Raw genomic sequence first — 144,179 nt, forward strand, 5'->3', positions numbered from 1 at the left:
ATTAAATAACATGCGAATCTGGTGTGCGTTACTTCCAAATGTCCAGTGTGAGACCCCCTTTAGAGAGGCTGGCTGTAGTATTGGTAACTTAGCAACCAACAGTAAACAATGCAAACAGAATGGGGCCAGTCATGTGGGTGTATTGTTTGCTACACCAGAGTTTATTCGACAGTACACTTCCATCTAGCAGTATTTACATTAACCCTCGCACAAGTCTAAAACCACCTCAAAATTAATCGATTCTTTTAAAGAAATTTGGCGTTTTATCACTCGTCTCTAATGCCGGTGTGATTTTGGATCTGCTGTGGATTTTAGGAGGATCTTCTGGGGATTGGTTTGGACTTTGCGGGATGGCCGGGGTGAAATAATGGTGTTTGGACTCTTTCGTGTGGAGTGAGCATATGTGCGGTGAAGATGTTTATCTGCTGAAGAGAGCGAACTGATCAGAAGCGCAGAGAAACTTCTGCGACAACACACCGTCGCCATGACAACCGGGGAAATCAGGCTCTTTCTGTTCAGAGGAACGCTTATATAATCCACCGCTGCATGACTAACAGCGCTACTGATTCACATTCAGCTCACAGAGATGATCACACAGCCTATTTAAAGGGCTAGTTCACCCACAATTGAAAACTCCCTCATCATTCAGGCAACTTGTTTCAAACCTTTATGGGTTTCTTTTCATCTGCTGAACACTAAAGATAAATGTTAGCATAATCTAATATTAGCATTTATTGGTAGTGATTTCTAAATGTTATTTAGGTAAGTGTTAGCAACATGCTCCATTGGCCTCCAGTGTTTCTTCAAAATATCTTCTTTTGTGTTCAACAGAATAAGAAACAAACACACAGATTTACAACCACATGAGGGTTAATACATTACATTTTGGGGGTGAATTATCCCTTTAACTACCTTCACTCATTTTCAATCTCTTTGAACATCTCACCTGAGATAACTGCATTTTTACCGCTGAGTGTTGTTTACATCATCATCTGCTGCAGTGTGATCTGAAACCCTCTGTCGTGTGTGTGTGTGTGTGTGTGTGTGTGTGTGTGTGTGTGTGTGCGTGTGCGCGTGTGTGTGTGTGTGTGTGTGTGTGTGTGTGCACGCGCGCATATGTGTGTGTGTAAAGTTTGGCTCTTTCTCCGGTCTGCCGGTCTGGAATGCGCGCTTGTTGCGGGAGCGGCGGAGGGATCCGTGTGGCGCGCTCAGGCCATCCGCACTTCCGCCCAGTTTTCCGCTGTGATTCGCCTGCGCTGAAAATGGAGTTCGCGTAAAGCAGATCCCCAAAGTTCCCAGCAAGAATTCCCATCGTTTTCGTGGATCTTCCCAGTCCGACCCGAGGCTGTCTTTCCCCCGCGGCCTTCCCGAGTGCGATCCGGTTCCCCAGGACCCGCTTTCGCCGTCCAATTCTGCGTTTTTGTTGTGTTTTTGCGCCTATGAAGGGAGTCGCTTGATCCTCCAGCAAACTCGCGTCCGCCGGGACTCTGGGATATTTCTGCGGGATCACGGGTCACCATGAGCGGGATGTTTTCCCCGCTGGATGCGCTTCAGTGTGCGGACGGATCTAAATCTGGCTTTCGCTGCTTCCACACACCCTTCCCGATCTGAGCGCTGTTTGGCGGCCGCTCTCCATCATGGCCTTCGCGGAGAAACTGGCGCTTTATTCCCCTATGATGTTCACTGGATCCCCGTGAGAGAAACATGAGCGAAGAACCAAACCCAAACAACGAGTAAGTGTGTAAACAGACACACTGGATGTCCGCTGATAAACACGATTGTATGTTTATGTGTGTGTGTGTGTGTGTGTGTGTGTGTGACACTCTTCACTACATCATAATAACACATTTATTACACGTTTGCTATGAGCGCTTGTCAAGCTGTCATTACAGTGTTGTGTGTTGTTTTGACACCTGAGGAGTGAATATGATGTGGAGGTTTGACTGTGTGTTGTTCGTGCTTACTGTAATGTTATTTATTTACCGTGATCCCATTAGCGCAGTGTCGGGCCGCGTCTCAATCCCTAGTGAGCTGCCTATGTAGGCAGGATGTGCGCGATTGACACGCGGCCCCGGAGAGCAGGGCGCCATGTTTTCTCAGTCATCTCGAGCCTCATTCATAAAAATGTCGAAAACACGAGACTCGACGGCGGATTTGGGTGCAGCGCGACTGCTGTGCTGCTCGTGGGTCGCGGATTTCACGATTTATGAGCGATATTTGGGTTATTGTTTGTTTTTCTGTCTGTGTGAGAGAGAGAGCTGCGATCATCACGTGACCCGCCTCCATTCATAAAGAACCCGCGTGTCCATTCACACACACACACACACACACACACACACACACACACACGTATCCGCATATCAGCAGGGATCATGACGGTGTCAGATTTTATTACTGTGATTTTTAATAGTCTTGTAATGTTTATGATAGTAACATCACTTTGTTAACGTAATATCATCATTCACATTTTAGGTTGTATTTTTATTGTATTTTGTCAATGAGCTTTTTATTTTCCAACTGTTTAGTTTGAATAGATATGTTGTGTGTGTGTGTGTGTGTTTATATATATATATATATATATATATATATATATATATATATATATATATATAGGTAGATAGATAGATATATAGAAATAGATATATAGATACATATATAGATACATATATATAGATACATATATGTTTATATATATATACACAGTGGGGGAAATAAGTATTGAACACATTGTCATGTATTTTTCCTGGGAATAATATCTCTAAAGGAGCTGTTGACATGGAATTGAAGCAGATTTTTAGTTAAAACCCAAACAATACAAGCATAAAAACAAAACAAAAATCTGGAAAATGAGTTTAGTGTAATAACAATGAAATGACAGAAGGAGAAAGCACAGAACTATTGAAATTAGTTTAATTCTTTATATTAAAGGCTTTATTTAAATGATGACAGCTTAAAGACGCCTCTCATATGGAGGAATGAAGCCTCCTGCATTGCTCAGGTGTGAGTTTCTCACAGACTTCAACAGAGTGTGTAAATCTTGACGCTTCTGTCTGTCTCGTCTATCAAATCTGAGCTTTATTCTGTATTCTCTATTGGATTCGGCTCAGGTGATTGGCTGGGCCATTCTACAGCTTGATTTGCTTTCTCTGAAAGCATCTGAGAGTCTCCTTGGCTGTGTTTAGGATCATTGTCTTGATGAAATGGTTTCGTCTTCATCCTCCTGTTAATGTAGATGTTGGACTGTAGCAGCTGATGTTCATTTACACTGAGGAAGGGCAGAGGGTTGCTGAAGAACAGGGATTTCAGCTACTGTCTGGGCTTTCACTGCTGAACTACACCTTCCTTCCTTCATGTGTTCAACACTATTTCCCTGCGTCATTTCATTTTATTTCGCATAATCTTATTTGTAAACTAATTAGATTAGTTTTCTTTGCATATATGGATTTATTTGGTGGTTATCAATATCTGGTGAATTTCAAGTCAACAACAACTTTAGAATCATGTTTTCTGAGAAAAAGTGACTTATTTTCTCCACTGTATAAAATTATGAGTGTGTATTATTTTTTATTTATAATTATTTATTCACTATTACTATTATTACTCATTATTATTATTATTATCATTAGACATGTATTACATTATTATTAATCAGCTCCTGGACCAGGTCAAGTTATTCCTGTTCAGCTTTCACTAGATTATTCACATAATCTTGAATATCATATTCAAAGAACTTTGTACTAATTATAGTCAATTATAGTTTGTCAAAGAACAAATTACATCTCCCAATACTGACGATTTACCTGAATGAACAATCAATAGCGGCACACATTCATCAAACGTTTTCACAATAGGAGAAGTGGTCAGAGTTTGAAACGCTTTATTTGACCGCAGTGTTGTTTATACTGTACACGTTTATGTGCCGTTAGTAACAGTCTCTTTAGTTGTACTCATATCTGGTCATTTCTGATATATGCGTCGTCTCTGATTATTTTTATCTTTCCTTTGTAAGTCTCCTTGCATGTTTTCAGTCTTCAACATGTTGAAGGTCCGATTATGGTCGACATATTAAATGTATATTGATGGAAATGCATTTTTGCAGATAACATTAATTATAAATAAACAGTTTACACTGCCACATTTCAGCTTTAATGTAAAAAAACAACAACATTCCTTTCAAAATAGAACATATTTTTATTTATTTGAAGGGTGGAAAATAACAAGCATTTCTTGTGAGCAAAGTGACATTAAATAGTCAAGTGAAAAGTAGTAAATGATGAAATATGATGTAAATGAATATCAGCATTTTAAGTAATGCTATGTGAAAAGTTCAAAATAATAACTTGCAAGTTGCATAATATTTTAAGTTTGTGTATGTGTGTTACGGCTCTATGCATTCATGATAACTGGAAATCATATATATATATATTTATATGTATCCATTTTGACTGCATTTGGTTGAATGTAAAAAATAAACAACGACTCTGACTTTTAAGCATTTTTGCTTCACATCTAAAATAGCCATTGTTTTATTTTTTAATAATTGCATGTTTCTACATTAAACACCAATATTCTCACCAATAAACATTTATTCATGCCACATCTACACTCAAAAAAATAATCAGGCCCAACAAATAAGATGTATGTATTCTGAATGCATGTAGAATTTCCATCCATTTGGATTATTACACACTTTAAACACAATTGAACTAATAAACGCTTATGTGATCGATATTCGTTAGTTCATGTAATAAGTTTATGTAATAATATCATCAATAAATCCAATGTGTTTTAAATGCTTCGTAATAATTCATCTGTTGTGTGGAGAATGGAGTCGATTTTGCCCCTGAATATTATAATATATATTATTTATATTAATAATATAAATATTATTATAGTAATATGTATTATAATATATATTACTATACTAAACTATAATATATATTATTACAGTTAATATATATTATAATATATATATAATATGGATGTGGCTTTTTCTACAGCTAGATATATTTCTATTTATACTACATTCTTGTCTTTTAACTGCCTCAGTTTAATAGTATTCAATGTTAACAGAGTTAGATTGACTCTAAATACATTCATTAAAGATTCATACATGACTGGATTTTGGAGTATTGGATTTTGCTGATACAGATAACTAGGTTGGACTATAATTAAGGGTTAGTTTTTTAAATTAATACTGAATAATAAAATGTACTAAATTGTGCTGCACAATATATCGTATATCGCATCCTCAATGGGCTATATGCACACAGACTTTTATTTTTCAGCCAGGCATTCATTCTTTCCCTTACAAAATTATCTCGTTTAAATCTTCACTGCCTGTTAGATATACGATATGAAGTGGGTCTCAGATCTGACAAGAAGCACTGCATTAAATCCCATTTCCCCCTGCCATGAGTTTATTTTACCCCAGTATTTTCAATGGAATTTCTGCGCTCTATTTAACTGAATGTATTGTAATTACATTCCAACATCGATGCTGTAAAAACAACCTTGTGAAATTGAAAATACTCTCATTAAGCTTTAAGCAGAAGTTTATCATTGGCTTTAAAACTCTCGCTGTGCACAGAGCCCATATGTACGCACAAGCTACATGCCTCTATTGGAAATAACGAATGCGGAAAAGACACAATATTTGAACAACCGCCGTCATTTGCGATCTCCTATGCTGGATTCACCTGATTTGTTGCTAAATGGGTTGCGGATCCATTCCTTGGCAGTTCGCTAGTTTTTCACTGGGCCTTTTCACGTTAGCAAAGAAACTTTCTAAAGACGCCTGTTTCTTACTCATTTTGCTGCTTGTGGGTTACGTTTTGGCACTCAAGTGACGAGACGTAAGTGAGAGAATACGGTCAATTAATGAAAATAAACAATACTTCAAAATGAAAGATCTTTCAGACTATTCAGATAATAAATAAAACAGAAATAATTATTGATTTCTTGTCCGGCCCAGTACCAGATCCAGGTACCAGTCTGCAGTTTGGGGGTATTTAACTTTTGTCTTTTGTCCATAATGTCAGCTTTTTCCACTATCATGCAGCCCTATCAGAGACTTATTTTACATCTGTAAAAAGAAACAAATTAGGTACCCTTAATAGAAATGGTCACTGAAGCTAAACAGGGCTGTGCCTGGTCAGTACCTGCATGGGAGACCACATGTGAAAGCTAGGCTGCTGCCAGAAGTGGTGTTAGTGAGACCAGCGGGGTGCGTTCAACCTGTGGTCTCTGTGAGTCCTAACGCCCCAGTATAGTGAGGGGGACTCTACTGTTAGTAAGCGCCGTCTTTCGGATGAGACATTAAACCGAGGTCATGACTCTCTGTGGTCATTAATAATCCCAGGATTGCCTTCAAAAAAAGGGTAGGGGTTTAACACCGGCATCCTGGCCAAATTTGCCTACTGACCTCTGTCAATCATGGCCTCCTAACCCTCCCCATGTCATAACTGGCTTCATGACTCTGGCTGTTCTTCAATATGCATTCTTCAGTGATCTTGTGTTCTCGTGTAACGTCATCTTCAACCATCAAAGCTCAGTTCCACAACTCAAGATGGCAACGGAGGACGCCTGAAAGTTCCCGGATGTGTTCTTGATATTGAGGACGCACCGATGCAGACTTGAGCACAGAACTCGCTCTAGAAGTCCCAGAAGTCATTGTGGCTGATTAAAGGAGGTGGGAAGCGCTGCATTTTATGTAGGATTATTCGGAAATATAACTTGTCTGAGGAGTTAAAATAAAATGGTGAACGTAAACATTAACATGAAAATCTTAATAAAGGCATGAACACATAAAGGGTGTTTATTTACTGAAAACCATATTAAATTTAGTGTTATTTGTATTGTGCAACAAATATTTATAAAGTCTTTATGCATAGTATATTGACATTGGAAAAAAACAATAAATCGCTGTATATATGCTGTAATGTTTAAATAATTTTCCATTAAAAACGCGTGAAGGTCAAGTGACCATCAGGAAGAACCAGGGAAGAACACAGCGGCTGTTTCTCAATATGATCTTAAATAAAACAAATACATTTATAGAGATGGCATATAAGTATATAATTTCACTCACGTGGGAAATGGAGGCCACTTGAATGGTTTGTGAGCACAATTAAGTGCACACAGCATGCTATAGTATCTGATAACTGCAGGAAATAATCCCAAAAGGCAGCTGACTGTATAAAGCCACATAAAACAACCCAAAAATATGATGAATATGCGGAGTTCAGCAGCTAATCAGCCGGAATCAGCTGAGGAGACGAGACAGCGAGCAGCGAGACCAAGCTGTCACTCAAGTGGCCACGCCCTTAATTATGCAGACTTAATATAACTCAATATAAACCAAACGGATGAGTTATTTATATATATATATATATATATATATATATATATATATATATATATATATATATATATATAAAAATTCACAACCCCTCCACAGTTGTCATGAAGGGTAATATTAGCTATATACACCAAACCCATCTTTAGTACCAGGCTGTAAACATGTTATTATATTAGCTCCACAATTGGTCAATTTAGCAATGCAGTCAGTGAACATCTGGAGTTCCTGGAGCCAGCCCCCAGTGGCCAGTCGATGAACTGCAGTCTCAGTTACTTCTGTATTGGCTTCCCGAGGGAGAGCGGGAGGTTGCCGATTGGTTTGAAGGCTGTGAAGATCAGCTGGTTTGTCTATGAGCTGACATAAGAGCGATCCACTGATGGATCGTGGCTTTAAAACGACTAGAGCATTGATTCACATCCATGATGGATTTCAGACCCTTTTTAGACTTATTTCAGCTCAGTGTCGTCGCGCAGAGATAACAGAGTTGCGAGATGTTGTGGAAGTGACTTTTGTAGATGCAGACAATGTGCCAAAACTGTGTGTGTGTGTTACACGAGAGTCTGATGTATGTGTGACGTGAGAATTAGATTTGTGTTTGTGACGTGTGTGTGTGTGTGTGTGTGTGTGTATGAGCAGTAATCATCTGACTTGTATATATGTGTGTGTGTGTGTTCTTGTGTTCCGGCAGTGACACTTACGCGCGGGTGCGAGCGGTGGTGATGACGCGGGATGACTCCAGCGGCGGGTGGCTTCCTCTGGGCGCCGGTGGCCTCAGCTGCGTCACCGTACACAAGATCAGCCACACGGAGCCCGACGCCGACGAGTTCCTCATCCACGGAGAACGGCTCAAAGACAAAACGGTAACGCTGACGTCACAGGAAGGGCTTGATGCGGTGATGATGTCATGAGCAGTGCAGGAGTTCAGAACCCAAGGAGGCTCTGTGATAATGTCTCTGAAGTGTCCTTGATGACGTATAACACAGCTGGCAGATATACAGTCAATGTGTAGCCTTCCTTCCTCGGTACACGAGCTGTCACTGGGCTGGTAGCTTTTTTAAAGGTACAAATTTGTACCTAAAAGGTCCATATTAATACCTCAAGGGTACATATTAGTACCTAAAAAGTACAAAAGTGTTCCTCCTAAAATTTGTAGGTACTAATATATGCTTTTGAGGGACCAATATGGACCCTTCAGGTACAAATGTGTACCTTTTGAAAAGGTCCCACCCCAGTGACAGCTCGCGTACCTTTATTTCTGAGAGTGTAGTTACTTTTTTTGAGCGGTGTGCGTCAGCGACGGCCACGGCGAGGGCTATGCGGCCATGCGTAGGCTGCGCCGGAGCAAAAGCAGAAGTATAAATCAGCCTTGTGATTTTATTCTCCTCAGCTTCTCATTGGATGTGAACGCTGCTTTATTTCCAAGTGTTTTCTGCTGTAATCCAGATTTGGCCATGACTCTATCATCGTGTGTAAGCTCAGCCAGTGTTGTGAGACTGTTTCTGCTCCTCTCAGGTGCTCCTGGACTGCAGCATACGGAGGGATCTGGTCTACAATAAGGTCAATCCCATCTTCCACCACTGGAGGCTCGGCAGCATGAAGTTCGGCCTGACCTTCCAGAGCCCGGCGGACGCCAGAGCCTTCGACCGCGGCATCCGGAGAGCCATGGAGGACGTCACACAGGGTGAGCAGCAGATCACACACTCTCACCGGGAGATACCTGTGAAACACGCGCACGTTACTGAGAGAACCGTCTCGTGAAGAGGCATAGTGTCACATGCGGTCTCACGCACATCACTCAATGGAGTTAGTGATGTCACTGAGGGGCGGGGTTTTAAAGCAGTGCCTGCAGTCTGAGTATGCCTGTGCTCCTTTCTGCAGCCTGAGCCGCTCGTAGTGTGTTCTGGGTAATGTGGGCCTCGGGGCTGAGCTGTGCGCTGTTCCACTGCTGCGGCTCTGACGTCTCGCACACACACACACACACACACACACACACACACACACACGCACACACACACACTCGTCTCACACTCATTCACTGTGTGGAAGATTCCAGAGTGTTGCGTAACGCAGATCTTCAGTATTCATGTAGAGCACAGCCGCTCTGAAAAGCCCGTCTCTGTGGAAACAGAACACACACACGCACTCTCTTTCACACACAGAGGCAGACACATGCTTTCTGTCTCTCACACACACACAACACACACAGACACGCACACAACACACACTCATACAATAACTCACACAAAACACACTTACACACACACACACACACATACATACAAACATGCACACACTCAAAAAACACAACACACTCTTGCACACACATGCATGCTCACACACACACACACACACACACACACTCACCTAACACACGCTCAAACAATAACTCACGCATACCACACTCATAAACACACACACACACACACTCAAACATGCACACACTCATTAAACACACACAAGCACTCAAAAAACACAACACACTCCTGCGCGCACACACACACACACTTAAGCCGCTCACTCATATTCACAGATGCGCACACACACTCAGACATACACATAATCACACAACACACACACACACCCAACACATGCTCATACAAAAACTCACGCATACCACACATGCACACACTCCTAAAACACAGCACACTCATGCACACACACACACATTTAAACAGCTCACTCACACACACACAAAAACACAAACACACACATGCACACAACACACACTCATACAAAAACTCACGCATAACACACTCACATGCACACACTCTCACACACACATACACACACACCCAACACACTTATAAGCACATACACACACTCACTCAAACATTCACACACTTCTAAAACACACACAAACACTCAAAAAACTCAACACACTCCTGCACACACACACATTTAAACAGCTCGCTCACACACACACACACACACACTTGTTCATTCTGGCTGATTTATGAGCTCTTTTCCTCATGGAGGCAAAAAGTGAACACACGAGGTCAAAATGAACTGGTATTGCTATACTTGTGGGGACACACAAAATGCTATACACACACACACACACACACACACACGCACTAGTCTGACTGCTGTGCTTAAGGTGTGTAAGAGCTCACTCAGACTGATGGACTGCTCAGTGACCAGTAATCAACAAAACCCCATTGGCTCTCTCTTTGAGGTGGGAGGAGTCAGTTGATATGCCCCGCCCACTCACACGTGTAACAGAGCTGCGCGTCTCAAGGCACCTCAGCAGACCTGTGTGGGACGTTTATGATGTGCAGTACAATAACAACTGATGACTGGAGGTGAAACACACACCTGTTCACATCATTATTGTGTTCATCTGCAGGTGGAGGGACATACAGCGACACACACACACCTGAGGAGGAGACGCCGGCACAGGTGAGACACACACACACTCACAACACACACTACGCAGACACACATACAACACAGACTCACATGTATTATTAAACAAAATATATATATATATGTGGCGACATGGTGGCTCAGTGGTTAGCACTGTGGCCTCACAGCAAGAAGGTCGCTGGTTCAAGTCCCGGCTGGGTCAGTTGGCATTTCTGTGTGGAGTTTGCATGTTCTCCCTGTGTAACATCACATTCATTCACTCATTTTCCTTCAGCTTAGTCCCTTTATTAATCAGGGGTCACCACAGTGGAATGAACCGTCAACTATTCCAGCATATGTTTTACACAGTGGATGCCCTTCCAGCTGCAACCCAGTACTGGGAAAATAACATTACATATATATGAATATCTAATGAAGGCGAATGAAGAATGTGTAGAAGCAGCGGTGGTGTGTGTGTGTGTGTGCGTGTGTGCGTGTGTGTGTGTGTGTGTGTGTGAGCTTCTATTGATCAGAGCATCAGCTCATTGATGGAGATCATACTGAAGCAGAAACACACACACACACACACACACACTCTCTCTGCATCTGATTCATTCATGACGAGGAGTTCCTGTGCGCCTGTGCTGCAGTCTACATTACCCATCATCCCCTGCACAGCCAATCACATGCCTGTTGTCAGGCAGCAGGACAGCATGTGTCCATGGAGACTGAGAGAGCTCACATGCGAGTCTGTCACATGCGAGTCTGTGTGTGTGTGTGTGTGTGTGTGTGTGCGTGTGCGTGCGTGCGTGCGTGCGTGTGTGTGTGTGTGTGTGTGTGTGTGTTTGTGTGTCAGTCAGTGTGTATGTGTGTGTGTTATCTTGGCAGCCTAACGACCTTTACTAATAGTGTTGTGTGTGTGTGTTTGTCAGGAGGTGGTGTGTGTGGACACGCCGGTGCGGGATGTCTTCTGTCCTGAACCATTCCGCTGCTCATACACACGAGCTCAATCCTTCGACCCGACGCTCACTGCAAACCAGCACTTTCTCCCTCCACAGGTACAACACACACACACACACACACACACACACACACACACACACACACACACACACACACACACACACACACACACACACACACACACACACACACACACACACACTCCACCTGATACTGTAACTGCATTTCATGACAAGTGTAAAAGCAAGTGACTGAATGTAACACACACACACGCACACACACACACACACACATCGTGGAGATCTGTAGGCCAGTTCTCTGCTGGTTTTGGCTGGTTCTGCAGATCTTCTCATGCGTTTTCTTCACCACGACAGACAAAATCCTGAAGCCTGAAAGAATCTGCAGAAATCAAAAGCTAAAGGTGAAGTCCAGCCGCACAGCTTTAAGATTCTGACCCATTCATTCATTCATTCTTTAGGCCCGTTTTCCTTCAGAGACAAAACTGGAGCAGTTTAGGGCCCGGTCCACTCCAGAGCCATAGAGAGGAAGAGAGAGAGTCACGACAACTGAAGTCCAGAATGTTCGATCGTCCTGTGATTCACTCATTCATTTCTTTTCGGCTTAGTCCCTTTATTAATCAGGGGTCGCCACAGCGGAATGAACCGCCAACTATTCCAGCATATGTTTGTGCGCAGCGGATGCCCTTCCAGCTGCAACCTATCACTGGGAAACACCCATACACACTCATTCACACACACACACTCATACACTATGGTCAATTTAGTTCATCAGTTCCCCTATAGCGCATGTGTTTGGACTGTGGAGGAAACCGGAGCACCCGGAGGAAACCCACACCAACACGGGGAGAACATGCAAACTCCACAGAGAAATACCAACTGACCCAGCCAAGACTCAAACCAGCGACCTTCTTGCTGTGAGGTGATCGTGCTACCCACAGTTGCCGTTTCTGTGTGGAGTTTGCATGTTCTCCCCGTGTTGGTGTGGGTTTCCTCCGGGTGCTCCGGTTTCCCCCACAGTCCAAACACATGCGCCATTGGAGGAACTGATCAACTAAATTGGCCATAGTGTAGAGGTCTGTGTTAGCGCGGCTGTACTGCAGGAGCCACAAGACTCGACCAGATTTCTTGCGGCATGGTAATAAATTTCAGAATAAAACGCAGTAGCGGTCGGTAACTCTGGTGTAATTTGAACGGGAGCAGGCGGTCTAACAATATAGCGTTCCCGAGTCCCGACGGTATAATACCTCAAAGTTGTACCCTTTAGCAGTCACAAGACTGAAACTTCAGGTTTAAGGCGGCACTCACGTCTCATCACGAAGGGGCAAACAAAACTGCATTTAGCCTACAATCCTTGCACAACCTATAGTTTATCTGTTGTCTGTCTCTTTTTGGTTGTACCCAATTTAAACTTTTGGAAAATAGATCTAAATTTAGCAGGGACGGTCAGGTCGGGTAGAAAATTATTCTAAGCAGGCAGCGGCTGAACAAAGGCTGAATATACAGAGGGAGCGGGAGCTTGCAGGAGCGGGCGGGAGCATGACTATAAAAACAGTCCCACGCAAACCTCTACCCTAGTGTATGAGTGTGTGTGTGGGGTTTCCCAGGGTTGCAGCTCCCAGAGTGGGAGTGTATTTACAGTTATGCGCATAACAATCACATGCAATTTATCGCTTAGCCCTACATGCTAATGTTCCGCTAGGAGAGAATTGTCCTTCCTGACGGGTTTCCTCCTTCCGCAGGTTTCCTTCAACAGCAGACGTCACGTGAGCTTTCAGATGGACGACGAGGAGATCGTCCGCATAAACCCGCGCAAGGACGTGCTGATCCGCGGCTATGAGGACTACCGGCACCCTGTGCTGTGGAAGCAGGACCCGCAGCGCCCGGAACCCGACCCCACCGCCACCTTCGGCAAACTGGACGGGAAGAAGTGCGAGTACCTGTTCTCCGAGGAGCTGCAGAAAGACTCTGTCAAGACGCAGCAGCCGTCGGGAAAGGCGTCCCGTAGGCGGAGGGAGGACGGCGAGCGCTCGCGGTGCATTTACTGCCGAGAGATGTTCAATCATGAGGATAACCGGCGCGGGCAGTGCCAGGACGCACCCGACCCCATCAAACAGTGCATCTATAAGGTGAGCTGCATGCTGTGTGCCGAGAGCATGCTCTACCACTGCATGTCCGACTCGGAGGGCGACTTCTCGGACCCGTGCTCCTGCGACGCCAGCGAGGAGCAGTTCTGCGTGCGCTGGCTAGCGCTTTTAGGTCTGTCTCTGCTAGCGCCCTGCCTGTGCTGCTACCCGCCGCTGCGCTTGTGCCACCGCTGTGGGGAGGCCTGCCGGTGCTGCGGCGGCAAACACAAGGCTGCAGGATGAACCGGCCCTCCAACGGGCTCTGATTTCAGTTTCCGAAGACGGCGGAGCGCTGTTCACCGCTTGTGAAAGAGCGCTGTCCGTCAGCAGAGCGCCGTCACGAGCTCCTGACGTGCGGAGGAAAGGCCGAAGGAACGCACACAACAAACACCTGAAGAAATGATATAGTGTCCTGTACAGAGATTCTAACACATAAGGGATTTTCGCTCTTTATTTTTTCGTGAGTTATTAACCGTGGCCTTTTTTGTTGTTTCTTTCTTCGTTTGACGCTACCATTACTAGCTAGACGGATGGACGGATGCACTAATGTTGCAGAGCATTAACGGTACGCTCACTGGGAGACTAAACGTTTGATTAATTAAAGCAGACCAGTTGCTGGGATTCTGTTCCTCAATCAGGCACTTACGTGTAGTCCTACACTCTGAAGTGAAAGCACTTGGTTTTTTGCAGGAGCTCGTCGGTTTTTAACGAAGCAGAAGATTTAACATTGGAGATAGCGTCCCGTGATCTTACAGTGGAATATTATAAGTGTTTTGACCTTACATGCATGTTCTGTTGATGCAAAATCTTTTTAAATCGACTAATAATCGGATGTTTTTAAGACTTTTTTGCCGTTTTGTGCACAGTTGTAAAAAAAATTGTATTTGAAACGTGTTTTTTGGTAAAGAAAGATAAAAATCCTGTCACGGTTTACTTTCTATGCAAGTATTTCCATGATTCTTCTGACCTCTGCTGGCCGTGTTGTGAAGGTGCGCTCACGTTCGAAAAAAAAAAACGTCACTTTTAAACCAATCGGCTTTCTCTTAGTCATGTGACTATAATTGGCAGAATCCCCCCCATTCACACACATTCCTATCGGACTGGATTTGAGCGCGCCTTCACACACTCGGCCTCAACACTCGCTGTACATACACTATTGCAGTCGTGAGCGCTGCCACCGGTACGTACGTACGATTTAACGACAACATGATGTACATAGGTCACCTGTTAATATTGTTTCACATTGAAAAGTAGTGGAGATGGTGAAAAAAAAAATTGACGTCCGAGGTTTTAATCGAGATTCTCTCTAGTTTTGTATCGTCGAAAGATGGAAACGCGGAACAAACGCTTTGAAGCTCGTCTTATGAAGCTGCTAGAAACAATCACTAACTGCATCGCAAGAATTGAATTAATTCCGCTACGGAAGACTGTTAAACACGACCTAGAGTATCATTTAACCTCCTTGTGTTGCTCTTTTCCTCTAAATGTCGATTTGTACGGTTTGCAGGCCGTCGGGTCATGTGACCACCAGTTTAATCACGTGCTGCTATTGTTTTATTATTATTATTATTATTATTGGTGTTTGCTCAGTTATCGCTCTGGAATGCGTAACACAACGTCGGCTCTTTTTCTGGGTTCTGAAATGCCAATGTGAGCACGGTGTTATTGATTATATCGCAGCGTATCGGTGGTTTTCGTGCGCTTTCAGTGCCATTGGCTTGATTCTCGACGACCCTGAAAAAGTGCCTCAGATCCGTCACACACACTCACACGCACACACATCGCCAAACGCTCTGCTTCTATCGGTTTATATCTATGTATAGGTATTTCTATCATGGTTTGAAAATACTAAATTTATGATGTAATATTTATAGTTGCGTAACTCATGTCATAGTTGTATTTTCTGTATACAGATGTAGCTTGTTACTTTCATAAATATATTATGTAAATATATGCATACAAATGTTTGTAACTGTTTTTATGTTACACCATACACTTATTACATCAGTTAACATTACCATAAAAATAAAAGGAGAATTTAACGTCTGTGTGTGTGTGTCCACATTTACTCATGCAGCCCTGGTGTAATATTTAATATATTTTTAACGTGCAATTAATGAAGTGATGATGTTTCATTTTGTTTACTGTTTGTTTACACTGCAGTGAAGAGTGTCAAACCAGCCGCTTCGAATGTTATCACTCGATTGACTGGGCGTTATCAGTAGATATGGGTCAGTAGGGGTCTCCTGCGCCTACTGGTATTCTCAGAAGGCTGTAATCATCCATCCACATGGTTAATCAGCTATACTAATAAAGAAGACTCCAGATCCAGATCTGTTTTTACATTACTGTGATGGTTGAGTTTATGGTTGGGGTGGGGGTAGACGTTAATAAAATACAATCAATGGGAAATTTAATAAATGATATAAATAATTCCCGTTAACTTCAGGCCTCAGCCGTATGTGATCTATAGATGATTAACCATGTGGATGGATGGTAACAGCCTTCTGAGCCTACCAGTAGTCTAATCAGTTGATGCGCAGCTCCACAAGTCCCGAAGCAAGCAAGCCAGTGGAGACAGTAGCGAGGAACAAGCTTCACCAATTGACCAAAGTGAAGGGGAAAAAAACCTGGAGAGAAACCAGGCTAAGTTGGGCACGACCATTTCTCCTCTGGCCAAACTTCCTGTGCAGAGCTGCAGTCTAGGCGCCGGAGGCTGGAGAACGCTGGACGTCCATCATGGAGAAGCTGCAGGTGTGAGTAGGTCACAGGTGGGAGTGTTGTGACCTACAGCCCTTAAAAATGTGACTTGGTGGAACCTGTTATAGGAACTTGTGTCCTCATAAACCACTGTGTTACACACACACACACACACACATTGGATTTTCATGTTTTATGAGTTGTAATGATGTTTCTACTGTACTGTATATTCTCTCCTTTTCTAAATACTTGAAATACTCAAAATTCTGTCTGATTTATGAGCATATTTACCTTATGAGGACCAAAAATATATAATTTTTCTGGTATTGCTATGCTTGTCGGGACTATTGATCGTCAAAATGTGATGAAGGATCACTTACTCTCACACACACTCATTTATAAGCACAACTCAACCAACAACATTCCAGCTCTGAGCACCAAACCCCAAGACTCTTCCCATCATGCCATTTCACATTCAAAAACAAGTAGCCTTTACTATAGCATATTAGTTAGCTACATGCTAACTCATCCTTAAAGAAAATGAGTTTATATGAATGAAGTTTTGTAAACAGTTTAACTACTGTTAAATTGTGGTTTGTGTATTTGTGGCATAGTAGTTGATTTAAGTTGAAAAAAAAAAAACATCTTAAACCAGCCTAGGCTGGTTGGCTGGTTTTAGCTGGTTGACCAGGTTGGTTTAAGAGGGGTTTTGGCCACTTCCAGGCCGTTTCCAGCCTGGTCTTAGCTGGTCAGGCTGGGAGATGACCAGCTTAACCAGCCTAGTCACGCTGGGAGCCCAGCCAAAACCAGCTATGTCATTTTCCAGCCTGACCAGCTAAGACCAGGCTGGAAATGCCTGGAAACCAGCCTGGAAGTGGCCAAAACCCCTCTAAACCAGGCCAACCAGCTAAAATCAGCCAACCAGCTAAGGTTGGTTTAAGCTGTTTTTTTCAGTAGGGATGTTAGTCAAAATAACACAGTAATTCATGCAGTAACATGCAGAACAACACGCAGAAACCTAAAAGTATGTTAGCAATATATTAGGTTAAAAACACATGTTTATGCTAGCCATAAGCCATGTGGATAAATGTTGAAAATGCGGTATGTTAAATCTTTCTTTCTGATTCACCTTAATTTACACGGAGGCTACAAACACATTGAGGTATAAGACAAACTAATGTTGTTTTCGTTTTGAAACATGATTATTTTTTAAGGAAAACGAACTTCTTATTTCTGAAAAACAAGAATATTTTACTCGAATATTCTTAAATGCCTAAGAATGTTGATATATTTGTACTAGACGAAACCTCCTGAGTAAGAAAAGGTTCGTCTGGAGAAGCTTCAACGTCTGAAGCGTTGAAATCAAGACTGTAAGCTCGTAAGTAGCTCAACAAAGGCAATTGTAATTTTAGGTCCTTTTCGGTGTTTTTGTCCACATTTTGTGGATTTAAGATCTTTAAGACTTTTATCAGATGTCTGTTGACAGGCGAAACACACAGTCCAGACTGTTTTTGTTTTGTTTTTTACTGTGATTATAGGAGTACAATGTAAAGATGAATCAAACGGCCTCCATATATTCTTCGTGATGAAGATAACGGTAAAGTCCAGAGAGCATACAGCTGCGGCCGGAAGTTAACGCTAAAACTACAGTACAATAATAATGATCGTTTTTACAATACCGTTAGGGGCATGTGTAGTGTTTGAGTGTGGGTAGACGTTCATAAAATACAATCGATAGGTGATTTCATAATTTTGTATGAACTGTATCCCTTCCAGCAACAACGACAGTGGCAGAGGAACTCTTGCGTTGTTGTGTTTCCTGACGGCTTGCTTTGAGTGGAGCACCGCTGAAGGAGACGCGCGTGTGAATGAATTCCTCAGTGTTCATTAAAGTGATCGATGAATATTAATAAGTATATCTGGACGCGCTGAAGATGGAGAGCGATATTCTGGACATCCTGGAGCAGCTTGGGTAAGAGCACACCGTGCAGAATTCATGATAGTAAAGATAAGAGTGATGATGATGAAGATGTGTTTACGTTAGAAACCCCATAAAGAAGCGGTCAACGCGAAAGTCAGCTGTATTATTATTATTATTATTATTATTATTATTATTATTATTAATATTATTATTATAACGTTTATAATGTGTTTATATAGTCATGTTTCACAGTGCTGGTCGAATAAATGAATTAGAAACGCAAATAAATGGAAAGGGGATAGATTTAAAAGACAAAACAGAGGAAACTGATTAAAAGAAAATGAAATATCACTAAAATAATAGTAAATAATATCCTTATTTTAGTAAATATTACTACAATAATATTCCACTAATCTGTTTTCGTGCTTTAATCATTGATGATGAAGATGATTATGATGATGCTCAGGTATGACGGGCCGCTGACGGAGGAGGCGTGTCTGCTGGCCGAGTGTGGGCGGGGCTTCAGCTCATCTGAATATGTTAATTTGCTGACGTGGCTCACAAAACAACTGACGCAATTCACTGAGACACACACACAGGACAAGATCATCACAGGTGAGACACGCGCACACACAGGATCATCACAGGTGACGCCCCCCCCCCCCCCCCCCCCACCACCACCACACACACACACAACAAAACACAGGTGACACTTCACTGAGACACACACAATGGTTTGTTTTCCTATCTCAGTGAGGACATTACTTAGACTTCTATTGTTTATCTGACAGGTTAATGATAGTGTCAGTGGCCTACCCCTAGCCCTAACCCGAACCCAATCCTGACATGCACTTAATTAGTAAGGAGCTGTGTAATGTCAACATTACTTTGTGTGTGTGTCAGCAGATCCTCTAGAGGTGAGCCGGCTGCTCAAGGACTGCTGCTGTCCATATGAAGGACTGGCCTCTCGATTAGCCAATGGGGACGTGAAGGACACCAGAGACCATCTCAAGATCATCTGTGAGTGTGTGTGTGTGTGTGTGTGTGTGTGTGAGAGAGATTACATGTAAGTGCATGTGTGTGCATGCATGAAGAATGAAGCATCTCTGTGTGTGTGTGTGCGTGCAGGAAATGTGTGTGAGGGTAAGTAAGTGCTTGCGTGTTTGTCTCTGCATGTGCATGTATGCCCCGAGTGTGTGTGTTTATGTGTGTATTTGTGTGTGCGCATGTATATGTTTATGTATGTATGTGTGTGTGTGTGCGCGTGTCTCTGTGTGTGCGCCTGCCTATGTGCTTGTGTGTGTGTGCATTAATATGTTTGAGTGAGTACGTGTGTGTGTGTATTGACGGCTGGTGTGTTGTGTCAGTGTTTGTGTCGTCAGAGCTTCAGTCGGCTCAGCTGCAGCTCAGTAAAACACTCAGAGATGCAGAAGAGCAGGAGATGCGCTCGTCTCTGCAGGATCTCTCCGTCATCTGTCACACACTCACACTGCCGGATCCGGCCGGACGAGACGCAACACACACCTTTACAGACATCCAGACGCAGGTCAGCCATCACTCACACACACATGCATCTTTGTTTTGATGAGTTGTGGGCTTATCTATCTTATCAATCCATCCATCTTATCTATCTAAGCCTAAAAATGTCGAATAAAAATAAGCATGAAAGGAAAAAACATGAGCTGAATCAATTTTGTCATATCAATTGCAGCAAAATGAAGTTATATGACACGTTATTGTATTAATTGTAAAATAAGAATCAGAGATTTACATTCCTGGTGTTGATTTTCATTAATCTTGAAACTGAAGAGCGCTATATATCCACACTGCCGCTAGATGGCGCTGTTGACTCCTGCTATAAATCAACATTTAATCCCTCTGCAGCTATAATCATTATAGCACACACTATATCACTGTATTATAGACACATGAAGACTAAATTATTAGATTTTCTGTGACATTTAAATACCTTTTCACTTACTTAATAAGGAGATTTTCCCCCCAACACATTTCTGATCATAATAGTGTTAATAACTCATCTGTAATAACTGATTTCTTTTCTATTTGCCATGATGACAGCACATAATATTAGACTAGATATTCTTCAAGACACTAGTATTCAGCTTAAAGTGCAAAATTATGCAAGTGATCATGTAACAGTCGTCAATTGGAAATAACGTCTTAAGGTGGCTAATAATATTGACCTTAAATCTCAATCTTTTCCATTAAAGTTTATGTGTATAGTGCTTTAACAATAGTTATTGTTTTAAAGCAGCTCTATAAAAGGTGCACATTATTGAATTACATTCAGATTAAGTTAAGATTACAATCAAAAATAAGTTATTATCTAGATCTCCTCAATGATGTGTGTGAATGTAAATATCCACGACCTGTTGTTGTTGTTGTTTTGTGGTGGTTCAGGTGAATGCTCTGCTGGAGAAGCTTCCAGAGACGCACATCGGAGCTCCAGCGCTGGAGAGAAGCATCAGTGCAGAGCGATGGGTGAGAGTCAGCCTGAGCTCCGTCAGCTGTGTGTAAAGTGTGTGTGTGTAAATTGTGTGTATCTGTGTGTGCAGGAGGAGCTGGAGAAGATCAACAGCACTCTGTCGGCGGAGTACGAGTGCCGGCGGCGGATGCTCATCAAACGCCTCGACGTCACCGTTCAGTCCTTCAGCTGGTCAGACAGAGCCAAGGTGACCACATATTATATTTCAGTCTTATGCTATTTGTAAAATTTAGCTTGTTTAGTTTTTTATTGATTATCGCGGTGTGACTTTTGGCTATTTTTGACCCCCTCAAGAGAACGCTCGGTTTTAAATAGGTGTGGCAGAATGTAGACTGTAGATGCTAACGCCGGCTGCTCTGATTAGCTCTCATTTATTCACATCAACATTGCTGAACAGACCATGCAGTAGGCATCAGTCTTCTGTGGAGGCGTCTGGCTAAGCACTTTTAGCTTAGCTTAGCATAGATCATTGAATCGGATTAGACCATTAGCATGAAAAAAGTTGTTAGTTAATTTTCCTATTAAAAGCTCGACTCTTCTGTAGTTAAATCATGTAGCAAGGCAAGATTATTTCTATAGCACATTTCATACACCGTGGCAATTCAAAGTGCTCTACATAAACAGGAATAAAAGAGACAAGAATAAGAAAATAAAAACAACAGAGAATAAAAATGATTAAAGCAGATTAAAATGTGTTAAACAGGTTATAAAAGAATGAAAAAGAAAAGAAAGGGATGCTAGTGTGATTTGTCGGACGTAGTACAGTGCTCATTTAGTAAAGACACAGCTAAACAGATGTGTGTTCAGTCTTGATGTGAATGTGCCTAATGAGCACATCTGATCATTTCTGGAAGCTGATTCCAGCAGCAGAGGGCGCTGTTAGTAGCTGAAGGCTGATTCACCCTGCTCTGACTGAACTCTTGGGATTTCTAATCTATTTGACCCTAAAGATCCGAGTGATCTGTTAGGTTTGTATTCAGTGAGCATATCTGTAATGTATTGAGCTCCTAGGCCATTTAGTGAGTTATAGAGCAGTAATAATACTGTAAAATCTATTCTGAATGTAACTGGGAGCCAGTGTAAAGACCTGAGGACAGGTGTGATGTGCTCTGATTTTCTGCTTCTAGTCAGAATTCTAGTCGCAGCGTTCTGGATGAGCTGTAACTGTCTGACTGTCTTTTTGGGAAGGCCAGTGAGGAGGCCATTACAGTAATCCACCCTACTGCTGATAAAAGCATCAACAAGTTTCTCTGAGTCCTCACTGGAGACACAGCATCTGATTCTTGTGAGATGATAGTCTGCTGATTTACTAACTGCTTTAACATGACTATTGAAACTCAGATCCTACTCCAGAGTCACACCAAGATTCTTGACCTTACTTTTTGTTTGTTTCACCCTTAGTGCCAAGTTACACATTCATCTTGAGACTACAGAAAATGAAAAGTTGCTTATTTCTTGGCTGATGGCTAGTAGGAGGTAAACTCTGATTTTCCAAGGAACTGTACTGCTGCACCATGACTGCAGCAGTGCGATTATATTACGCCTGGAGACTTGTTTCAGGTGCTGCGTAATATTAGTGCACTTTCCTTTTTAATAAGCAAAATCTTATTTTGAGTGAGATGCTAATGGTCTAATCTGATTAAATGATCTATGCTAAGCTAAGCTAAAAGTGCTTAGCCAGACCTGGAGATCGGCTGAATGGACTCCAAAATGATCAAACTCAACAGTTTAACTCTATGGGAGCTGGAAAATGAGCCTGTTATTTCCCAAAAATATGCGGAGTGTTCCTTTTAATGGTGACAATTGTATCATAAAATAAATCTAAATAAAACCGCCCACTGTGTAATGCGCAGATGTCTCCTTCGTTGACAAATAACAGTGATCAAGTAAAATAAAAAGGACTTTCTGTCGCCATGATTTCTGGAGTGAACTATCGCGAGCGGATGGGTTTGAGTCGCACAGGATTGGTTAATAGAAACTATGTCATTTTGCAATAGTTTTTATCGACACCTAGAAAATATTGCACAAATTTGTAAAAGACTTGGTGCACGGCTGCTCAGTGGTTAGCACTGTCGCCTTACAGCAAGAAGCTCGCTGATTCAAGTCCCGGCTGGGTCAGTGTGTGTTTCTTTGTGGAGTTTGCATGTTCTCCCTGTGTTGGCGTGGGTTTCTATTCTGGAACTATTCTGGAATAGTTGGCGGTTCATTTTGCTGTGGTGATCCCTGATAAATAAAGGGACTAAGCCACAGGAAAATGAATGAATGAATTGTAATGGACTCGCACCTCATCAGAAGCCATGCATTGATTTATTTGTTGTTTTCAGGTGAAGATTGATCAGATGGCGCGGGCGTATCAGCCCAAGAGATACGCTCTGTCCGTCAGGTCGAGCGTGAGTTTGGCTCATCTGCTGGCGGCGCGGAGAGACATCTGCAATATGGTGAAGACCAGCAGCGGATCCAGCCGCCAGAACACCAGCTGCGCCGTCAACAGGGTGCGTACCGCAGACTACAGAATACACAAGACACGCCACTCATATTATTCAGAATGGGGGAAAGTGTAACGGTCAATATGGCGAATAAAGCCCCGCCTACTAATACAGGAGCCAATCAGCGATCGCTGTAGACTGGTGATTCTTCGGGAGGGGGGCTCGGAGCAGATGTGTGTTTATGACAGTTTCTGCAGCTTCATTATGATCCTCTGGGCTCAGCAAAGACACTGATATCTCAGCCAATACTTGCTTTACACACCTGAGAAATATATCAGCATAAAGCTTCAGATCTCTACTCTGAAATGATCCAAATACACCTGAAATGTGTATGAAGTGAACCCGAGATACAGTCTATCGTGTCAAACACGCATCACATGACAGAAACTACACAAACTAGTAAACAGAGAGTCGCTGTCATTTCTGGTTGAGATTTACCAACAACCAAGCACGACTGGATGATCATTATTCAGAGGATTGTAATGTGTAACGGCCATAAATGAGGTTGGTGTCGTGATCTCGTTCCCTTTGAGTGCACATTAGCTCAGGCAACCTGAAAAAATGCAGGTTTTGTTTAAATCAAACGTTTAATAATGAAACCAGAGCTCGTCTTTAATTTTATTGGTGATTCCAAATATGAAATGTAATCGTAAGTTTGACAAGTCATTCGGGAGAGTTTGATGTTTCCTGTTCAAACAGAATGCTCGAGTGACGTTTTAAAGATGGCCGACGAGTGAAATGACTTGCCATAAAGGGACTTTTCCGCATATTGATGTGCTGGATTTGGTCTGGGTGCGAGAAAACAAATGATTTACCAATTCTTTCTCTAGCGATTATGAATCATTTCTTAATTTCAGAGTAGATTGTGTATTTAAATTAGATTGTGCGGGCGTGAGCTTGAAACAGAAAAATAACGAGCATTGACTTGCGTGTATGTGTGTTGCCCAATTCACTGTATTTGGACAAAAATGGATGAAAGTGTCATCTGGTGGTCATGTCTGGTACTGCGGCCAAACAAATCTCCTACAATGAAAGCTCATTGTTTGAGATACCAATTTCAAATTTGGAATATAACTAGTTCAGATATTTAGCTTTGATTATTAGGTTTTGTAAAATACGCATGTAATAATGCATGATAGCTGCCTATTAAACAAATGCCAGTCATTAAATTGACTAATGGTTGGAGAAGAGATGTTACCCAGCTAACGTTCTCACAGCGTCTAGGCAATGTTCACTAAAGTTAGGAAAAACATTCACTGATTCAAAGTTAGCAGAAAAACATCATCTATTAAAGTTGTTTGTCATGAACATTAACAATGAGATTCCCTGCTCTAGTGTGTGTGATGTTCTGCTATGTGTGTTCAGATCCTGATGGGTCGAGTTCCTGACCGCGGCGGGCGTCCGTCTGAGATCCAGGCTCCTGCCCCGGAGATGCCCACTTGGAGGAAGAGATCCGATGGAGGAGGGCGAGGGGCAGGACATAGAGGAGGAGGATGGCAGACGGGTGGAGGAGACGGCTGGAGGACGGGAAGATGGAGTCGAGGAGGACGAGGAGGAGGACACTACTATCACTGACTACCAAACAGCAGAGACACTGGAGGAAACTCTTTTTAAAGTAGCGTGTGTTTGATTCCTTTAGCTATTTAACTTGTACATGATCAGACTAGACCATGGAGACGATGAAGAATAAAGACATGAAACACTATTAGTGAATATATATTTGTGCTGCAATGCTGAAATCACACAACTCACGACAGATGCATGAAATCGGATGCAGTTCGGTGCCGTTTGAAGCGAGCGATAATCTCATGGTGTGGATTGTTACAAATCACAATGGAGAGAATCGCCTGTGAAATATTTGGCTTGCTAAATCTGTGGAGCTGTGGGAGATTCACAATCCTGCTGAGTGAATATGAGCTCTGACTGAAAAACACATCAGCTATGACCGACAGCCAATCACAGAGCTGATCACACTTCAACCCATTTCTGGGTGTATTATAGACTGAACCAATTGCTGGGTTAACTTTTTAAAATTAAATTTATATGACCAAATTTAACCCAATGTTTGAGTTTGTCCATATTTTACCCAATTTGGTTTTAGATTACCCAGCATTTATCAACACCAAGCCAAGCAGTGATTGCCCTGAGCTGAGCAGCACAATAGTAAGGTGTGTTTTTCTTTGCATGACGCACTGTAAGTATTTTTAGTCTTATTCTTGGTCTTTTCTTTTCCCAAACTAACTTTGAAATCAAATTGATCATTTCTTAAACGCTTCCCAAACAGGAAGACATTGGAATAGGAAGAAAAGCAGCTTCAGCATCTCTCGTGGTCATAATTAAACCATACTAACAGCAGAAACTCTTATTAGTGCTGTAGAATAGTCTGTCTTCAGGTGGTGAATGTTTGTTGCTTCAAAAATTGACTCGGGAAGCCAGAGCTATATTGACAGAACTGGACTGATATGATCATAGTGCTGCGTTTAGGACCAGCTGGAGTTTATTTACTGCAGGGTTTAACAGATCGTTCAATTAGCAAAATTAACAGCAGCACATTTACTTATCCAGGTGCATTCAATATAGAATCAAATAATCACAACAAACCAAGTGTATAATTATGATTTATTAATTAGGAACATGGTCAATTATACACACTGTCATATTCCTCACATGCATCGTGCTGGATTGTAGTGCACACACACACACACACACACACTCTGAAAAATAGACAACATAATACTGATCTGACCTAAACTGAATTTGTTTTTTAATTCACAAAACGAAGGCAATTAAAATAACAGAGAAAAGCATTTGTTAGCGTGGTCATTTATTCACTGAGCTGAAGTTTGACCAACAGGCTGAGATGATCAGAGGGAAAGGTTTCACTGGGTAAACCTCGCAGAGACCAGAGATGAGCCTCAGACAGCAGAGACAGACGAGCCAGCAGTTTCAGACCACCAGAGCTCTCTGAAAAACACAAACACACTCGTCAGACCAGCGTCACATGCAGAAAATAAATACAATACTATGTGCAGCATACTTAAAAAAAATACAGCAGTGTCACATACAGAACACACTCAACACATACAGCAGTGTCACATACAGAACACACTCAATACATACAGCAGTGTCACATACAGAACACACTCAACACATGCTGTTAATGTAATGTTAGTTGCATAATGCATGTCTTAAATTCATGCTAAACAAATGGCCAAAATATATATAATAATGCAAATTAAATATATATTTATGTATGATTTAAACTTAAAAGTTTAATTTAATTTATTATTATTTTTTGTTGAATAAAAGATTTTTCTAGAGTCATCCATCATAATTTTGTGGCTCAAAAGTAACGGTTCGGGCACAGTTTTGGCACCGGTACCATTTTAAACGTATCGATTTAGAACTACTTTCAAAATAACCCCAAAAGATACCCAACCCTGCATGTGCTATAAGTGAATAGGGTGAACTAAACTGTGTATGTGTGTGAATGTGAGAGTGTATGGGTGTTTCCCAGTACTGGGTTGCAGCTGGAAGGGCATCAGCTGCGTAAAACTATGCAGGAATAGTTGGCGGTTCATTCTGCTGTGTAAACCTCTGAATAATGGACTAAGCTGAATGAATGATATGTTACCTTTGCCTCCGTTGAAGCGGCTCTTCTGCCGTCGAGAGTAGAAGATGTAGTCGACCATTGCGGCTCCTTCAGAGTTCAGTGTGGTGACCAGATCAGTCAGAGTTTCGGGATGAATATGACTATAAGCAGACGTCAGACTCAACCTGTGACGTAAACAAGGACTGAACCTGCCAAATACAGTCAGATTTTAGCATTTGAGTTGTCAAAATACTTTAGTTTATGTTTCTGTGCTACAATAAACGTGCAGAAGAGAAGAAAATTAATACCTTCACCCTATAATAAGCTTTATGTACTGTTTATTTCAGCAGTCTGCCAGCATGACCCCAAACACTGCGTTATCATACAAATAAATACAATTACAATATCAATTATATATAATTATTGTGTTTACTTCTTGTATACACGTCTATGTTATGATTTGGGAAATATGGAGTGATATTTTGACCAATTTACCACTCCACAACACCACTAACTCGCATAAAAGTGGACATTTTTATTAAAAAAAATGACTTTAATATTGATGTAAATGAAAGTGCCATCTGCAGGTTACAAAAATAACCAGTATTGTTAATAACTAGTGTGATTACAGTTTTGGAAATGATTAGTTTTGCCTATATGTGTGTGTATATGTGTGCGCATATAGGTAGACAATGTCACAAAATATTATACTATTTATATGAAGGCAACCATTTGAGTTTTTTGACTGAGGAAAAGAGCCTCTGTGTCATCCTGACCCTAAACAGTGTATAAGTGCTCATACCAAAGCCAACATTAACAAAAAAACAGACATATTAAGGAGAAAACGTGACACAAACATCAAACGAACACAAAACACACACCCTGTAGAGAACTGGAGAAAGTCAGGGACTGCATTACAGTGATGATTATAGCCGTATGTTTGAGCTACATGTGGATAAATAATGAGTTATAAGATAAAAGTTAATGTTAAACTCATAAAGAAATAACAGAAGATAAACATGACAGTGTTGAAGCATCATAAAGGTCTTGCGTTTCCCTTACAAACAGCATTTGCTCTAAATATCAATACTTTTGTGCAGCCCAGAGTAACTTTGCGTTCATTGGCTAAACAATTATGTTAGATGGACATACTTAGCATTTGCTCACCATTTAGAGACCAAACAGCTCACGAATATTAAAAAACAACATTTAATAATAATAAATGAAACTCACCGTAGATTAAACATGTCTCCTGGGTCTGCAAAAAGTAGAGATTAAAAATCAGAGAATATTTGAACACGTTTACCCTATATGTGTGAGGATCTAAACAATTTCCCCAGTTGCTGTGTACTAATCTGAGACTTTTACATGAATGTGTCGTTTGTCAAAAACCATGGAGCTCCATATCAGTGCTCATGCATTTAATAGCATGTCAACTGTGACTTGAACCATATTTAGTCTGAACTGGGCCTAGCATTAGCTGGTGCAGAGCTGAAGCAGGTGAATCTGTTACCCGGTGTTTTGTCTGTTACTCCAGGTATGAGCTCCAGATCTGCAGGCCGAACACACGCCGCGTCACTGAAGCGCAGCTGACACATAAACTCATGGCTGTACTGCTGTTTACCATCTGAAAATAAAACACACACACACACGCTGGCAATCAAAGACCATGTTGGATTTTAAATACCTTGTAACTACACTTACCGGCCACTTTATTAGGTACACCTATCCAACTGCTCGTTAACGCAAATTTAGGCATGTAGACATGGTCAAGACGATCTGCTACTGTTCAAAGCGAGCATCAGAATGGGGAAGAAAGGGGATTTAAGTGACTTTGAACGTGGCATGGTTGTTGCTGCCAGACGAGCTGCTCTGAGTATTTCAGAAACTGCTGATCTACTGGGATTTTCACGCACAACCATCTCTAGGGTTTACAGAGAATGACAAAGAGGAAATATTCAGTGAGCGGCAGTTCTGTAGGCGCAAATGCCTTGTTGATGCCAGAGGTCAGAGGAGAATGGCCAGACTGGTTCCAGCTGATAGAAAGGCAACAGTAACTCAAATAAGCACTCGTTACAACCATCTCTGTCCAACCTTGAGGCGGATGGGCTACAGCAGCAGAAGACCACACCGGGTGCCACTCCTGTCAGCTAAGAACAGGAAACTGAGGCTACAATTCACACAGGCTCACCAAAACTGGACAATGGAAGATTGGAGAAACGTTGCCTGGTCAGATGAGTCTCCATTTCTGCTGACACATTCGGATGCTCGGCTCATAATTTGGCGTCAACAACATGAAAGCATGGATACTTCCAGCAGGATAACGCACCATGTCATAAAGCACCAATCATCTCAGACTGGTTTCTTGAACATGACAATGAGTTCACTGTACTAAAATGGCCTCCACAGTCACCAGAGCTCAATCTAATAGAGTACCATTGGGATGTGGTGGAACGGGAGATTGGCATCATGGATGTGCAGCTGACAAATCTGCAGCAACTGTGTGATGCTATCATGTCAATATGGAGCAAAATCTCTGAGGAATATTTCCAGTAGCTTGTTGAATCTACGCCATCAAGGATTAAGGCAGATCTGAAGGCAAAAGGGGTCAAACCTGGTACAAGTAAGGTGTACCTAATAAAGTGGCTGGTGAGTTCATGTATATCTGGCACTGACCTGAAGCTGTGGTGTGTGTGTCAGTTTTGTACTGGCAGCGGTCAGTAATGCACAGGCTGCTGGGCCACAATGGGGAGAAAAGCCTGTTGTGATGAGCTTTATATGACAAATCCGTCTGGCCTGAAACCTGCACAAACCATCAATGTATTTGCAGTGTTTTTACAACACTAATATTGCTGAAGGGGGCGAATAATATTGAGCTTAAAATGGGTTTAAAACAATTAAAAACTGCTTTTATTCTAGCTGAAATAAAACAAATAAGACTTTCTCCAGAAGAACAAATATTAGAGGAAATACTGTGAGAAATGCCTGAATCTGTTCACAGGAGGGCAAGTGATTCTGACTTCAACTGTACATTGTAAAAAATGCCAGTAATCAGGGTCTCTCACCATCCACGTTGGTAAGCCGTGATAGTAGAGCTGCCCGGTGGTGATCAGCGTCCACAGAGGACTCCTGGGTAAAGCATTGAAGTCTCCACACAGAATCAGCTCACAGCTTTTCCCTTCACTCCTGCATTTCTGCATGACGCTGTGGATCTCGGCGAACATGATGGCGAGCTGGGCCAGCTTCACGTCTCCTCTCCTGGGATTGAACAGGAGGTGTGTGTTGGCAACACACACCGGTGTAAACTGATGATTGGGTCCCGCCGTGGGCTGGAGGAGCAGCACGATACCCACATTATCCCGATCCAGCAGCTCACACTCCGAGCGGCGAAACTCCAGCAGGCTGACGGAGAGCTGGATGAAGCGTTCACTGCGGTAAAACACCGCACAGCCGTCTGTTTTTGAGCCTGTGCGCCGCTTATAGATGCATGTATAACCTGGACCAAAAACATGCAGTCAAGACAATGAAACCATTCATTCATTCATTCATTTATATTCTTTTCGGCTTAGTCCCTTTATTAATCCGGGGTCGCCACAGCGGAATGAACCGCCAACTTATCCAGCATGTTTTACGCAACAGATGCCCTTCCAGCCGCAACCCATCCCTGGGAAACATCCATACACACTCACTCACACACAAACACTATGGACAATTTAGCCTACCCAATTCACCTATACTACGTGTGTTTGGACTGACAGTGGGGGAAACCGGAGCAGGGAGAACGAACTCCACACGGAAACGCCAACTGACCCAGCCGAGGCTCGAACCAGCGACCTTCTTGATGTGAGGCGACAGCACTACCTACTGCGCAACTGCGTCGCCTTACGATGAAATCAATAAAGACAAATTTTATTCTTTATTTAAATTTATTATTACATTTATTATATTATAAAACATGGATTATAAGCAATAAAGCGTTAAATAATCTGGCTCCTGTTTATCTAACCAACCTTCTGTCTCACTATAATCCAACCCGCTCTTTAAGATCTCTAAACTCAGGGCTTCTGGTAGTAACTAGAATAGCAAAGTCCACGAAAGGAGGTCGAGGGTTCTCATATATGGCTCCTAAACTCTGGAATAGCCTTCCTGATAATCTCATAGGCTCAGACACTCTCTCAGTTCAAAACTAGAGTAAAGACCTATCTTTTAGTAAAGCACTGATCATATATCATATCATATATTTTGATGGTAAAATATTGTCTTGTTTTGAGAAATAATACGTAAAAAGTAAGTGCGTTTTTAATTTAAAACAAGCAAAATAATCTGCCAATGGGGTAATCAAAATAATCTTATTTCAAAGTGAAAACATTATTATTTTGCTTATTTTTCACCTCACTGGAAGATTGTTTAGGTTGTTTTAAGGAAAAACTCACTTATTTTGACCGATTTCTGAAAACAAGACCATAGTTTTTACTAGTCTAGAAAATGCTCCTTGATGTAAGAATATTCAGATATTTGAACTATAAACAAGACCATACTACATCTGTCACTACCATAATAATAGTGAACATCTACTGAACATATTTGCGTTTTGCTGTTCACATCAGCAGCAAGTTTAGATGTGCCCATAATAATTCTGGCCACGTCTCACCCATGTCGATCAGGATAGGATGCATCTGCTCCTCAAAATGATCCTCTTGCACTTCCTGAAGACAAACAATCTGTGCAAAATAGAAATATTAACATTAAATAGATACATGAACCATTGGGTTTAGGAAAGGACATCTCTATTTATCTTCTGAATAAGGAGACTTTCGAAAAGAGTTCATAACCTTTTCTTTTACTCACTGCACACTGCATCAAAGGTGAATGTATACAGATTCATTCATTTAGCTGCACATCTGTTAACCGAATGCATGAATGAATGAATAAATGAATGGTTGTCTTACATCCAGTTGCAAAATCTGGAGCTATATGAATGAATGAATGGTTGTTTTACATCCAGTTGCAAAATCTGGAGCTATATGAATAAATGAATGCATGAATGAATGAATGAATGGTTGTCTTACATCCGGTTGCCAGATCTGGAGCTATATGAATGAATAAACGGTTGTCTTACATCAGGTAGCAAAATCTGGAGCTATATGAATAAATGAATGCATGAATGAATGAATGAATGGTTGTCTTACATCCGGTTGCCAGATCTGGAGCTATATGAATGAATGAACGGTTGTCTTACATCAGGTAGCAAAATCTGGAGCTATATGAATGAATGAATGAATGGTTGTCTTACATCCGATTGCCAGATCTGGAGCTATATGAATGAATGAATGGTTGTCTTACATCCGGTTGCCAGATCTGGAGCTATATGAATGAAAGAATGAATGAATGAATGAATGAATGAAAGAATGGTTGTCTTACATCTGGTTGCTAGATCTGGAGCTATATGAATAAATAAATAAATGAATGAATGGCTGTCTTACATCCGGTAGCCAGATGTGCAGCTATATTAATAAATGAATGAATAAATTGTTGTCTTACATCCGGTTGCCAGATGTGCAGCTATATAAGTGAATGAATGAATGAATGAATGAATGGTTGGTTGTCTTACATCTGGTTGCCAGATCTGGAGCTATATGAATGAATGAATGAATGAATGAATGGTTGTCTTACATCCGGTTGCCAGATCTGGAGCTATATGAATAAATGAACGAATGAATGGTTGTCTTACATCCGGTTGCCAGATGTGCAGTTATAAAAATAAATGAATGAATGGTTATCCTACATCCGGTTGCCAGATGTGCAGTTATAAAAATAAATGAATGAATGGTTATCCTACATCCGATTGCCAGATGTGCAGCTATATAAATTAATGAAAGAATAATGTTGTCTTACATCGGGTTGCCAGATCTGGAGCTATATGAATGAATGAATAATGTTGTCTTACATCGGGTTGCCAGATCTGGAGCTATATGAATGAATGAATAATGTTGTCTTACATCGGGTTGCCAGATCTGGAGCTACATGAATGAATGAATAATGTTGTCTTACATCGGGTTGCCAGATCTGGAGCTATATGAATGAATGAATAATGTTGTCTTACATCGGGTTGCCAGATCTGGAGCTATATGAATGAATGAATAATGTTGTCTTACATCGGGTTGCCAGATCTGGAGCTATATGAATGAATGAATAATGTTGTCTTACATCGGGTTGCCAGATCTGGAGCTATATGAATGAATGAATAATGTTGTCTTACATCAGGTTGCCAGATCTGCAGCTCCTTCAGGATGGACTGGAGCCGGTTTTCCCACCTCAGCACGTCCTCTGCACAGTGTGTGTACAGATGTGGATTGGCTTCCAGCAGATCCTGAGCCAGAATATTATAAGACATGATGCTGAAGTCGAACACCGGAGACGCGTCTGCACTGTCACTGCTGCGGGGTTCACTAAGGTCCTCCCACACTCGCCACATCACTTGGAGAGAAGAGGAGAAAGTCTGACTATGATACACAGTAATGGCAATATTTGGTTGAGAGCAATATTATTCACCCTCCTCTGAATCTTCTGTTTCTTGTTCAAATATTCCCCAAATGATTGGGATACAGCTGAATTTCTCTCAGTATTTCCTCTAATATTTGTTCTTCTGGTGAAAGTCTTATTTGTTTTATTTCAGCTAGAATAAAAGCAGTTTTTAATTGTTTAAACTCATTTTAAGGTCAATATTATTCGCCCCCTTCAGCAATATTAGTGTTGGATTGTCTCCAGAATAAACCACTGTTATACAATGACTTGCCTAATTACCCTAACTTTACCCTAATTACCCTAGTTAAGCCTTTAAATGTCACTTTAAGCTGAATACTAGTGTCTTGAAGAATATCTAGTCTAATATTATGTGCTGTCATTATGGCAAAGAGAAATGAAATATAGAGGAGGGCGACTTCAACAGTAGATGCACTATATAAATACACATTACAGTATCGTGCAGCCCTACTTTAAGCGAACATTATGTTGCAGGATCAATCTGACCTTCTATATTGTCATGGTCTTGAAATGCAGGATAGTAGCTGACGTCCGGAAACTGCACGTAAGGACAGTAACACATCTCCGCCAAGCCGTGTCCGACGGGAAAGTGCCACCCGACGGGCTCAGCGTCCATCTGGAACTGCTGAGTGTCTGACAGTAAAGCTGACAGGCCAAACACAGGGCTGCGGGACTCAAGAAGAGCTGCACCTCCAGAGCCTGCAGAACAACCCTGCATTAATGACCCGGCGCCATCACAGCCGTCTGCTTCTGCGGAGGAGACAAACAGACAGTAATTTACGTAAGTTACAGTTTACTTGTATTGACTGAGTTGCAGCTGGAAGGGCATCCGCTGCGTAAAACATATGCTGGAATAGTTGGCGGTTCATTCCACTGTGGCTACCTCTGATGAATAAGAGACTAAGCTGAAGGAAAACGAAAGAATGAATGATAGCGCCTCAGAGAAGATTGTGGTTTATATCAGGTGTCAGAAGATACAGCACATATGTATTATATGAAACCTCAGCGATCACTGACAGCCTGCCACAATGAGCAGCCACGGGTTATGCCTCGGTCACCAGGGGCGTAGCAACCAGGGGGGACAGGGGGGGAATCCGTCACCCTCACTTTTAGAGACAGACCATTTAGAAACAGGTGATTAATAATTATATGAACATATGATCTCATACAGCCGCCCCCCCACACTTTTAAAATGTCCGCTACGCCCCTGTCGGTCACACTTGAGTTTGACCATACGGAACTCTGTGATACGGCACTTTAAAAAGGGGCGGGATTAAACAACATGATTAGACTTTTAAATAAAGCGAGTGATTGCTCCACGTTTTTCTGTCCAGAGAGGTCATGTTTTGATCTTCGATTGGTCTCGCGCAGTCATGGGATGCATTTCGCAGGTCAGAGTTCACCAAGCTTGAACTTTGCAATGCAGTGAGCTGCAAAACTTGTCGGACGAGCTTGCGTTTCTGGTCTGACGCATTGGCGTGCGTATGAATGGAAGTCTATGGGGAGAAAAGTGCAGTGTGACCGCAGCTTTACATTGGAGCGATGTCCCCTCCCCGTTCATCAGATTGGCTGGACGAGCAACTGTCAATCTCGACTAGTGGACCAATGATGACGCTGAAGCCCGTCTGTGATTTAAATGAAACTCGCATTGCATCTTTTGGTTCAGATATGATAATATGAGCGGGAAAACTGATTTCGTCCAAACATGTATTAAATTTTGATTCACGCTCATCATCTTTCGGTACGCGACCTCGTTCTTATTCTGAGTTTAGTTTTTGCTCGTTATAATTTTACACGCAATGTCCATTTTTATAACATTAAATCATATATATATATATATATATATATATATTACAATCTTAATATTTTTCTATTCGCGACCATGATACTTTAGGCAGGAATTTGGTCCCATACCTCATAGTTTCTCATAAAATCTCCAGATTCAATCAATCAGATGCTCTCTAGTGTCTGACATGCCCCGCCTCCTCCTTCTCATTGATTTGACACGCTTGAGCTCGGCCACTCTCACAGGCAGAGCTGTTTAAAACAGAACACTATTGGCTGTTTTTTTTTTTTTAAGGGGAGGGGCTACACTATGTCCCGCCCTCTCTGTTTGAGTTGAGATCACGTCAAACATCCACTTCATGCGACCTTTACCCAGTTACTGCATTGTAAATGATGACAATACTAATCATATTCATCATATCATCATCATGTTTGACAGGGCTGATACATCAACAGCCCATATTCTGCACCTGTGGGAGCGTCTGCTGTCAGATGCGGAGATAATCCGACTTCTTGGGTGATGTTGTCAGATTCAGCCTGGTTCTTCACAGGATCTGGATGGTGTGTGTCCTCCAGACCGGCGAGCGGTGTTTCTGACAGCACTCCCTCCATCTGACTGACATCACACAGAGTCTTGTGCAGCTCTTCTTCCACTTGTCCTCTTTCTAGAGTCTCCACCAGTGTTCCCTGAGGATAGACAAGCAGTATGTTGATATTAATACAGTTAATTTATTAACACATATACATTAATACATTAATTTATTTATTAATACCGTCGTCCTCCTGTGAAAACTAAATATTGCAGTTTCACCGGAACATCACTGGCAGCTGAAAAACAGGTGTTGTGCATTACCCGCAACTATACTTGATACAGGCAGAAGTCTACTGTACCTGAGGACTGTGTGTGTGTGTGTGTTTGTGTTGTGGACGGTGTGCTGATCTCTGTGTGCTGTTCCTCTGGAGTGAGCGTCCCGTCTGCTGCTGTTCACCGCCACCGTCCCAAACCTCTCTGCCATTCACATGCACTGACGGAGCCTTCTGCCACACTGCTGCGGACACACACCACAAACACTGATTACAGAACACACTGATCTGATTGGAGGATGCAGATCTAGTTCAAAAGGAGACACTATAGTTGAAATTGTCATTATTTTTTTTATATTATTTATTTAAATATGAATTTGATTTGTTTTTTTAAATCCAATAATTAATATTCATTTATTCATTAATTTTCTTTTTGGCTTAGTCCCTTTATTAATCAGGGGTCGCCACAGCGGAATGAACAACCAACCTTTCCAACATATATGTTTTTGGATGCCCTTCCAGCTGCAACCCATCACTGGGAAACATCCATACACTCCCATTCACTATGGACAATTTAGTTTACCCAATTCCCCTACACCGCATGTCTTTGGACTGGGCGAAACCCGATTACACGGAGGAAACCTACGTCAACACAGGGAGAACATGCAAACTCCACACAGAAATGCCAACTTACCCAGCTGAGGCTCAAACCAGTGACCTTCTTGCTGTGAGGCTACTCATTGCGCCACCATGCCACTCTTACTAATTAATATTTTAAATCCAAATAATATTTAAATAATTAATATTTGAAAAATAACTTTATTTGTTTACAAATTCAATTCAAATTTAAATAACATTTAAAAAAAATTCAAATTCAAATAATATTTGAATAATTAATTATATTTGAAATTTAAAAATTGTTTTTTACAATTAATATTTCAAATTCAATTCATATTCAACTAAATAATATTTCAAATGAAATTAATATTAAAATAAATCCAAAATAATAATAATAATAAAATCCAAATAACATCTAAATAATATATTTTTTAAACAATTATTTTTTTAAAATGTTTAAAATTCAGAAATTGTAATAATTAATACTTCAATTTCAATTCATATTTAAACAAATAATATTTGAAAAATTATTTTAAAAATAAACCAAATAACATATATTTTTTCAAATATTAACATAATTTGAATATGAATTTGAAATATTAATATGTCATTAATGATATTGTCATATAAAAATATAACCAGACTGACATACACACATCATATGCCATTATAACAGCGCATTGTAATCAGATTTGATCTTAAACCTACCAAGTATTTTATGTGTCGTGTCAAATCAACTTCTTTAATGTGCTGTAAAATGAGCAAATAAATCAATAAGTCACAGAAGTTAACACACATGTATCTATTAAAGGTTATTTTGCTAGCTTATTAATTTATTAGCTCATTTAAAATAAATACTTAGTATAAAAGCATGTGCATAGCCTGATTCCTGTGCTGGTGTTAAATAATGGAATACATTAATGATATGGTCACTGTTTTACACTAACATGGCAGTAACACAACCATGGCTATTTGTTTTTCTCCTCACGAGTGTTTTCTTTTAAACACACGTTCAAAAATAAACACACCCGAGACAGCAGTATGAATTAAACTGTGACAACTTACCCCGTTCTCTGATTAACTAAATTACATATACATGTTACATGATTTATTAGAGATATATCATCAGCATCAGATAAAAGGCCAGCAGTATTTCAATCCTGTTCAACTGGGTTTACTCTGGGTCCACTGTTGACATCAATAATCAGCCAGAGCTGAGGTGATCTATTGGATATATTACAGTGATCTTGACTTTAGTGTGTGTTTCGGTGCTTTATTATTATTATTATTATTATTATGGTTGAGGCGCACGTGCTCGTGCTGCAGGCGCGCGGCCGAGTCATCAACAGAAACAGGGAAAAGCACACTAACAACAGAAGCATTCTCACCTGAAACTCTCTCGAGGAGTCTGGAAAGCGGATAAAGCGCATAAAACATCGCACAGACGATCATCTGGGAAACCGACGAACTTTATATTATTCAGCAGCTGAACAGCGAACCAGCGCGAGGGGGCGACAGGAGCGTGACGACAGACGCCGGCGGAGTGACGTCACTGCCCGCAGACAGCCGCGCCTCCGCAAACTTGGCACCATTAATGCAGTTTTTTCTTATTTTGCATTTATTAAATTTCCCATTTTTAAGTATGCTGATGTTGATGTCACTTTTTCGCGTTGTGGTTTTGTAGAGGAAGCAGCTCCCTAGTTGGTTTGTTTTTTAATGCAAACATTTTGAACAAATATTTGGATGATTTTGAGTTTACAAATGTGAGTGATCCATATTTTAGTCCTCAGAGGTGTTATTTTTAATTTTAGAAAGAATCTTATAAAAATAAAAATTAAAAATTAAAATATAAAATAAAAAAATTATATTAAAAACAAAACAAATATTCATAAACAGAAAAGTCTGAAGTCTTCTTTGTATTTTCCCGTTTTTCTCGCTGAATTTGACTCTTGTTTTCTCTCAAGTAGCAAATAATAAGAAAAGGGCAACATTTTTAATAATCATCTCGTTAATGATATGTCTATGGATGATGTCATAGCTTGATTAATGCACACACACATTTTTTCTCATTTTTTTATATTATATTATATTATTCATTCATTTTTTTCATTTTTTTCGGCTTAGTCCCTTTATTAATCAGAGGTCGCCACAGCGGAATGAACCGTCAACTTATCCAGCATATGTTTTACACACCACATGCCCTTCCAGGTGCAAGCCAGTACTGGGAATCACCCATACACACTCATTCACACACACACACTCAAACGCTACGGCCATTTTAGTTGATCAATTCCCCTATAGTGCATGTGTTTGGACTGTGGGGGAAACCGGAGCACCCGGAGGAAACCCACACCAACACGGAGAGAACATGCAAACTCCACACAGAAACACTAACTGACTCGACTCAAACCAGCAACCTTCTTGCTGTGAGGCCTCAGTGCTAACCACTGGGACACAGAGTCATACATATTATATTATATTATATTATATTATATTATATTATATTATATTATATTATATTATATTATATTATATTATATTATATTATATTATATTATATTATGTGTATGTAACTGTGTGTGTGTGTTTGCATGTGTGCGTTTGTGCAAGTGTGTGTGTACAGGAATAACATGCATGTTTAATGACTAGAGCAGGATCACATATACAGCTGTTGCTAAGACACACACATACACTTCACACACACAGCAGATCGTCAAACACACACATACACACCTCACAGACACAGCAGATCTTCATACACACACATACACACTTCATAAACACACAGCAGGTGGATATACTGTATATGTCACAGCCTGCAGAAGATGAAGACTACAGACAGCAGTGTTCACAGTCTGTCTCTGGATTCCCTCAGTCTGACCGAGAATGAACATCCACATGACGTCCATCTGGAGGATGCAGACGACACCGAGGCGGACACTCACGGTGAATATATATATATATATACATATTTAAAATGTCAGGGTGTCATTTATAAATATATATATTTGCAGATCTGGGGTGGCACTGGTTTGCACAGCGGCCTCAAAGCAAGAAGGTTGCTGGTTCGAGTCCCAACTAGATCAGTTGTCATTTCTGTGTGGAGTTTGCATGTTCTCCCCGTGTTGGCGTGGGTTTCCTCCGGGTGCTTCGGTTTCCCCCACAGTCCAAACACATGCGCTATAGGGGAATTGATGAACTAAATTCGTTGTAGTGTATGAGTGTGTATGGGTGTTTTCCAGTACTGGGTTGCATAAAACATATGCTGCCTAAGTTGGTGGTTCATTCTGCTGTGGCGACCCCTGATGAATAAAGGGACTAAGCCGAAAAGAAAATGAATGAATGAATGAATGACATCCGGTAAACTTCAACTAATGAAACTGAAAACAGTCACAGTATATAAAGCAGTTAGGTTATTGAGAGTTAGTTGAGGTTATAGGGTGATTACTGATATTGAATGTCTTTTATAACTAGAGTCTTTGGGAGATCTGATGGATCGCTTATCAGGAGCCGGTTTCAGGAGAACAACAACAGGTGAGTGCATAGACTAGACACATATACCCACCGACTGTGGTCACTAAAGATCCCAGTTTACCTTGGAATGGAGTGAATTATACACTGATAGAGAGGTCAAATTTTTCGGTGTGTTAGTTTGTGTAATACATGCTTCAGTGAATCAAAAAAAAGTTTAATTTAAATGACATCTAATTTATGAATGAAACCGAGTTTATTCTGTAGGGTTTTGTGAGAGTTTTGTGTATTCTGAACTACAACAACCTCTGATTAGCTATTTCAGAGGCTACTGAAGGTCAAACTATACAAACTAACCATCTAATTCTACTTTACTTTTGGGCTAAGTATACTACCTGACAAAAGTCTTGTGGTGGATCCCAGTTTTCAGATAAACAAATAATAACTTGACTTCTAGTTGATCATTTTGAAAAGTGTCAGAAGGTGATTTTCCCCATGAATCATCTGTTGATCTGCATCCCAATCATCACCAATACTGCAGAAGACCTACTGGAACACACATAGACCAAGATTCTCACAGAAATCAGTCAAGTTTGGTGAAGGAGAAATCATGGTTTGGGGTTACATTCAGTATGGGGGCGTGCGAGAGATCTGCAGAGTGGATGATCAACATCAACAGCCTGAGGTATCAAGACATTTGTGCTGCCCATTACATTACAAACCACAGGAGAGGGACAATTCTCCAGCAGGATAGCGCTCCTTCTCATACTTCAGCCTCCACATCAAAGCTCCTGAAAGCAAAGAAGGTCAAGGCGCTCCAGGATTGGCCAGCCCAGTCCCCAGACATGAACATTATTAAGCACGTCTGGGGTAAGATGAAGGAGGAGGCGTTGAAGATGAACACAAAGAGTCTTGATGAACTCTGGGAGTCCTGCAAGAAGGCTTTCTTCACCATTCCAGATGACTTTATTAATCAGTGATTTGAGTCATGTCAGAGATGTATGGATGCAGTCCTCCAAGCTCATGATGGAGTCAGACACAATATTCATTCTGTTTCCACTGCAGCATGAGCACATATTCTATACTGGACATTATTGAAGGTTCAGTGAGCAGACTTTAGTCTAAGCAGAGTCAGACCTTACTGTCCTAATCAAATCATTCATAATAATTCAAAAGAGCATCGGACTTAACATTGTTTGTTGCTGGACAATAGATAATTGAGAAATTAAAGCAGGTTTTGAAGTAGGTCCACCTGACTTGTGTTTCTGAGATACTCAAAGTTATGAGTATTCACAAGAAAATGGGACGAGCCCCATCTAGCCAGTGTCTCCATTCTTCATGGTCAAACTTGATGGCCAGTAACTCTCTGTCAAACTTGATGGCCAGTAACTCTCTGTTGCCAGTGTCATAACTCTGCTTTGGCAGAGATCTTTTTTTCTGACAGGGCACATGGATGAAGATGGGGAGGGGTTTTTGCTTTATCATGTGCTCTATATGCATTTCTTTCCCTGACCCATTATGTGATTCAGATGAAAGATGCACTTGTGTTTTCTCCAGTATCAGGGGTGAAGCTGATCAGGAAGGATTTGTCGACTGAAGAATTGTACCTGCAGGCCTGTAAACTGGTTGGAGTCATTCCTGTCAGATACTTCATCAGAAACCTGGGCTGTGCCACCATTAACCTCAACCACCACGGGCTCGGCCCACTGGGAGGAAAAGCCCTAGCCATCGCTCTAGTGGTGAGACTCAAGTGGCACCATCTACAGTCTACAATATACTATACTATACGATACTGTACTGTACTGTACTGTACTATACTGTACTATACTATACTGTACTGTACTGTACTATACTATACTATACTGTACTGTACTGTACTGTACTATACTATACTATACTATACTATACTGTACTGTACTGTACTGTACTATACTATACTATACTATACTATACTGTACTGTACTGTACTGTACTATACTATACTATACTATACTATACTGTACTGTACTGTACTGTACTATACTATACTATACTATACTATACTATACTATACTGTACTGTACTGTACTGTACTATACAATACTGTACTGTACTATACTATACTATACTGTACTGTACTGTACTATACAATACTGTACTGTACTGTACTGTACTATACTATACTATACTGTACTGTACTGTACTATACTATACTATACTATACTATACTATACTATACTGTACTGTACTGTACTGTACTATACAATACTGTACTGTACTATACTATACTATACTGTACTGTACTATACAATACTGTACTGTACTGTACTGTACTATACTATACTATACTGTACTGTACTGTACTATACAATACTGTACTGTACTGTACTGTACTATACTATACTGTACTGTACTGTACTATACTATACTGTACTGTACTATACAATACTATACTGTACTGTACTGTACTATACTATACTATACTATACTGTACTGTACTGTACTATACAATACTATACTATAATGTACTGTACTATACAATACTATACTATACTGTACTGTACTGTACTATACTATACTGTACTGTACTGTACTATACTATACTATACTATACTATACTATGCTGTGCTGTGCTGTACTATACTATACTATACTATATTATACTATACTATACTATACTATACTATACTAAACTATACTATACTATACTATACTATACTATACTATACTATACTGTACTGTACTGTACTGTACTATACAATACAATACTATACTATACTATACTATACTATACTATACTATACTATACTGTACTGTACTGTACTATACAATACAATACTATACTGTACTGTACTGTACTGTACTATACAATACAATACTATACTATACTATACTATACCATACTATACTATACTATATAATATAATATAATATAATAATATAATATAATATAATATAATATAATATAATATAATATAATATAATATAATATAATATAATAATATAATAATATAATATAATATAATATAATATAATATAATATAATATAATATAATATAATATAATATAATAATATAATATACAATAATATAATATAATATACTATAATATAATATAATATATAGCTGTGATGTAAAGCGGCTTTTTCAACATTATTCCAGTGTTCAGAATCTATTGACCCTTGAGAAATCAGTATAATATTATGACTTGATGATCAAGAAACAGGAAATGTGATCATCGTTTAATATGTTCTGTTCTATAATATATTATATTCTATAAACTCTGTTGATCAAAGAAGCCTGGTAAATACCATTCTTAATTCTTAACTTTATTGTTGATAAAATCACAGTTTCATCAAAAATACAAAGAAACACATGTAAACAATAAATATGCATGTAAAAGCAGCTGTTTTAAATTGTAATACAGCTGTACTGTAATATAATCACTCATCAGCGTGTGTGTCGGTGCGCAGACAGACATGCACACCACGACTCTGGAGCTGGCTGATAACTGTCTGCGGGCTGAAGGAGCGACACACCTGATGGAGATGCTGAGGGCCAACTTCACCATCCACAACCTGGTGAGTCTCCCTGCGGCTGCTCACATCTGCACAAGGTTTTATTTCTATTGTCAAATATAAGGTTAACACAGCAAGAAGGTCGCTGGTTTGAGTCCTGGCTACAGCATGAGACATCTCTCTGTGGTGTTTGCATGATCTCAATGTGTCCATGTTTGGTTTCCATAATAAACTGTAATAAATACTGTAGAATACATTCGTTTTTACTACAGTCGACTGTGGTGTACTGTAGTATATATATACATGACAACAGATCAATTATTATAGCTGGTGTCACCATAGCAACCATAGCATCACCACAACAGATGAATTACTATAGTTGTTGTGTTACCATAGCAACTGTAGAATCACCACAACAGATGAATTACTATAGTTGTTGTGTTACCATAGCAACTGTAGACTCACCACAACAAATCAGTTACTATAGTTGTTGTGTTACCATAGCAACTGTAGAATCACCACAACAGATTAATTACTATAGCTGTTGTGTTACCATAGCAACTGTAGAATCACCACAACATATCTATTACTTTAGTTGTTGTGTTACCATAGCAACAGATTAACTCAAGGACTATAGTATGGTTCAAAAACACTACAGTATTTACTGTACATTACTGTAGTATTATTTCATGTGCCAAGTGTGTGTGTGTTTTCAGGACCTCTCAGACAATCAACTTCAGTCTGCTGGAGCCGAGAGTGTGGCTAAAATGCTCCTGGAAAACATTTCCATTAAATCCCTCAAACTCTCAGGTACTTCACGGTTATGACCATCATCCCACATGATGAGGAGCTGAAGCTGATTCAGACTGACATACAGACACAACACTTATGTTCACAGGCAATAAGTTTACTGAAGATGATGCCAAATGGTTTGCAGATGCTCTTTCGGTAAGTTTAAGGGTTTGTTCACACAGAAATGAAACTCACCCACATGTGCACATGCTTTGAAAACTGTTTGACCAGACTGTGGATTAAAGCCAGTGATATAATAAATAATGTTTGGTTTCTTACTCGGAACGATCGCTTCGCTTCACAAGACCTCAGCGTGTCATCAGAGGATGTGAATATTGATTTGGACTCATTTGTATGTGTTTAATTTTAATCTACAAAACCTGTCACGATTCACTGCCATTATAAGAAGCATCAGACACCACAGATTCAGCTCAAAATCTGCTTTAATGTTCTGCTGAAGAACAAAAGACACCTCTTGGATGACCTGTGGGTGAGTAAATCAACAGGAGATTTTCATTTTTGGGTGAACTAACCCTTACATAAATGCCACTTATGTCTGCAAGCAAGTATAAACAAACATAACTTTGATTTTCAAGAAAAGAAAAATCTAATTTTGGTTTTTCAGAGCAACTACAGGGTGAAGGAGCTGGATTTAAGCCACAATGAGTTCAGTGGCAGAGGTGGAGAACATCTGGGCCAGATGATCGGTGAATAAAACAGACCATCTGTGAATTAAACTTCACAACACACAGACAGACAGACAGACAGTACAGTAATGAAATGTTTGTTCATGCAGCAAATAACGATGGTTTAGAGGTTCTTGATCTGAGCTGGAATCACCTGCGGATGAAAGGAGCCGTCGCTTTCTGTGCGGGACTGAAGGTGAAGACAAAATAAATAATAATAATAATAATAATAATAATAATGCAATATATTTAACAAAATGTTTGTATCATTTGTTATTGTTTGTAAAATTTACCAGAATTTTCTTACATGTACGTTTTTTTCCTACACATTTCTAACCATAATAGTGTTAATAACTCATCTCTAATAACTCATGTCTTTTCTCTTTGTCATGATGACAGCACATAATATTAGACTAGATATTCTTCAAGACACTAGTATTCAGCTTAAAGTGACATTTAAAGGCTTAACTAGGGTAATTAGGGTAAAGGCTGTGTTTTCAGGTGAACACGACTCTGAAACACCTGGATCTGTCGTGGAATGGCTTTGGAAATGAAGGGGCTCTGGCACTGGGGGAAGCGCTGAAGTTCAACAACACACTGCAGCATCTGGACCTCAATAACAACCGGATCACAGATGAAGGAGCCGGCATGCTGAGCAAAGGCCTGGAGGCCAACGACACACTGCGGGTACTGCAGGTCAGCCTCTGAACACTGAAAACACATTACCTGGGGCTGGTACCACAAAGGTGGCTGAACAAACTCAGGATTACAGGATTAGTTTTGAGTTTACAAAACCAGAAAAAGTAAATAGTGCCCTTGTTGTCACTTTGCTCACTGTTGGTTGATGGAATCTTGGTTAGTTATTTCTAAACCAGAACATAACCTGAGCATAACCAGAACATAACCTGATCATAACCTGAACATAACCAGAACATAGACGAATGTCTATATTGTAACTTTGCTCACTGTTGATTGATAGAATCTCGGTTAGTTATCTCTAAACCAGAACATAATCAGAACATAACCAGAACATAACCTGAACATAACGAGAACATAACCTGAACATAACCAGAACATGGATTAGTGTCTTCATTGTCAATTTTTCAAAGTCGATTGATGGAATGTCGGTTAGTTATCGCTAAACCAGAACATAACTTGAACATAACCAGAACATAACCTGGATATAACCAAAACATAACCTGAACATAACCAGAACAAAACCAGAACATAACCTGAACATAACTAGAACATTGACGAGTAACTTTATTGTCACTTTTCTTAAAGTTGATTGATGGAAACTTGGTTAGTTATCTCTAAACCAGAACATAATCTGAACATAACCAAGACATAACTTGAACATAACCAGAACAAGAACGAATGTCCTTATTCTCACTTTGCTCAAAGCTGATTGGTGGAATATCAGTTATTGATCTCAAAACAAGAAAATAACCTGAACATAACCTGAATATGACCTGAACATAACCAAAACATAGCCTAACATAATCAGAACATGGTGGTACATTTGCTCACAGTTGATTGGTGGAATCTCAGTTATTGATCTTTAAACAAAAATATAACCAAAAAATAACCTAAATTATACCTGAACATATCTAGAACATAACCAGACCATAAGGTTGTGTCTCTCCTTACGTTCCTCACAGTTGATTAATGAAATTGCAGTTAGTGATCTCTAAACTAGAACATAACCTGAATATACCCTAAATATAACCTGAATAAACCCAGAATATAACCTAAACATAATCAGAACATAGCCTGAGCAAAACCAGAACATAGGGGAACATTTGCTTACAGTTGGTTGACGAAATCTCAGTTAGTGATCTCTAAACCAGAACATAACCTGAACATAACTACAACATAATCAGAACATAGCCTGAACAAAACCAGAACATAGGGGCAAATGTGCTCACAGTTGATTGATGGAATCTCAGTTAGTGATCTCTAAACCAGAACATAACCTGAATATAACTAGAACATAGCCTGAACATAACCTGAATATAACCTGCCTCAGAGCAGGTTAGCTGTGCACCTTAACATAGTGACAAAGAAGGATTAAACCCAAGTTGGCATCATGGTACAAAAGGACCCCGAATTATTACAAAATAAAACTCAAATTTCACTGGATAGCCAGCTAATTCAGCTTCATGGACCAGCCTCCTGCTCTAACATCAACATGATTCATGATTACCATCAGTTACAGAGCATAACCTGAACATATGTTCTGGTTTAGAGATCCCTAAGTGAGATTACCTCAATCAACTATGCAAAATGATAATAAAGAAACTTTTCCATGTTCTGGTTAAGTTCAGGTTATGTTCATGGTATAAGCTGCTTTAGATATTTTTATTCTACCAATTAGAGATCACTGATGTCATCTTTAAACCTTCTGTACCATCAGTGTTCATTTTAGACAGCGACTCTACATGATAAATGCCATATTGAGCAACTCCAACGTGATTTGGACATGTGGGATATACTGATACTTGTTCCCCTCCAGCTGGCGTATAACTCACTGACGGTGGAAGGAGCTCTCACTTTAATCAACACGATCAAAAACACACCAAAATCCGCCATCGAGGACATCAACATATGTGTGAGTGATGTGATAAAAACTCTGCTTTTGCTTGATGAGGCTTGAATAAGCACAGCACACACACTGTTGTGTACTGAAATCTGCCAGTGTGTGTGTGTTGGGTCGCAGAACGTGCTGGTGAACGAGAACTTTGTGCAGCTCCTGGATCTGACCTGTCAGGAGCGTCCCAGTCTGGAGGTGCAGTATGGAGGCGTCGGCGGGTTCATCGCCAAGAAGCCTCGAAAACGCATCGACCCCATGAAGATCATTCAGGTGCACAGACTGCACTCACAGCTACTAACACTAGCTATGTTTTCATCCAAATTAGATTTGTGCGCAAACTGGAATATGGCTAGAACATTAGCGAATAAAGCAATGTTTCCATCCAATAAGAAACAAAAGAGAACAAAATCATCACTTCCTGATAAACTTTGCACAAATATCAGTCAGAGAAATGTAGTTTAGTGCATTGGGAGAAGCAACTCTGGCCTTTTTTTCTTCTCCAATAAATGAGTTGAGCAAGGCAGTTCTGGAGGGAATAATATTACAACCCCAAATCAGAAAAACTTGGAACAGTATGGAAAACGCAAATAAAAAAGATAGAAGGGATTTCTATATTTACTTTGACTTCATATCTTCTTATTTCATTGCAGACAGAACAACTAACATTATGTAATGTGTAATGTGATCTTCATTGTTTTCCCCCATAAGAAAGTCACGACAGTAAAGCATTTCCCACTGTGTAACGTTGCTGTTCCTTTTCACAACACTTAAAAGACATGTAGGGACTGAAGACACCAAGTGATGAAGTCTTTTCAGGGGTCATTTTGTCCCATTCTTCCTGCAAACAAGTCTTAAGTCTTCGTTGTCACATTTTGCACTTCAAAATGCACCACACATTCTCTATTGGAGACAGGTCGGGACTGCAGGCAGGCCAGTCCAGTACCTGTATCCTCTTCCTCTGCATTGTCTTGTTGAAATATGCATGGGCATCCCTGGAGAAGAATGTTGCGCTCCAAAATCTCTCTGTACTGTTCAGCATTAATGGAGCACCCCAGAAGTGCAGGTTACCTTTACCAAGAGCACTGACACAACCCCATACCATGACAGACCCTGGCTTTTGGGACTTGTTGCTGGTTACAGTGTGGATGATCCTTTTCTTCTTTGGTTCGGAGCACACGGCGTCTATTTCTCCCCAAAAAATACCTGAAACACTGATGTATCTGACGACAGTACACGTTTCCACTGTGTGATGGTCCATCCCAGATGTCTCCGAGCCTTCTGGACACTGTTAACATAGGGCTTCCTTTTGGCACAGTACAGTTTTAACTGGCATTTGTGGATGTAACGCCGTATTGTGGTACTTGACAAAGGTTTTTTTATGCTGGGTTTACTCAGTAAACGTGTTTCCATTGTAGCTCATGTACATTTTTGTTATTAGGCAAACATGCTGAAATGTGTGTTAGTGAATGCTCTGAATGGTCTTCTTTAGGATTACCTCGATCAGAGAAAGCTCCGTCTGTGGGACTTCTTCAGAAACATCGACAAGGACGGGACGATGCGTGTTCCTGTGGTCGACTTCAGAAAAGCAGTTCAGGTATTAATCTGCATCTCAAAGCGGCTGTTGGCACCTGCTCACTTTGTCTGTTTTGTATTTTTTCCGAATTTTCATTTCGGGAAAAGCAACAACCATATACAACTCGTGAACTCCTGTGTTTAAACTATTCTAATGTTTTTTCAATGTAAACACGCACTTGACAGACATGTCGTTGTGTTTAAACACAGGAGTTGATGAGTTGTTCAGAATAAGTAAATAATAACATTAATAATGTGCCCCTAAAGTAAAGTCATGACATAAGGCATGCATTAGTTCATAATAAAGTAGCATTTAGTTTAGTACATCTTTACTTATGTACTGTTATTCAAAAGTGTTTCCTGCATTTCTCTCTCTGGTGTCCAGCAATCCAGCATCCCGCTGGAGAGATTTCAGATCGAGGAGCTGATTCAGAGGCTGGACAGAGATCGGACAGGTGTGGTGGACTACAGGTGCGCTCGCTCTCACGCCTCCATAATGAACACTGAGCTCTTCATCAGGACAGTAAATAATACACTCATGATCACCTGCGCTGTTCTCAGAGCGGCACAAGCTTCAATTCATAACCTTACTGAACTACAAAACACAGCAGAATCCATCACTAAAGATTATAACTGTTTCCCTTACAAATACCATAAAAACATTCAAGGAGACCTATTATGCCCCTTTTTTCAAGATGTAAAATGAGTCTCTGATGTCCCTAGTTTCACTGGTTGTTATTTTGGAAATAACTTACCTTGGAATGTCGCCGCTGACCAATCAGAATGAAGTATTCCAGACAGCTGTGTAATAAAGGTATAAGATTAAGATACTGATGACCAACATTACACACTACTGTTTATCGTTTAAGTGAATCTTCTGGATATTTAAAGGGCACTTTTTCTTTTTATCATTTTTGGTGTGAATCCACCACTTATACTATCTATACTACAAGATGCCATAGAATAGTGGACAAGTATGCAATTTGGGACTACTGTTGAGCAATATCCCATGAGCCCTTTAACTTTTTATTTGCTCTAGGGAAGAAGGGTTTGGATCAACGTGCTGCATTAATTTAGGGTGAATTAACCATTTCAACCAGTCAGTGTGAATGCAGCCTTTGACTCTGCACTTGCTGTCCAATATGATGATTGGACTTGTAATTGGAAAGTCGCAGGTTTGAGTCCCAGCTCTGGCAGGGATTGTTAGTGGTGAATAAACAGCATTCTCACCACACTTATTACTATGGCTGAGGGGAGACCCTTGAGCAAGGCATCAATCCCCCAACTGCACCTTGGGTGCCACAGCAAAGGCTGCCCACTACTCCGGGTGTGTGTTCCCAGTGTGTGTGCACTTGGATGGGTTAAATCCAGAGCACAAATTCCAAGTATGGGTAACTGTTATGACTTTCAATACTTGGCCACATGTCATGACTTTCGACTTTCATTTTGCTCAACTTACACTTTGTAGTGATGGGAATTCAGATCATTTCACCGACTTGGACCTTTGAGTCTTGTTCATCCCGAGGAACAAATCTTTTTTCGAGTCATTTCAGTTATTTAGCTCAATTTGTCAAAACACCTGTTACGAGTTGGGGTGACACGGTGGCGCAGTGGGTAGCACTGTTGTCTCACAGTAAGAAGGTCACAGGTTCGAGCCTCGGCTGACCCTCACAGTTCTCAGGGTGCGCTGTAGGTCAATTGGGTAAGCTAAATTGTCTGTAGTGTATGTGTGTATGTTCTGGGGGTTGAGCATTGGGCCAACAACCCACCTCAGTAATGGCCCTGGGAGTAAGTAAATAAGTATGTTATGAGTTGCTTTTAAACACATCTAGAACTAGTCCAAACATTGATTACACTACAGACAAGTCTACAGTGCTGTAAGAAACAGAAAATAATCCTTCGTTGTTTACCTGGGTCATTTGTTTATGAGTAGCTCAGCTCACCTCTGCTGACAAGTCTTCAAATTTGATTGTTCTTTTTCATGTGACAGATAATTTCATATAAGCTTAATCTGAGCCGAAAGGACCCATGATTATTTCACCTTTTGGGTCATCAGGTTTTTGAGTCGTTCCTTCATCATGTTCAGCATGTAAAGAGAGGACTCAAAACCGAGGACTCAAGAAATGAACAGATCAAATCTTTTTCTGGGTCTGACAGCGTATGATTGGCTTACGTCATTCATGCGGTGAACGAACAACTCAAACCTGAGAGAAAACTGCGAAAAGGAACTAATCTTCTCCCCTACCTGCTCAATGTGCTCACTTGCGAATTAATTGAATCATTGAATGATTGAATCATTTAAGAACGACCCATCACTCTCACTCTGACAAACCGGTTTGCTAGCGCTGCTGAATTCTAACTGTGTTTGCCCACAGAGGCCTGGCAGACACTAGGAAGCAGATGATGCGGGACCACCGGCGGCAGCTTCGTAAGGTGGAGTCTCGGCAGAAGAAGGAGAAGCAGAAGAGCGAGCGGATCCTGAAGACCTTCGAGAGCGCGGTGGAGGCCGTGACCCCGCGCAGCTCCATGATCATCATCTCGCCCAAAGAGGACTCCAGCGGCCCGCAGCCCTTCTCCGCTACACCGCTCAGCTCCTGGCACCACATAGTCATGTCCACCAGCAGCCGCTACTCCGACCACAACATGAGCAGCGAACACGTGCACCTCCCCATGATCGGGAATCCTCCGAGCTCGCCGGGAATGAGGTCGTATTCACAGCCAAACCTGTTTGCTAGTATGCCCAAAACAACCTCCAGCAAACCGGCCTCTGCGCAGGGCATCCACTCCACCTCCAACCCCAGCGTGACCAGCAGCAAACTCAGCCCCATCGCCAACCTGACCCGCTCCAGGCCCGCACTGCACACCGAACCCAGCGGGAGAGCCAGAGCTAAGGGCAAGAAGAAGAAGAAGACCAAGAAAACTAAGGAGAAGATTTAACAACAGCAGGACATGAAGTGTTTACTTCTCAAGCCTGAGGTATCAACACACTTGCAGTTGAGCACATGGATGTTTTTATCTCAGTTCTCAGTGATCCAACTTTGTCCTACACTACCATGATGCTTTGCGTGAGAGAAACTTCTGTTTGCAGTATCTGTGTTTCCCAGATGGATTTTGAGCCGTTCTTCTTCAGAATAGTGTTCAGGTGATGCTGGTGGAGTAAAACCTTTCCTGACTCGCTCCTCCATAACAGCCCAAAGTGCTCAATAATATTTAGTTCTGGGTACTGTGCAGGCCATGAAAGATGTTCAACTTCACTTTCATGTTCATCAAACCACTCTGTCACCAGTCTTGCTGTGTGTATTGGTGCATTATCATCCTGATGCACAGCACCGGCTTCAGGATACAACGTTTGACCCATTGGGTCACATGGTCTTCAAGAATGGTTGGGTAGTCCTTGGCAGTGACCATCTAGCACAAGTACTGGGCCTAAGGAATGCTAGGATATTGAGCCCAAACCATCACTTACCCCTTTGGGTAAGCTTCACTCTGGACATCAGCAGTCTGGTTGGGACGCTTCTTTGGGGCTTCTCCACACTATAACTCTCTCGGATGTGGGAAAGACAGTGAAGGTGGACTCATCAGAGAACAATAAATGTTTCGCATTGTCCACAGCCCAAGATTTTCTCTTCTGGAACCATTGAAACCGAAGTTTTCATTGGCACGAGTGAGCAGAGGTTTGGCTATAGCAGCTGGCCATATATTTTCACCATGTGGAGCTCCAGACCAACAGTTCTGCTGGAAACAGGAGAGTTGAGCTGCACATTTAATTCTGCAGTGATCTGGACAGCAGTGGCTTTATGTTTTTTAGATAAATCAGGGTTATCAGCCGGACATCCCTTTCAGACAGCTTCCTCTTGTGTCCACAGTTCTTCCTGTTGGATGTAGTTCTTCTTCTTGATGGTTTGCGGACATTACTCTTGATACAGCGGCTCTTGATTATCACAAAGACTTGCCGTCTTGGTCACAGATGCACCAGCGAGACGCACACCAACAATCTATCCTATTTTGAACTTTGATATGTCCCCATAATGTTGTGTGCCTTGCAATATTTTATGCAAAACTGTGCTGTTACTCTGCTAAATAAACCTTGTTTCAGTTTCATTGTCCAACCCCTGTATATTATTATTATTATATATATATAAGATCAATATAAATGTGAATGTGCCTGTGGTTTTCTTCTATATTATTGGTTAGAAAGATGTTCTAGAAAGTTAAAAACAAGTTTCGTAATCATCAGTTAGGTAACAGTGGTTATTAGACTGTATATAATAAACTGCTATTGTGATTCTTTACACTTTTTGGGAGATCATTTTCGAGAGAGAGACAATTTAGTGATTACAGGTGGACGACTATTGATAAAGTGGGAATAGAAAATGTCCTACAATTTTGCTTCATTAAAAAGGATTTTTAAACTTGTCATTAACACTTCCACTAAATGTTGCTTCTGAAACACCAGTTAATTACAAGATATACTAAGATATCACATTGTAGTACCAAAAATAATGCATGAGGATACACAATAATATAATCTAATATATCTTTTTTAGTGTTATAGCCACGATCAATGAAAATATTGCAGATTTACCCCATATATATAGATATATAATTGGTAAATCTTACAGGTAAATACTTTTTACTTTCCAAAATGAAAAACATATATAGGTTAGACCACATTTCTAAACCATATCTTAATTGTGTGAGAGTATTTGACTGTTGTTATGCTCTTTTATACACTATTAGTGCTCTTTAATCTGAATTGCATGTTTCTGTGACGGTCTTCATGTGAAAACACATCTGCAGTCCCGCAGTTTCTAGCCACTGCCTTAAATCCACAAAGTAATGTTCCTTATCAGTGTTACGCAAAAGACAAATACGATCATCCTCATTTGTCAGAGAATAATGGTGTGAAAACCCCAGGTGCTGATTAGGCCAAATAAGATAAGACGCTCTTTAAAAAGCCAGAAATCTCCACTTCTGCAACACAACGAACTGATCCACGATGATTGTGACGCTTCTTCCTTTCGTCCTCTTCAGGGCTGCTGTGGTCCAGGGGGTGAGTACAGCACAGAAATACACCCAATCTGTTTTAAAGCAGAAGAAAATAAAGATGTTTGGATATATTATTTTCTGTTTTGATTAGATCAGGGGTGTTCAAACTTGGTCCTGGACGGTGGTGTCCTGCATTTTTTTTGCTCTTACTTTCTTTAATACACCTGCCTGGAAGTTTCTAGTATACCTAACAGGGGTGTCCAAACTTGGTCCTGCAGGGCTGATGTCCTGCATAGTTTAGCTCCAGCTTTCTTCAATACACCTGCCTGGAAGTTTCATGCATACCTAAGAGCTTGATTAGCTGGTTCAGGTGTGTCTAAATGGGGTTAGAACTAAACTATGCAGGACACCGGCCCTCCAGGATCGAGTTTGGGCACCACTGACCTAGAAAGACCTTCATAAGCTGGTTCAGGTGTGTCTAATTAGGGTTGGAGCTAAACTCTGCAGGACACTGGCCTTCCAGGATCGAGTTTGGGCACCCGTTTTAGATATTTAATTGATTCATGTGATCACTGCAGGTAAGTGTGTAGGAGCAGCAATGGAAGTAAACTCTATACCAATGGTCTCAAACTCAATTCTTGGAGAACCGCAGCTCCAACCACCTCCAACTCACACCTGCTTAATAGTCTCTAGTTGTCTTGAACACCTTGATTAGTAAGATCAGCTTGATTAGGGTAAAGCAAAACTGTGCAGAGCTGTGGCCCTTCAGGAATCGAGGTTGAGACCTATGCTCTTTAGGGTTGCTGCCCCCCAGTTTGACACCCCTGCCCTAATGCCTTCACCTTTACTCTCCAGAGTGACATCTTTGAAGGATTTATAATTGATGGTTTTCTCTTGTGTCCTGCAGGCAGTGAGCCTCTGGGCTGAAGGCAGTGCCTCCAGTGGAGAGTGCATCTGTAAAGCTTTCCTGCCCAACAGCACGTTCCCTAACGGACAGCTCGTCCTGCTAGAGAGCACAGCTGTGGAGATCAAATACAAGCTGGAAATGGAGATCAGCAAGGTGTGATACAATCTCAAAAACTATCTCAGTCATTAGCTATGCTTCCATCCAAAGATGTGAATTAAACTTATGCACAAAACCGGTTGAGGTCTGCAGGTTGAGGTGTACGAGGTTAAACTACAGGTCTACATAGCAAAGATGAAGAACCTGACGGTGCTGATCGAGCTGATGGAGGACGATCCCGACTCCTACAATGAGCTCTATCTGGAGGAGGTGAAGATCCAGATCAAGCAGGTGGAGGCACTGATTGTGGAGCTGCAGGCTTCTATAAAGGCCTCCTCCAGCGTGCTTATAACCATACGTACACAGGTGACACTTACCGAATATCTTACTTTACGTATAAATGTCTTACCTTGTTAATTATTTTGGGTTGTCAAAGCAAACCTGCAGCTCTTGTGCAGATCCCACACCTAATTGTGCATTTTATGAGCTGTAATTTATCCCATACAGAAAGCTTCTTACCTTAGGTCTTCACTTAAAGTTAGCATGGACCAGAAGTTGAGGCTTTATTCCAACATGTTTATGTACTTCCAATTGAAATTGAATATTGAGTAAGGGGGCGGGGCTTTCTTTATGGTTACTTAAGAGTAATTGGAGGTTGATTCCACTGTTGCGACCCCTGATAAACAGGGAATAAGCAGAAAGTGAGTGCAACTTATCAGTTTTTCAGCAGTGTTGCAACTTTCTGGCTTATTTTTACCAATGCACCAGTGAACTGAGAGATTCTTCCCTTCCCTACTATGTCTGTTAGCCTAGTAAAGAATATACCGAATCCATTTCTTGTCTTGGCTTGGCAATCAGCATTGTGTTCATTCCATGTGTTTTCTGATCAAAACAGGTCATCACTATGATTTCTGTGCTGACTCAACTGGAGATCACCTACGACAAGAACTTGGTTCTCGTGACCCGTCGAGAATATTTAATTCTTCAGCAGAAACTGGAGGAGTGTGAGAGACGCCATAATGAAATCTTTAACCCCAACATTGGTAAGTAAGGGTGTACTCACACTTGACTGTCCGAACCGTGCCTGGGCATGTTTGACCCCCGTTTCTCAGCTTGTTTGACAAGTGTGAGTGCTCCATACCGTGCCTGGGCATGGTTCAGTTGGCCGACCCTGGCCTGGTTGTAGGAGGTGTACCAGAGTGTGGTACAGTTGGGCTCAAGCGCAGTACGCTTCGAGTGTGAGTGCAAAGAGTGCCTGAGCACATAATTGTAGACACGCTGTCACGTTAAGGGACTGTTTCATATAGATTTATTAATCATTCTTACTTTTCAATGAACACGAACTGTCATAGTTTATTAAAGACATAAACCCCTCACTGCACATCAGCTGCACCTTCAGGACAATCACGCTCAGGCACGGTTCAAGGCTATCATGCCTAGGCCAGGCATGGGCAACTTCGGTCCTAGAGGGCTGGTGTCCTGCAGAGTTTAGCTCAAACCCTAATCAAACACACCTGCCTGTATCTTTCTAGTGAATTTGAAGACACTGATTAGCTTGTTCAGGTGTATTTGATTAGTGTTGGAGCAAAACTCTGCTGGACAGTGGCCCTCCAGGACCCTGATCTAGACATTTAAATGATAAAGCCCTGCTCACACGATTTCAGCTATGATTTGGTGTCTGAGAAACATTTAGGAGATCCTTAAATATTCCAGATATCCTAGGCTAAAATCAGTGCTATTTTGGTCATAGGTTTAACGTGTTGACCAACAGCTGCTTACCCTCAGAAAAATCCAGCTCAAACCAGCCTGGTTTTAGAGGGGTTTTGGCCATTTCCAGGCTTGTTTCCTGCCATTTCCAGCCTGGTCCTAGCTGGACATAGCTGGTTTTGGCAGGGCTCCCAGCCTGGATAGGCTGGTCAAGCTGGTTTTAGCTGGTCTTTTTCCAGCCTGACCAGCTAAGATCAGGCTGGAAATGGCCAAAACCCCTCTAAAAACAGGCTGGTCGACCAGCTAAAACCAGCCAACCAGCCTAGGCTGGTTTAAGCTGTTTTTTTCGGAAGGGTAATGACTGTTGTAATCAGATTTTTTCCATAAATAAGTGGTGGCAGATTTAGAAGATTTCAGACTCTTTACTGTAGTGTGACACCGTGTCCTAACTACACGCGCCATGCATGATCAAAGCTAATAATCTTTTCCATGATAGAAAACTGTTTCTATTTCTGCGACATCGCAGCAGAACAACAGCATAAACTACAATGACAAAGATCCCCTCAGGTACTGATTATGTGCTTAATTCAGTGTTAAATGCTCCCAGTATGAGTTTAAATACATTTAACCTGACATAAATTTCCATGAAAGCAGCAGCAGATAGTTCAACATCAGTAGATAGTCAATAGATAGTCAACAACATCAGTGGCTCAGTAGCCTATTGATAATGTTAAAGAACATTTCTTCAGAAGTGCTGTGGCATGTTTGGTGCAGACAGACAAATTGACTGTCGCTGGAATCTTGTTGTGTCGTGGGTTGTTAGGGCACGGTGTGATTCAGCTGAAGAGAATCAATAGGTGTGCAGAAACTCAGCGTGACAACTTCAAACCAGCATGGGGAAATGTCAAAACAACTTTTTTTCTGGTTTTATTATTGATCTAAATTGCCGCTACGGTTGTTTAAGTTGTACTATGAGGAATCATGTCAGAATGTTGGATGGTAAAGCATTTAAAACATACCTGTGTTTGGCGCATCTTCATTGTTGTTCAATCTGACATCATGACAACTGAGATCTTAGAGTGTGACATGTAAGCCATGTCCGTAATTCCACAGTGTGAACCGGGCTGAACTCTGGAACTGATCAACTCTTTTACTTGTACCATCAGGAATCTGCAATCATAGAGGAATTAGACGAATCAGCAAACCAATCGTGAGCCAGCTGAACGCAGACCTGAACGGAGCCTTCAAGTATGGCGGATGGGGAAAAGACTCCAAGCCCTTGTCCGGCTCAGAGAGCATGTACTGGTACTCCGGCAGCTCAGACACGCTGGTCAGCAAAATCTCCCAGTACTCGGCCTACTACACACTGATCACCAGGCAGAGCTTTAAAGCTCATCTGCTGTATGTGGATCGCCAATACGACTGGCGCGGCGCTGGAAACAACTATGTAGTGAGGGAAAACAACCTGTATTACCAGTACAGAAGCCCTTTCGCGATGGCGAAGTTCAACATGACCAGTGCAAAAGTGGAGTCCAAGGTGGTTCCCAAAGCCAGCGCCCAATTCTCTTACCATTACTCCGCCAACCAGAACCTGGACTTCGCCGCAGATGAGTCTGGCCTTTGGGTAACTTACGCCACGGCGGACTCGAAGGGTAAACTAGTCCTAGGGAAGATCAATGAACAGTCATTCGAAGTCGAGAAGGTTTTTCAGACCAGTGTTTATAAACCATCTGTCGGCAACACTTTCATGGTGTGTGGGGTTTTATATGCCACAAGGTCTGTAGACACTAAAACCGAGGAGATCTTTTACACCTTTGACACTCGTACAGAAACGGAAAGCTATGTTAGCATCCCCTTTGAGAAGTTCCATGACTTCTACACTTACTTAGACTACAACCCCACCGATCAGAAACTGTACATGTTCAACAACGGTTACTACGTCAGCTATCATGTGTGGTTCAACCAGGAGGGCTCCGCAGATAAAAACCTCGTTGACTGAGCAACTTGAGAAGTATGAATATGATGTTGTTCACCTGATAAACACAGAGCAGCAGTAAATGTGACGTATTTGTGTTTGTGTAATAAAGTTTGACGAGCAGAATGATGCAGGTGTGTGTTTTCCTCTTTAAATTGAGTGTGTTTTTATACATTTTCATTTCTTTTTCATGAGGTCACTACTACTTTGGTTGTGTTCATTGATTTTTCTGTTGATCAAATCTAGTAATCAATTAAAACTCGGAAATGATGAGCCATACATTATTGAATATGCACTACAGATAAACAGATATCATCGCAAAGGCAAGCTTGCATCCAAAACGACTAATTCTGTATGACCTAAAACTGAATGTCAGCTGGTCTACCATGAAAATATATTAGAGTAATACATAGTAAGTACTATAGTGTGGTTGTACCTTACTATAAAGTGTCAGTCAATGACTGTAAAAACAATGTGACAGCGCCTTTTCCCATTGAATGCTTTAATGCGAAATGCCTCATGACAGGCACAAACTGTCACAAAAATGTGCTCAAATTGGAGCCTGGGCATGCGCAGAAAGCCTGATAGAGCCAGAGGCGGAGCCACGGAATCAAGCCTCCAACCAAACGCTTGTACATTAAATCAACCACACCCCCTGATCTTCTCACTTGACCGCCAGTATCTGCACCGGGGCGCCGCTGGGGGGGGAGTTACATTTAGGGCCCATACATTTAGGGGGGTCCCAGAGACATTATTAAGCCCCCCTAGCCCCCCCCCCCCCCCCTTACTAATTGTGCATCATTAAAATTGTATGTAAATTACTTTTCTAATGGGCTCTATGCACAGTGTTTTTCAGCCAATAATGAACTTCCTGTGAAAAATTTATGTGACTATTTTTAATTTAAGGTTGCTATTACAGCATTGATGTTGTAATGTATTTCAAATATAGTTCAAAAGACTTCAGCATCCTTTTGGTGGTTAAAAAAGAGACGAAAGATGGTTAAACGCAGGCGCCGTCATTAGCAACAGGCTAGCCTAGAAACTCCATTGAAAATACTAAGAGTAAAATTAAATTCCATATTTTAAAGACATTCATTCATTTTCTTTTCAGCTTAGTCCCTTTATTAATCTGGGGTCGCCACAGTGGAATGAACCGCCAAACTTATCCAGCATATGTTTTACGCAGCAGATGCCCTTCCAGCTGCAACCCATCACTGGGAAACACCCATACACTCTCTTGTTTGAGTCAGGAGCTTTTAGCTTTATTTGACAATAAAAGGTAAACTTAAGAAATGTTAAATACACACATAAAAAAACACTAAAAATGATCATTTACTTTACTTAAAATAGTCAGTAAACCCATTTCCTTAAAACCGGGCTGCTTAAAAATGCTGCTGCTAGACTACTCTCTGGCACCCGCCAGCATGAGTCGGTAACTCCAGTCTTATCTGCACTTCACTGGTTACCCATTAAACACAGAATTGATTTAAAAAATTGATTATTAATTTACAAAGTCGTCAATAATCTTGCTCCTCAGTACCTTACTGACTTGCCTTGTCCGTATACCTCCTCTCAATCATTGAGATCTTACTCATCGTGCCCAGAACACACCTTAAAAAACGAGGCGATCGCGCGTTTGCTGTTGCTGGTCCTAAACTCCGGAACAGTCAACCAATTCAGCCTGATCTCACGAGAAAACTTAAGTATTTTACGATTTGTCAGTTTAGTGGCTAATTCGTACGAATTCATACGAGTTCAGTCGTACGAAATTGTACGATTTTAAAAAGGAGGCGTGGCACCTCCTAACCCCACCCCTAAACCCAACCGTTATTGGGGGATGAGCAAATCGTACTAAATTGTGTGAAGTAGATCGTACGAATTCATAGGAATAAGCCACTAAATCAAAAAGTTACGAATTGCCGTGAGATTGTGTTGACCAATTCACATTAGACTTTCTCCCTCTATTTCTGTGTTTTACAGATCTATTTATTTTCTCTTGCTTTTAATCCTCCTTGATCTCTGTTTCATTGCTTTTATTTGTTAAAAGTTTCTTTATATTCTGCTTCTGTCTTTAGCACTCCTATGTGCAGCACTTTGGTCAACCTTGGTTGTTTTAAATGTGCTTTATAAATAAATCTTGTATTATAATGTATTAAAACCCAAAGTTGACTTTACTTAAAAAAGTACTTTGAACTTTGAATTTAATTAAATTGAATTTTATAGCTTTGCACGTTGTTTATTTATTCAAACATATTAAGGCAACGGGTTTACTCCCTTTATAAAGTCAATAAATCATTTCATAAGCAACCATTTCACTCACTTATTTTAAGTAAGGTCAATATATGGCTTTTTGACAGTGCACAAAACATTGTGACACTGTATTTTATACCTGCTTCTCTCTATTTAGATTAACTATTGCCACTAATTTCTCTCTCAGTTACTTTTCCTAATCATATAAAACTGTCTTAACTGTCAACTGCTTCCTTTAAATACATTTTATTAATATTTTTATTCACATAAAAATCTGCGTAAATTAGCAGCTTTCTGGTTCATATTTTATTTTTCCTCGTTTATTTCTGCTTTTGAGTTGCATTATGGGAGCTTAATCTATCTTGTAACATCTTTTAACCTTGAAATATTGTATAAAGTGTATTTTCTGCACATGTAATAGTCTGCAGTGCTATATTATCTGGGTTGGTGTTGTATATTACGCTACAAACACCTTGTAATAAACATTTTCTGCTATTCTACACACTTATTTCTCTAGATATTATTTCTTATATTATCTCAAACCACTAAAATGTCAGTAAAAGTCACTTTGTTAAACTGTAGAGTTGAATTTCCAACATCAAAAGTGGACAGAGCAGAGATCAACATCCCACAATGCAATTCACCACCGTAAATAAACACAAAGCAGGTGCAAATTACAAAACGTGGAGGCTTTTTCCAGTGTGTTCTGTTTTATTTCTTCAGCAGAGATGGTTTTGGGCTTTATGGTTGAACTATTACACCCCTGATGGACAGAGGGTCATTATGACGGCATGATATTACTCCACAAACTCTCTCCAGCTTTTCCATATGTTTTCTCTCAGGCTGATGAACAATCCACCTTAAAACATCCGCTAATAAAACACGCAGGACATCCTGAGCAAACAGGCAGCTCATCATCATCATCAGTGTGGGAATCAGACATGTGCTGTAGATTACTGCTGATATCCGGCTGTATATATAAAGCTGAAGATCTGAGGAGAAGCTCATATTCTGGACTCATGATGATGATGAGGATGATGAAGATCCTCCTGCTGTCCGTCTTCATGCTCGCGGCTCCGGCTCAGGCCTGGCTGGTAAGAGTCTCTCCCATTTGTCAGTTTTCAGACTTTTTTTTAAACTTTATATTGAAATTTGAACTATAAAATATAGGAAAATTACATTTATATTACATACAAGTTCATATTTGGATATTTGCAATGTACAGTATATAAATAGAGCTGGGCAAAGACTCATCACGATTAATCACATCCAAAAAAAGTTTGTTTTGACATAATATGTGTGTTTATATATTTAACAGAGCAAGGAAATTTTCACAGTATTTCCTCTAATATTTTTTCTTCTGGAGAAAGTCTTATTTGTTTTATTTCAGCTAGAATAAAAGCAGTTTTTAATTTATTTAAACCATTTTAAGGTCAATATTATTAGCCCCTTCAGCAATATTAGTGTTGGATTGTCTCCAGAATAAACCACTGTTATACAATGACTTGCCTAATTACCCTAACTTTACCCTAATTACCCTAGTGAAGCCTTTAAATGTCACTTTAAGCTGAATACTAGTGTCTTGAAGAATATCTAGTCTAATATTATGTGCTGTCATCATGACAAAGAGAAAATAAATCAGTTATTAGAGAATGAGTTATTAAAACTGTTATGATTAGAAATGTGCTGAAGAAATCTCCTCTCCGTTAAACAGAAATTGGGGGAAACATATACAGTAATTTATACAATAATTCTGACTTCAACTGTATGTGATACACACACACACATACATAAAAACAAACATAGATATTTAAATTGACATAATTTGTATCATGTATGTTTATGTCTAAATATAAATAAGCATATTCTTAAATATATGCATGCATGTGTGTATATACTGTACATATTAAATACACACACACACACACACACACACACACACACACACACACACACACACACACACATTATGTCAAAACAAACTTTATTTAGGATGTGATTAATTACAGTTAACCTTCGCCCAGCACTAATTTTGCATATACTATGTAGGCTATGTATACCTGTAGCAAAGTATTAGGGTGAAATTCAGCTGTTAAAGAAAGCTCACCAGATTACATCTGACATAACTCATATCCCATATTAAAGAACGTGTATGGCCTGTCTTATGGGTGTAGTTAAGTTTCTTATAGTATATGTTAGTTATGCATAGGTCTTGTGCTCTTGTGAATGGTGTAAATATATTACACTCCGAAACAAATCACCCTAAAAGGGGACATTAAAGTTTAGGCTAACAGTGTTTGACATGAAAAGACTCTTTGAACACTTACAGGACAGTGTCCTATCGGTAGGGCGCTGGTTTCAGACCGCCGACTGAATATTTTGCTGCATCTCTTTATGTGTGTGTGTGTGTGTGTGTGTGCGTGTGTGTGTGTGTGTGTATGTGTGTGTGTGTGTGTGTGTGTGTGTGTGTGTGTGTAGTCTCTGGAGGACTGGGGCTCGGGCAGTGTGGACGGCTCCATCGGGGACTTGGGTCAGTGTGTCTGTAATGTGTTCCTGCCTGACACTTCATTCCCAGCGGACCGAATGGAGCAGATACAGAGCTCCTCCAAACAGCTGGCGGTGGAGGTCCAGATCCACATCAGCAAGGTACACTGCACACAGTCCACAGGACATTCTGTTCATCAACTGGCCGCTACTATAGTAATTCATAGTAAACACTGAAGTAAAGCACTTGAATTAATCTGTTGTGGTGATTCTACAGTTGCTATAGTAACACAACAACTAAAGCGATTGATCTGTTGTGGTGATTCTACAGTTGCTATAGTAACACAACAACTAAAGCGATTGATCTGTTGTGATTCTACAGTTGCTATGGTAACACAACAACTAAAATGATTGATCTGTTGTGGTGATTCTACAGTTGCTATAGTAACACAACAACTAAAGCGATTGATCTGTTGTGGTGATTCTACAGTTGCTATAGTAACACAACAACTAAAGCGATTGATCTGTTGTGGTGATTCTACAGTTGCTATAGTAACACAACAACTAAAGCGATTGATCTGTTGTGGTGATTCTACAGTTGCTATAGTAACACAACAACTAAAGCGATAGATCCGTTGTGGTGATTCTACAGTTGCTATGGTATCACAACAACTATAATAATTGATATGTTGCAGTGGATCTACTGTTGCTATAGTAACACAAACACTACAGTAGTCGACCTGTTCTGGTGATTCTACAGTTGCTATGGTAACACATCAACTATAGTAATTGATCTGTTGTGGTGATTCTACAGTTGCTATGGTAACAACAACTATAGATATTGATCTTTTGTGGTGATTCTACAGTTGCTACGGTAACACAACAACTACAGTAATTGATCTGTCGTGGTGATTCTACAGTTGCTATGGTAACATTACAACTATAGTAATTGATCTGTTGTGGTGATTCTACAGTTGCTATGGTAACACAACACCTACAGTAATTGGTCTGTCGTGGTGATTCTACAGTTGCTATGGTGACACAACAACTATAGTAATTGATCTGTTTTGGGATTCTACAGTTGCTATGGTAACACAACACCTACAGTAATTGGTCTGTCGTGGTGATTCTACAGTTCCTATGGTAATGCAACAACAACAGTGATTGATCTCTTGTGGTGATTTTACAGCACTGTAGTTTAGTCAAATAATAAATAAATTCTGTCATTGAATAAATTCAGAATGGGCGGGGTCAAGTGTAATGGAATTGATCAGTAGAGCCGCAGATGTACTTTACTTTTTTCTACAGAGAGGAATGAGATAAGATCGGTTAACCAAATATCGGAAGGTGAACTGTTCATTAATGGATATTTTACCATCTAGTTAATAATACTAAAGTCCTGTAGTCTTTGTTAAAATTAAAGTCTGCAGAACAACAACAGCAATTCTCTATGTTGCATTCAAAAGTTACCAAAACCAGTGCTTGTTGCTATTGTTCTGCATGCATTACCTGGTTATACTGGTCATCCTGGTGTTCTGCTGGACTGAACTCATTCTCTGTGTGTGTCTTCAGATCAGCAGTCTGAAGGTGGAGCTGGTGGTTCTCCTAGGGAGTCTCTCCAACTTGACAGCCCGGCTGGAGGTTCTGGAGAGCGGACCGGACAAATACATCAAGCTGGAGTTTGAGCTGCTGCGGGTGGAGCTGAGGGAGTTTGAGGCTCTGGTCACGCAGATCAAAACATCACTGAACTCCTCCTCCAGCGCCTTCGACAGTCTCTATGCTGAGGTCAGGCGTTTTAGCACACGTTAGTAAACCAAAAGGAATCATTAACTAAACAAGCTAAATAATCTGCCGATGGGGTAAGCAAAATAATCTTATGGGAATTATTTTGCTTACCAAATTTCTTTTTCCAATATTTCCCAAATGATGAACAGATTCAGGAATTTCTCACAGTATTTCCTCTAATATTTTTTCTTCTGGAGAAAGTCTTATTTGTTTTATTTCAGCTACAATAAAAGCAGATTTTAATAGTTTTAAACTCTTGTTAAGGTCAATATTATTCGCCCCCTTCAGCAATATTAGTGTTAGATTGTCTCCAGATTAAACCACTGTTATACAATGACTTGTCTAATTACCCTAACTTTACCCTAATTACCCTAGTGAAGCCTTTAAATGTCACTTTAAGCTGAACACTAGTGTCTTGAAGAATATCTAGTCTAATATTATGTGCTGTCATCATGGCGAAGAGAAAATAAACCAGTGATTAGAGATGAGTTATTAACACTAGTATGATTAGAGATGTGTGAAAATCTTCTTTCCGTTAAACAGAAGTTGGAGGAAAAATTCTACAGACGAATAATTCATATCTGTGTGTTTCTGATTGGTTTTCTTTGACAGATTCACAGCATGAGGATAATCGTTGACCAGCTGGAGAGTTATGACCGCAGTAATCTGGAGGTGATTCGCCATGAGTTCACCAAACTACAGCGCAAACTGAAGAAATGCCAGGAGGACCAGCAGGACATCACCAACGCTCCCATCGGTATACGCTCACACACACTCACAGGAATACTGACAACATTAAACTACAGGCTCATTCAAAAACAATACCACAACTTTGACCACAACACCACAACTCTTAAATCTGTATTCAATCAAAGAAACGTGATGGAACCTTGGGAAATTAATCAACGTGAAGGGCACTTCAGTAGAAAACAAGTTCATACGTAGATGTTGATATGACCTCAGCCAGACACTCGAGTGACATTAACCCGATACGCAAACTCATTCCACACTCTTTGTAGCATCTGGGGTGTAACAGTCTGGATAGCTGCAGTTATTCCTTCTTTTAGTTCTTAAATGTGAAACTTCAGAGCTTCAGAGCTCAGCTCTACTTTTCTTCTTTGCAGAGTTCTTGATTTTCATAGTTGTGGTATTCTCTTTAAATCACCCTGTACATGCAGTTGAAGTCAGGGTTATTAGCCCTCCTGAATTATTAGTTCCTCTCTATATATTTCCCCAATTTCTGTTTAATAGAAAGAAGATTTTTTTAAACTCATTTCTAAACATATTAGTTTTAATAACTCATTTCTAAACATATTAGTTTTAATAACTCATTTCTAAACATATTAGTTTTAATAACTCATTTCATAACTCATATCAGACATTCCTTTAACTTTGCATTTGGGTGTAAATTAGCTCTCCACCAATATCAAGAGCACAACTCAGGCTCATTCTGAAAACGTAGCCCTGTATATATTTCTGGAGATTGCAAATTATGTACCCAGAGATATGTATGGCTGCATTTCGTCTTTAAAATGAACGCTACGGGGCGGTATGACACGGTTCCTTTTCGCGCTACCAGCTAACTGCTTACCTCCATATGGACGAATATCTGGATGTTACTAGTTTGTCCAGTGGCTCGCCATCTATGTTGGTGGACTTGAGACACAGAGAGAAGTTGACCATGATGGTGGGGTTCGATTCTGGCAAAGAACAGTTCCAGAAAGCAGGTAAAACAAAAACAGAAGCCAAAAAGTAAATTACAGGGTGAGAGTATGGTAAAATGTGGTAAAAATCAGGCGAGGGCTTTTCTTTTTCTGCGTTGCTTTTTAAAACTGTCGGTTGGGTTTAGAGAAGGAGGAGAGTGGGTCAGTCGATCGGTCAGTCAGTCAGTGAGTCAACAGCGGCCTCTGGTGGATTTACATGAGGCGTGAGTGGCACTCACAAGAGTAATTTGAGATCTGCAAAACGTACACAGCGGCCTCTGGTGGATTCGCGAGAATAAAAACGGCAAACACGTACCTCCTGAGACTTATTTGGCACTCTCCAGAAATGTATACAGGGGTATGTGTATCCATAACGAGCCTGGGTTGTAAAAGCAAATCTACTCCATTGATTTGCATGTCTCAAACCTTCAGGTTTCATTGCTTTCCCTTTGCTCTCCTGTAGGGTCCTGTAAGCATGCTGGCATTCTCAAGATTGGAAAGCCTGTGGTGAGTCAGCTGAACGCAGACCTGAACGGAGCCTTCAAGTATGGCGGATGGGGAAAAGACTCCAAGCCCTTGTCTGGCTCAGAGAGCATGTACTGGTACTCCGGCAGCTCAGACACGCTGGTGAGCAAAATCTCCCAGTACTCGGCCTACTACACACTGATCACCAGGCAGAGCTTTAAAGCTCACCTGCTGTATGTGGATCGCCAATACGACTGGCGCGGCGCTGGAAACAACTATGTAGTGAGGGAAAACAACCTGTATTACCAGTACAGAAGCCCTTTCGCGATGGCGAAGTTCAACATGACCAGTGCAAAAGTGGAGTTCAAGGTGGTTCCCAAAGCCAGCGCCCAATTCTCTTACCATTACTCCGCCAACCAGAACCTGGACTTCGCTGCTGATGAGTCCGGCCTGTGGGTAACTTACGCCACAGTGGAGTCCAACGGTACACTAGTCTTAGGAAAGATCAACGAACAGTCATTTGCAGTGGAGGAGGTTTGGCAAACCAGCATATTCAAGCAGTCGGTCACCAATGCGTTCATGATATGTGGTGTACTGTATGCGACCCGCTCTGTAGACACTCACACCGAGGAGATCTTTTACACCTACGACACGACTAAAAACCAAGAGAGCCACGTTAGCATTCGCTTCGAGAAGTTCCAGGACTTCTACGTGTACCTGGACTACAATCCCGCCGATCAGAAGCTCTACATGTTCAATAATGGCTACTATGTGACTTACAATTTGAAGTTCAAGGTTGTTTAGGATGGGTCAGCGCTTTCAGGACTGACCGTATGCATGGGGGATGCGTCTGGTAAATGTCACTTGTTTGCATGTTGGTGTCTTAAATTTCCTGAGGTAGTTTTTAAGGGGACCTATTATGCCTGTTTGTACAAGATGTCAAATAAGTCTCTGATGCATCTATAGTGTGTGTGTGTTTCAGTTTCAGCTCTCTGAAACTGACTCTTATAGGCTTTCATGGTATTTGTGGCGTTTTTGATGACTGTCACTTTAAATTCAAATGAAATTATACTCTTTACAGAAAAGGGCGGAGCTACAAATAAATAATTTCTAATGGACAGACGGCTGCTTCTCCCTCAGGGCTGCTGTGTATGCTAATGAGGTAGAGATGGACACTAGTGGGCGGGGCTTTCCCCCTCTGATGACATCATACAACAGGAGAATGTCAATCAAAGTGTTTCTGCAGACTGTTTTAATAAAGTCTGATTATAACAAATAGAATTAATTCATGGTCACCATTAGAGGCTGGAGATATTCACACACTGCTGACACACAACTGTGCTTAAACCGCTTATGTAAGTCATTTTTGCATAATAGGTGCCCTTAAACACTAACCAGAATTTGTAACTTAGATAATGAGATGTAGAATGTTTACACTGAACTGCATTGATTGGACAACAGCTAAACAGAAGCAAGAGATTCAGCATCCACAATGACAGTGTGTAATTCAGCACTGTGCCAATACTGTCAATACTGCTAACTTTCTATTCCTGTATTAGCTTGAAATATTTTGGTTGCATGCAAAGAGACACTAAAGAAACTTTGACACTAGCCCTCATTCTGGAGGTGTTACATTTAATATATTAAAATACCAAATTAGATATTATTAATGAAATATTATAACAATGTTACATACTACAGCTGACACTTTACCAGGAGACCATGAAGTATGCTGATGGTCAGTCGCTTGAACAGTTTGATCCTTCCGGCAAAGATTGCAATAAAGTTTTACACAAGCATCAAAATCATCTCTTGTGTGTGTTTTTCTTTTCTTTGTATTATATCAATCATTCATTTTCCTTCAGCTTAGACCTTTATTTATCAGGGGTCGCCACAGCGGAATGAACCACCAACTACTCCAGTATGTTTTACACAACGGATGCCCTTCCAGCCGCAACCCAGTACTGGGAAACACCCATACACACTCATTCACACACACACTACAGCCAATTTAAGACACCCTTTTATCTCTCTGACTCTTGCACCAGGTTGCACATTAGACACTTTCTCAATCTCTCCATGTCTCATTGGGCATTACAAAAAATTGTGCTTCATTTAAGTGTGTGGGCTTGACAAACCACCTGTAGAAACACTCGTCTCTCTTATACACCTGACACTTTACTAAACTCCATCTTACAAGAACTCACTAGAGAAAATGATGTTCACTATAAATGTACCACAGTCATGTTGCACCGATCGCTTCATCCTGAAACACCTCTTGCACTATATTAAACTTTAAATAGCTCTCCTGCACAACATTCACCTTTGATACCTCTCTTGCACAATATCCTGCACAACACTGTCCAGTCTCATTTAAAAGTACGAGTATAGCCCGTCTCATGTGTAGTTAAGTATCTTATAGTATATGTTAGTCATGCATTAGCACCGTTGTCCTGTAAGACGTGACATTTTGTTCCTCTGAATGTCCACACATGTAGTGGAATGACAATAAAACTCGACCTCACTATATATATATACAGTTGAAGTCTGAATTATTGCCTCCCTCTGATTTTGTTTTTGCTATAGACATCAAATATTTCCCACATGCTGTTTAATTGAAAGATTTCACATTTTCTGCTATCCGATTTACTATGAAAGTGCACTGAAAAATCCTCACTCTTATTTATTTATTTATTTAGATGTGTTTGTTTATTTATTTAGTTATTTAGCTAGTATTATAGTTATTTAGTTTTTTAAACTGTGGAAACATAAAACATGTCATTTGTACTTAATATTATGTGACCTATGATATACAAATGAGCACATAATTATGGTGCAGCACAGTTACACAACTGAAACAACTGATTCAAAATCAATACAATTACAGTAACAAATATATTTAATTTAAGAAAAAACAATATATTACATTCAAACATAAATATCTGAAGACATAAGTGAATTATTGAAATGTTTTATAGGTGTAGCAAAAGGCATCTGGTCATTTTAATGTAATGCTTATAATGATAACATTATTTTCTAGTCAGTCAGTGTTTATTTATTTATTTATTTATTTATTTATTTATTTGTTTGTTTGTTTATTTGTTTGTTAATTTTTTTTACGAGCAGCATATAACATTTCACAATATAAAATATACATGCCAGGGAGTATAAGTATAAATATAATACAAATATACAAACAAAAAGTACACATGTAATAGTTTAATAAATACATTATAGAGTTCCTTTAAAGTGCGTCTGGCTTTTTTTGTATTGAGAGTGTCTGATACTGGTAATATAAAAGCATATTTCAGTCACAAATACCCTAAAATCTGGTTTCTTATTAGTAAATTTACATTTATGAATGGACTAAAATACATTTTAATTTCAAGTTAATTTCAAGAAACTGTATATTACAACTTAGAATACAGTAAAAGAGAACAGTTCTTTATATAATATTCACATTAAATACACAAGAGCAATCCAAAAACATAGTACAGAAAAAGCTTAAATAATTAAAAGAAATAATAATGCAATAAAAAAATGTAAAAATCAAGTAGCATGATCATATTTACTCACGAAAGAAGCAGATTTCTTATTATCAGTTAATCAAAGTGATTTAATTCAATGCTCTTTTTCACATGAAAAGTCTATGAAAATGAATTTTTTTTAAGGAACCTCTGTTTGTGAAAATAAAACTTATAAGTATAAGAAAGTTCACGGTGGCGCTTCTAATGGCTTGTTTTAGTTTTCAAACTAACAAATAACGTCCTTAAGGTGCAAATGACCACTCATATTAACCTTGGAAAAGCAAGATCAACTTAAATCATTCCATGACCATGATGACACAATGCATGAAGAAAAAAAAACAAGTGAGAAATATCTTCACATCCGTGTTTATTACGGTGCAAATACATTTTCCAGCATTTTTTAAAATTGCATAACAAGAACAGTAGCTTACAATATGAGGAATACAATGATTACGTTTTTTTCACATCAAAGGAACAAATCAGTAGAAAAAACGACAAAAAAATGTAAATAAAAATAAAATACAGGGGATAGAGAAATTCCAAAACATTCACATAAGAAAAGGATTGCAAAATCGCATCCATTCTTATAGCTTTTTCATTTTGTGTGTCTTTTAGGGTTTCAATAAAATGCTTAGGATCAATTTTAAACCAAGAAATATTAGGGTTATCATTGGACCATATTTGTTTGTGTACATGGTACTTCCCATATATTTCCATTAAATTAATAAACAAATTTTGCTCCAAAGTTCTGTCATTATTATTGTAAATCAAAAAATATCTTTAGAAGAAAACAGAATTTTTAATTTTGTAAGTTTTAATATAAGATATTCAGCATCAAACCCAAACATTTGGGTACATGTGCATTCAAAAAGTAGATGTTTAATCGATCTCTCCTCTAATTCACAAACAGAGCATTAGATTCCAGGTCATTTTCCAGCATCCTGGAGCAGGCTGGAGGGCGGCGCGGTGACGTCACAGGCGGGCCAATAGGAAGCGTCGGTTGTTCCTTCTTCTTCTTCCTGATGCTGAGAGCGGATGCTGAGGGTGAGGATGAAGAAGACGAGCAGCGGAGACGGTTTGCTCTTCATTCTGCGTGCTCAATATGAACATTAGCCTTCTGCTAGCGACACGAGATTGTTATGAAACGCTGGCAGTGTAGTTTAACGTAGCATTAGTGTTCTGCTGTTTAAGGTCACCATCACTAAATCTCGGGCTGAGTGACGTCACGCGTTCATTCATCGCATCATCATCATCATAATACAGTTTTCTTAGCATTATTAGCATTGAATACGGGCGAACATTGAATATTGAATATGACTCGTCGTGTGGTTGTTTTGTGCTATGTGTTAGCCAGCTAGCTGTTTCTACTGTCTTAATGTAATTCTGATGTTTCCTGATTTGCGTTGTAAACTTCTCTTTCATTTGACCCACATATGCAGACAGTAACGTTATCAGCTGGTCATGATTTTACTAATATTTACATTTATTACAGTCATCAATTTAACCCAGTGTTGGGTCAAATATCAACAAACCCAACGTTGGTTTAATGTTTTTCAATTCAATTTTAATTGATCTACAAAATTAAGTTTATCTACGTTTGACCCAACGTTGGGTTATAATCCCTCAGCATTGTTTAGAGTGTGATTTTCAGGAGATAACATTTTTAGTTTTAGTGTATTTAATAAAACCCTGTTTATGTTAGGTTGTTGTAAAATGTAGCATGAATGTTTGTTTTAGTAGTATTCGAGAGATATATGTTTCATTATACACTCTGACAATGCTGGGTTGTTTGTCGGGTAACTTTAATCAGTTCAGTTTAAATGATTAGCTTTAGCTTAATTTAGCTTTTTAGCTTAATGGTTGGGTTTGTCTGTATTTTACCCAATGCATTTTAGAGTTTAACTATTGTCCAAACCTTCATCAGAAAACACTGTGTAAAACTGTCTTCAGTCTTCTGAAATATATCATTAGAATTCACACGAAACCAAAACTTAGTGTTTATTTTGCTAGCACAATGCTAATCTTAAAGCAAATAGTTAAAAAAAACTATAAAACTCAAATAACAAAGTTTGTTTTGATCATGTTTAATCTAAATCTGCCCATCGGCATCTGCTATGGAACTGCAGTCCTTCTCTGATTGGCTAAAATATGCTTAGCCACACCCCTCCAACCATTAGTTTGCTGTGAGTGAAAGACGAGAGGCAGAGCTCAGAAATAAAGCCCTGTCTCTAGCTTCATCTTCAGTTTACACATACGCCATCATACTGAAATAAAATCTGCAGCAGGTTCTGGCTCACGCAGACTTTAATATGAATGTCTACATGTATTTATCATGTATTTATCATTTATTTATTACAGGAAAAAGCTTCATCCACACCCATGAGAGCCCGTGATATGATGGAAACACTGGATCACAACATCACTGTTTCATGTGACAGACCTCAGGGGTCTCTAAGGTCAGACGTGTGTCCATTTTTGTAAACTATGAATATTGCAATATTACATTACGATTACTAGTGTAATAAAGCAAACAGGTAACCATATGGGTGATGAATGGATGTTCAATCATTCATTCATTTTCTTTTCGGCTTAGTTCCTTTATTAATCTGGGGTCGCCACAGCGGAATGAACCTCCAACTTATCCAGCATATGTTTTACGCAGTGGGTGCCATTCCAGCTGCAACCCATCACTGGGAAACAATGAATGGATGTTGTTCTGAATAAATTAATTCTGCCATGGGATTAAAAATACTAACTAACTAACTCGCTCAATTAAATAAACAGTAAATAAATAAATAAATTAATTAATTAATTAAACAATGAACGAATAGATGATTGAGTAAATAAATGAACGAAGATATGAAATAATTAATCAATTAATTGATTAATCAATAAATGAATAATAAACAAATAATAAATAATAACTAATTGTAATAAAATAAATAAATAAAACAATTAAGTTAATTAACTGTTGAATTAGAAATAATTAATTACATACATTTACACAAATAATAAAAATTTAATCAGATAAAATTATATATATATATATATATATATATACATTAAAAATATATAAATCTTATTATTTTAATACATTTTAATTAATTTAATGTACAATAAATGTATGTACAATGGGTAGTGGGTAGCACGATCGCATCACAGCAAGAAGGTTGCTGGTTCAAGCCCCGGCTGGGTCAGTTGGCGTTTCTGTGTGGAGTTTGCATGTTCTCCCCGTGTTGGCGTGGGTTTCCTCCGGGTGCTCCGTTTGCATCCACTGCGTAAAAACATATGCTATAACCTAATTACCCTAGTTAAGCCTTTAAATGTGACTTTAAGCTGAATACTAGTGTCTTCGTCTACAGCTGTGTGTTTGTAAAATGTTCAATGTTTTGTACAGGTGTGCCTCAGTACACATGTGTGCGGATACAGACGAGACGCAGGGTTTCTAACGACCAGAAATGAGCAACTTCAGAAGCGTTTATACAGCTACAGATCCATCCTCTGGTTCTGGTCATTTCTGCCGGACAGACCAATATGGCAAAGAAAGACTATCTGCTCGATGCCGCCCAGCAGATCCGAATGGCGCTGGACCGAGAAGTGAACGAAGATTACGAGGCGGCGTTCAGCTACTATAAGAACGGAGTCGATCTGCTGCTCAATGGAGTTCAGGGTACGTCTGCTATTCGCTGGTTTATCCAGCACAGGGTTTCCACGCTTCTTAAAGGGCGCCTATGATGTAACGTCGGCTTTGGACAGAGGTGTGTGTGTTAGGTCATGTTGGTGTGATATAAACACAACAAGTCTCTTTTTTTAACATTTTGTGATGTTAAAATAGGAACCCCAGTGATTTTGAGGCACACCTCAACATGATGTAGGAGTGCGGTTTCCCCACTCACCGGATTTATCGACAGACGCAAATTAACATGTTTCCATAGTGTATAAACCAAAGCAAAGAAACTGGGATTAAAAGATCTGTTCAGCTGTCTGTGATCAGCTCAAGAATGAGTTTTACAAGTTTATTTATAAATTAATTTCGAGAAAATCACGTGCTTATGATTTGCCGGTGCTGGTTCCACATTAGCTAACACAAGATTTGGCAATCAGACGAATCTAAACGCTCATAAATAGCCAGGTATCCTTACCTTAGCCATCTTCATCTTGAAAAATCCCCTGATCCACCCGACTCCTTCCCCTCTTTCCTAGCATAATACAGGGGAGTTCTCAATACCTATCTGAGCTCAGACTCCCCTCTCTCTCGATAAAACGGGAGGGAGCCCCGGGCTCGAGGATCTTCCGAGCTCAGTGCTTTCTCTCCTGTGACAGAATGCCAAACTCGCTCTTACTTATCAATTATCAGCTAAGTGTGAACTCTTGAAATGGCAATGGTATCACATAAATGACAATAGTACAATAACACAGTCCAGCAAGAACCCTGAATACATCTAGTCATGCATTGACAATAACCGATGAAGTCTGAACTGAAACACAAGGCTATAAATACATAAAATACACGAGGAACTAAAGCGTGGAGAATCACAGGTGCAGACGGGCGAGATCAGGCTTAGAAAGCACAGCAGTTGTTAAAACAGGAACTATAACACAACAAAAGGAGAACTAAGATCAGCTGAAGTCACAATTATTAGCCCTCCTGTTCAATTTAATTCTTTAATATTTTCCCCCCAATTTCTGTTTAACAGAGATTTTCTTCAACACATGTCTACACATAATAGTGTTAATAACTCATCTCTAATAACTGATTTATTTTCTCTTTGTCATGATGACAGCACATAATATTAGACTAGATATTCTTCAAGACACTAGTATTCAGCTTAAAGTGACATTTAAAGGCTTCACTAGGGTAATTAGGGTAAAGTTAGGGTAATTAGGCAAGTCATTGTGTAACAGTGGTTTATTCTGGAGACAATCCAACACTAATATTGCTGAAGGGGGCTAATAATATTGACCTTAAAATGGCTTCAAAACAATTAAAAACTGCTTTTATTCTAGCCAAATTAAAATAAACAAGACTTTTTTCTCCCAGAAGAACAAATATTAGAGGAAATACTGTGAGAAAATGCCTCGCTCCATTAAATATCTCTTGAGAAATAGTGGAAATAGAATACATATTTCACAGGGGGTGAATAATTTTGACTTTAACTGTTTCTGTATTGTCTGCAATAATCCACAGAGTTGTGTGTGTCTTACAGTGGATCCCAATAAAGAGAGGCGTGAAGCTGTGAAGCGGAAAACCACTCAGTATCTGAAGAGAGCCGAGGAGATCTTCATCTCTTACCTACAGGACAACATCTCCAAAGGCTCTGCTCATTTAGGGGTAGGTGACCCCCATCGCATGGGTTACATTTATTCCCTGTTTCATTTTTTAATTTCCCAAATATATGTTTTTGGTGTTCTGACTTTTATTATGAAGGACAGGACTGGAAGGAAAGTTGGATGGAGAGGGAAGGATGGGAAGGCACCAATATAATAACATTATAAAACAAATAAGACTTTCTCCAGAAGAAAAAATATGACTGGAAATACTGTGAAAATGTGGTCGCTCTATTAAATATCACCCGAGAAATATTTCAAAAACAATAAATATTTCAGGTCGCCTCACAGCAAGAAGGTCGCTGGTTTGAGCCTTGGCTGGGTCAGTTGGCGTGTCTGTGTGGAGTTTGCATGTTCTCCCTGCGTTCGTGTTGGTTTCCTCCGGGTGCTCCGGTTTCGCCCAAAGTCATGTGGTACAGGGGAATTGGGAAGGCTAAATTGTCCGTAGTGTATGAGGGTGAGTGTGAGTGTGTGTGGATGTTTCCCAGAGATGGGTTGCAGCTGGAAGGGCATCCGCTGCGTAAAACATATACTGGAATAGTTGGCGGTTCATTCCGCTGTGGTGATCCCAGATTAATAAAGGGACTAACCTGAAAAGAAAATGAATGAATGAATAAATATTTCACAGTAGGACTAATGATTTTGACTTCAGCTGTACATACATGGGCGACGCAGTGGCGCAGTAGGTAGTCCTGTCACCTCACAGCAAGAAAGTCACTGGTTCAAGTCTCAGCTGAGTCAGTTAGCGTTTCTGTGTGGAGTATGCATGTTCTCCCTGCCTTCGCGTGGGTTTCCTCTGGGTGCTCCGGTTCCCCCACAGTCCAAACACATGCGTTACAGGTGAATTGGGTAGGCTAAATTGCCCATAGTGAATGAGTGTGTATGGATGTTTCCCAGAGATAGGTTGCAGCTTGAAGGGCATCCGCTGTGTAAAATATATGCTGAATAAGTTGGCGGTTCATTCCTCTGTGTTATTAAAGGGACTAAGCCAAAAAGAAAATGAATGAATGCATATGCATTATTCTCCACTGACTTTGACGAAATTAACAGCACACACACACACACACACACACACAAGCACACGCACACACACACACACACACACACAAATTAAGATGTTTACTTAGAACACACAATATAAACAGTGTTACGTAGGCCAGAATGTATGTATGCATTAAAGTGGTAACAATGGTGGCTTAACCCCTGTATGCTGTTGGGTCATTTTCATCCACTCTGGGTTGATTTTGAGTCTTAATTTGGCCACAACTTCCTCTGTGTTTCAGCAAATGAAATGTTTTTCTGCTGACGAATCTTATTTTGACCCATATTTTGGGAAAATGCTTTGAAATATTTCAATAATTCAACAACACACTCTGGGCAGATCGACCACCCTTTAGTTATGTTGGGGGCTGTCTTAGCCCCATTGACTTCCATTATAATTGCATTTTTTGATTGCAAAAGCCATGACAGCACATAATCATGCATGCATTGGTTCTGGTTTTCCCTGTTGGGAAGAAGGAAATGTTAATTTTACTGATAAATAAAAGCCAGAAACTCTTCAGCACAGGCCTATCTAAAGGGTTAATGACACATTGTCCCTCTTCCCAACAGGGAAAACCAGAACCAATCAGGAATGCATGATTATCTGCTGTCAAGGCTTTGCAATCAAAAAATGTGATTATAATAAAAGTCAATGAGGGAAAAACAGCCCAACATCACCAAAGGGGAGTCAATCTGAACAAAACACAAGGGTTAAAGGAATAGTTCACCCTAAAGGAAAATGATTGACCCATCTTTAAGCCATTTCTTGACCTGTTCTTCTGTTGGTCATCAGGGTTACAGCAGTTTACGCTTTCGGTCGATCAGACACCTGAGTTCACCAGTGGAGAATCTGGCCATGTGTAAAGTCACCGGAGTCATTGATAAGGTTTGTGTGGAGAATCTGCTTTCCTCAAGCTCTCGATGCTTTAAGAGCAGGGTGTGCATTACACATTGATGAATGAGCTTTTTCAGTAACATTACATGCTTCAGTGAATCTAATTTATTAATAAAACATATCTTCAGTGTTTTGAGGGATGTTAAGTGTATTCTGACCTACAGTAACCTCCGATTAGCTGTTTCAGGGGTTACTGTAGGTCAAACTATACAAACTAAGCATCTAATTGTACTATACTTCAGGCTATATGCAGATACAAACAGCTATTATACAAGGAAAGTCTCTTGTAGACACTTGTGTTGCTCTAGATCTGCTGGATTCAGTCTGTTGAGTGAATATTTTCTTGGCGCAATTATGCATTATGAACCATTATAGGGGTGGTCAAAGGTATATCCGTACTATCTGTTAGTAGGAGTGTGACGAGATCTCGGGCTACGAGATCTTGCGATACTAAATTGATACGAGATTTCACGTTGAGGTGAAAAGTTGTCTCATGAGTTGTGATGTTATGATGGAGCATGAGGGTGAATTCAGCACAGTAAAAATGACAACTTGGCAACCTCGGCGTTGCACTTCACTCGTTAGATTGTGTGTGTGTGTGTGTGTGTGTGTGTGTGTGTGTGTGTGTGTGATGTAATTTATTTTTTCAAAGGTTGCCACTCTCTCCAATCAGTCCATACTCGCATCCAGTAGCTCAGAGTGTGTCCAATCAGTAGAGTCTATAGCAAACTATTCAGCAGTGTTTGCATGTCCTTCAGTTCAGTAAAATAGAAGTCAAATAACATTCATTACCAGTCGATTTTACGTAAATTGTTTTGCATTTTGTTCTTAGTTGAATAAAAGACTATTTTCCATTCATATATAATCATTGAGGATTCCAAAAAACAGTATAAAAATCTCATCTCATTCTCATGAATACAATCTTGTGTCTCGTCTCGTGGAGTGTCTCGTCACACCTCTATCTGTTTTAATTATTAACATTATCAGACAGATCAGAGCAAACTATTTCTCACTATTAAAGGGCTGCACCCCCCGATACTTGTTGTTTTGGCATCCTTCAGGGGTGATCAAGCATCAGATAGCGAAACACCGGTGTGTAATTCGCACCCTGTTTACATCTAGTTGACTATTTCTTTATATGAGCCGCGGTTTAAGTGCAGTAACTGTGTGTTTTCATTCTCAGGTGCTGACGGTTGAAAGTCTGATAAACAAGGAAACATTCATCGTTAAGGTAGGTGTTAAAGCAGAAATCTGATGCAGGAAACTGTCAGACTGAAGAAATATCCGCTCTCTGGGAATAACTCTGACGTCTTCTGTTATTATTTCTGCCTGTGTGTTTGGATTGATCCTGGGAAAAGCTGCTGTGTCTGAATCTGAGTACAAACTCATCTTGAGTTACTGAAACCACACACTGCACATGTGCTGGATTAGTTGGCGGTTCATTCCGCTGTGGCGACCCCGGATTAATAAAGGGACTAAACTGAAAAGAAAATGAACGAATAAACAGATATATTTATTAAAATAATAATTTAGTCACTGGTTATATTTAGAAATAGACAAATAATACATTTATATTCAAGCGAAATATTGCAAAAGAAATTACAAACGTCAAAATTTCATCAAAATTGTGCTTATTTTTTGTTTCTCTTGATTTTTCCTCTTTTTAAATATTTTTATTTAATATTTTTCCCTATCATATAAAGTTGGGTGTACTCATTTTTAGCCTGTTATCATAAGTTATTTTGATAAGCTCCAGATTTGGCTTCAGTACTGACTAATCTAATATATATGGCCAAATATAATATTGTAGAGCAGGGGTGTCAAACGGGTTTAATCTGGCCCGCAAGATGATTCTGTAAGTATAAAAATGACCTGCGATTTTTCAATAAAAGAAACGGCTGTTTCAATAGTGTGCAATAGCAAACTGTTCATTTGATCAGATCCAGAAGCCTGAATCAGTTTGACAGCCTTCACAGAGAGAAAGACCATATCTATGCCCTGCCATAACACACTGAGGTGTTCTCACAAGGAAACGTAACTATTTCTCATTATTATGAAAATGTACGATATAAAAAAGGAGGCGTGGCACCCAACCACACCCCTAAACCCAACCGTCATTGGTGGATAAGCAAATCATACTAAATTATACGACTGAGATTGTAAAATTCATATGAATCAGCTGCTAAATCAAAAAGTTAGGAATTGCCGTGAGATCTATTGTCCTCGAGCTCCAGCTTTATCTTTTATGATGATCCTATTAAAACAAAGAAAACTATCTGAAGTTGATGTTTTTACATTATATATTCCATGATTTTACCGGTCCGGCCCACTTATTTTTTTATTTTTTTATTTATTTGACATGGACATCACAATTACACTGGACAATCAAATGCATTTGCTTAAGTGTTTTAGCAGACTTGCTAATTCTCTAACACCTGTCCACAGGAGGCTTGACAAAATTGACAAAATGGAACTATAATAAAAACATATACACAGCATTATAATTCTTTACATAAAATTACTGGAGCAAAGGCAAAAGCAAAGGCGACATGATCCAACAAACTAACAGTAGACAATTTTTGCAAACACTGCTGTTTTGCTTTTAACCATTTTTTAAGTACACTACTAAAAATATTTAAATTACTTCTGATTTTAAGTTAACAGGTCAATCATTCCACAGTTTGGCTCCCTTTATAGAGAAAACAGACTGGCCAAATGAGGACTTACACTTTGGCACTAGACAGTCACCATTAGCAGTTGCCCGTGTGACTCTGTGAGAGGTTTGATGCCTACTGATTAGATCAGAAAACAGCATTGGGAACAGATTTTCCTCAGTGTGACACCTGAGCTAAAATGAGTTTGACACCCCTGTTGTAGAGCATCCTAGATGATTATATTTATATATATATATATATATATATATAAAAATTTTTTTTTTTTTTTTTTTTTTTTTTCTAATATTTTCCTAGTGATTTTTCACAGTATTTCTTATTATGTTTTTTCTTCTGGAGAAAGGCTTATTTCTTATAATTTGGCTGGAAAAATAAATAAATAAATAAATAAATAAAGTAAAAACTGCTGTGGTCAATAATATTAGCCCCCCTAATTTTTGCTTCGATTGTCTACAGAACAAACCACTCCTGTCCAATGATTCTTGCCTAATTAACCTAGAACATCTGTCATTTTTGCAATATTTCCAAATATTTGCTGCACATATTTTATATTTGTAAAATTCAAACATGAACTTTTATGTCAAATATGTAATTTGCATAAATTATATCGCACATATTGCATACATTTCATGCTGTCTAATTAACGCTGCCTTAAAAGCCTGTCTAATTAGGCAGCTCCCTAGGTTTAAGAACTGCCTCTATTCTGGGTTATTGCCTGTAAAACTATCCTCAATTTCACCTGGACAGAGTTTACCAAAGTCGAGCTGGGAGAGTCGCGAGCGGTCAACCATCATTCCTCAGGGAGTGCCCTTCATGGTGAAGCTGCTCAAATACTACGTCAGCGAAGACACTGTGTTTCTGCATCTAGAACATCTTCAAGGTATGCTTGTTTATATAGCAGATTTCATATTGTACACTGTTATTAAACAGGTTAACAGAATATCCTGAGTGAACAAGACCAAAGATCTGTATTAGAATAAGATAACAAGACTCTATTGGGGATCTTGTTCACCTTATTAAAATAAATAAATAAATAAAGAGCATGTCTGTGTCTCAAACATCTACAAGAAGGCCATTCCAGAGCTTTGGATCCTTATTTGATTCGACTCAACATCTTCTGGGTTAGGGTAGATGATACGGAAGTTCACTGAACTTTCTCCTAATATTGCCAAATGAAAGTGGAGTCCTTTAATCAGTGTATTTCACTTTGTTAAATTAGATCATAAGAAAACTAGGTTACAATTTTTTAAAACAACCCCTGGAACAACCCAGAAGTTACACCAATAAAAAATCTCACCATATAGACAGAGTTAAGGCTGTGCTTTTTCCATTTTAAATAAGAGGCAAGCACTGCATTATAATGAAGACCCAAACAAAGATGCAGCATGAGTAAAAAGTAAGAACAGAATGGTCTGACTTTAGTTTGGTTTTGTTTGTTTGGCCGATTTCACACCGCATCCAGAAATTTCTATTTGCCGTGCATGTCAACACATGTAGTGCATTCACACTGGGAGCAGGAGCAGCGCTGACATATTTTAAACAGCCAAAATATATAAGGTATTGACGAAATCCACATGCATGCCTGGTGTGTTTAGTAATAACCAACCTGAGTGCAAGTGTGGTGTATTAACATAAATAATCACATGACCTGTGAGAAGAAAAAAAAAGAACAATGGTCCATAATTGCGGTTACACTGAGATCTCCAAAGAAACGCAGCACAATCCACTCATTTTCCATCTGTTTCAAGCTACGAATATTTCAAAACAGAGATATGGCAATTGCAATCCATATTCTGCACCCACAGCTGCTTTATAGTCATTTTAAACGCTCATGTCTCTGTCAGAGCTACAATTCCGCAATGTTGGCATGTATCTTGTGGATGTCCCCCTCAGAGATTTAGTCATTGGTGAAGGCGTTAAATCGTGTAAGGGTCTGCTTTTGTATTTGCAGTAGGTTTGTTTTGCTTAGATCTATATATGCTGCCAAAGAAAATATATTCCCAGTAGGCACAGGACGTCAACATGACTTCATATTGACATTGTATGCCAATGTTGTGGGAACGTTGCATTTTGTTTGGAAATGAAAATCAGGTTGACGTCAGAACCCAACATCAATGTCAGGCCAATGTCATTGTCCAATGTCCAACCTAAAATCAACCAAATATCAACGCCTGGTGATGTTACAGCTTGACGTTGTGTGGACGTTACAACTATGATGTCGATGATTTTGATTGCCATACCAAACGAATAAATGACGTTGGATTTTGGTCACTTTCCAAAACAACCTAAAATCAACCAAATATCAACGTTAATGGATGTCAAAATAACGTTCTCCTTAGACGCTGGCTAGACATTGAATTTTGGTCACCTGACGTCACGACCCAAATCTATCCTAATATTAATGTCTTACGATGTTGTGTGCTGGCTGGGTTTGTTCTCTTCTGCTGTTTATACTTTGACTTTTCATAATTGCACTTATCCCATACCTGCCAACATTTGACTCTGAAAATCTGGAAGGCTGGGGGGGGGGTATGCTGAGGCAGGGGTGGAAGAGTGGCTTGCTGGAAATTTCGAAAAAGAGGGGGTGGGGTGAGACAGAGGTGGGAGAGTGGCATGCTAGAAAATCTAAAAAAGTGTTTTTATTTTGGGGGGGTGTGGGGTTGTGCAGCTTAAATGGTAAATTCTGGGAGTGTTCCTAGAGACAGAACAAAATGGGAGATGGGTCTGAAATACGGGAGACTCCCGGGAAAAACGGGAGTGTTGCCGAGTATGACTTATCCTGCAAATTGCAATAGAAACTGTATAAAAAGTACACAAACGTACTAACAGTTATAGGAACCATTGCTTGTTATGGGTCAATAATGCTATCATTCGATACAAATCCATAAATTTCTGCTTTCTGGCTGATCTTTCTTTGAAGGAATTCTGCAGAAGCACAGCCCAGGTATGTCTCCTCATCGTTTCGTAAGGTTTAATTACCTCACGTGATAACTATCACTAGACAGTTCCCCTCAGAGATTTATTAGTGTAAACTCCTGCTCCTACCGTATCACAATTTGTTTGGCATCTAAACTGATCAACACATATTTGAATCGATCTTCAACTGCATACGGTTTGATGGCTTTGCTTTCCCACAGGTGGAAGACTCTTCTCCAGACTCCACAGGGTCAGAAGTGAAGCAATCAGAGAGTATCCAGAGTGCTTCAGCCCTAACCAGCATAAGATCTACCTGAAGAACAGCTACACCCTCCCTGTCCTCCGCCAGAACACTTACCTCAATGAGGATTACGGGAGAACATCGCCTCCAGCTAATCATCTGGAGAACTGTAAACCCCGATCGTACTGTGAAGATATGGGGTGCCAGCAGACGGGTTCCACAAGTGGGTTTGCTGACGATGCGCTTCCTTCTGTTGGTGTACCGAATGGTCTCAATTCTTTACCTCAGGATAATGCTCCACTTCCCATTCATCCCTGTGTGATCGTAGACACTCGGGATCCTCTTGATGTCACTTCGGACCTTCTAGGAAATGATGTCCGCATTGAGCGGATTGACTCTTGTGTAGATCTGAACAAAGCCTGGAGTGCTTTGGAACCTGCTCAGGACTGTAGGGGTTTCACAGGGTCAAACTCGGATATTCTAGGGTTCAGAATTGCTGCTCAGATTAGTCCGTCCACTTTGTTTGGAGAAAATGCACAGCCGATCCTTTGCAGCACAGTTAATGTTCTTCCACAGAGAGTGCGGATCATTCCCAACACATCTACAAAACACCAAACGCCTGATGGGTTTCCTCATGAACACAACACCCCTCACTGCAGACCCAGTGGACAACCTTCACAGTTCTTTACAGAGTTTAATAAAGTCAGTTCTCATCGCTATTCCTTTGAATGTACACCTCAAAATCAGGATGGGTTTTCTTTAGATTTCACAAACAGGACTTCTCGGGGGAACTCTGTGGATTTGGGGAAGCAAGCCAATTCCCAGTTTTTCAGCCATCCATTTACGCAACCTGAAGTGTCCATGATCTCCTGCGCATCAGGATCCACTACTAACAGCGCCTGTTGGAGTGAGAATCTTGAAGCAGGACATTTGGTAAATGTGCCAGGATTGGAACATAAGCCCCAACTTAATACTAAGAACATTGGTGCCAAAGCAAAGTGGGGTAGACGGGGGCTCCCCGAGGATGAGGTGCGTCTTTGGGGGGCTCAGATTCTGTTGGCTTTGGAAAGTCTTCATGAGCAGGGCATTGTGTGCCAGGACCTCAACCCACGAAATATCCTACTCCGCAGCAGTGGTAAGTCTTAGTAAAACACACGGAGTAACTGAGTAAAAGGGTTTTATAACTGGCGGGTCAAAATTGACCCGAAAGACAAGCGTTGTAATCTAAATGTGTTCATCCAAAACATCCTTAAACGGCTAACCAAAGTCTTTAGGATTACTTGAGAATTGCAGGCAGCGGAGTTTGATTGGGGTTGGAGATCAAATCTGGAAGCTTTTCATAGTTCCTATAACTAAGATCCTGATTTTTGGTGTGTTCATACTGCAGGAATTGAGGATGATTTTAGTTCAAGGAATGCTTTTGAGGAAATTAAATATTGTCTACTTCAAAGTAGGAAGTAATTTCAAATAGGAACTACTTTAAAATAGGAACTATCATGCCATATGAAACATGTTAACTGCATTAAGCCTCTGTTTGCATCATGTTTTTTCTAAGCCCAAATTCAGATGCAGCCCTACAGGATCTAAGGGCGTACTCTCACTAGGCATGGTTGCCTTGAACCGTGCCGAAGTGCGCTTGTGCCCCCTCCCCTCTCCTCCGACTCCCCGCACTCACACTGCATCTTTACCTTCCGAACATGAGCACGCTTCCATCATCGATGATGCGCTGTTCAGTTAAACAGAAGAGAAGCGCTCTCGCTCAGCACAGTGGACATTGCTTGAGTTATATCGCTTTGTTTTATTTTTAGTGGTTTGGGATGCAGTGACACACAGTCAAATATTTTGCTGAACAGATCCACAACTTTTTACGCTGATAAATTATCATGAAAGTCTTTGTGCTGCAGGTATTAGGAGGTTTGCTGAAGCTGCAGCTGATGTGCAGCGAGGGGTTCGCGTCTTTAATAAACTCTGACAGTTCGTGTTCATTGAACAGTAAGAATGATTAATGAATCCATATGAAACAGTCCCTTAAAAGGCGTTGCATCTTTAATTTCGGGCTCAGGTACGCTTCGCACTCACACTACAAGTGTACGGCGCCAAAGCCCAACCTCTTCCAACCGGGCCGGGGCCGGCCCACTGAACCGTACCAGGGCCTGATTTGGAGAACTCACACTTGTCAAACGAACCAGGAAACGCGCCTGGGCACGGTTCGGATAGCCTAGTGTGAGTGCGCCCTATGACTCAAAGCTGTTGCCACTCTTGATTAACCTTTTTTTAATGCCGCACTTGAGGACATCACTGCAGAATTTCTTTTAGTACATGTGGATGTAGCCAGGATAATGACCTGAGGGGAAAATGGAGTTCTTGGGGGACTGGGCTGGTGGCTAGTTCCTATAACCGAGTTCCTACACAGAAAAAAAGATACATTTATCTCTTGAGGAGGCACTGAAAACTGAGTTCCTATAACTATCCAGTGTAAAAGCCCTGATTAAAACCTAAACATCAGCCTGTTTTTGATTTTAGGAGAATTGAATTAAAGCACTTATTGTTTGCTGCTGCTTTCCAGGCTTTATTAGTGTATTAGTGTTAGTTTACAGTCTCAAGACTGTAATAGGTATTGAACATGTAGTTTTTAAAACACTCTGCACGCAGGTGAGGCGTGTCTTACATACTTTGGCCAGTGGACTGAAGTTCAGCCTGAAATGAATCCCAAAGCAATGGAGGAGATGTACTGTGCACCAGGTGAAACATCCCGCATTCACATCAGTCTCCAACAGCTCGTTCTGTTCTCTTGAACTCTACTAACTAGTTGAATTTGTTTGCTGATTTGGAGCAGAAATTGGAGGCGTGTCAAAAATCACAGAGGCGTGTGATTGGTGGAGTTTTGGGGCGTTATTATATGAGCTTCTTACTGGCATGGTAAGCTCTTTTTTCCTGTGTTTAAAATGAACATGCTGATTAAACCAGTTTTAATGCATACACTGACACAGCTGGAAACAATTCACATGACTTGAGCTCATTAAATAATTATTTGACTGACATTAACACTTGTTTACCCATGAACAATCTCTTTTATAAAGTGCTTTTTAAATTCATTTTACTCCGTTTCTTAGGTAAAGTCAACTTTATCAGTGTTTTGTCATGGATTAAGTTAATTACCCTTACAAAAAACAAGTTTACTCCAGTGTGCTATTAGTATAGTTCTTTTAAAATAAAAATAAGTATACTTTCTGTCTACTTTTAAAAACATACTTAAAATGTCACATAAGTGTACTTAACTCACATTGACAAGTCGTAGTATATACTTTGGCCTATACTATTGTACACGCTTTTAAAATAATAAGTGCACTCTCAGTCTAATTTTAAGTACTTTTTAAAAATATACTTAAAATGTCACTTAAGTGTACTTAACTCACACTGACAAGTCGTAGTATATACTTTGGCCTATACTATTGTACACGCTTTTAAAATAATTAGTGCTCTCTCAGTCTAATTTTAAGTACTTTTTAAAAATATACTTAAAATGTCACTTAAGTGTACTTGATCTATCCTGACAAGTATTAGTATGTACTTTGGCGTATACTATTGTCTGTTCTTTTAAAATAATAATAAGTATACTTTCAGTCTACTTTTAAGTGCTTTTAAAAATGAAGTATATCTAAAATATACTCAAAATGTACTTAAGTGTACTTGACCTATACTGACAAGTCTCAGTAGATGTTTATACTTAGGCCTACTGTTACATGTTTATTTAAAATAATAATAAGTATACTTTAAGTCTACTCTTAAGTACTTTTTAAAAATATACTTAAATGTCACTGAAGTGTACCTGAGTTATAATGACGAGTACATGTTTATGCATCGGCCTATACTATAATACATACTTTTAAAATAAGTATACTTTCGGTCTACTTTTAAAAATATACTTAAAATATCACTTAAGTGTACTTGACTCATACTGACAAGTGTTAGTATATACTTTGGCCTTTACTATCATACATTCTTTTGAAATAATAAGTGCACTCTCAGTCTACTTTTAAGTTCTTTTTAAAAAATATACTTAAAATGTCACTTAAGCGTACTTGAGCTATACTGACAAGTCTTAATATATACTTTGGCCTATACTGTTATACATTTAAAAAAATAAGTATTCTTTCAGTCTACTTTTAAAAATATACTTAAAATATCACTTAAGTGTACTAGACTCATGCTGTCAAGTCTTAGTATATACTTTGGTCTATACTATTGTCTGTTCTTTTAAAATAATAATAATATTAAGTACACTTTCAGTATTTTTAAGTGCTTTTAAAAAGTACGTCTAAAATATACTCAAAATGTACTTAAGTGTATTTGAGCTATACTGATAAGTCTTAGTACATGTTTATTCTTTGGCCTACTGTTATATGTTTATTTAAAATAATAATAAGTATACTTTAAGCCTACTTTTAAGTACTTTTTAAAAATATACATAAATGTCACTTAAGTGTACCTGATTTATAATGACGAGTACATGTTTATACACTGGCCTATACTATAATACATTCTTTTAAAATAATAAGTATACTTTAAGTCTACTCTTAAGTACTTTTAAGTGTTCTAGATAGTGTCAAACAGTAAGTATGAGTGTTGATGGTGTTGTTTTCCTTCAGCCGCTGTGGCAGTGCCATCCAGCCGGTGTTCATCCACACACTCCACTCCATATCCCAGAGTTCCTCAGCACCACAGCCGCTTCACTGCTCACTGAGGTAAAAACACTACAGTAACACCTTCTTTCATTAGGGGAAACTCACGTGTAAACAATTTATGTGATATGTAACATGTTTTATTTTAAAAGGTGTTGCATGAAGACAGTCACTGAGTCCCAAATGGCACACTACACTAAGCACTTACGCACTCAGCAGCATAGTTAATGAATATAGTGTCGTTCCAAATTGAACGTTTTTCCCAGATGACACAAGAAAATAAATAAACAAACTACCATATAGTGCCTGCCATGAGTTTATATAACTGCATTCACCAGCAGGGGGCGCAATACTCACATACGAGGGAGGATAATGCTTTCACAATCCAAAATAAATAAAATAATCCAATGTCAGTGCAGATAGCTCCGCCCCTTCATAAGTAGCTCCTCCCCATCATTGGTAGCTCCGCCTATTCCACAACATGAGCAAAAACTGCAGCCGTTGAGTGCATGAAGTGTTCAACATCCATTTTCCTTCGGCTTAGTCCCTTTATTTATCAGGGGTCGCCACAGGGGAATGAACCACCAACTATTACAGCATATGCCTTATGCAGCGGGTGCCCCTCTAACCACAACCCAGTACTGGGAAACACCCATACCCACTCAGATTCACACACTATGGCCAGTTTAGAAGTGTTCAAAAGAATATTTCATAGTCAGTTTGCACTATTGACACTAGTTATGCTAGAAAATGGAGTAGAATAGTGCATAAGTAAGCCATTTGGGACGCACTCAGATGTGAAGAGTGTGTGTGTGTGTGTGTGTGCAGCTGCTGCAGTTTGACGCGTGTTATCGGCTGGGTTCAGGAGGAGGAGGCGTAAGCGACATCAAGTGTCATCCGTTCTTCAGTGCCGTCCCCTGGCTCAAACTCTCCAGTTCATGAAAAAGAGTCCACCACCACTGCACTGCTTCTGCCGTCACACACTAAACCCCCAGTCCAATTTAAAGGAGACCTATTATGCTCCTTTCTACCATGATGTCTCTAGAGTGTGTGTGTGTGTGTGTGTGTGTGAAGTTTCAGCTCAAAATAACACACAGATAATGTTTTCCAGCTCTCTGAAAATCACCCTTTAGGCTTTGATCCTAATTGTGGTGTTTTTGGTGACTGTCGCTTTAAATGCAAATGAGATTGTGCTCTTTACAGAAGAGGGCGGAGCTACAAATGCACATGGATCAGCGTTCACTGCAAAACATGCTTTTATTACTCAGAGCTTCTGCCTTGTTTCTTGTCCAAATATCTAACAACTCTGAAATAATGAAGCGTTTACTAGACGAGCAGAACATCGTGTAGTCTTCAGAAATAATGAGTCAAAATGAAGAGAGTTTTCCCTTAAAACAAGCTCAATAATCTAAGCCAGGGGTCACCAATCACGGTCCTGGAGGTCCGGTGCCCTGCAGGGTTTAGCTCCAACTTGCTTCAACACACCTGCCTGATTGTTTCAAGTATACCCAGTAAGACCTTGATTAGCTTGTTCAGGTGTGTTTGATTAGAGTTGGAGCTAAAATCTGCAGGACACCGGCCCTCCAGGAACAAGTTTGGTGATCCCTGATCTAAGCAGAATCACATTATTTCAAAGTGAACACAAGATTATTTCACTGAGCCCATTGGCAGATTATTGTGCTTGTTTTAAGGAGAAACTCTCTTCATTTTGACTCATTATTTCTGAAAACTACACAATGTTCTGCTTCTTGAGTTCAGAGATTGTAGATATTTGGTTTAGAAACAGTACTAAACTTCAAGTGAGTGAAGCATTGTTTACAGTGTCATCCATGTCAATATGATCTGTAGACCGCCGTGTAATAAGCGATGCTAAACTGTTTTCAGTACCAGATCTATAAAACAGATTTTTCTATGATCATCAGGTTTATTTATATTGAAATATCTCCATGAATGTTATTTTACACAGAAGGGAAACGCTTTAAAGCAGCTCGATAATCTTTTATTACATCAGTGTTTTTCTGCAGACAGCCACATTCAATACAACTAATGAGAATTTTATTATATCATTGTTTAATGTACGGTCTGTATCACTGACTGACCTTTACAGTACATACGTCATTACAGTATTATTATAACACAAACCTGACAATAACAATACAAATAAAATAGTAAATAATTCAATGTCAGGTTGCGCTGGTGTTTAACAATACACTTTTTAAAGAACAGATATTCCATGAGTCTCCAAATTAACACCGGTTTATAAAAACACATGGATAATAATAGTTGTGTGAGGAGTATCAGGCTGAGTGTCAGATCTCTGCTGAATGCAGGTTATTTTCAGCATTACTGCTGGGACTGGAAACATTTCTTCATGCTTTCACTTGACTTTCACAGACGGCAGAAACAGTAAGTGTGTGTTACTGCACTGAATCAGTCAAAGACTTTTTTAGCACCATCTGGTGGCTGCAGAAGGCATTCCTACATGGTTTCTACACGGAGCGCTGGGCTGCGTTCCAGTTCATTTTTTAAGGCCTTCACTTCCCTCCGCCTTGTTCCCTCAGATGTATGTCATGTATACATGTATTTAAACATCTGAATGGGTAAAAAATAAAATGAAACACACAAAAAACAAAAGAACCCATCTGAATGGATTTAAAAACTTAAAAAAGCAAACCTGGTAGTAAGAAAAAAGAGAGAAAACTCCTGTTATTGAAAAGTCATGTTATTACGACATAAACAACTTAATATCTCATTATAACAACTAAATATTTCGATATTAGGACATGTTTAATTTCGATATGTAATTTTAACAACACTTTTGTTATAACAACTTAATATTTAGATAATACGACATGTCTTGTTATTTCAAGATATTAAGTAGTTTTATCAAAATATTTTATACGATTAACGACTAAATATTTTGATATTATGACATCAGGTATTTCGAGATATTAAGTAGTTTTAACAAAATATCTGGTTATAACGACTAAATATTTTGATATGACATTAGGTATTTCGAGATATTAAGTGACTTTATCGGCATATCTATTCATAACTTATTCCAATATTACGGCATATCTTATTTCGACTTTAAGTCATTTTATCGACATATTATAACAACTTAATATTTAGATGTTACAACATGTCTTGTTATTTCGAGATATTAAGTCCCTTTAACTACATAATATTTTAGTATAACAACTTAATATTTCAATATTATGACATGTTATTTTGAGTTGTTTTACCACCATTTCATAACTAAATATTTCAGTATTACAAAATAAATTGATATTTCGAGATAAGTCATTTTAACGACAATATATCGTTATAACGACTAAATATTTTGATATTACGACATGACTAGTTATTTTGAGATAAGTAATTTTATCGACATAACTTATTATTCTGATATTACAGCATATCTTATTTCGACATTAAGTCATTTTATCGACATTATACCGACTTAATATTTCGATATAATGACGTATTCTGTTATTTCGAGATATTCTGTAGTTAACAACATAACCAGATATTGTTGTTAAAACTACATAATATCTGATTATAACAACTAAATATTTTGATATCACGACATCTAGTTATTTCGAGATATTAAGTCACTTTATCGGCATATCTAATCATAACAATTTAATATTCCAATATTACAGCATATCTTATATCAACATTAACTCATTTTATCAACATATTATAACAACTTAATATTTTGAAATTATGACATGTTTAATTACATTTTGATATATAATTTTAACGACATGTTTTGTTATAACTTAATTTTTAGATATTACGACATGTCTAGTTATTTCGACACGGTAGCTAGTTTTAACGACAATATCTGGTTATAACGACTTATTTTGATATTACGACATCTAGTTATTTCGAGATATGAAGTTGACAACATAATATCTCATTATAATGACTTATTTCGATATCACATGTCTTGTTATTTCGAGATATTAAGTAGTTTTAACAGCATATTATCTGGTAATAACGAGTAAATATTAAGATATTGGTTTAAAAACAAACAAAAAACATCTAAATGGCTTTAAATGGAAAGCTCTAAACTCTTGATCGCTGTTGTGATGTCATCATAGCATTGCATTCTGGGTCGAATTGGTGCTGAAATAAACATATGAAGCCGACTCGCTCCCTCTGTAAATATCGAGGGTATATCCATGTAAACTTGATGGACTGGAACACACTTTAAAATGAGGGAACAAGAGAAGGGAAGTTCACAAGTGTGTCTAAGAGTGGAGTAGACTGCAGCCCAGACTGACGGCGCGCGCACGCGCACACACACTTCTGATCGAGTGTCTTTTCCTGATCTTCTCTGACTCCATTTAATAAAACTCCTCAGTTCTTATTAAGGCTGAGAGTTTTTATTTCGATACTACTTTAACATTTGCTGTAAATTTCAGTTTAGTTTGTTTCATGAATGGTTTTTAGCGTAGTTTCTATTCTGTGAACACATTTTTTATTTATTTTATATATAGATATATATATATATATATATATATATATATATATATATATATATATATATATATATATATATATATATAGTTTTAGCTATAATACTATACTATGATTTAGGTATAATATCAGAGTAAACAGAACTCGTTCAGTGTAGAGTCAAGTTTACTGTTTATTTTCACTCTTGAACAAAAAAATGATGAAAATAACAGTGAAACAACAACTACTGAATCAAATATCATAAAGGCAGCTTAACAGCGTCAGGACATGGATGCACTGGGGCGTTCCAGTTCCACCACATCCCAAAGGTGCTCTATTGGATTGAGCTCTGGTGACTGTGGAGGCCATTTGAGTACAGTGAACTCATTGTCATGTTCAAGAAACCAGTCTGAGATGATTGGTGCTTTATGACATGGTGCGTTATCCTGCTGGAAGTAGCCATCAGAAGATGGAGACACTGTGCTCATAAAGGGATGGACATGGTCAGCAACAATACTCAGGTAGGCTGTGGTGTTGACACCATGCTCAGTTGGTACTAATGGACCCAAAGAAAATCTCCCCCACACCATTACACCACCACCACCAGCCTGAACCGCTGATACAAGGCAGGATGGATCCATGCTTTCATGTTGTTGAGGCCAAATTGTGAGCCGAGCATCCGAATGTGTCAGCAGAAATGGAGACTCATCAGACCAGACAACGTTTCTCCAATCTTCTATTGTCCAGTTTTGGTGAGCCTGTGTGAATTGTAGCCTCAGTTTCCTGTTCTTAGCTGACAGGAGCGGCACCCGGTGTGGTCTTCTGCTGTGTGGTCTTCTGCTGCTATTTAAACCATTATAAAAGCCATTTTAAGCTCAATATTATTAGCTCCTTCAGCAATATTAGTGTTGGATTGTCTCCAGAATAAACCACTGTTATACAATAACTTGCCTAATTACCCTAACTTTACCCTAATTACCCTAGTGAAGCCTTTAAATGTGACTTTAAGCTGAATACTAGTGTCTTGAAGAATATCTAGTCTAAAATTATGTGCTGTCATCATGGTGAAGAGAAAAGAAATCAGTTATTAGAAATCAGTTATGGCAACATGGTGGTGCAGTGGGCAGCACGATTGCCTCACAGCAATATGGTCGCTGGTTTGAGCCTCGGCTGTGTTAGTTGGCATTTCTGTGTGGAGTTTCTCCATGTGTTGGCGTTGGTTTCCTCCGGGTGCTCCGGTTTCCCCCACAGTCCAAACACATGTGCTATAGGGGAACTGATCAACTAAATTGGATGTAATGTAGGAGTGTGAATGAGAATGTATGGGTGTTTCCCAATGATGGATTGAAGCTGGAAGGGCATCCGCTGTGTAAAACGTGCTGGATAAGTTGGCAGTTCATTCGGCTGTGGCGACCGCTGATTAATAAAGGGACTAAACCAAAGGAAAATGCTTAAATTAAATAATTATACCTAAATGTGTGTTTCTGTTAAACATAAATTAGGGAAAAATATTCAGGGGGGTGAATAATTCTGACTTTAACTGTATATCACAATAAAGAAAGCTAAATATTGCAGCGTCGCGCAGGTCTAATTCTAACATGCATGTGTGTGAGTCTGATCAGAAGCACACGGTGACCCGTCAGCACCAAATCAAACTGAAGCAGCTGAGCGTGGTTTTGTGAGGCAGAGGTTTGTAATCGTTCCAGCCGTGAGAATAAAAAACCCAAGACGCATCTTTAGCGCTGTGGCCAGACCTTCATCTCTCACCACCGCATCCGGCCTGCGCATCAAGACTCTGCCGCTACACGCTTTCATGTTCTCCAGAAGCCTCGTGTGCATGTTAAACACAACCACACACACACACACACACACACACACACACACACACACACACACACACACACTCGTCTCAGACGCTCAGCTGTATTAATAATATCAACCTTTAGACTGGCATCCAAACCACATGCATGAGCTTCTGTGCATGGGTTATTTTAGGGGGGGATATCACAGCACAACGTTTTGTGGGAAATGAAAGATTCACAAATTTGGCAGCACGGTGGCTCAGTGGTTAGCACTGTGGCCAGAAGGCCACTGGTTTGAGCATCAGCTGGGTCAGTTGGCATTTCTGTGTGGAGTTTGCATGTTCTCCCTGTGTTGGCGTGGGTTTCCTCCAGGTGCTCCGGTTTCCCCCACAGTCCAAACACATGTGCTATAGGGGAACTGATCAACTAAACTGGCTGTAATGTATGAGTGTGTGAATGACTGTGTATGGGTTTCCCAGTACTGGGTTGCAGCTGGAAGGGCATCCACTGTGTAAAACATATGCTGGAATTAGTTGACGGTTCATTCCGCTGTGGTGACCCCTGATGAATAAAGGACTAACACTAAGGAAAATGAATGAGTCATGAGTTCATCACCATTTTTTCTGATGCTGGGTTTACTATTTTACACTACAGTAGGTGTATTTAGCAGTAGGAAAAGCAAACATGTTTCTAAATATCTTCTTTTGTGTTCAACTGATTAAAAAAATGGTTTGGATCAAGTCACGGGGTTCATAAACATTTGTACTACTAAAATTGCAGGACTCTTCCAAAGCTTTCAGGAAAATATTCATGACCTAACGTTTCATGTAATGTCTGAGTACTAGACATGGGACAATAACCGTCTTCAGGGTTTACCGCGGTTTGGAAAAGTCAAGGTTTTAAAACCACCAGAGTTTTCTGTAATACTGTTCCTAAGGTGTGTGTAAGATTATTTATTTACAGTTTTTTACAGCTCCAGTATCTCCAGCAGAAAACAAATATTCTCAGACGCCATTTTAAATAGTAAAGAAATCAGTGTTTCTGAAACTAATGAAGACAGCAGAAGGCCATGATTCATGTGAATTATTCAGCCTGACATGTTTAAAATATGCTCCAAAATATCATCAATCTTTCACAAAATAAAACATATTGTGTTTAAAGAGGAAAAGGTTGAGGTTTTTTACCCAGACATTAAAAAATAACTTATTTTACAGCAGTGATCACAGTACCGTGATATTTTTACTGTCAGAATCTTGCTGGCCCATGCTTACTGTGTACACGTGGCAAATGCAAAATGTGAATCGATGTAGTTTATTAATAATAATTGATTTCTATATCTGTTTTTAATGTCAGCATACTATCATCTCAAAAACATTGCAAGAATCAGATGCTTTGTTTCCAGTGAGGACTCAGAGAAACTTGTTGATGCTTTTATCAGCAGCAGGGTGGATTACTGTAATGGCCTCCTCACTGGCCTTCCCAAAAAGACAGTCAGACAGTTACAGCTCATCCAGAACGCTGCGGCCAGGATTCTGACTAGAAGCAGAAAATCAGAGCACATCACACCTGTCCTCAGGTCTTTATACTGACTCCCAGTTACATTCAGAATAGATTTTAAAGTATTATTACTGCTCTATAAATCACCAAATAGCCTAGGAGCTCAATACATTACAGATATGCTGACTGAATACCAACCTAACAGATCACTCAGATCTTTAGGATCAAATAAACGGTCAATGGTTACATTTTTCGAAATATCTTCTTTTGTGTTAGACTGATCAAAAAACTTAAAACTTAAACTTGTTTGAATCGAGTCAAGAGCGAGTAAATGATGACAGAATTTTCATTTTGGAGTAAACTATCCCTTTAATGAAAGACAACATGTTGTTTATTAGGCTCCTGTCCCTTTAAGAGCTGTAAACACCACACGTCTGTTCTCTCTCATTTACTTTCAGTTTCGAAATAAAAAAAAAATTAGTTTCATATGTAAATCTTGGGTGGTTTTGTCGTGATCAGATGTTAAAGATGACCTAGTCCTGTAAATAGGCGCTGTTTGATAGTCATTTCTTTTAAATATTTTATTCAACTGTTATCAGGGTTGCCAAGTCTAAGGTTTTCCCACAGAATTGGGCTACTTTTAATCGCTTTTCAGTGGGTTGTTTGTTATTCCACAGGTTAAAATATTTGACTATGCATTACTTATGTCCTTAGACATATTTCACTGTAACTAGTTTATATTCCACACCCTTAGCTTTGTTTCCATCCAGTTAGATTAGAATTAGATTTAGGCACAAAACGAGTAAAAGACGAAAAGCTCTGTAGTGTCGTGTACGTATCGTTCTCAGGTGTGCGCACACGGGGAGGAAAAAAAAAAAACACATTTTCTGTTAATACCTTACCAGCATGGCTAAACTGGTGTACTTTTAACAATATGAACAAGTGCTGTGTGTATAACTCTACCACTGAGTTAACATCTGATGTGAATTTATGTCATACAATAGCTACACTGAGACAGAGGCGTCTCAGTACTGGGCAAAATGAGCACTGGTGCTCTAGGCTAGTTTTTATTCTAGTTTTTAACAGCAGATGGCACTAAAGGCTAGTTTTAATGCTAGTTTTTAACTGCAGATGGCACTCTAGGTTAGTTTTTATGCTAGTGTTTAACAGCAGATGGCGCTCTAGGCTAGTGTTTAACAGCAGACGGTGTTCTAGGCTAGTTTGTAACAGTGGACGGCACTCTAGGTTAGTTTTTATGCTAGTTTTTAACAGCAGATTGTGCGCGAGGCTAGTTTTTAACAGCAGACAATGCTCTAGGATAGTTTTTAACAGTAGATGGCGCTCTAGGCTAGTTTTTATTCTAGTTTTTAACAGCAGATGGCGCTAAAGGCTAGTTTTAATGCTAGTTTTTAACTGCAGATGGCACTCGAGGTTAGTTTTATGCTAGCGTTTAACAGCAGATGGCACTCTAGGCTAGTATAAACCATGATATTTCTTCTACAGCAAATTGTGGAGACATTTTAATCATAGCGGCAGATTCAAAACACTAATGAACAGACGGCTGCTTCTCACTCAGGGCTGCTGTTTATGCTAATGAGGGAGAGATGGGCACTAGTGGGCAGGGCTTTCCCCCTCTGATGACACGTACAAAGTGAGAATGCCAATCAAAGTGTTTCTGCAGACTGTTTTGATCAAGTCTGACTATAAACAATAGAATTAATTCATGTTGACTATTGGAAGCTGGATATATTCACACACTGCTGACACTCTACTGTGCTTAAACCGCTTATAAAAGTGATTTCTGCATAATAGGTGCCCTTTAAGACCTACAACACAATATTTCAGTAAATCTACGACTTTTTAAGGCCTGAAATTTTTGTTTTTGAAAATTAAGACCCTGCAGAGACCCTGTGTGAGTAAATAGGTGTACTGTCCCTTTAAGAGCCATCATTTAATAGTGTAGTGAATGGACTGTGTCTGTACAGAACAACAGAGAGCCCAAATAAGACACTTTATAAGCATTTTTTTGATTTTATTGTTTAAAATCTCATATATTTTTTGGTTCTTTACAAGGGCAGACAGAATCTGATGGCCTGGAGTTGTGCGAGACACGTCGAGGTGTACAAAAGAACATAGTGTTTCTGCCGAGTGGATCAAATTACCTTGTTTCCTTTGTTTTCTTTTACACAGAAGAGATTAAATATCATATACGGTATATTACGCTCATTTCATTAAGAAACAAATTGCACGGGTCATGTTTTTTGTGCGCATACGAGAACAGGACAGCATGAGACGGCTTCCTGCGAGGGCCACACAAACTCCAGAATCTTCCGCAAACCCAGCAGACATTGACATGGTAAAACAACATGAAGCTAATCAATGCAAACCTCACTCCACTCAGCCGCTGATTTACTCTACGGGTGACGTGTGTGTTCCTCTAGGGTATCTGCGCTGTGATTGGTGGAGCCGCGTCACATGTCCAGCAGCAGCACTCGTGGATCCTCCACCACAGACTTGATCTTCCTGAGGAAAGTGACCGCCTCTCTGCCATCGATCAAGCGGTGGTCGTAGGTCAGAGCCACGTACATCATCGGCCGCACCTCCACCTGAAGCAGAGAGAGAGGGAAAAACATGAATAAAAAAGAGGACATAACATTCATTCCTCCCATTGGTTTTTTTCACCAACTCTTTGTTAAATGAGTCGTGTCAGTGTTGCTAAATAGGAAATTATTTGGTGTATTTGATTTGGTAAACAGTTTACGGCTCAAAACGTACATTATTTTAAGAGTTCTGCTGAAAAATGTACGAGAAATCAATTCAGCGATTTACTAAATTCATCTAGGCTAGTTTATAGACCATTTTGAGGGATGTAAACAATAACAATGGCCCTAACGTATTTCCTGTTTTACATTTTTAATTTCCTTATCTTCTGAGAATCTAAAAAGGTCTGCGTAAATAATGCTCGGATAAATAATGTTATGAGAGCTGTTTTAATGTTGAGCTGTGATCGAACTGCATCTTAATATTGTTATGAAAGAGTTTGACAACAAGTAGGAAATGCTCATGGGCCAACAACATCACCACACTGAAATGGTCTATAACAGCAGACGGCGTTCTAGGCTAGTTTTTAAACAGCAGACGGCGATTTAGGCTAGTTTTTGAACAGCAGATGGCGCTCTAGGCTAGTTTTTATTCTAGTTTTTAACAGCAGATGGCACTCTGGGCTAATGTTTAATAGCAGATGGCGCTGAAGGCTAGTGTTAATGCTAGTTTTTAACAGTAGATAGAGCTCAAAGTTGGTTTTTATGCTAGTTTTTAAACAGCAGATGGCACTCTAGGCTAGTGTTTAACAGTAGACGGCGCTCTAGGCTAGTTTTTAAACAGCAGATGGTGCTCTAGGCTAGTGTTTAACAGTAGATGGCGCTCTAGGCTAGTTTTTAAACAGCGGATGGTGCTCTAGGCTAGTGTTTAACAGTAGATGGTGCTCTAGGCTAGTTTTTATTCTAGTTTTTAACAGCAGATGGCACGCTAGGCTAATGTTTAATAGCAGATGGCACTGAAGGCTAGTGTTAATGCTAGTTTTTAACAGTAGATGGTGCTCAAGGTTAGTTTTTATGCTAGTTTTTAAACAGCTGACGGCGCTCTAGGCTAGTGTTTAACAGCAGATGGTGCTCTAGGGTAGTGTTTAACAGTAGACGGTGCTCTAGGCTAGTGTTTAACAGCAGATGGTGCTCTAGGCTAGTGTTTAACAGCAGAAGGTGTTCTAGGCTAGTGTTTAACAGCAGATGGTGCTCTAGGCTAGTGTTTAACAGTAGATGGCGCTCTAGGCTAGTGTTTAACAGTAGATGGCGCTCTAGGCTAGTGTTTAACAGCAGATGGCACTCTATGCTAGTGTTTAACAGCAGATGGTGCTCTAGGCTAGTGTTTAACAGTAGATGGCGCTCTAGGCTAGTGTTTAACAGTAGATGGCGCTCTAGGCTAGTGTTTAACAGCAGATGGTGTTCTAGGCTAGTGTTTAACAGCAGATGGTGTTCTAGGCTAGTGTTTAACAGCAGATGGTGCTCTAGGCTAGTTTTTAACAGCTGACGGCGCTCTAGGCTAGTTTTTAAACAGCAGATGGTGCTCTAGGCTAGTGTTTAACAGCAGATGGTGCTCTAGGCTAGTTTTTAACAGCTGACGGCGCTCTAGGCTAGTTTTTAAACAGCAGATGGTGCTCTAGGCTAGTGTTTAACAGTAGATGGTGCTCTAGGCTAGTGTTTAACAGCAGATGGTGCTCTAGGGTAGTGTTTAACAGTAGACGGTGCTCTAGGCTAGTGTTTAACAGCAGATGGTGCTCTAGGCTAGTGTTTAACAGCAGATGGTGTTCTAGGCTAGTGTTTAACAGTAGATGGCGCTCTAGGCTAGTGTTTAACAGTAGATGGCGCTCTAGGCTAGTGTTTAACAGCAGATGGCACTCTATGCTAGTGTTTAACAGCAGATGGTGCTCTAGGCTAGTGTTTAACAGTAGATGGCGCTCTAGGCTAGTGTTTAACAGTAGATGGCGCTCTAGGCTAGTGTTTAACAGCAGATGGTGTTCTAGGCTAGTGTTTAACAGCAGATGGTGCTCTAGGCTAGTTTTTAAACAGCTGACGGCGCTCTAGGCTAGTTTTTAAACAGCAGATGGTGCTCTAGGCTAGTGTTTAACAGCAGATGGCGCTCTAGGCTAGTGTTTAACAGCAGATGGCGCTCTAGGCTAGTGTTTAACAGTAGACGGTGGTCTACGCTAGTGTTTAACAGCAGATGGCGCTCTAGGCTAGTGTTTAACAGCAGATGGCGCTCTAGGCTAGTGTTTAAACAGCAGACGGTGCTCTAGGCTAGTGTTTAACAGCAGATGGTGCTCTGCAATTTTTTTCTTAATGACATGCACAGATGAATTGTTTAGCAAAAATCTAGCAATGTGAGCTACCAAAATCAATATGATTAGTTTTGATTTCATGTGTACTTTAAGAGTTTTCTTCACAGATCCCACCGCTGAACTCTTTTGGAATAACACAATGCATTGACGTCTCACCTTGCCAGCGATGGCCACAGGCCGGTCGAAGATGCCGTGCATCCCCAGGATGGCAGACTGTGGCGGGTTGATTATTGGAGTCCCGAACATGGAGCCGAAAACTCCTCCATTGCTGATGGTGAACGTGCCTCCGTCCATATCCTCCACAGCCAGCTCATTCTTACGGGCCTGTGGGCGAAAAATAACGCCAAAAATGAAAAAAAAAATGTATAGGAAAAGCTCAAAATGTCTTTAATCTATTAAATATAACTTGAGAAATAATTTTAAAACAATATTAATATTGAACATATAATATGTAAAAAGTATGTAAAAAGGATGAGGTAATTGGGTGGGGAAAATAATAAGCTTGTGCTCCATTTCAACAGGCTAAATTCATTTGTTATTTTTAGGTGTATATGCATAAGTAAATCTACTGTTGATTAGGATGAAATGTATTTTATCTAACTGTTTGAAGTATGTGGTATTAAAACAATTCAAATCAAAATAGACCAATAAATAAATTAATAAATCAATTCAAACTAAATCAACTAATTTTTTAATTCGCAGTAAAGACAGACAACAAACATGATGATTAGGCCTGTCACGATAACAAATTTTTGTTGTGCGATATAATTGTCACAGAAATTGTTGCTATAAGCGACATTATTAATATTTAGTAATAAAAAAAGCGATTCATTGGATTTACTATATATTTTTTTAAGGTAAGGGGTTGCAAACAATTTATATGGGCTGAATTTCAACAAATAAATAAAGCTGAATATTACTACATATCATTTAAGTTCAGCCTATATAAACTGTTTGCAACCACCTGCCTTCAAGAAAATGTAGTAAATCCAATGCATCATTTTTCAGTATATACAACTGCATTTGCAAACACTTTTAAAGCACAAAGACTTTTCATATTTTAAGGTATTTAGATTCTGTAATTGGATGTTTAAAAAGGTAAATGTCCAATTATACATGCACTATTAAAATGTCTTATTAGGTTAATATCAAATTATAAACCTTGACATCAGTGAAGTAGAAGTTAAACGTCATTAAAAAATGACTTTAACGTTATTTGTGGATGTGTAAATATTTACTGCATTGAGGTCATGTCCAAGGCGATATATTAGAGTCCTAGTGATGATAATGAACTCTTAAAAGACAAACCGCAGCGTTTTTCAGAAACGACACGGCTTGATTTTCCCCATCACTTAACATTCGGCTTCACCAATGATACCAGCACTGTTTTTTTAGGTCGTGTCACATTTATCTAAATAAAGATTTCTGGTTAGTTGCTCCATATGCAGCTAATTAAGCAAGTCTTCAGACACATCACATTTACATTGAGCAGACACGTGTGTCTAAAAGGCATTCAGTGATTCAACAAGAAGAGGCAGTACACACAACAAGTGCTGATTATACAGAAGAACTGGTAGTGCTCACAGAATTAAGTGCTAGAGGAAGGAGAGGGGAGTGTTTATATAGAGAGAGTAGAGTGTGTTTTCTACAGGTGGTTTGTCAGACCCACTCATCTGAGTGAGGCACACTCCAGAAATGCACAATTGTTTTATAGAGCTATGGAGTGATTGTAGGAAAACATAAACATGCAAAACTGGTCAAAGTGTGGGTTAAAGTGTCAGAGTGATGAAAGAGTGTGTTTTCTACAGGTGGTTTGTACAGCCCACTCGCCTGTGTGAGGCACACTCAGACTTAATTATGCTTTGAGGCACGCTCACCTTCTCTCCCAGCTCATTAATGGCCTTCTCAATGTCTGTGAAGTTCATTCCCTCCACACCTCTGATCACTGGCACCACCAGACCCTGCAGCCACACACCAAAACACACCCGCGTTATACACACACACAATAACTCACGTATCTGCATATTATTATGCTCATACACACACTCAAAATACACTCATATATACGCGCACGCTCACTCACTCATATGCAGACACCCATATACACATTTGCATATTATTCACGTATCTGCATATTATACTCGTATACACACTCAAATACATTCATATATCGACACACACACACACAAATACACTCATATATATATATATATATATATATATATATATATATATATATATATATATACACATGCTCACAAGATGGTGGTGACGGGTGATCCTGGTGATCACTGGTCATACTGGTCAGAAATAAAAGTGCAGGATTTTACCTTTGGTGTCGCCACCGCCACACTGATGTCAACATAATCCCGATACACGATCTCTTTGGTTGTGTCATCAATGACTGCACAGATTAAAACAAACAAGCTAAACGAACAGCACTGAACATATATTCAGCATTATTTGCTGCTTTACACTGAAATAAGCATCAAACATGAAGTAAAAATGCAATACAATAATTTTAGCATGCTTTAATCACTCTGTTGTACTATAATAATGCTATTTTATTTAGTGTGTGCTTCATAGTACAAAGAGCAGATGTAGCACTTATCCAATCTCCTTAAAATAATTATCTGGTGACATTTATTCAAGATTATTACTTGAGATTTTTATGTTTGGGTGGCACGGTGACTCAGTGGTTAGCACTGTAGCCTCACAGCAAGAAGGTCGCTGGTTCAAGCCCCAGCTGTGTCAGTTGGTGTTTTTGTATGGAGCATGTTCTCCCCGTGTTGGCTTTGGTTTCCTCCAGGTGCTCCAGTTTCTCCAACAAGTCCAAACACATGCGCTATAGGGGAATTGGGTTAACTAAATTGGCTGTAGTGTATGAGTGTGTGTGAATGGAAGTTTATGGGTGTTTCCCATTGTTGGGTTGCGACTAGAAGGGCATTCGCCGTGTAAAACATGTGCTTGATAAGTTGGCGGTTCATTCCGCTGTGGCGACCCCTGATTAATAAAGGGACTAAGCCAAAAATAAAATGAATGAATGAATGAATACGATGATTTAAAAAAAAAATGATCCTCATATGCTCATCCCAGAATAAACTTTGTTTTATTTTGACAAACATATTTGTAAAATATATAACTTAAAAAATTAAATATATACTTTATTAAAGACTAAATTATTATGTTGTTTAACATGTTTTATATGTTTATTTTAAAACTAAATGAGCATGGAACATTATTTTCACGAAGAGTAAATATCGGGGAAAATATACTGTAAATGCAATTAAAAAGTTTATGTCTAATATACATGTTTTATATATTTATTTTTAATTTAAAGCATGAAACATTTTTACAAAAAGACAAAATATCGGTGAAATAACATACTTGCATTTAAATGCTGCTGTATGTAGATTTTTGACCCTTCTAAAAGCATAAAAACACCATCATATGTGTGCAGATATTCAGAAACATGCTCAGTGAACATTCTTGTTTATCTGAAAAACAATGCTGAAGTCAGATATTCTGCTTTGAACATGTGCGTTGTGCTGGAACAGCTGTCTTTGTTTTGGTCTCTTGAAGCCATCCATTGCCAGTTTAGCCAATTATATTTTAGCACCGGGATGCCTTGGTGGAAAACTGCGTATTTCATTCATTCAGTCAGGAAGGCTCTCAAAGTGCGTGTCCGCATGAGTTCCACATGAGGTTATTAATTAGCAAATAATATAAATATTACGAGCGTAAACATTAGGTGAGCAGGTTATATTTAAATCCAGCCATTCAGAAGCACAGAATAGTGCACTCACTGCACTCTAGCCAAATGGTAAAGTTTATAATCTAATGAATACACATTAAACCTCTTTAACATTATTAAATGTAGATGCGGAATCATTAATGTGTGTTGGCTTGCACTGAATCACAGTTTAAGACGGTTTTATTTTATTTTCAAGATCTGCTGCTGCTTTCAGTATATGGCAATCAATTGTCATGTAAAATGGCATTCAAACTCACATTATTAGCATTTAACACTGAACAAAGCACATGAGGTGTACCTGAGCTGATCATTGTCAGTTTTCTGTTGTTCACCTGTGAGAAATTGAAGCTGTTTCTAAAATATAAATTTCAGCTGTTGGTTAGGACAAAAACTCCTTTTAATATGGAAAATATTCCTTCTATCGTGTGCAGTTGGTTTTAATGAGAACTAAATCAGCCTTAAATCAGCTTTTAGGTTCGACAGTCAGGCACACTGCTGTTGGGGTTGTTAATCTGGCAACCTGCGCTTGCGTGCGTTTGGATCCAGGAATGCAATACATAGTTCAACCTCTGGGGGTCAAGCGTACACACTGCACCTATCATATGTTTTATGTTTCTTTATGTTTTTCCATGTTTAGGTTTCATGTTTAATACGTTAACTTGAATTAATTGAATTAACTGCATTTAATATGTCTTATGTTTAACATGTTTTATATATTTATTTTTAAACTAAATGAGCAGGAAACATTCACAAAAAGACTAAATATGGGTGAAATGATGATACTTGCATTTAATGTTTATGTGTTTTATGATAAATGTGTTTAATATACTTATTTTTAAACTAAATAAGTAGAAAAATTTTCACAGAAGATCAGTGAAATGACAATTGCATTTAATGTTTGATGCTTTTATCTTATGTCTGATATGTTTCTTCTTAAACTAAATGAGCATGAAACACTCACAAAAACACTAAACATCACTGAAATTAAATATTTGCATTTAATAAGTTTGGATTTTTAACCTAAATGTGATTGGAACGCCACCATGTTGTCTTTAACGCACACAGGCAGCAGTTTTAATGAATGTTCAGAGGGTTTCAGTGAATTGAGCACATCTTGCGCAGTGATGGGGTTTAAGAGTCTCCACTGCTGACCCTCTGGGCAAATATAGACACACAGACACCGCCTGCTGAAAGTGTGTTAAACGCAGATCTCGATGTAGGCCAAGCCAATGAGGTTGGGAAGGAAAGAGAGGAGGGGGTGACAGAAAACTAATCTGCAGAACGAGTCCTTTAGACGACCACTAAACCACAAACCCAAACCAGAAGCTCAATCTGAAGAGGCCAGACGCTCGGCTCCAGCAGCATGCCTCTGTGTGTGTGTGTGTGTTTTAAGTATTTACAGCAGGTAAAATAAGTATTGAACTCATCATACATTTACACAGTTTAAATAAATAAAAGTTAATCAAACTTTGAGTGAAGGAAATTTTTAAGAGGTTTTTATTGTTGCCATATTAATCACCTAATTAAAGACTATTCTAATTAAATTACCTTAAAATGTGTGTGTATGTGTGAGCATATGTGTGTATTTGAGTATATCCAGCAGGTATAATGAGTAATAACATATCATACAGTTACACAAAAGAAAAAATAAATAAAAATCCTGAATCACTTTTGCCATGTTGACCAGCCCAAAACTTAATTAAATTAATTAAAATTACCCAATATATATATATATATATATATATATATATATATATATATATATATATATATATATATATATATATATATTAGGTAGTCTTAATTTATATTAAATGTTATAAATTAAATTATATATTTTATGTTTAAAATAAAATTTTATATTAATTTTAATATATATATATATATGTGTGTGTGTGTGTGTGTGTGTGTTTTCAGTTAATTAATTTAATTACAGTATCTACTTACTTTGTAACTCAGACCCAACACTGGTGTGCTTTTATGTGTGTGTGTGTGTGCGCGAGTATGAGAGAGTGTGTCTGTGTGTGTGTGAGTCTGTGCAGTTTTGTTGAGTGTGCATTAGTGTGTGCATGTGTGCATGCTCATTTGTGTGTGTAACCCCGCCACTCCGAGCTGTGATCGGACCTGGAAACTCTCCGCATGGGAGTCAGTTGCTCCAACAAGGAGGCTAAAGACCATGACCTCTAGCGTCTGTTGCTGGAGCACCTCTTAGAGGTCAGAGGAGTGATGTTTACCTGCACAGAACTTCAGTAGCTGGCCTCTGTTAATTGTGTGTGTGGGTGTAGACACGTACCAGCATTAACGGCAGGCTGGTCTGTTAGAGCGTAGGCTGCAGCTTTGACGAAGGCAGACATGAAGCCCAGCTTTATGGCGTGTTTCTTCAGGAAAGCATCTTTATATTGTGTCCTCATCTGTGTGATGTTGCTGTAATGGAGGAATAAATACACACATTAGACAAGCAGACCTTTACAGTCTCAATCATCAGCATCATTCAGGGGCACAAACTTGTCAGGAGTGAAAAAGGTGTATTTAATCCCAAAATTATTCATTCCCCTGGCAAATTCTGACTTAAAGTTACTTTTAATTAACCAGCTAGTTTTTATTTGACTTAAAATGACCCAAGCTTTTCCCAAAAGATAACACGATGTACAAGAGGCATCATTGTGGGGGAAAAAGAGTCTCCTCGGCTGTGTTTTGGATCATTGTCTTGCTGAAATGTCCACCCTGGTTTCATCTTCATCCTCCTGCTAATGTAGATGTTGAACTGAAACGGCTGACATTCATTTACACTGAGGAAGGGCAGAGGGTTGCTGAAGAACTACCGAGAGATTTCAGCTGCTGTCTGGGCTTTCACTGCCGAACTACACCTCCCTTCCTTCATGTGTTCAATACTTTACCCAGCGTCATTTCATTTTATTACGCATAACCTCATTTGTAAACTAATTAGAATTGTTTTATTTTTATATAAGAATTTATTTGGTTGCTATCAACATCTGGTGAAAATTTCAAGTTAACGGCACCTTTAGAAAAATGTTTTCTGAGAAAAAGAGTGACGTGTTTAATACTTATTCCCCCACTGTATATATTGTTTATATACAGGTGATTCTAAAAATTGTGGGCATATTTTGCATCTCCAAGATAAATATTCTATTATTTTCCAAATCCAAAATGCATGAAAACGGTTTTGAATAACACAAATTATGTGAAGTTATGGCTAATGTTTTTTATAAAACAAAAAACACACTGTGATGACAGACTTTGGCTGAGGCATTTTACAAATCAGCAAAACAACATTTCAGATGTTTGAAAATGTGCTGGAAACTCCATTAATGCAAAGTCCCTGACACACACTGATATTGTAGACTTTATTCAGTAAAAGGGTTTACATCGTGTAATTTTTCTTATTGAATTTAACGTTGATCCTATTCAGTTGTATGGATGAGTTCATCAGGGTTTCGTCAGGTTTCCAAATTTATGACCTTTTTAAGACCATTATGAATGAAATTTCAGACTTACATGGCTAAACAGAGATAAATAAAAAATAAAACTCTAATTAATTATAAATTAAAACAAGCAAACCATACATACAATCTGTGTTTTTCAAAATAACCTTTCTTTGACAAGTTTTAAACTCTATAATAAACTAAACATCATTCATAAACAGTCCGTCCAGGGCAGTGTCCTACCCACATGAACACATGGAGAACTTACAAATGTTATAGTGAGGAAGATAATTAATCCATATTGATTAGCAGAGTTATAAACTGAGTTTTGTTAAAAGATGGATTGTTGGGGATTGCATGGCCGGATTGGGTAAATTAGGACCAGTTTAAACTATTTAAGACCTACAAGTCAATATTTTGATGAATTTAAGACTTTTTAGGGCCTACAATTTTATTTTTGATATGTAAGACTTTAAGACCCTGTGGAAACCCTCATTTATAAGTTCCTGTACATTTCTATTAAGCATTGTTTTATGAGATAATCCAAAATAAGTTTATGGAAACAGCTAGTGAGGTTTAAACCACCAAAACAGCAGTCTGGGATGTTGTGCACATCAGTCTGGCCAGGTTTCTGAGTGAAAAGGGCTACGAGACCGTAATTCTCTATTTTCCTGTCTCTAACACCGTTTATCCTCTCCGGTTTCTCCGCTAACGTGATTAGGACCGTCCCAAGACACGCGCTCTCAGAGAAAGGAGAGAAGACGCGATAAAAATCTTCACTTTCCACAGCCTTCAAATCTTGTTGGCCCGTCATAATAGCCCATATAGCGCTGGTGCGTCTCGCACCCGTCTCAGGGGACGTCCCGACAGTCTTCCTGAAGCACATCGATGCCAACACGATTAACAGGAGAACACCAAACCCCGACCGCTGAAAGCCGATCCGGCCATTTGCGCTGGGGAGAAAATCCTCAAAGTGTCATCTTCAGGCCCGGGTGAGGGAGCTGCTGGACATTAACGTTTCCTTGTAAATTAATAAAGCCCATTTTGCCCTTCTTATCTTTGTTTTGACCAACATTAGGACCAAATATTTACATTGCGCACTTTAAGTGCGGATCAGGTTGCAGAAATCTCTTCCTGTAGGCCAGATTCCAATCTATAACTGTTTTTGGACAGGCATTGCAGAGCTTCTAATCGGGTTTGGCCAATAAGCACAGTTTTCACAAGGCTGTCGGCAGGCTGTCATGAGTATCGGTGGTCTGCACTGAGGTAGCCTATTCAATAATACAATATATTGTGATGGTGAACATGTACTACACTGTTATAGAGGGCACTTTAAAATTATAGTAAATAATTATTTATTAACTAAAGGGCACCTATGATGCAAAATCAACATTTGTAAACTGTTAGAACAGAGGTGTGTGTCGTATAGCGTGTCCATAGTCATTTTGAAGTGATATAAAACACAAGTCTCTTCAAATTTTCTGTAGTTAAAATGGGATCCAAATCCCAGTGATTTTGAGGCCCACCGACCTAATGGAGTGCGGTTTCCCCGCCCACCGAATTGATTGACAGGCGTGTATTGACTTGTATCCATAGTAACATATAAACACACCCACAGGACAGGATTTGCAAAGAAACTGGGATTAAAAGATCTGTTCAACTGTCTGTGATCATCTGCAGCTCAGCAATGAGTTTTACAAGTCAAAATGTATTTAAATCAGTGCATGTTAGTAATAAAGACAGTAAAATCAATGTGTAATTCATAATCACTGGAATCACCACATCTCCATCAGTGGATGCTTCAAACAACAGGAGTCCTAGTTTAAAGTAGTACAATGGACAGCAGTTTACTAACTTATATTGACTATCCTGTCATATTTTCCTCAACTAGACGTGCAAAAACAGTGAAAAGTGAATAGATTTGTGTGTGTGTGTGTGTGTGTGTGTGTGTGTGTGTGTGTGTGTAAAAGTGTGTGCGTACTGCGAACTTTGTAACGCCATTAGTGTATGATTCATGGATTCAGGAAGGTTTAAATAAACTCCACAAATCCATCAAATCCTGGCGTTCCTGTGGTGCTTTTGACTCCTAAACTAGATCTCTGCCTCCTCCGTGTCTGTCTCGGTCACTGACTGCTGTTTATCTGACGCAGCAAGAGAAACAGACACACACTTGGGAACAGTGGGCGGGGAGAACCAGCTCCCGTCAACGTCGTCAATCTGGAAACCTGCGCTTGCATTTGTTTTGAAACAGGTGTGCAACACCTAGTTCAACCACTGGGTGTCAAACTCACATACTGCACCTTTAAAGAACGGTTTTCTGGGAGAGAAACAAACCTCATATCTACTTCATTGAAGGTCGTCAGCATGGCACAGGTGTTCTGCGCTTCCTTCAGCCGCTGAGCGATTCGCAGTCGCATGCGGTTCATCTTCACCTGAAAAACAAAACCCTTCATATTCAATATTCTTTGATTGGTATATTGAACTCGAATGAACAATTGACTCAATTCTGAATAGGTACAAAAATAGGTCTAGAAGGGATACAGCTGCAGATACTCACATCAATATAGCATAATGTTTGTGCCACTGTACAATAATAATTAATATTTAGACTTTTCTGTGAGGGTTGGGGGGGGCAGACAATGATATACTATTAATAAGTAATTTAATAAATAACATGAATAATACTTGGCATAATTATGGTTTTTACATTACTATGATTTTTGGGTTTAGAGTTAATGTAAATGTAGTTGGGTTTAGAGTTCGAGTAAATGTTGATATTAATAAAATACAATTAATGAGTAACTTAATAAATAATGCAAATAATACTTGGTATAATTACTGTTTTTATCTTACTATGGTGGTTGGGTTTGATTTTAGGGTTAGGGTAGGGGTTGATGCTAATAAAATACTGGGTAAATAATACTAATAAATAATGGGTAATATAATAAATTGTTTGTATAATACTCTGTATAATTACTGTTTTTGCATTACTGTAATGGTTGGGTTTAGGGTTGGGGTAGATGTTGCTAGAATACAAGTAATGGGTTATTTAATAAATGATATAAATAATTCTGGTAAACTCCAGCCGCAGCTGTATCCCTTCTAGCAACAACCCAAAAAATATAGTTCTGACTTAATTTTTTTGCTGTTTTTTATAGTATAGACAACATATAAAGTCTCTCGTTTCATATTACGCTTAATTGTTTATTTCATGGAGTCACAAATTACTTTGCTTATGGTAATACCTAACTGGTAAGTAACAATTATTTGCAATGAGTGCAATGTTACATAATATAAACACACACATGCATGCATGCATATATTTGTGAAAATGTTTATTTATATTTAGATATAAAACTAATTACATATTAATTTAAATATACAGTTGAAGATTTTTTCATTACATTTCTAAACATGATCAGACATACTGTGAAAATGTCCTTGCTTTATTAAACATCATTTGGGAAATATTTAAAAAAGAAAAAAACATTTTAAAAAGGGGGCGAATAATTCTGACTTTAACTGTATATATTTCATCGGGACTGGTGGGAGGCGTGTGTTTGCTCGAGGACGCAAGCGGAGTGCGTTAGTGTCCCATTAGTGAAGATATACAGCCACATCGCACTGCTACGAGTGTGATATTGCGTTTATACAACAGTTCGACGCCATAATCGAGTATATAATAAACAAAATCAAACATGGAGTCTAAAAACCCTTTCATATGAGGAACTACTTTCTTCCACCATTCACATCTACAGACGTCAGAACAGCAGAAACCATAACTTCTTTACCAACGTCACTTTAGAGCTGGTGTTTGAATGATTCTCTAGCGTAATGTCTAAAGTGATGACAAAACAGCTGATTTTGCTCACATTTTAAGAATATAAGGCTGAACAGCATGAATCCGTCTACAGAGATATCTCCTTACAGTTTTACAGTCTATTAAAGTCTACAGTATTTCTCTGTTGCAATAGGGAGATCACAATAATTAACCCTGGAAAAAACAGCGCAATCGCTACCAGATTGCTGTTGTGTTTGCGATAAGGAAAAACGCTAAACACATCCAGGCGATTTAATCAGCTGTAGTTAGAAATTATGCTGTTTTTAGCTTCTAAGGGAGTATTATACGGTCTCTGCCAACATTTGGTGGTCTTTGGTCTAATGGCCGCTGACGCGCTGTCTCTCAGTAATTATAAATATTTAAAATAGGCACTGTCCTTATAAATAAACTGCATAGTTGCAATCTAACTACATTCTCGACTACAAAAAGCCTCAAAAGTACATGATGTTGTCCAACATTATTTGTCAAACAGTAGAGTGTCCTCTGCTTGCTGCTGTGTGTGGGTGGAGTAATGCACAAGGGTGAAGGGGCTCGTCGAGTGCTGTTACTGGCAGAATATCACACAGCTATCAGCCAATCAGATTCAAGAACCAGAAAGAACTGTTGTATAAATATTATATATACCGGCAGTATTTATTTTTTTTATTTCTTATACTTCTTGCATTTTAAGCTTCTTTTATTTTTATGTAAAGACCTTTGAGATACGATTGTGTATGAAATGTGCTATACAAGTAAACTTGCCTTGACTAAAGCAGAAGTTTCCCTTTAGAGTACAGATACACCTAGCTGTATGCAGTTAGGATCATTAAGCTGGAGAATGAACTATGATGTAGAGCTGTCTGTGAGTGTGTGTGTCTCACCCTGTGCTCTGATCGGGGAGCTTTAGCCCCAGTGTCTGCAGCAGCAGCAGCAGGAGCAGCAGCGGTGGGTTTGATGGCTGAAACTACAACAAAACACACAAAAACAAACTCAGTTCCAACCTGAATGAGGAGCTCAACCTCATCTCAACTGCATTCATCTCCATCTACAGCACCAAGACGCCAGGAAAGACATGCAAATCATATAGTAGTTTGGACAAGCCTTCGAGTGTTGATTTGAGTTCTCGTGTGAGCTGCACTGACCTGGTTTGGCCTGAATGGGCTGAGCTGGCACAGCGGGCACAGGAGGCATGCTGGAGGGTATGGGTCCGCCTGCGGGTGCAGCAGCAGGGGCAGGGCAGGCAGGAGCAGGGGTCTCTGCTGCTGGAGGAGGAGCCGCCGCCGCTGCCGTCTTCACCGCTCCGGCTGAAACAGTTCATCACACCACAGATCAAACCACCGCACAAGCTCACGTTTACAACAACAACCACCACCACCAGACCACACTCCAGTTCTGACGCTGCGTATTAAGGAGATGGAAAGTTTTGAAGGAGGTTTCTTCAACAGTTTCATATCTCAACAAGGGGGAGGGGGTATTAAAACAAAACCTGTTCACTGTTTTCAATGTCAGCTCTTGTCCAATAAATATCACATCTGACAAATTAGTTTGTGGAAATGAAGTTAATAAAATAAACATTGATTAGCTAACAATTAAAATGTGTTTATTATTATTATTATTATTATTAACAGAAAAAAATATTTTGACTGAAAAAAAATGAACTAAACCCCATAAAAGAGGCAAATCAGGTAAAAATAAGGACTGTTTTGAAAATAAAAGTTGACTTATTTCATGTCAGCTCAGGTCTACTGAATGTCAATATATCTGACAAATGTGGAATTAAACAATTTTAAGATTAATAAATGAAGGTTCATTTTTAGTTTGTAAACATGAAGTTAATAAGTGAAAACTTGTTTAGTTACCAATTAAAATGTGTTTAATAACAACAATAATAATAATAATAATAATAATAATAATTATTATTATTATAATCATCATAATCATAACGGGTTAATCAAAAAACCAAACCCAATAACACAGCCAAAGAAGTTAATAAATAAAAACTTTTCAAAGTGTTAGCAGTTAAAACTTGTTTCATAACAATACTACTAATAATAATAACAAATAAATAATTTATTTATAAATGATATTAAAATAAACAGGTAAATACATTTTTCAGACTTAAAAAAGGTCAAACATTTAGTTTTTAAAATACTGTGAACGAGTGAAAACCTGCGCAGATACTCTGACTCTGATTGGCTGTTGTCATTTTCAGTCTCGACTCCGCCCATTAGTGTTTATTTTCATCTCTGGGTTCAGCTCCAGCCAATACGAGAACAGCAACTACTAGGGAGGCGGGGCTAAAGATAGCAAGGACCGATCTGATTGGTCGAATTTAGATAGACCACCAATGCATAAAATAAACATAATTTATTGCACATGTCTGCAATATATATATATATATAAATAAATGTATATACTATTGGTCGGAACCAAAGTTTATTGGACTGCATTTTCTATACACTGATAGGTCGAACCGCGCCAGAGCTCATAACCATTCAGTTGACCTAATTTTAGCTCTCCTTGCCCAAAATGCGGTTGGCTATTGTCATTTTCATCTCGACTCTGCCCATTAGTGTTTATTTATATTATTATCACGATAACGATACTCTTGCAATATATTGTGCCGCCCTAGAACTAATGTGGTCGGAACTAAAGTTTACTGGACTGTATTTTCTAAAATCCTCTCTAGTAGTCGACTTACACATAGGTCGAACCGCATCAGAGCTCATTACCATACAGTTGACCTGATTTTAGTTCTCCTTGATGCTCTCATTGCCCAAAACGCACCTTTCACATTTCTCAAATGTTCTCACAGTTAGAGAACATTCATCCAGAGGCATCCCTCAATCTACAGTAATAGTTAGAGATATAACGATACACCAATACCACGGTTCAGTTCACTGTATTGGGTCCTGAGTATGGGATAGTTTGGTTTGCTTGGGGGCGGGGCTTGTGCTGTGTACCAGCAATGTTTTGGATCACTAGATTCACTTTTGACTTAATAACAGTAATAATTAAACTTAAATATACGCTGGCTTCACATGCTGCTGTTTAGTGCAGTCATGTGAAAAGGGTCCTTAGTCAGAAACAAACACCTTATGCTACCATACCTCACTATGAAAGTATTGCAGATTGTCCTTTAGGGGCGTACCACGTTTTATTTTCGGTTGGATTGAACATCGCTACATCCCTAGTAATGGTTATATTGTGCTGAGAGCAGAAGGAAACAGGTCTGACCTCCTTTCTTGAGCTTGAACAGAGGAGTTCCTCCTTCCACTTTTCCTCCATCAGGAACCAGCAGCTCCTCGATCACTCCTGCAGCCGGAGAGGGAACCTGCACTGACGTCTGCGCGCGCGCACACACACACACTCAAGTCAACAAAGCACAGACACACTACAAACAAAACTGCGGTGTGTTCTCCTCCTGCAGAGATTACGCCTGTCATAATAATCAATATATGGACTGATCGCACAACACATGAGCTCAATCATTTTTGGTGATGCAGTATATATATCGCCCATACATAAAACCAACTCCAATAGCAATATTTCAGCTGACTGTGCAACATCTCTATCTCTATTGAAGGTGTCAGTGTCAGTATGGGTAAAAAACACTACAGTATTTACTATAAATTACTATAGTATACCTTCTTGTGGGTGTCTGACAGCTGAGAATAGATCTGGCAGCAGACATCACAGCCTCTGTTATTTATTTACCTTGCACTTTTTTTTCTTAAAGTTTATGATTATATATTTAGGATATGAGTTTTCCCATTCTGATTCCAATGCCTGACTATTATATTGTTAAAATGACGATAATTAAACATTCTTGAGAATAAAATATGATGTGCATATTGGAAAAGTGTACTTGCATTGTGATGATATTATTGAGTGGCATAAAATGGTCTTAAAATGATAATAATATTGTTTATCGTGATATGTTTTGGTGCAATATATCACACAACAAAAAACAGATATCATGACAGGCCTAGCAGAGCTTCATGTACACTTGGGATTCTGGTGTGTATTTCTCATAATTCTGACTCTTTTATTGCTTTTGCATTTCAGAATTATGACACCGCAATTAACAAATTAAAATAGTGTGTGTGTGTGTGTGTGTGTGTGTGTGTGTGTGTGTGTGTGTGTGTGTGTGAGAGAGAGAGAGTTTGACAGTATTCACATATAAATAATTATACTTATTATAATTAATATTATTAATAACAATAATATACATTATTATCATTATTATTAATAATTATTAATATTAAATAAAAAAATAATACACATATGTACATATAATACACATAAATCTATAAATAATAATAATAATAATAATAGTAAAAAATTTTACCTTATCAGTCTCGATTTCACAGACGACCTCATCCTCAGCGACTGAGTCTCCAACAGCTAAAACACACACACACACACACACTCTGATGAGGCACACACCTGATGAACAGCTAGAGCTTTTTTTTTTTACTTTAACATGTAAAGCATGAAAAAGAAGCGATATCTCAAAGATTATTCTCAACGAGTCAATTAAAATGTGGTACAGTATAGTAAAATAAATACATATTTACATATCTAGCTCACCCAAAACTGAAAATCGTGCCATCATTTACTCAGCGAGTACTCTCACTAGACACGGTTGCCTTGAACCATGCTGAAGCACTGTTGTCCCCTCTCCCCCTTGGCCTGCACTCACACTGCATCTTTACATACCATACCTGAGTTTGCTTGCATTATCTGTTCAGTTTAACAGGAAAGAGAGTCGCTTTCGCTCAGTACAGTGGAGATTGCTTTAGTTATGTCGTTTTAGTGGTTTGGGATGCAGTGACACACAGTCAAATATTTTGCTGAACAGATCCACAACTTTTGACGCTCATAAATGATCATAAAGTCCTTGTGCTGCAGGTATTAGGAGGTTTACTGAAGGTGCAGCTGTCGTGCAGTGAGGTGTTTGCGTCTTTAATAAACTATGACCTCTCGCGTTCATTGAATACAGTCCCTTAAAAGTGACACCTGGGCCCGAATCGGAGCACTCACACTTGTCAAACGTGGACTTGGTTCGGATAGCCTAGTGTGAGTGCACCCTAACTCTTTACTTATTCAAAACCTTTATGAGTTTCAATCTTTGGTTAAACAAAAAAGAAGATATTTTGAAGAATGCTGAAAACCGGTAACCATTGACTTTAATAGTATTTATTTTACCTGTATATCAATGGTTACACATTTTCAGCGAACTTCAAAATAACTTAATGTTCAACAAAATAAAAACAAAAAACACTTGAGAAGGCGGCACGGTGGCTCAGTGGTTAGCACTGTGGCCTCACAGTAAGAAGGTCTCTGGTTCGAGTCCCGGCTGGGTCAGTTGGTGTTTCTGTGTGGAGTTTGCATGTTCTCCCCGTGTTGGCGGGGGTTTCCTCCGGGTGCTCTGGTTTACCCCAGTCCAAACACATGCGCTATAGGGGAATGAGTGTGTATGGGTGTTTCCCAGTACTGACAGAATAGTTGGCGGTTCATTCCACTGTGGCGACCCCTGATGAATAAAGGGACTAAGCAGAAGGCAAATGAATGAATGAATGAACACTTGAGGTTGAGCAAATAGTGAGGACATTTTCATTTTTTGGGAGAACTATCTCTTTAATTGAACTGATATTTTTACTAATACGTTTAATGCTGAAAGATGAAATAATAGCGCTGATTTATTGAAGGAACAAGGAAAAACACGGTGACTTCTTACCTTTCTCCCACCTGACATCTCCCTCTGTGACAGACTCCGCAAACGCTGGGGTTTTTACTGTAATGACTTCATTCCCTGCGCACACACAAGACATTTAATGAACGTGTTATGCTAACATAAACGCCGTGAAGTGACTGAACACAAATAGAGCACTTTCAAGGGACAGTTCACCCAAAAACTTTAATTCTGTCATCATTTACTCACTTTTCCCTTGTTCAAAAGCAATTTAAACTTCTTTCTTCTGTAAACCGCAAAAGAAGATATTCTGAAGAATGCTGAAAACCGGTAACCACCGACTTCCACAAATACTATGGAAGTCAATAGTTACAGATTTTCAGCATTCTTCAAAATATCTTCTTGTTTGTTCAACAGAAGACAGACCTTCAAAGGGTAAGAAAAATTTCCCAGAATACACCAGCCACAGCTGCACCCGGAAGTAAGGAGATCCACAAATTAGTATTTATTTGTCATTATTACGCATTTTTACAACAAACAAACACGTTTTAATATATTCATAGCCGTGTTCGTGTTTTACCATCATGCTTAAAAAAAAAAAACGCTAAAATAAAAACCGCTAAATTTCACGATCTATAATCCCTAATAATAACTCCTGTACAGCAGTCCCACAACATTCTGACACTCGATGACACTGGAATACCCTGTCAGAAAAGTCTAGAGGCTGTCAATGGGCTTTTTACAGTGTCTGCTATAATGTTAATGTTGTTTTTGGTGTGTTTACATGATGAATATGGCCACATTAGATCGTTATGATAGCATAATATATCCCTTCAGTGATCTCCTGAAGATAAATACCAATAAATAGCACAACTGGAATCACTACAGCAGTCGCCATCGTCTGATCTCACATGAAGCAAGAGATCGTGATGACATATGATGAAGTTGCTGTAGTGCTGTCCCAATTCTTAGGGGTACATTTTGAAGCCCTTCCCCTTAACCCTCGGTTGTAAGGGCCAAAGAGAAGGGGTACAAAAATTGAATTGGGATTGGGCCTAAATAAACGGTTTAGAACCATTTGTGTGAGTGTGAATAAATGATATTAATTTTTGTGTGTATTTTCCCGTTAATAAAGAACCATCTATGCTAAACTCAGAAGTCAGAATATCAGGTAGTGTGGAGTCACCGATTCGACAACTCATTACATGTTAAATATTTGCAGTCATTTATGACAACCCTATAATAAACGGCTGCTTGCTTACTATTTACCTTATAATATTATTACAACATGATTATTCTGAGTTAGATAAAGATCAATATTGGTCACACTTTACAACACGTTTACAATAGCTCACGTATTTGCTAACATGAACTAATATAGAAGTACAGCATTTATTAATTATAGTTCAAAATCCAAGCATAATTAAAATCCAAATTCATGCTTGTTAACATTAGTTGAGTAACGAGGACGAATAAACTTCATCTAACAATAGACTTTATTTTTCATGAACTAATGTTAAGAAAGACGAGTAAAGGCTGTAATAAATGCATTGTGTATGTCAGACCTCAGATAAGAGCACACAAAATGAGGTTGTGCATCTGTAACACTGCGTATCTCTGTGAAGACGCAGTGTGTGTGTGTGTGTGATGCATACTGTGAGCGGCTGTGGTCTTGAAGTATCTGATCTGATAGACGCTTGAGCGGGTCTCACTCCTCCTAAAAAACACACAGTGTGGTGAGATCTTACATTTTATCCACATCTGTAGGAAATGGCAGAGTTCAGAGACACTTACGGGCTGTTCTGGAAGCCGACACACTGAGCAGCTGCTATACCTGCAGGAAAAATCAGACACAGAACACATGAGCAGGTTTGTTTGCACTGTCAGAATGAGACCGATACGGGACAGCTACATTAAAACTGCTTCTGAGGAAAAGACAGGGATGCACCATATCCCTTATCATATATTATACAGTGTTGGGCAATAACGCGTTACTTGTAATGCGTAACTATAACGGCATTACTTTTGACAGTAACTAATACTGTATTGCATTACTTTATAAATATATTAACTCCATTATCATTACCATACGATGCATTTGAGCGTTACTTGGCAAATTAATTATTTTTTACAATTATTTTACGAGACGCCAGTCTGGACAAAAGCGAAAGCAGAGAGACCAGGTGTGCACGAGAGAGGTCGAATGCACGTGAGGTCGGTCGAGTGTGCACACGAGGTAGGCCGAGTATGCACACGAGAGGCCGAATGCACGCGAGAGAGACCGAATGCGCGCAAGGTAGGCCGATTAATTACTAATATTAATACTACTATGTTTGTTGTTTCAAATAAATAAGCAGACATTTGTTATCTGTATGACTGATTAGTTTAGTAGACACAGTGACACATTTCTGTTATGTTTCAGAGCACGTATTTTAATTGTACAGTGTTTTATTGCTCAAAATATGCTGTGATTTATTTATTTTTTTATTGTTTTACATATTTTTATAGTTGTTATACAGCAGATCCTGCACTTTGAATATATACAGCTTACTTTGCATAAGTTGTTGACGTACCATGTTTAATTTGTGGTTAGTTCAAAAATTGCTCACTGATTTCATCTTTGAGCAGCTGCTATGTTTTTGTTTACATTGCATAAAATGCATAGTTGTCTATAACAGCAGTCTTTTGATGCTGAGTTTCACCAAATTGATTCTAAATGATAATTCAGATTATTTTCATTTATTTATTTCACAAAGCTTTTGTGTTTGCTGTATATTGTTGCTAGTTTTCATACTCAAGTTGTGAAGGTGCATGTTTAGGGGTTAAATACAAACATTTATGACGCTGAAGAAACTTTCGTTTTTGCTTTTTTGTCTCTGAATATATTACTCTGCTGGTTTATCACCTTAGACTTTTCATTTTCCTGCTGCTGGTCTGACCTAAATAAATTAGTGTTTAAAAATGACTTTTTATTATGTTTGTCTTGTGTTTTAGTTGTGAAAATGCAAATTAATTAAAACTGTAAAGCTGATCAACAGTGTATTGTCCATGCAGCACTGACGTGTTATATATGGCATTAATTAAGCGTTATATATCAGAATCAGAATCAGAAAGAGCTTTATTGCCAGGTATGTTCACAAATACGAGGAATTTGTTTTGGTTACAGAGCTTCTACAGTGCAACAGGATTACAGAGACAGGACAAAAAACAGATAATAAATATATATAAAAAAAAAAAATAGAAGTAGTGAATGCAAATATACAGATAGACAAGTGTATGTACGTGTTTATTACTATATACAACGTTATATGTGCAGCTGTTATGTGCACATTGGCATGTAAAGTGTGTTGTTAAATAGGTGTATATGTGTATAAAAGTGTACAGCAAGTAGTGATGTTGGCTCCACAATTATTATCATCAAGTGTTCATGAGATGGATTGCCTGAGGGAAGAAACTGTTTCTGTGTCGGGCTGTTCTGGTGCGCAGTGCTCTGCAGCGTCGACCAGAAGGTAAAAGTTCAAAGAGGCAGTGTGCTGGGTGTGAGGGGTCCAGAGTGATTTTGGCAGCCCTTCTGCTCGCTCTGGATAAGTACAGTTCTTGGGGAGTAGGAAGGGTTGTACCGGTGATTCGCTCAGCAGTCCGAACTATTCGACGTAGTCTTTGGAGATCGTATTTAGTAGCTGAGTAACGAATTACTTTTTGGTGTAAGTAATATATAAAGTAACTGTCTTACATTTTGAATAAAGTAACTAACTAGTTTCTATTTTTCAGTAACTAGTACAACACTGATATTATATATCATTTCATTTATCTAATCATGTACCCCATCATAACCTATCATATATCATTTCAAATCATAGCTCATATTTCTTATTATATATATATATATATATATATATATATATATATATATATATATATATATATATATATATATATATATATATATATATAAAATTTCTTATATATATATAATTTCTTATATATATATATATAATTTCTTATATATATATATATATATATATATATATATATATATATATATATATATATATATATATATATATATATATATATATATATATATATTTCATGTATCAAATCATATTTCATATATCAAATCATTTAAGTTATATAGGTTTTGGGTAGGATTAGGGACGTAAAATAAAAACCATACATTATAACAACTAAAAAACAGTTAATAATACAATATTAGGCAGGTAATAAGCCAGTAGTTAATACCATGAATTATGACAAACTAAAGTGTTCCCAAAACAACTATATAGTGTGCTGCTGGTTAGTATACAGTGCAACTGACAGTCTCTTAACTAACCTGATGTAGCCCGTCTTGCGAGAACACTGTTACCCTGAAAGAAGAAAATGATGACATTAATGCATCATCAATGATCAAAACACCAGCACTGATCAGCCCATGAGCACTGACAGACTAAAAAAAACAAACATCAGGGGCAATGTTCAACAAGAAACCAGATAATCTCCACTAGCAAGACTCACAAACAGCACAACATCTGCTTCACACTGCAGAGTAGGGTTGCATGGTGTACTGGTACTATGCTCCAAAGTACTGGAGGTGCCACTGTAGTTTATAAACAGTAGTATTGTCATCAACATGTGGAAAAGTCACTAAAATATTGTTTATAAGATGTATATTCACATAATCCTTGTATTTCATTACAACAAATGACACATGGAAGGAAATATTGGAGAAATAATAGGAGCACTTTCAGCTGTATTTGTTCCACTATGAAACAGAGCATGGTAAATTTAAGCTCATTTCTGGTTTGATTTGTTTCCCAGCAGATGAATAGAGCAGAAGTGTTCAGAAAGTCTTATGGGAAGTGCTTTCCAACTGTGCAATTATGCCTGAGCTTTTTATAAGACGTGAAACAAGACAACAAGAGGCTAGAGCTGGGTACCCTATAAGTATTTATTAGGGCTGGGCGAAGTCGACAAATTTGGCATCGTACGATGTCTAATGTGAGACATCACGATGGAATCGTCGTCGTAGATGCGGTAAATTATTTATTAATGAACAGTTACCACCTGTATATATATATATATATTATATATTATCATAGTCCTGAGCCCAAAACTAAAACCAAAAGAAATAAATAAATTCAAAACAAAAACCCTGACGCAAATCAGCATGTAATGGCAAAGCTTCAAACACAGTGACCGGCCATTCCTGAAGGCGACTGAAATATCTGCGCCACATGATCCATCTATGTGCTCCATGTCAGAGATTTACACGTGCTACAGGGTCAACACACGCCAATGCTACAGCTGAGGACTTTGACATGCAGACTGTTCAGCCTTTGCTCCTCATGCACTTAAACATGAGCCGTTCTCTGATCTACTCTTACAGCAGATATACAGACGCAAGATTCATTAGGGATGCACAATATATCGCAAAAGTATCGTCATCGCGATAATAGGCATTATATATACACAATACATGTGTGATGAACTACATTTGTTTTATGCATTGGTTGTTTATCTAAATTTGACCAATCAGATGGGGCTGTATTAATCTTTAGCCCCACCTCCTCAGGATTTACTGTTCTGCTGTTGGCTGGAGCTGAACCCAGAGCTGAAAATAAACACTAATGGGAGGAGTTGAGATGAGAGAGGAAAATGACATCAGCCAATGAGAGTCAGGATATCTGCATATCCGGTTATCACTCATTCAAAGCGAGTTAAAGATTAAATGTTTGGATCTTGATGGCTTTTTTTTTTATCAAAATATGTTTGACTTGTTTATTTAAAATGATAGCAATAAACAATAGCATTTTTACTATATAGTAGACATGGGACGATAACCGTGGTCAAGGTTTACCGCGGTTTGGAAAAGTCGAGGTTTTAAAACCCCCAACAATGTTTGCCATAATGTTCGCACACAACATCAGACGTTAATATTAGGTTAGATATAGGTTGTGATGTCAGGTGACCAAAATTCAATGTCTAACTAGCATCTAAGAACATCGCTAATTTGACGTCAAATGACGATGATATTTGATTGATTTTAGGTTGTGTTGGAATGTGACCAAAATCCAACATCTTAAACCAACGTCATATTGACGTCAAATACTGACATTTATTCATCAGGTATGGCAACTAAAATCCAACGTCTGATAGAGGTCATAGTGGTAACGTCCACACAACGTCAAGCTGTAACATCATTAAACGTTGATATTTGGTTGATTTTAGGTTGTGTTGGAATGTGACCAAAATCCAACATCTGATAGACGTCATCGTGGTAATGTCCACACAACGTCAAGCTGTAACATCATTAAACGTTGATATTTGGTTGATTTTAGGTTGTGTTGGAATGTGACCAAAATCCAACATCTTAAACCAACGTCATATTGACGTCAAATACTGACATTTATTCATCAGGTATGGCAACTAAAATCCAACGTCTGATAGAGGTCATAGTGGTAACGTCCACACAAAGTCAAGCTGTAACATCATTAGACGTTGATATTTGGTTGATTTTACGTTGATGTTGGACATTGACCTGATATTGGGTTCTGATGTCAACTCGATTTTCGATTCCAAACAACATGCAACGTCTCCTTGACGAGGGGGTACAACGTCAATCTGACGTCATGTTGACATCCAGCGCCTGCTGGGGTGTTTACTGTTCCAAAATATTTTAAATGTGTCTCAAAATAAAATATATAACGTTCGAAGGGGAGGAAGTTTTTGTTTTATATTTAATACATTTTAGAGCGGTAATCAATACCGTGAAATTTTTATCCAAGGTTATACCGTCAGAATATTATACCGGCCCATGCCAACTATATAGGGTAAAAATTATCATTATCGCAATACTCTATATATAGCCTGCATCTATAAATAGCCTATTGACCAAATTGAAAGCACTAAAAAAATCTTTAAATATTGGGTCTGAAATTGCATGTGTGACTTCAAAACAGCATTAGCACTATTTCATTGAATGTAAACATCGTTGTGCTTTGACAGTCATTGGCTGCTAATATGATCTGCCTATTTAGAATTTGCAGACAACACTCTTCTGGAATCATATCAAGAAGCTGAAAGTCTGAATGTGCGAATATAAAACTACCTTTACCAAAAACATTAACGGTATGAGAACGCATGAGATGGACATAAGTGAGCAAACACACTTGGTTTACATATGTCAGAAATCAAAGTGTGTGTGTGTGTGTGTGTGTGTGTGTTTTCTCGGAGGAACCACCATGAAGTAAAATCTAGAAGGGATACAGCTGCAGATACTCACATTAATATAGGATAATTTTTGTGACACTGTACAACAATAATTAATATTTTTACTTTACTTTGAGAGACGAGCTGGTTTAGAGTTGGGCTTTACATTAATGAAATACGATTTATGTGTAACATAATAACTCATATTCGTTATAATTGCTGATTCTCATTACTGTGAGGGCTGGGTTTAGAGCTGGAGTAGATGATAATAAAATACAACGGATAATTTTATAAATAATATGAATAATACTCGGTATAATTACGGTTTTTACATTACTGTGAGGCTTGGAGTAGGAGTAGACGTTAATAAAATACATTTAATGGATAATTTAATAAATATTATTAATAACTCTCTTTAACTACCGGCCGCAGCTGTATCCCTTCTTGCAGCAGCCGCCCCGCCGGATGGTCGCTCTGACAGCAGCCGCTCCTCCGTGACCTCTCGCCGGTGTCCAGTGCGGCTATACCGCGCGTCGAGCAGCTCATGTGACACACGGAGCACCGGTGTGTCCGTCATGTGTGTGTCTTTATGTGTGTGTGAATACCCCGTGGCTCAAGTGTGTTTATGTGTTGCTCGGTGTGTGTCCTGCTGCCCTTGGGCCCGCGCGGGGCCTACTGCTGCCGTTACCGCCTGCGCTCCCGGTCCCGACAAGGCTCTCGGCGGCGCACGGCGTATCCGCACACACGTACCTGTCTCAGGGCGGTGATCGAGCGGCCGAGGCTCCGGCTCAGACAGCGGGAATGACACAACATGTCGTCGGTGAACCGCGCGCACTGCAGCTCTCACGGCACAGCACCGGAAACAGCGCGAACACACGTCGGAAGCAGAGCGGAACGTACCAACATGAGGAAGAGCGGGGGGATGGTGAATGGAACGTGCCATTGAGCTGTCATTCTTAGCTCATTCATTTAAACAGTTTATTTAATTTTTTAGCTGGCTCTTAGTTACTTACTTTAATTATTTTTTTGTATTTCTTATATGGATGTATGTATATATATATATATATATATATATATATATATATATATATATATATATATATATATATATATATATATATATGAATCAAGGATGAAAGAACAGTAAATGAATAAATAATAAACTTACTTTGGGCTCTGGGCTCTTTTCTTTTTTTGTCTTGTAATCACTTAATTATTATTTATTTATTATTTTATTGTTCTTTCATCTTTGATGTGTGTGTGTGTGTGTGTGTGTGTGTGTGTGTGTGTGTGTGTGTGTGTGTGTGTGTGTGTGTGTGTGTGTGTATAGTTTTTATCAATTATAATTTATTTATTATTCTGTTGTTCTTTTATCCTTGGTATGTATTGATATTTTATAAGTTGTATAACATAAGTATCATGATTTGTATGCATTTTTATCAAACTAAAGTCACACAATGTTATAAATAATCTTTTCTGTATCCAGTTACTGTTGTTAATGAAATTAAAATGGGTTCACATGCAAAAAAATGACATGCAATGTAAATATAAGTGTGCAGCAAAATCATATGTAAAATCTATATTATTTATCAATTCTTTTTTTATAAATAATACTTTTTACTTTACAAAATAAAATATTAATTTTAAAGCTCATATATATATATAATGTACATTCACATATTCCCTGTATTTCATTAAAAAACGTTCTGTCTATGACTGGTACTTAACTTTTAAGGGCACTTTAATGTATTTTAATTAATTAATTAATTAATTAATTAATTAATTAATTAATTAATTAATTAATTAATTAATTAATTAATTAATTAATTAATTAATTAATTAATTAATTAATTTATTTATTTATTTATTTATTTATTTATTTGTTTATTTATTTATCTGAGCACATATATCAAAGTCAACCAGCGATAATTTATGAAATACGCATAAATGAATTAAAATAAGTGACGGCATTTTCCTTTTCTTATTACTTTACGGCGAGGTTCAAAAATAATACTTTTCTAAGATTTATGTTTAAAGGAGGCATAACAAACCTTTTAAAATAATAATAATGATTCCAACAAAGAAAACATATATATATATATATATTATATATATATATATATATATTTATATATTATACTATCAGTGGTTGTTGCTAAAAGGAACACATCTTTCAAAATTTGGTATTTTATTAATTTTTGTTAATTTGCTCGTTATATATGGAACATTTTTTATTCATAAATGTAAATGGGCAGTGAAAAAATGTAATTTTACTCACTTTAAAATAAAAATAAGTAATTACCTGTGTACGTTAAAAGAAACAAGAAATACCAAAGCAAAAAGAACTGTTAATTCTCTTAAAGCCTTAAATCTTTTCTTTGAATAATTGTAATTTTTCTTATAAATTTTATATTATTAATATTATATTAATATTATATTATATTGCATTTATTTTGATGTCCATTTAATGTCATGTTATTGCCCTTGTATGTTCTAAAATTGCAATAAAAATAAATAAATAAAAAATAGAAGGAACACATCTGTGGAAGTTAACGAGAAATATTAATATAATTTATTATAATTATATTATATAATTAAAGTCTACCTCTACCCCAACCATAAATCCAGCCACCACAGTAATGTAAAAACAGTGCAGAGTATTATTCTTAATATTTATATTATCCATTAAATTGTATTTTATTAACGTCTACCCCTACCCCAACCATAATCCCCACCATCCCATAATGTATAAATATTTATGATTATTGTACAGTATCGCAAAAATTGAGCTATATTGATGTGTGTATCCGCAGCTGTATCCCATTGTTATCGACCTTTCCGACAGACAGTAGTTTGCATATTAATATCAGACAGTCTTTGCAGTTTGTGATTGGCTGGTATGTTAATGAAGGGCGGCTCTAGCCACGCCTACCCAATGTCGTGCGCTGAGAGCCCGCGCCGAGCACACAGTCTGTCAGTCAAGCGTCTCCAAAGCAACAGGTAAGCGCGCTTTCAGCTCTCCTCGTGTGCTTTAAGTTTTTCCTCAGAAATCTTGACTAACTATGTCTCGTACAACAATGGTTTTCGATTTTAACACAGTAATTGTTTAATTGAGTAATTGTTTAAAAGCTTATAATGATAATACCAAAATAAGACAGGTGAAAGACACGTACTAAGATATTAACTCTACGTGTTTACATGTTCAAATTAAACAAAGTATGCTCTATATTGACACATTACATATGAAGAGCTTAGATGCAAAAAACTCCTCTAAAACGAGTATATTTATCAGACTCCTGTGTGTATGTTCAGTAATATCACATTTAATGCAAAGAATACGTCATTTTCCTGGTCTTTAAAGTGAAATATCTCAACATAAACAAAGGAGGCTGAAAAAATGTTCATTTTCGATGGAAATTTCAGACGACATTTTGAGGTTTTTGCATCTGAACTCTTCATTTATGTTAAATGTAGTCTAAAATGCTCTGTGGAGAGATGTGTAATACATTCAGTTCATTTTCTCGTCGATTTTAATGTTACTTTATCTATTTTTTTGACGAACTATGTACGCTATACTATACCGTTAGCTTAGTTTTAGATAAAACACAAGTGTTTTCATTTATAATTAATAAACAGAACTCTCTCAATTCTTTTAAAACAGAACATATCTAGGTATTTATGAATAAAACATAATAATGCTCTTTTTAAAAGTGAGAAATAACAGCAATGTGTGGCGAAATACAATTTAAAAGACATAAATACAGACCAAAATACATATTAAAAGACCTAAATTTAGACCTAAATACTGATTAAAAGATCTAAATACAGATTAAAAGACCTAAATACAGATTAAATGCACTAATGAATGTGTACACACAAAAAAATACACTCAAACTACTTATTTATAATGAGTTGAAACAACATAATTGAAAACATACGCCTTTTTGGTGGAGACAGATTAATGGTTTTATGTTCAATACACTGAAATTTGTAAAAATGATTACGTTAATCAATTTCTGTTGGGACAACATGAAGGAATTAAGTTGACTTAGAAATTCTTACAAATTTAAGTGGATTGAACATAAAACAATTAAATTGTCCACCCAAAAAATCTCAAGACTTGTGTTGTTTCAGCTCAATTTAATTAAATAGTTTGAACAAATGTCATGTTTAGAGTGTACAGTGTAATAGTATTTAATTTGAATATATTTATCTCACTGTTTTCTCCACAGAGTATCAAAGATCAGCAGTTTCCGGGCTCATTTTCACCTACGGGAGGTCTGTAAAATCATGAATCTGAGTCCACCTGAAGCGAACATGCACAAAGCGAGCGACGGCGGCTGCATGGAGGTCAGCAAACCCGATCATCTGCTGCCGTGCTTCCGCAGAAGCGCATATGAAGAGCCTCTCGCTTCCTACCACAGCGGCTCCATCATCTCTCACCTCCTGCGCAGAACCATCCACAGCAAGCTGACGTCGCTGGACAGCAGCCTCCTGTATCTGCCGTCCACTAACGCCGACTCCGAGTCCAACACGACGGATGATTTTCCAGCAGAGGACCAGAGCGGCAGTGAGGATCTGTCTGTTGGTGTAGACGCAGAGCGGCCACTTAATGAACACCTCCAGGCCAAACGCGCCCGCGTGGAGAACATCATACGGGGAATGGCAGGTTCACCAAACGCCAGGACACACGGAGAAGCGGATAGCGACTGTAGAAAGGAGAATAAACGCAAACAAAGGCTCCCGCAGCATCAGGAACCCAGCAGAACCAAGTCCAGCAAAGACGAAGAGTGCCACAAACTGAAAGAGCAGCTCCAGAGCATGCAGCGCCTGCTCCATCAGCTCCAGGAGAAGATCTCGCACGTCTACGATCAAAACTATCTGGAGAACGAAGAACTTGATGATGACAGGAGTGAAAACCAAACCTTTGGTTTCAGCTCGGACAGAGCGGTGAAGAGTTTCCAGGAGACTCTCAAATGCGAGCTGAGCAGAACTGTGAGCGAAAGCATCGATATGGTCTTCAAGAAGCTCTCCAAGAGTCTCCCGAAGCAGAGTCCGCCGCAGTACGCAGAAACCGAGAACGCTAACAATCCGGACTCTCATTCGGAGCAGTCGGATTCTGAGGAGATCCCCAAAAGCAGGAGCTCTTTTGAGGATCAGACTGAAGCGTTGTCTCTTGTGGTTCGCAAGCCCTCGTTGAGTCAGGGTGTGAAACGTCCCTTTCCGCTCCACCAGACGCCGTTTCAGTTCGGCTACAGCGCTCCTCTGCACGACAGCCAGATCCTGGAGCACCTGCTGAAGTTCGGCCCCCACTCTGCGTTTTCTGCGCTGCCCTGTTTGCCTGCAACGCTGGAGAGGGCGTCGCCGGAGTCTCTGGATCACCCGTGGGAGAGCGTGAGGTCAAAGGTCAGCGGTGCATCGGTGGCGGGTCACCAGCTCCAGCACCAGCGTGCAGCTCCTGCGGGAATGCTGACCATGGACTCGCTCTGCATGCCGCATGTCAAGATGGAGGTGGCAGATCTGCAGAGCATGGCGGACCGCAGCTCCTACATGGCCCTCAATATATCCTTTCAAACTCATTCAGAAAAACATATAAAGCCTGATGTGTGGAGTTCTGTGTAGGCAGCTAAATGGCTTGGGGTCTAAATATAATGCTGCTTACAAAGAAAAAAAAGGTTTCACCATAACAACAAACAGGATAAAATAATATATACTGTATATAATGATAAATAAATATATCATATATAATATTATGTACTATAAACCATAGTAAATAGAATTAATATATATCCAGTTGAAGTCAAAATTATAGATTTGTGTTTCAAATATTTCTCAAATGATGTTGAACAGAGTCAGAAATTTCTCACAGTATTTCCTCTAATATTATTTCTTCTGGAGAAATTCTTATTTGTTTTACTTCAGCTAGAATAAAAGCAGCTTTTAATAGTTTTAAACCCACTTTAAGGTCAATATTATTAGCTCCTTCAGCAATATTAGTTTTGGATTGTCTCCAGAATAAACCACTGTTATACAATGACTTGCCTAATTACACTAACTTTACCCTAATTACCCTAGTGAAGCCTTTAAATGTCACTTTAAGCTGAATACTAGTGTCTTGAAGAATATCTAGTCTAATATTATGTGCTGTCATCATGGCAAAGAGAAAAGAAACCAGTTATAACTAGAGTTGCACAATAAATCTGCGGCCATATCGATATCGGCTAATAAATGTTATCGGTCCGATATCAAAATTAGGCCGATATGATAGAGTAAGTAATTGTACAGAACTGCCTGTCTCGCGCATGCGTGGGTTGAACTTGTTCAGACTTGTCCGGGAGCTTTCCTCACAATGAATACGTTTACATGGACAGCAATAATCCGATTTTATTATGATTAAGACAGTACTCTAATTAAGACTCTACCATGTACCCTGTTAATTTAATTTGATTAAGGTCATAATCAAACGAAAGAGAAATCGAATGCATGAAAGTGCCAAACTGCTGTTAAAATCAACAAAATAAAAATGAAAGACCCAAAATGACATAAAACTCGGGAGGAAACATGGATAGCGTGATGAAGCAATGACGTTAATCGAATTATGTGCTATAAAATGTAGAAGAAGATCATGAAATACCTTACACCTAACACCTTAATCTTATTATTGTCTTATTCAGATTAATGCAAATAATTTGATTACTGGCGTTCATGTAAACGTAGTCGTTGTTTATTCCTTCAAAGTCCGATCTTCCTGTGGTATTGCTGTGCGTTAATAACTCAGTAAGTAACCATATTCCTTATCATTGTAGATTTGTTTGATAGAGTTGGTGTAAATCGCTTCAGGACAAATATTAAATGTGTAAACATAATAGCAGCGATGCACATGTGCTAAACGACTCGTTGGGTTGTTTGTAATCTAATATGATTATATGTTATTATTAGAAATGAGTTATTAAAACTGCAATGTTTGGAAATGTGTTGAAATAAATCTTCCTTTCGTTAAATAGAAAGTGAGGAACAATATAAAAGAATTGAATTTAACAGGAGGGCTAATACTTCTGATTTAAATCAGTATACTAAAAGTGTAAGGAAACATTTAATTTCCCAAAGGCTGCTCTTAAAATTAATATCAAATATCTATTTTTTTACATTAAGTCTAATGTGTTACTGCATTTTTTTAGAGCAGTGTATATTTTTAATTATTGATTAATATTAGTTCGGCTGGCACGGTGTCTCAGTGGTAAGTGGTTTCATTACTGAAACTAAGAATGAGCAATTATCAACGATAATAATTGAAAGACACACATAAATGAGCTGTCAGAATCACATCTCTGAGAATAAGGAAAGAACAATAAATGCTGCTAAATTGTATTAATGTTATTTATTAGATAATTAATTCAACTGTTAATTCTAGAAGTGATCATTTGTCGCTTGTGTAGAGTAACTCATGCAATATAAAAACATTAAGATTAATTAATAATTGCTGTAGGAGTGTCAATAAATGAAGACTTTTGTTTCGATTATCGAGCGATTCGATTTCTGAGAATAAGAGATGTTGGTCACACTACAGTTAGGTCGTATTAGTTACTGTTGGTTAATGCGTTTACCAACAGAACAAACAATGAACAGCACATTTATTACAGTATTTGATTATGTTAGTTAATGAAAACACAGTTGTTAATATTAACTCACAGTGCTTTAATGCTAACAAGCATTCATTTGGAGATTAATAATGTATTAGTAAATGGTCAACTATGATGAATAAATGCTGTACAAGTATTGTGTACTCATAATTAGTTCATGTTAGTAAATACATTAACTAATGATCCCTTTAATGTACAGTCTGACTGAAGTGCTTTCTATTAGTTGTATAAACGTTGCAGATCTGAGCGAGTGCAGAAACACTCAACACTCCTTTTTTTTTTCCAAAAGACACTTGCATGCGGTCAGATTTCCACGTATTCGCTTAGATATTAAGGAGATACTTTCAGCTGTGTTTTTTTTGGCTTTTTTTTTCAGCATGTGAACGTGCAGCACAAGAAACACGAGCAGGAGTCGCAGAAAAGACGTTTCATCTGCGGACGACGCTCTCTTTGTTTAGCAGCGTCTGCACGTGAAAAAGCCCTCTTTTTTTCCTCCAGTTGACTGTTTTTATTTAATACACAGTAGTTAACATCGAGATATTGCTGAACAAACTACCAGCTCTCCAGCTCGCCGAACAATCGCTGAATTGAGTGCAGCGGTGAGCAGTTCCACTAACGCAGACTTCAAGGAGAATTTCTGCTTTGATCTCGGTAACCCCAAAGAAAATTGTAGCATCTTCTTTAATCTGGGCTCAGTAATGACTTTAAGTCCAGGAAAAGACAAATAAAAAGGAATACAAGGCTTTGATAAGAATTGTTAGGAACAAAAGCCAATTTTCAAAGGCAGAAAAAGCAACAGTTTCTCTTCTGGAAATTCTCTGATTTTTTTCTGCTTTTTTTCCTTTCCCTCGGACTTGAAAAGGTGCGGAATATGTTTCTGCACTCTCAATGTGATTGGAGTGGATGAGAGAGGTCACTTTTGGTTGTTTGTGAAAAGCAAGCTCTCAGCCGTCATTATACACCATCATCAATGAGAAGAGTGTTGTGTGTGTGTTCACACATATGCATATATCTAGATATCTATATATATTATCTAAATAGTGTTAATAACTCATCTCTAATCACTGATTTCTTTTCTCTTTGTCATGATGACAGCACATAATATTAGACTAGATATTCTTCAAGACACTAGTATTCAGCTTAAAGTGACATTTAAAGGCTTAACTAGGGTAATTAGGGTAAAGTTAGGGTAATTAGGCAAGTCATTGTATAACAGTGGTTTAATCTGGAGACAATCCAACACTAATATTGCTGAAGGAGCTAATAATATTGACCTTAAATTTGGTTTAAAACAATGAAAAACTGCTTTTATTCTAGCTGAAATAAAACAAATAAGACTTTCTCCAGAAGAAATAATATTAGAGGAAATACTGTGAGAAATTTCTTAAATTGCACTTTAACTTGAGTGTCCTGCAAAATGACTAGTATTATATTATATACTGTCATCATGGCAAAGACTATAGAAATCAGGGATTAGAAATTAGTTCATTCATTCATTTTTCTTCAGCTTAGTCCCTTATTTATCAGGGGTCACCACAGCGGAATGAACCGCCAACTATTCCAGCATATGTTTAACGCAGCGGATGTCCTTCTATCCGCAACCCAGTACTGGGAAAACACCCATACACACTCATTCACACACACTCATACACTACGGCCAATATAGTTCATCAATTCCCCTATAGCGCATGTGTTGGAGGAAACCCACGCCAACACGGGGAGAACATGCAAACTTCACTCAGAAATGCCAACTGACCCAGCCGGGACTCAAACCAGTGACCTTCTTGCTGTGAGGCCACAGTGCTAACCACTGAGCCACCATTTATAAATGAGTTATAAAAATGAAGATGTTTAAATATGTTCTGTTATGATGTATTAAATAGCATTTGTGAAATATTTAAAAACAGGATTAAAATTTCACAGAAGGGTTGATCATTTTGCCATCAACTATATATAAAATACTAAAGACACTTGTCATGCAGGATGCTTTGCTCTCAAACATCAGTGTATGTGTATAATAAATAATTGTATCATTCGGAAATCCTATTAATGGTGGTTCATTAATTCACAAAGAAGAATGCTGGAAAAAACAGCCAGTAGTTTTTTTTCTTCTACCCAGCAGCCACACAACATCGTTAATATTAGGTTAGATTTAGGTCGTAACGTCAGGTGACCAAAATTCAATGTCTAGCCAACATCTAAGGACAATGTTATTTTAATGTCCAATAATGACGTCAAATGATGTTGTTATTTGGTTGATTTTAGGTTGTGTTGGAAAGTGACCAAAATCCAATGTTGAGGCAACATCTTAAACCAAGGTCACATTCACGTCAAGGAGTTTGCACGTTCTCCTCATGTTGGTGTGGGTTTCCGCTGCGTAAAACATATGCTGGAATAGTTAGTGGTTCATTCCACTGTGGCAACCCCTGATAAATAAGGGACTAAGCCGAAGGAAAATGAATGAATATTGACGTCAAAATACTGACACTTATTCGTCAGGTATGACAACCAAAATCCAACGTCTGATAGACGTCATAGTGGTAATGTCCACACAATGTCAAGCTGTAACATCATTAGATGTTGATATTTGGTTGATTTTAGGTTGGACATTGGACACTGGCGTCACCTGACGTTGGGTTCTGACGACAACGCGATTTTCATTTGCAAACAAAATGCAGCGTATCCATGATGTTGGGGTACAACGTCAATCTGACGTCATGTTGACATCCTGTGCCTGCTGGATACCATGCATGCCAATGACTCTTTTTTCCCGCAACATTCTTCAGAATATCTTCTTTTGTGTTCAACAGACGAAAGACACTTTTAGATCCACTTAAAAGTGAGTAAATGAAAAAGAAAGTCCCTTTAAGAAGCAAACATGTTTATTTGAGCTCAATATTTAACATTTTAAAGTTCTGTTTAGGCGTGCTGATCCTCTTTATGCTGACAGAACATTTCATCTGGTTGTTTGGCAGCAAAGCAATTACTATGGACAGATATGAGCAAACGGAGGCCTCTAATTGAAGTGCTTAATCTCATTTGTTTGGCTCTTTTTCTAGTTAGCGCATGCGGTCGTGTCTTAATCGACTCTCTGGTCAATACGGCGCTGTTCCTCTGCTAATTCATTTGGACTGATGAATAGAACGTATTGGTGTTTATTAGTTTGTCTGAATGCTGTCCGAGTGGTTAACACTGCGTCATACACGTAACAAATGACTCAAAAAAAAACTCAAATTCGCTGTTTTTATCAAACTATAATTTAACTTTGGTTCAACTTTACAATTTAATTTCATCTAAAATATATAAATATATTGTGTTCAAGACACAAATGACATTCACAGAAAGTAGAAATATTGTTTACTACTGTAAACAGACCACTGTTGTTTTGTACTTTACTATAATGTAGATTTTTATTTTGGATTTATCTTTTTACCCTTAGATCAAGCTATAATTTTGCTTTGGACCAACGTAAAGCTGAAAAATGGCGTTTAATATTAATCAAAACATGTATTCTCAGGAGTGGCATGGTGTCTCAGTGGTTTCAACAGGTGATTATAATTATAATTTACTAAAAAGCAGCATGAAGAAAGGTCTAGTCCTTTAGGAGCAAAGATGGGCCGAGGATCGCCAGTTTGCCAACAAATACATGAGAAAACGATTGAAATGTGTAAAAACAATGTTCCTGAAAGAAAGAGACGAAGACGTGTGGATATTTCACCTTCAACAGTGCAGAACATCATTAAAAGAATGATGGAATCTGGAGGAATTTCAGTGCGTAAAGGACAAGAGCACAAGCCTAAGCTGAACAACCGTGACCTCCGATCCCTCAGGGGGCGCTGCATCAAGAATTCTCATTCATCTAGAAGCCAGATCACCACATGGGCTCAGGACTACTGCGGTAAACCTTAGTCAAGCACCACAATATGTAGTTACATCCACAAACGGCAGTTAAAACTATACTGTGCTAAAAGGAAGCCCTATATTATCAGTGTCCAGAAGCGCTGTCGATTTCTCTGGGCTCGGAGGCATCTGGGATGGACCATCACACAGTGGAAACATGTACTGTGGTCTGATGAATCAGTATTTCAGGGTTTTTTGGGGAGAAATGGACACCGAGAAGAAAAGAAGAAAAGGATCATCCAGACTGTAACAAACAACAAGTCCCAAAAGTCAGGGTCTGTCATGGTATGGGGTTGTGTCAGTGCCCTTGGCAAAGGTAACTTGCACTTCTGTGATGCTCCATTAATGCTGAAAAGTACAGAGAGATTTTAGAGCACAATATGTTGCCTTCTTCTCCAGGGACGCCCATGCATATTTTAACAAGACAATGCAAAGGATACAGGTACTGGACTGGCCTGCCTGCAGTCCCGACCTGTCTCCAATGGAGAATGTGTGGCGCGTGAAAAGGAATAGCAACATTACACCGTGGGAAATGCTTTACTAATACAACTCTTCTTGAAATGTGTTGCAGGAACCAAAATTGGAATATGTGTTTATTTAGAAAACAAACAAATAATAAAAATCATGAGGAACACATTAAATCATGTGTTTTTTCTATTGTTTTTAGAAAGTAAGTAAAATTGACACAATTCTAAAAATTAAGTTGTCAACAGTTACAAGTTACAATGGGTTTACTTTCATAGTTTTTGAGTAAAGTCAACGGGTTGCTCTGAAGGCGATTGGTTAACTTGCTTCACGTTACTAATCAATTTTTATTTACAGTGGTTGTGGAACTTTTTTCAGTGTGTTTGTGTGTTTTTGAGGCCTTAACTCTGATTCACATTCAGGAAGGTTTGACCCCGAACCATCTGAAGAAAGCCAAGCTCATGTTCTTCTACACGCGATACCCCAGCTCAAACCTGCTCAAAAACTTCTTCCCTGACGTCAAGGTATGCTTTAAACATAAGTGTCATCAAATCCTGTGTGTCTCCTGTTGGTTTAAAATCTCGTGTCTAAAACTGTGACAAACTATGGGCCAATAATAGTTTTTATTACCATTAAGAAATATCATTTATACTATAATAATTACTATAATTAACATATTATAATGCATACTATATTATTAATAACATAATCATTTTACTAAATGCAAGAGTAAATTGCTTATAGTCAAATTATATTTTTCAGGATATTGGACTTATTATATATATATATATATATATATACACACTACCTGACAAAAGTCTTGTTGTGGAGTTGTAAGATCAACAAATAATAACTCGACTTCTAGTTGATCATTTGGAAAAGTGGCAGAAGGTGGATTTTTCAGATGAATCATCTGCTGATCTGCATCCCAATCATCACCAATACTGCAGAAGACCTACTGGAACCAGCATGGACCAAGATTCTCATAGAAATCAGTCAAGTTTGGTGAAGGAGAAATCATGGTTTGGGGTCCACATTCAGTATGGGGGCATGCGAGAGATCTGCAGAGTGGATGATCAACATCAACAGCCTGAGGTATCAAGACATTTGTGCTGCCCATTACATTACAAACCACAGGAGAGGGACAATTCTCCAGCAGGATAGCGCTCCTTCTCATACTTCAGCCTCCACATCAAAGCTCCTGAAAGCAAAGAAGGTCAAGCTGCTCCAGGATTGTCCAGCCCAGTCACCAGACATAAATATTATTGAGCACGTCTGGGGTAAGATGAAGGAGGAGGCGTTGAAGATGAACACAAAGACTCTTGATGAACTCTGGGAGTCCTGCAAGAAGGCTTTCTTCACCATTCCAGATGACTTTATTAATCAGTGATTTGAGTCATTGCAGAGATGTATGGATGCAGTCCTCCAAGCTCATGATGGAGTCAGACACAATATTCATTCTGTATCCACTGCAGCATGAGCACATATTCTATACTGGACATTATTGAAGGTTCAGTGAGCAGACTTTAGTCTAAGCAGAGTCAGACCTTACTGTCCTAATCAAATCAGTCAACATCAAGACATGATCAGATTATATTGTGCTCAAATAAGCCTCATCTAGAGGCCTTTACCTTTCATATAAGACACTTCTGATACCAAATCATCAACTAGAAGTCGAGTTATTATTTGTTGCTCCTATAACTTAGATAGGCGACAAGACTTTTGCAGGTAGTGTATGTGTATATAGCAAGAAGGTCGCTGGTTTGAGTCCCGGCTGGGTCAGTTGGCGTTTCTGTGTGGAGTTTGCATGTTCTCCCCACATGCACTGTAGGCAAATTGATGAACTAAATTGGCTGTAGTGTATGAGTGTGTGTGTGAATGAGTGTCTATGGGTGTTTACCAGCACTGGGTTGCAGCTGGAAGGACATCTGCTGCGTAAAACACATGCTAGAATAGTTGGCGGTTCATTCTGCTGTGGCGACCCCTGATTTATAATAGGACTAAGCTGAAAAGAAAATGAATGAATGAATAATTGTTTCGTTTAAAATGCTGTGTACTTCTAATGTTGATGGCGGTTTATGGTAATAAGCGGTTATCACACACACACACACCAGCACAGTTTAGCTCTAGCAGTCAGTGTGTATCATTAGTCCACGTGTGTGTTCAGAAAGCTGTGTTTCTGCTAGCTGACACAAACTGCGAGGCTGGAGCTTCGGCGACGACTCCTGAATCGCTGGTTTAACGGTGACAGAGTTAAATGAAGAGTTTCTCAAGTCAGCAAAAGGAGACAAAAGAGGCGGCGGAGAGGAGCACAACCTCCTCTATTCAGCGTTAACCCTTCAGCCGCTCCGCTTTCAGCACACAACAATAGAGGAGCGCTGAGCCCACCATACTGACCCATAGCCCTCTGTGTGTGTGTGTGTGTGTGTGAGAGAGACAGAGAGAGAGAGCTGTGTGTGTGTTTACATGACTGTGTGTGTATGAGTGTGTGTGCTTATATGAGTGTGTGTATGAATGTGTGAGTGTGTGTGTATGTGTATGTGTATTTGTGTGCGCGTCTCTGTCTCGCTCTCTCTGTGTGTGTGTGTGTGTATATATGTGTATGTATGTGTATTTGTGTGTGTGCATGTTTCTGTGTGTGTGTGTGTGTGTGTGTATGTGTGTGTGTGTGTGTGTGTGTGTGTGTGTGTGTGTGTTTGACACATCAGGACACAATTCTGTATAATATCACCGGTATGACACAGGTATAGCAGAAGGTGCTGATATCCTCATTTCTCCTCAGGCTTCTGAATCCCACAGCATGAGTTTCTCAGAGAGTATAAAGGTGTAGGGTCTGGGACGGCTATAGAAAATACAGATTGTGAAGTATAAACACAATGGAAACCAATGGAATGTCCCAACAATTCACAAAAACAAGTGTGTGTGTGTCTAGCGGTGTGACCTGTGAGTGTGTGACGTGTCCTGAGGCACAAGTGTTGTGATGAGTCGACACATCAGGAAAAAGGTCGCGCTACCGAACACTGCTGTTATTTCATGGCTTTGTTGTTGGCTCTCAGCGTCTCACCGTCCCTCATTATTAACACTCTAACAATGCACACACACACACACACACGCACACACACACACACACACACACACGGCAGAGCTTCTCTCAAAGCTAAAATCATCATTAACACAACACTTGTTACTCGTTTTTACCAGATATCACTGACTGCGAATATCAGCGTTTTTTATGAAATAATGAGTCAAAATTGGGTAATTATGTTTTTTTCCTGCAACAAGCAGAATAATCTGTCAATGGGGTAGGATAAATAGTCTTGTTGTCACTTTGATATAAGATTATTAACTTGTTTTGAAGGAAAAACTCACTTAATATTAAATTATTTCTGAAAACAAGACTGTGTCCTATCATACACGGCGCAATAAGGTGCAAAACGTGTTTGGCGTGATTTGTTGCTATTTTTAGACCAGCGCAACAGTAATTTTCACGTTTTGCTCAGCGTTGGTTAAATAGTAAATCCATTTGCGCCACTCTGTGGACTCGTGTGTGTGTGTGTGTGTGTGTGTGTGTGTGTGTGTGCTGAACAGGAGGTGTGTTAAGGCGCATTGTTGACGTGTTGCTATTTTCAGGAACTGAAATAGACCGCACCATTGACCAACTAAAAGCAGGTCTAAAGTCCAGCACACTTCATTATTATCCTCTGCTGGAGATTAGAACTGAATTTAGAAATAGTTTTGAAGCAAATCTTTGAGCGTAACAAAGGAAATTAAATATGTGGGCTAATGGATGTGTTCAGTGGAGTGAGTTTCCACCGTTTCCTCACTCCACCAAAGTAAAGGAGTAAAAGTAAAGAGAAAGTAAAGAGGCTGAATGGAGGAGGCTCGTTCTTTATCCTCGCGCTGCAGATGCTCTGTTTAACTGTTTTCTCTAGTGAAGCGTTCAGTTTTTACACTTACAAAGTCGCCATGTAAATAGCAAACGCGCCATGGAGCGACGCAACTGACTCTTAAAGGGAATGAGAGACGAGACTCTGATTGGTTTAATGTACGTTATGTTCAAAACAGACCCAGAACTCATTAAGAGAATAAGCACAACCCTGTTAGACCATGCGCCGGGCGCAGAGCGGATTTTACCATCCTTAAAATAGCAAAAGTGGATTCAGACACGCACTTAATGCTTCTGCGCTGTGAGCTGTAGACTTCTTTGTGAAGTTTATTTATAAACTAATTTCGAGAGGATCACGTGCTTATGATTGCTAGCGGCTGGATCCGCATTATCCAATTCTCAATGCACCAATCAGCCGACTCCTAAGCCACTACAAATACCCTGGGTTACGTACCACCGCTATCTTCGTTTTGAAGATTTCCCCCTTCCACCCCTACTCCTCCTTCTTCCTAGATCCGCACGGTGGCCCAGTGGTTAGCACTGTTGCCTCACAGCAAGAACGTCTCTGGTTCCTGGCTTTACCAAACCAGCAGATGTTTCTGTGTGGAGTTTACACGTTCTCCCCGTGCCCACGTGGGTTTCCCCCGGGTTACCCGGTTTCCTCCCACCGTCCAAAAACAGGTGACTGAAGTTAATCGACTAATCCAAATCAGCACCACAGACATGCTCCTAGTTAGTTATGTATAATTGTGTATGGAAACCATCGTCAATGCACCATGATATCGGATTGAACCGAATCGATGGCATGATAATTGTAATCAAACCCAACCCAACCGTGAGACCTGTGTAGGTTCACACCCCTCGCACTTACCTTGATGTGTCTTAGAAACTCAATCTCAGCCCCTCAGCTCTCAGAACACAGTAAACACAGTAGGTGTATTTCTGCACACACAATAGTCTACTCTTTAGCACAGGCCTATCTAAAGGGTTAATGCTGCCAACTGATGATCAACAGTAAAAATGACCCATTGTCCCTCTTCCCAACAGGTGAAAACCACCAACAATCAAGTATGCATGATTATATGCTGTCATGGCTCAATCAAAAAATGTGATTATAATGGAAGTCAATCGGGCAAAAACAGCCCCCAACATCACCAAAGGGGAGTCCATTTTAAAAATTAAGTTTTGGCCATTTCAGTTTTTTTTTTTGATATCGTTCGAGGTACACCGTAAAGCTGAGCTCATGTACACTGAGGTTTCTACGCAATTTTTTATAAATAAGAGCCCTGGACTGATTTCTGCCACAGCTCTGGACACAGTATCTTGTCTGTGTGTGTGTGTGTGTTTGATGTCGTCCGGGCTGTTCTGACCGCGGGACATCAGCGCGCTCCGTCCTGCTCCTGTGGGAAGAGTCGGAGCACACAAAGAGCCGGCTAATCCCAGTGTCCGACTGCATTCCCATCAGCCCAGAGAGAAGTGTCCTTCTGAGCGTTTCTCACCGTCCGCCTGGAGAAGCCTCTTTGAGCGTCTCAGTCGCCGGATGAGCAGTTATGATAACAGCGCTAATGTGAAGACAGCGTTTGGCCTGCTGTTTGGATAGATGCTATTCTGCGTGCAAGACATCGGCTGGGAAAGAGCAGTGGTGAATACAGCTGATTAAACAGACAGAGGGCCTCAAAATAGGCTGGAAAGCAAGAAACTGGCGGAAAGACACATCAAAGTTCCCTCAAATAATGCTAACAGCGTTTTCATTTTTGGGTGATCTGTGCCTTTAAAGCTTGCGTGAAGCCCTTTTAAATGTGCGTTATTTATTCGATGTCTGACGTAATGTCAACTGAAACATGAAGAGAAGGCAGGGCATTGGATAGCTCCTCCCCTTTTAAAAAAAACACCCAATAGCGTTTTGCTTTTCTCACAGCTCTGCCAGTGATGCTGTTCACACCAGGCATGGCATGCGCGAATGAATTGCGCTATTCACGAAAACATTTGGAGATTACTTGCTTCATTCGCACGTCAAATTCGCTGACATGGATTTTATTGAGAGAGTAGCTGTGTTGATGTGCTTTAGGAGCGCTGATAAACAGCGTAGATTCATTCGGCGCCGTGTCCATCAGCTCCTCCAGAAACTATACCTGGATGATGGAGGCTTTCAGCGGTGCTTCAGACTGAGCCGAGCCAAGTTTGATGAGCTGTTGTCCGGTGTCTGCAAGATGATTTCCCTTTGGGACACCAACAACAGATTGCGCCACTGTGGCTCAGTAATTAGCACTGTCGCCTCACAGCAAGAAGGTCTCTGGTTTGAGCCCCAGCTGTTGGCATTTCTGTGTAGAGTATGCGCAGTCCAAACACATGCGCTATAGGTTAATTGAATAAGCTAAATTGGCCGTAATGTATGTGTGTGAATGTCAGTGTGTATGAGTGTTTCCCAGTTCTGGGTTGTTCATATGTTGGATAAGTTGGCGGTTCATTCTGCTGTGGTGACCCCTGATAAAGGGACTAACCTGAAGGAGATCACGCGGCTACAAAAGCAAACTCCTGATTGGTTAACGCTGTGCAAATGTCCACTAAAGTCCAGATTTTCCAACTCGAGCGAATCACGTTTCATGTGTTAAGTGCATCTCACAATCAAGACGTTCAATTCGCGCCGCTTCATTCGCTTGAATCG

The 144,179-nt window shown here is 39.1% G+C and overlaps 9 protein-coding genes across 12 annotated transcripts in view; 7 read left to right on the forward strand and 2 right to left on the reverse strand.

Moving 5' to 3' along the window:
* Positions 1-1,182: 1,182 nt before the first annotated feature.
* On the forward strand, positions 1,183-15,853 carry spred1 (sprouty related EVH1 domain containing 1). The gene is made up of 6 exons (XM_056476434.1): positions 1,183-1,733; positions 8,049-8,220; positions 8,873-9,041; positions 10,707-10,759; positions 11,638-11,763; positions 13,428-15,853. Exons 1-6 carry the CDS (start codon positions 1,705-1,707, stop codon positions 14,052-14,054), a joined length of 1,176 nt encoding a protein of 391 aa, XP_056332409.1. The 5' UTR covers positions 1,183-1,704; the 3' UTR covers positions 14,055-15,853.
* Positions 15,854-18,355: 2,502 nt separating this feature from the next.
* On the forward strand, positions 18,356-26,045 carry fam98b (family with sequence similarity 98 member B). Of its 2 annotated transcripts, none has more exons than XM_056476436.1 (8): positions 18,356-18,483; positions 18,899-19,047; positions 19,336-19,452; positions 19,800-19,978; positions 20,854-20,934; positions 21,009-21,125; positions 23,263-23,430; positions 24,790-26,045. In XM_056476436.1, exons 1-8 carry the CDS (start codon positions 18,446-18,448, stop codon positions 24,997-24,999), a joined length of 1,059 nt encoding a protein of 352 aa, XP_056332411.1. In that variant the 5' UTR covers positions 18,356-18,445; the 3' UTR covers positions 25,000-26,045. The 2 variants fall into 2 exon arrangements, with proteins under 2 accessions (XP_056332411.1, XP_056332412.1); XM_056476437.1 differs by having other exon boundaries at positions 19,339-19,452.
* angel1 (angel homolog 1 (Drosophila)) lies at positions 26,030-38,295 on the reverse strand. Of its 3 annotated transcripts, none has more exons than XM_056476429.1 (12): positions 38,155-38,295; positions 36,236-36,390; positions 35,815-36,031; positions 34,046-34,309; positions 33,276-33,493; positions 31,668-31,737; positions 30,082-30,512; positions 29,693-29,819; positions 28,530-28,643; positions 28,250-28,274; positions 27,059-27,225; positions 26,030-26,388 (listed from the first exon to the last, which is right to left on the reverse strand). In XM_056476429.1, exons 1-12 carry the CDS (start codon positions 38,216-38,218, stop codon positions 26,249-26,251), a joined length of 1,992 nt encoding a protein of 663 aa, XP_056332404.1. In that variant the 5' UTR covers positions 38,219-38,295; the 3' UTR covers positions 26,030-26,248. The 3 variants fall into 3 exon arrangements, with proteins under 3 accessions (XP_056332404.1, XP_056332403.1, XP_056332405.1); XM_056476428.1 differs by having other exon boundaries at positions 36,236-36,393; XM_056476430.1 differs by lacking the exon at positions 38,155-38,295 and having other exon boundaries at positions 36,118-36,329.
* A 1,237-nt stretch (positions 38,296-39,532) lies between these two features.
* On the forward strand, positions 39,533-52,643 carry LOC130244152 (leucine-rich repeat-containing protein 74A). Its single transcript, XM_056476438.1, has 14 exons — positions 39,533-39,699; positions 40,243-40,300; positions 41,795-41,976; positions 43,689-43,796; positions 44,450-44,543; positions 44,632-44,681; positions 45,151-45,232; positions 45,322-45,407; positions 45,713-45,907; positions 47,727-47,822; positions 47,931-48,074; positions 49,294-49,398; positions 49,762-49,847; positions 51,752-52,643. The coding sequence occupies exons 1-14, from the start codon at positions 39,592-39,594 to the stop codon at positions 52,311-52,313; spliced, it is 1,956 nt and encodes a 651-aa protein (XP_056332413.1). The 5' UTR covers positions 39,533-39,591; the 3' UTR covers positions 52,314-52,643.
* A 1,712-nt stretch (positions 52,644-54,355) lies between these two features.
* Positions 54,356-59,179, forward strand: olfm4.1 (olfactomedin 4, tandem duplicate 1). The gene is made up of 5 exons (XM_056476432.1): positions 54,356-54,429; positions 55,273-55,425; positions 55,522-55,734; positions 56,264-56,411; positions 58,242-59,179. Exons 1-5 carry the CDS (start codon positions 54,376-54,378, stop codon positions 59,072-59,074), a joined length of 1,401 nt encoding a protein of 466 aa, XP_056332407.1. The 5' UTR covers positions 54,356-54,375; the 3' UTR covers positions 59,075-59,179.
* A 3,062-nt stretch (positions 59,180-62,241) lies between these two features.
* On the forward strand, positions 62,242-69,542 carry olfm4.2 (olfactomedin 4, tandem duplicate 2). Its single transcript, XM_056476431.1, has 5 exons — positions 62,242-62,394; positions 63,779-63,946; positions 65,357-65,569; positions 66,182-66,326; positions 67,736-69,542. The coding sequence occupies exons 1-5, from the start codon at positions 62,242-62,244 to the stop codon at positions 68,539-68,541; spliced, it is 1,485 nt and encodes a 494-aa protein (XP_056332406.1). The 3' UTR covers positions 68,542-69,542.
* A 2,710-nt stretch (positions 69,543-72,252) lies between these two features.
* Positions 72,253-90,180, forward strand: rps6kl1 (ribosomal protein S6 kinase-like 1). Its single transcript, XM_056476427.1, has 12 exons — positions 72,253-72,339; positions 73,623-73,720; positions 74,662-74,934; positions 76,472-76,596; positions 78,427-78,519; positions 79,712-79,759; positions 81,948-82,080; positions 84,338-85,492; positions 87,010-87,099; positions 87,194-87,276; positions 89,007-89,102; positions 89,868-90,180. Exons 3-12 carry the CDS (start codon positions 74,799-74,801, stop codon positions 89,979-89,981), a joined length of 2,073 nt encoding a protein of 690 aa, XP_056332402.1. The 5' UTR covers positions 72,253-72,339; positions 73,623-73,720; positions 74,662-74,798; the 3' UTR covers positions 89,982-90,180.
* An 8,636-nt stretch (positions 90,181-98,816) lies between these two features.
* dlst (dihydrolipoamide S-succinyltransferase) lies at positions 98,817-126,509 on the reverse strand. Its single transcript, XM_056476433.1, has 15 exons — positions 126,374-126,509; positions 122,748-122,781; positions 120,209-120,248; positions 120,070-120,131; positions 118,460-118,534; positions 117,068-117,123; positions 115,954-116,062; positions 113,859-114,020; positions 113,598-113,680; positions 111,231-111,328; positions 107,747-107,877; positions 104,030-104,103; positions 103,577-103,660; positions 101,856-102,023; positions 98,817-99,411 (listed from the first exon to the last, which is right to left on the reverse strand). Exons 1-15 carry the CDS (start codon positions 126,434-126,436, stop codon positions 99,277-99,279), a joined length of 1,374 nt encoding a protein of 457 aa, XP_056332408.1. The 5' UTR covers positions 126,437-126,509; the 3' UTR covers positions 98,817-99,276.
* A 3,400-nt stretch (positions 126,510-129,909) lies between these two features.
* prox2 (prospero homeobox 2) overlaps positions 129,910-144,179 on the forward strand; it is a 20,154-nt gene continuing 5,884 nt past the window's right edge. Inside the window, exons 1-2 of the mRNA XM_056477350.1 lie at positions 129,910-131,185; positions 138,045-138,152. Coding sequence (XP_056333325.1) covers positions 129,914-131,185; positions 138,045-138,152 — 1,380 coding nt within the window. The 5' untranslated portion in view covers positions 129,910-129,913. The remainder of the gene's footprint in view (positions 131,186-138,044; positions 138,153-144,179) is intronic.

This window comes from Danio aesculapii, chromosome 17 (genome assembly GCF_903798145.1).
Source record: "Danio aesculapii chromosome 17, fDanAes4.1, whole genome shotgun sequence".
Classification (NCBI taxonomy): domain Eukaryota; kingdom Metazoa; phylum Chordata; class Actinopteri; order Cypriniformes; family Danionidae; genus Danio; species Danio aesculapii.

Bases quoted from the DNA above. Each gene is read 5' to 3' on its own strand.
- spred1 (XM_056476434.1), top strand. From the start codon at position 1,705: ATGAGCGAAGAACCAAACCCAAACAACGA. The intron at 1,734-8,048 runs GTAAGTGTGTAA...GTGTTCCGGCAG, and splicing joins GAACCAAACCCAAACAACGA to TGACACTTACGCGCGGGTGC. The intron at 8,221-8,872 runs GTAACGCTGACG...TGCTCCTCTCAG, and splicing joins AACGGCTCAAAGACAAAACG to GTGCTCCTGGACTGCAGCAT.
- fam98b (XM_056476436.1), top strand. From the start codon at position 18,446: ATGGAGAGCGATATTCTGGACATCCTGGAGCAGCTTGG. The intron at 19,048-19,335 runs GTGAGACACGCG...TGTGTGTGTCAG, and splicing joins ACAGGACAAGATCATCACAG to CAGATCCTCTAGAGGTGAGC. The intron at 20,935-21,008 runs GTGAGAGTCAGC...CTGTGTGTGCAG, and splicing joins GCATCAGTGCAGAGCGATGG to GAGGAGCTGGAGAAGATCAA.
- angel1 (XM_056476428.1), bottom strand. From the start codon at position 38,218: ATGATCGTCTGTGCGATGTTTTATGCGCTTTATCCGCTTTCCAGACTC. The intron at 36,032-36,235 runs GTACAGTAGACT...GTCTATCCTCAG, and splicing joins CACACACACACAGTCCTCAG to GGAACACTGGTGGAGACTCT. The intron at 29,820-30,081 runs GTGAGAGACCCT...TGGTTTGTGCAG, and splicing joins ACGGCTTACCAACGTGGATG to GTTTCAGGCCAGACGGATTT.
- LOC130244152 (XM_056476438.1), top strand. From the start codon at position 39,592: ATGAAGACTACAGACAGCAGTGTTCACAGTCTGTCTCTGGATTCCCTC. The intron at 43,797-44,449 runs GTGAGTCTCCCT...GTGTGTTTTCAG, and splicing joins ACTTCACCATCCACAACCTG to GACCTCTCAGACAATCAACT. The intron at 49,399-49,761 runs GTATTAATCTGC...TCTGGTGTCCAG, and splicing joins ACTTCAGAAAAGCAGTTCAG to CAATCCAGCATCCCGCTGGA.
- olfm4.1 (XM_056476432.1), top strand. From the start codon at position 54,376: ATGATTGTGACGCTTCTTCCTTTCGTCCTCTTCAGGGCTGCTGTGGTC. The intron at 55,426-55,521 runs GTGTGATACAAT...TGAGGTCTGCAG, and splicing joins TGGAAATGGAGATCAGCAAG to GTTGAGGTGTACGAGGTTAA. The intron at 56,412-58,241 runs GTAAGTAAGGGT...TTGTACCATCAG, and splicing joins AATCTTTAACCCCAACATTG to GAATCTGCAATCATAGAGGA.
- olfm4.2 (XM_056476431.1), top strand. From the start codon at position 62,242: ATGTGCTGTAGATTACTGCTGATATCCGGCTGTATATATAAAGCTGAA. The intron at 65,570-66,181 runs GTCAGGCGTTTT...TTTCTTTGACAG, and splicing joins TCGACAGTCTCTATGCTGAG to ATTCACAGCATGAGGATAAT. The intron at 66,327-67,735 runs GTATACGCTCAC...GCTCTCCTGTAG, and splicing joins CATCACCAACGCTCCCATCG to GGTCCTGTAAGCATGCTGGC.
- rps6kl1 (XM_056476427.1), top strand. From the start codon at position 74,799: ATGGCAAAGAAAGACTATCTGCTCGATGCCGCCCAGCAGATCCGAATG. The intron at 78,520-79,711 runs GTTTGTGTGGAG...TTTCATTCTCAG, and splicing joins TCACCGGAGTCATTGATAAG to GTGCTGACGGTTGAAAGTCT. The intron at 85,493-87,009 runs GTAAGTCTTAGT...CTCTGCACGCAG, and splicing joins TATCCTACTCCGCAGCAGTG to GTGAGGCGTGTCTTACATAC.
- dlst (XM_056476433.1), bottom strand. From the start codon at position 126,436: ATGTTGTGTCATTCCCGCTGTCTGAGCCGGAGCCTCGGCCGCTCGATC. The intron at 102,024-103,576 runs GTGAGCGTGCCT...TTTCGCCCACAG, and splicing joins TTAATGAGCTGGGAGAGAAG to GCCCGTAAGAATGAGCTGGC. The intron at 99,412-101,855 runs GTGAGACGTCAA...TCTCTGCTTCAG, and splicing joins CTGTGGCCATCGCTGGCAAG to GTGGAGGTGCGGCCGATGAT.